The 142873-nt window shown below is 52.8% G+C and overlaps 1 protein-coding gene across 5 annotated transcripts; it reads right to left on the reverse strand.

Moving 5' to 3' along the window:
* Positions 1-28272: 28272 nt before the first annotated feature.
* DISP3 (dispatched RND transporter family member 3) lies at positions 28273-89373 on the reverse strand. 5 transcript variants are annotated; one of them, XR_005590463.1, is made up of 22 exons: positions 89304-89373; positions 59828-60776; positions 57736-57955; positions 55651-55787; positions 54673-54807; positions 54241-54401; positions 53078-53217; positions 51766-51911; positions 48832-48993; positions 48186-48347; positions 46243-46365; positions 45407-45543; positions 44445-44626; positions 43464-43594; positions 43175-43350; positions 41726-41852; positions 40208-40353; positions 39315-39474; positions 38711-38824; positions 36695-36861; positions 34788-35535; positions 28273-29622 (listed from the first exon to the last, which is right to left on the reverse strand). XR_005590463.1 is itself a non-coding variant. In XM_039509451.1 (22 exons), exons 3-22 carry the CDS (start codon positions 60765-60767, stop codon positions 35173-35175), a joined length of 4029 nt encoding a protein of 1342 aa, XP_039365385.1. In that variant the 5' UTR covers positions 60768-60776; positions 76178-76268; positions 88624-88883. The 5 variants fall into 5 exon arrangements, 4 of the variants coding, with proteins under 4 accessions (XP_039365383.1, XP_039365386.1, XP_039365385.1 ...); XM_039509451.1 differs by lacking the exons at positions 28273-29622; positions 89304-89373 and adding exons at positions 76178-76268; positions 88624-88883 and having other exon boundaries at positions 35173-35535; XM_039509449.1 differs by lacking the exon at positions 28273-29622 and having other exon boundaries at positions 31544-35535.
* Between the last annotated feature and the right edge of the window lie 53500 nt (positions 89374-142873).

The following is a 142873-nucleotide window of genomic DNA, read 5'->3' on the forward strand; positions in this document are numbered from 1 at the left end:
CATGAGCTTTCGTGGGTGAATACCCACTTCGTCGGATGCATGTAGTGGAAACACGTTGGTTAGTCTATAAGGTGCCACAGAACTCTCTCTCTTTTACAGATCCAGACTAACACGGCTCCCCCTCTGATACCAGATATTAATGGCGGTGGTTACAATGGGAGTCTCCAGCAATAACTTGACATGAAACCCAAACCGCTCTGTATAGACATATATGCTGGGCTTTGCAACCGTGACCAATGGATCTATTGATGTCTTATTCCACACCGGGTCACAGACACCCCCTTAGCAGCCCAGGAGGCCCGATTCAGCCGTCCATCACTATTCAGCAAAGCACTTACGCACATGCTTAGGTCCCTTGACTTCAGTGGAAATTAAGCATGTATTTGAGGGGCTGGCTGAAATGGAGCCTTAAGGATGAGGATATTAACGGCTGCTGCGTATTTTATTTACTACAAGGTCATGCATCTGATGAATTAAGTTGTTCTCCTCACCTTTACTTCTTTCCTGGGGCCTCCCTCTCGAAAACCCAGCTTCAGAAGCATTACTAACATGCTTCCAGTTAAGCATGTGCTTAAGGGACTTTGCTTACCAGATCTTTGGGGGCAGGGACAGCGTGGAACATTTTCAAAAGCCTTGAAGGGATTTAGGAGCTTCAGGATCCACATCCCTTTTGAAGATGGAATTTAGACCCAGGGTAATACTTTCAAGAGAACCCTCTTGTGCTAGGCACTCTCCAAAGAGACTGAGGACACTGCGGGGAGGAATCCTAGCACTCACTGACCTCCTCCATACAAGTGGTTCTAACGGGCTCTGAACACAAATCAGCGGCTAAGCACTAAGCTTTATAACTACTTCTAATTAAAGTGTCATATTTAGTCCTCTAGGATATTTTCTTACATTACTTTCTCTCCAGGCCAGTTCTTCAGTGTCTCTCACCCTGCAACCCAAGCCCCTCTTACCATCCCCTCCTTTTCAGAGCCGTTGTTTGCTGACTTCACAGCCAGCCCATCACCCACTCGCAAAGCGATGCCGGAGGCCACTGAACTGAACCAAAGCCAAAACTCCAACAGTAGATCAAGCTCAGCCACTGCCAACCTTTCCAGCTCTTGTAATGTGGCAATAAATCGTGCACACTCAGCAGAAGCTGCGCTCACGGTGAAGATTCGTTATTCAAATCTGCCTATTTAAAAATCCGGAGGAAAGCCACAGCCTCAAAGGTCTGATATGCATGGCCAGATCCTGCGCTCAGTTATGCCAGGGTAAAATCAGGAGCAGTTCCATCAACTTTGGTGGAATTCTGCCCGCAGTTTGCACTGGAGTAACCGAGATCAGAGCCTGGCCGCAAGAGAGTATAAAATACAGGAGTTTTATTTATAAAGCTGCCTGTCCTGCCAAGTAAAAACAGAATTAAAACGCAGTCAGTCATAAAAAGTCACCCCTCTTAAAATTCAAGAGATCACGCCAATCGAGTGCAGGGAACCCAGGTATGAAAGAGAGAGAGAGGAGGGAAGGTGATAAATAGGGGACCCAGAGAGCCTGCACCAAACATGCTTTTTAAATGATCTGATCTCAAGGTGAGGAGAGGGAGAGATCTCGAAGACGGGGAGGGAGGAGACAGGATTCCCACACCCTGCAGCAGAGTCGTCCTCACCTTCCCGCCTCACGGAAAAGGTTTAGACTCCAAAACGTTGAGTGATGTGAGAGTGCGGGGAGCAGAGAAGGACTAAAATCTCCCCTCAGGGGGTTAGATAGGCTGATGCACCACCACTGAAATCGATGGGGGCTTTACTACTCACTTCCATGAGTGTGGGGATGAAGCCCCTGTGGGGGAAGGATGGTCTAGTGCCTAAGGCACTAGCCTGGGACTCTGGCGATGCGGGTTCAATTCCTGGCTCTGCCACTGATTCCCCTGTGCGACCCTAAGCCAGTCACCTAGGGCCAGAGTCCAATACATTGACTCATGCTCCCGGATACGTCACACACCACACCCAGCATCTCAGTTCCACATCTGCACACCCAAGGACCATCACACTCCCTTCACCCATCTCATCTATTTGCAAGCTCTTCGGAGCAGGAATCTCTTTCACAATGCAGGTGTCTCGCACCTGGCACAGCCAGGCCCTAGTCCTAGTCTCAGCTGGTGCCTCTGAGCACGACCGTCATATAAACAACAGGGCAATTCGCAAAGCCTGCTGTGTTCGCAGGTCAGCTGGAAGTGCTCAGGTTGTGCTGTATTCCAACATGGAACAAACAGGCCTCCAACGGATTCTTCCCAAAGGCACCGAAAGTGCCCTTGAGAAGTTAACTACACCCGCCCCCTCTTCCCTGGCTCTGGCAGGATTTCCCTTCCCACCCTCTATAAATTGCCTTTTGCTCAACAGGGCATCAGAGTGTTTGTAGATTAAAAAATACCATCTACTCTATAAGATAATTAGTTGCGCTCCAAATTTATGAGTGTAATTTGCAGTGCCATTAAAGCATGAGCACCGTGGCTTGCACACAACAGTAACTGTTTGCATTTCTGTAAACGAGCCAGCGTAGGATACACTGCTGGGTTGTGAAGATTTTCTGGAGGGAGGAAGGGAGGGAGGAGAGACTGTTGTCCTTCATCTTCCATCTGGAAGAGCCTCTTCAACTGGAGAGTGCATCATTGGCCTTTACCTGAGGGCAAACACCAGGGCCGCCCAGAGGATCCCGGGGGCCTGGGGCAAAGAAATTTCGGGGGCCCCTTCCAATAAAAAAATGTGCAATACTATAGAATACTATATCTCGTGGGGGCCCCTGCGGAACCCAGGACAAATTGCCCCACTTGCCCCCCCCGGCGGCCCTGGCAAACACAGGAGCCAGTAGCGAGGATGCCGAAATCTTCGCTGTGGCGGTGAAGAACTCTTCGTAAAATGGTACTAGAATCATGGGGCTGCAACCTTAGCCAGTGCAAATCACCAGAGCTCGCATCAGACGTCAACGGAACGACATTCATTTCCGCCAGCTGAGGGTCTGGCCCATGATGTGTCAGTGCTAACACACGTACATGCACACACCCGTGACCTTCTGACTGCAACCAATGGACAGCAGCCAGGCAGGGCCAGGCCTCCATTTTAGCAGTTGCACCCAGAACAGTTGTAGTGGCAGAGATCAGACAGGTGCTGCCAGTTATTCAGAGAAGGAGGCCAACAAAGCCAGGCAGAATGTGCACCAGGCATGCGGGGCTGACCATAAAAGAGCTGCAGATACTACACTCGGTTATGAAAACAAAGCACCTAACAGTTGCCTAGCAAAATGTGCCGCATGAGCTTCATCCGCTGCGTGTGTGTTATGCGGGCCGCATCCACGCAACACAGATACTCTATATGGCCCTGAGGATGTCACATGGGCCACGCTGATAGCCCACAGGCCACTTGTGGCCCAGCGAACCACGGTTTTAGGTGGCCTGAGGGCAGTCATGGTGCCAAGGGAGAGATAGGGAGGCCAAGATCAATTTAAGAGGCCAGTAGGGTCACAAGAAGCTATTTAGTGACAGTGGCTCCAGCCAAGGCACCCCCTGCCCTTTAAAGCACAAAACCAGAACTTTGTTCAGGTACCCGGCTTTCTAATGGGATCTTTGCTGCCGTCCCCCAGGTTACAGCCATACAGGGATGGAGGCACTCCAGCAGGACAGGTACATCAGGGCTGTTCCTGGCTTTCTGGATGGGACAGTAGCAGAGAGGTCAAGGTCAGATTCCTTGCTGACCTCTCCTGTCCCTACCTTCACCAAGCGTGCAGAGCCCCAGCAGAAGTATCGCTGGGAGAGGGTGCAGCATTCGGTGGGGCTCCATAGGGAGCAGGCAGCCCCCATGCAGTGCAGGGCCCAAATGCACCAGCGCGCTCCCTGCGGCCGCGTGCAGGGACCGCTTGGGGGCACTGGAGGGGCTGGTGGAGCTGCTGCCATACGGATCTTCTGGTCTTTCCCCTGGTACCTGCAGGGCTGGTGGCCACAGCACTTCCCCAGCTATTAGACTGAAGTTGGTCGTAGAGGAAAGATGCCTTCCAGTGACCAGCAGAGATGCTGGTGCTAGAAAGTGACCTGCCTCTCCGGGACATTTCCCAAGGTTTCCCGAGGAGCATGCCTGCCCCCCTCCCAGGGTTTGGAGCAGGGGCAGGGGCCAGGGCTCAGCAGGGAGGAGGCTAGAGGCTTCTGGAGGGACGGAGAAGACATTTCAGAGATTCTCTTCCTCTTTTCTCCCTTCCTCCCCTTTTCACCACCTTCTTTCCTCATCCCCACCTCCTCCTCCCCTCCCCATGCACGTCTTCCTCTTCCACCACTCTTAGGCTCCCTCCCTTCCCTGCGTCTGGGCCTCTCCTCTGCCCGCATTTCCCATGGCACGCTCTTGTCTTTCCCCTCACCCCCCCCCCCATCAGCCTCTTCTCGCCTCTCCCTCCCTCCCGACTGTGAAGGGCACCACAGCTATAAAAAGGAATGAGACTGCAAATTGTCTAATTAGATCTCTTCCCTTCGTTCCAAGGGGACAGGCCATTCCGGCCACTCCCTGCCTTCAAACATCAGGTGAAGCCTATCACTTCAGGAAAAGCCATTCATCATTTTTATGGCTGATCCAGAAGACAGCTCTGGCCTAGCTCAAGGTTTCCATGAAACAAACCACCCCGCCAACTCACTGCAAGCTCAAGCACATTATCCTCCCACGGGCTGCAGCCAATCAGCAAAGCTCCGTTGAAGACAATGGACAATAGTGATCCCTAGCTCTTACATAGCACTTTTTGCCCATAGATCCCTTTACAAAGGAGATATTATCTCCATTTCACAGAAGGGGACACTGAGGCACAGACAAGTTGCAACTTGCCCAAGGCCACCTAGCAGGCAGCGGCAGGGCTGGAAATGGCACCCAGGTCTCCCATTGCCCTACTCACTAGCCCACACTGCCTCCGTCCTGCAGATTTGCACCTTCTGGAACCTGATTCTATATGCCACTACACTCATGGAACCCCATTGGATTTCAGCGGGAGGAGGGGGGACCGGGGATGGGAATCTCGCCTTGTATTTTCACTGCTGTGTTAATCAGCCTGGGTTATATTAGCATGAACCAAGAGGCGGCTGCAGGCCAAGAGCACAGCAGAAATGGAAGCTGTTCATTTAGAAGGGGGTGGGGAGGGGAAGAGAGAAAAAAAGTGACTTATTTTAATTTGGAAATGACAGAAAATGTTTGGAAATTGTCCCCCCAAGCACAGTTCTCAAGTAAAAGTCACCGGAGTCTTATAAGAAACGATTAGCTATTCTCCTGAGAGGAGCCGGGTATTAAAAGAGATGAGCCTTGATGGCATTAATGGGTTTTTCTTGTTACCAAGATCCCAGATGAAAATGAGAGTTCATTTACATATCCAACCACTCAGCACCAGCCCTGCGTCAACTAACCATCAGTCCTGACCTGAGAGAGAGAGAGACGGGGAAACAGGCAGAGAGAGCTGAAGTAAAATAAAGTTTCCTTCCCATTTTCCCCACGTTCTGCCTCCCAGTTTTACCGTCGGCACTGCTGCATACCAGTCCCTGAGCAATAGAATGTGAGTATGCACGTGGTAGTTCTTCACACAATGCACAGTCAACCTGTGGAACTCATTGCCAGGGGACACTGTGAAGGCCAAAAATGTAACTGGGTTCAAAAAATAATTAGATAAGTTCATGGAGGATCGGCCCATCACTGGCTATCAGCCAAGACTGCTAAGCCTCTGATTGCCAGATACTGGGACCAGATGACAGGGGACAGACCACTTGATAATTGCCCTGTTTTGTTCATTCCCTCAGAAGCACCTGGCACTGGCCACTGTCAGAAGATGGGATACTGGGCTAGATGGACCATTGGTTTGACCCAGTATGGCTGTTCTTATGTATTAAATCTGATGCTTGAATACTTTGGTTTGGGTACTGAAAGATTAAAAGGGCAGTTTTAAAATCTGGAAAAAGGTGGTGAAACCAAGGGGACTTTTTTTTAAGGCATATGATCTCTCTGGCTTTGTCTTGTTCACAGTTGCAAGGTATTTACAATTGCTTGCAAGATACTCATATAGCAGTAGCTACCCAGAGGTCCTAGCCACTGGACCATGCTTTTATCTCCCTGTAGAGCCAACTCTTTGGAATGGGGACTTTCAGGGGCAGGGCTGATCCAAAGTCAGTGGGAGTCTTTCCATGATTTTTTATAGGTTTTGGATCAGGCCGCAACGACAAAACGAAAAAGCTTGATTACCTAACAAAGACTTTTTGACGCTCAAGCACGTCTGACGCAGCTTTTGAAAGTGGTCCTTCTTCCAACCTTCCCCACCTCAGAGGAGAAATCAATAGCGTTGGCTACTGTGGCTAATCCAGAGAGACAGTCTTTATACATTAAGAAGGCAAACACATTTCAGCAACGGTAGCCTACAGGAACTGCAATCCCTCTCTCTGCATCATGCCTGCCAGAGAACTGCATTGTGCCGAAGACAGATAATCCCATCGGGTCACAATTCCTGGGGACTCGGAATATACGTCTGAAGCCAAAAAGGCAGAAATAAATCAAATGCATTTTAACAGGAGAAGGAATTTACATAGAGAACTAAATATCGGCGTGACCAGAGAAACCACTTAGTCATCTGCTAGGGCATGCGGGAGGCCCTGGCACAAATTTCACTAAGAAACTCAGCCACTTACATCTGGAACATGGGGGAAATTCTCCTCTCTGCTACACCAGGCCAGCCCCACTGACCTCTGCACCCATTGACATCCGTGGGTGTTATGTCATTGGCTTCTCCAGGAACAGGACGGAGCCATGAGGAAGCCTATGGAAGTCAACAGAAAGACTCCAATTGTGGTCAAGAGCCAGCTCCAAAGCCCATCGCACGGTCACCTATGCAGGGTGAGAACTGCTGCAGCTGGAGCACCCGGGCTGCGGGAAATGGAAGAACGAAGCTGATACACTGGCTTCAGAAAGGGATCAAAACCCATATTACACAGGCGGCTCCATCATGCCCCTCTGCACTCGGATGCAGCTACCAGCCTCAGAACCAACGCAGCTGCTAGGGGGAACGCCACAACTCCCACTCTGCGGAAAACCCACCCCTGTGCAGAGCACCAGCATACGGCCTACGTGCCACTTAGGCAGTGCCTAGGTAGGCTTTGTGCTGACCCTCCACTCTGGACTCTCCGCAGCTTGGGGTTCTCCTGCTCCCATGTCTTATCTACAAAGCCCGGGTCTTCCCCCAGCACCATGCCACTTCTCTTGAATTCCTTCACTGTAATTCCTCCACCACCCCCCCTCCGCCGTTCTCCCTGTTGCTTTAATTGACTCTCACCATAAAGCACGTCGTTATATTTCACACAAAGGAAGAGATCTATATAAAAATAAATTGTATTGTATTGTGTGGAGATGGGGCTTTAAATCATTACGCTCCTCTTCATACACATCTTATGGCATCCTGTTTAAATGGTAGGAGCATGTCTCCAGATTGATGTGCATCGTTAAGGTCTAATTTACATTTAAAAAAAACCCAAGTGCGGAGCATTCCTTATGCCCTGAAGGTACAACAGACACAAAGAGGACACCTAATAAATTAAGAATGTTTGGATAAAACTTATATAAAAACTCTTACATATGCTAATAAGATGAAAGACCATAATTATGAGCTGAATAGTGTGCTCACAGCAGTGGCTCTGTGCAATAAGCAATAGACTGTTTCAGTGTCCTTGAAACCTAAACATATTGTGAGGAGATACTCCGTCCATAAATCTATCCCTGCAAATTGTTTTCAACACCTACGGAGAGCGGGAGATGCTAAGGGATGCTTTTCCCATAGTCTGCATAAATTTCATCTTTAGTGGGATCACCCCTATTTGAAGGCATCTCTCTCACCTTGTGAACAGCACTGATATAAACTAAATCAAAGAGCTGTGGGTCGGATCTCTGGGATAGCTTTTATGGGAAAGGGAGCACAAAATTCTCTCCAACTTCCTCCCCCACCTCCCCTGAATACTCAATCTTTTCATCCAATATCAATTTTTAATACAAAGCTTGGAAGCAATAGAGTTTGTGTAAACAGCAAGCCATCGGGAGATTGCACTTCACAAATACCTACTGCCAACAAAATCCGTTTCCATAGCTGTTTACTTCACAAGTCACTGTCCGTGGTGCTGAAAGTACCATCCTCCACAACTCTCAATTAAACCTAAGTCTCCATCCATGGTGCTGAATAATAATGGCCCGACACTTATACCACAACTCTCAGTCCCACTGAGGAGAAGGCTGCGCTTGTGATTACAGCACTTGACTCAAGGGATGGGAATCTGTTCCCAGCTCTGCCACAAACTTCAATGTTGTGACCTTGGGCAAGTCACTTAGGTGCCTAATTCCCACTGATTTCAATAGGAGTTAGGAGCCTAAACACCTCTGAGGATCTGGGCCTTCTTTCTTCTCTCCGCTCCTCAGCTCTGTAAAATGAGGATGATCATTTCTTACTTCCCAGAGGATCAATTCTTTAATGGACACCATATATAACCACATGGCAAGGGTGCCCAGAAGTTAGTTTTGCCTGTGTGAACCAGGAGTAAGGCCATTTAAGACAATGAAGTTACTCTGCATTTACACTAGCAGGACCAGTAAGTGACCCGTAATAACTGGCCAAACTTCCGTCCAAGCTTCTGTCACCGTATAAGCACTTGGTCTTTGCCCCAGAAGGCTTAAAACTTAGACAAGATGGAACAAAGAGTGGGGGAGAGGCATGTAGAAATGACGTGATTTACCCAAGCTCCCTTGCAGAGCTGAGAATAGAATCCAGGTGTCTCAACTCCCAGCCCAGAGCCCGCTCCACCAGACCATGCTGTTTTTGCAGCATTAAATTTAGTTTCTCAGCCTTTAGGTGACAAAATAATGCATGGCCCCACAAAAGAGCTGACCTAGTTTCTTCTCATGGCCTTCTAATCTGTCTTCTAAATCTTATAGCCTTGGGCTTATCTCTTATTCCTAAGAGCTCGGAAACCATGTATCAACCACTGAATTATTTTAATGCTATTGGGGACTATTGTCCCCTTACAGCGATGATTACTGTGTTGCTGAATAACTTTTAATAGTGCTATAAATTGCAAGGTTATTTAACAATACCAAATCAGATGCATTAGCCCATTACCTGGAACTAATGTAAAGCAAAAGGAAGTTTATTTTCTTTAAAAAAAAATAAAATAAAAATGAAAATATGCCAAGGTTGCGGTATTGTCATGAGTTCTTCCCCACCCCCCACACCCTCTTGGTTCTACTGATAGAGACATTCAGAAGTGTCTTGACCCAGATCAATACAGCTTTCAAATGTGGCCATCAGTCCAACTATTGCTTCAATTACAGAATGACGAGTCGGTTATTGCAACCTGCCCCTTTATTAAAAAAACACCATGCCTGTTGCCCATTTGAAATGATCCCCGGGGGAAATCATTAACCCACTAATTTGAAATCAATTTAAAGTACATTTGCCTAATGACATGAGAATTGTAAATTATCTATAAATTGTTAATTTAGGAGAATGCCACGCCAGATTTGTGTGTTTTCTTTTGTTTTATTAATTGGCTTTTCCAGATGCATGTTATTTTCAAAGCTTCATAACCCACGCCTCTTGGTGAGAAAACATTAAACCCCCTTAATAAGAGGCCTCTTAAGAACAAGAGTAAAACAAACGTAAACCTACTCTCATGAACATTATAATGTGAGGGTTTCTGTATCCAGCCTGCTAATTAGAGCAGGAGAAATCATGGTAGGAAGAGGACTGTTCTGCAAATCTCTATCCGTGTTTTTAACCAAACTTGGTTTCAGCCACATGCACTTTTTTTTCCTTTTTAAATGCACTTCACCCCCTGTGCAAAAAGCCAACACGGGGCCTGCATACAGCATATTTCCCACTCACGTCCTATTTTGAGGAGTTAAATAGGCAAAGACCTCTGCACTGCGGGGGAATTCCATCTCTTGAAAATATTTGAGTGACAGATTTTCACTGGCCAGAAGCATTCACAGAAAGTGAATTTCAAAGTTTTGATCTAGGGTCCAGATCGCAACTTCTAGATTGTTAATGAGAAGCTGTCATTCAGAGGTGTATTCCCACCAACTTCAACAGATCTGTTCCCGTCAGTAAGGTCCCCAGAGCCAAGCCCTACATTACCTTACCACGTTGCGGTGCCCAAGTGTCCCGCGCACCGTATTCACTCACTCTCTCTCACACACGGCAGAATTGCTTGCGCACTCACTCGAGCTGTCCGGTCGCAACTAAGCGACACAGCTCAGATTTGGAATATTTATATCAATATGCAGAGTAAAAAATAAAAACCATGAAAAACGGTTGATTGAATTAAGTCTGAACAGCAAATAAATCCGAGGAAACCGTGATGTTCTCTCAGATGGTCCACAAGCTGAAAGAGAGGCAGCAGCCACTGAATAAAACTATTTGTTGCAAATTGTTCGTTTGGCTCGACGTTTGGTAACCATATGCGAGCAGTCAGGAATGAGATCTGAAGCCTTCAATATTCTGGCGGGGAAGGGAGGGAGGCACAATCATTACATTTTCGCTGTAATTAGAAACATTCAGCACATTATTAAACACTGGCTTCTCTGGCTATTTATTCTGTCTCGTTACCCATTTTCAAAGGGGAAAAGAACTGCTGGAGCTAGCCAGGCAGCTGCTGTGTTGATGATCAGCAGACCCAGCTGGGCCACTCTGCGGTGGATCTAGAGGAAAGGGAGCTGTGTGGCTAAGTTAGAAGCCTAAGTCCATAATTAGGTGTCTGTCTCAGCGGGTGGGTTTTCAGGAATGCCAAGAACTCTGCAGCTCAGAGGTTAAGCTCAGCACCTCTGAACTCCTGGACTTAAGCATCTACCTTGGAGCACCGATTATTTCTATTCCACAGAGATTCTTCCAGAAATGCAATGAGCGAAGCGGCCAATATATTTGTCACATGGGGTCTGTTCTCGCTCATCCTTGCCAACAGGGAGAATTGGGTGCACAGGGCAGGGTTTTCGTTTGCTTTTTGAAAAAAAAAAATCTTCCATGCTGCTCTGGGTTTATGCTGGAGAATGAAAGGTCAGAGAAGCGTGCCTTGCACTGGCAATGGAAAGTGGGGAGGTTTGTGATGGGCCGTAGTTCTTGGAGGAGTTCATCCCCTAGTCTCGGACTGGCCACTGAGAAAACTCGACCTCCTGCACGGACAAGCTTTACCCTGATGGTGAGAAGGTCCATTGTGCCAGAGGAGTGGAACGGTTGACAGGAGAACTTATCCCTAGATAGAAATCCAGAGTCACTCTAACGAGGATGCTCCAGATTCACTCCAGTGTCCTTGTGCTAAGGTGAGCAAGTCAGCTCTCCATATGTGACATGGGCTGATCACACTCCCACCTTTTTTTTCCAGCTGGTCTATGTAGGACCTGATCTAAAGCCCATAGAAGTCAATGGAAAGACTCGCATTAATTTCAGCAAAAAGAACAGGAGTACTTGTGGCACCGTAGAGACTAACAAATTTATTTGAGCATAAGCTTTCGTGGACTAACAGCTACCACTCTGAAACCTGGCATTAATTTCAGTGCGGTCTGGATCAGAGCTTTAGATTGCAAGCTCTTTGGGGCAGGAACGGGCTTTCCCTGTGTGTTTGTACAACACCCTGTATGCAGGCCCAAACTTGGTTGGCACCTCTGGGTACCCCCTGGAATATGCACACCTGCAATCTGAATCCATCCTCTCTGATTTATGCTCCATTCAGACTGTATTCACTGTCTGACTGACAAGGCCGCTCAGCAGTGAGCACATCTCCCAGAAAAACGCTTAGCAGATTCAGCTGAAGAGATGCTAAGTTTAAATATGGGCTGGGCATGGCATGCAGAGAAGGAAGGTTCTGCGGGGTGGTTTGGAAAGCTCTTTTTACACATGTAGAACAGGGGCGGTTTCTTTCCCCCAGCTCCCGAGCAGAACGCCAGATCCTCAGCTACTTTAAATCAGCGCAGCCTCATCAACTTCCCCAGCGGGACGCCAGTTTTGCACCCGCTGAAGATCTGGCCCCTAGCTTTCATTTCTCTAGCAGCTCCTGATGATGCTCTGGCAGGTCGGATGATGGAGGTAATTTGGTTAAAAGAAAAACTGCCAGCTGAATACTGGCCCTGGTCCCCTAGTGAAACCAATCCAACTGGAAAAAACTCCTGCCTGCTGATATGCTAATATTTTAAGTAAGCTTTAATTGGCTTCCCGACGCTGGTGCGTAGCGCAGCTCCTCTGCGGGCTGCATGCCGAATTCCATTTCCCTGTCCCAGTCTGAAGCACAGAACGGTGCCGTCAGTCTGAAAAGGAAGGAAGGAAAGGCTGGTTTCCACCAGTCTCTGGTTTTCTCGCCCCCAGTGTCATTCCAACACATATTTAGTCTGGTGTGAAATCGCAGCACCACCTGTTCGGAGCACTTCACAGTCTCAATTTAAGAGGAAATATGCTCACAAATTAAAAAAAAAAAAAAAACCAACCAACCAATCATCCCCATGCCAGCTGCTCTCAAAACCAGCAGGAGGCGCAGGGTGAGTCACACCTCCTGAAGTTAGTAACCCCAAAACGCCCACTACTTTCACACGATTCCGGTGAGGCCAGACCCCAAAGTCTGCTGACGTGTCTGCACGGTTCTTAGATAAGCTTTGGGTCTGGCCCCTTGTTCATATACCAGAACAGGCCTCTATCTAGTTACGGCTGTTCAGAAGCAGAGGCTTCGGATCACAGTCAACCCCATTTAAATCCAAACTAACTCTGGTGACACTATGCCGAGTTACCCCAGATTTACACAGGTGTGAACGAGAATATAGTCTGGCCCTAGCTGAGTCCATGGGGAGGTTATCAGCTAAAACCCCATGCACACAAGAATTTAAAGTGATGCAAACCATGAACCATGTGGCTCAGGGACTGATCGTGCCTCCCTGAATCCTCCTCTCCCCACAATGCAATATGGCTTCATGTTGGACTTGAAGTGTCTTAAATCCAGCATTAATCTAATCCTGCTCCCCCCGAGGTCAGTAGCATAACCCCCATTCAGTGGCACAGGAGACAAAGCAAAGGCCATTCATTCCGCCAAGGGAGAGACCATTTTAGAAGACCACTGGTGCTGGCTGTGGAAAGCTCTCAGTGTAACTAATAGCTGCTGCAATCTTCTCTCGGAGACACATTGCTGCGGGGCGGGGGGGGGTGTGTGTGAAGAGACTGGAAGATTAATGGAGGAAGCAATGAGAGGAGGCAGGGAACCATGAGGCCCATTTGTAATGAGGTCAGTATTGGGCTCCTGTCTGTATCAAGGGGGAAAAAGCGTCTCGGAGTCACAGCCCCTCCACACACATGGCCCTGCCTTCCACCTCCCATGATCGTACCATTGGCCTGTCAGCAGCTCCAGCCTGCCACAGGGAAGCCTGCAACTCCTCCAGCGAGCTGGTCCTATACTGCCAGCTTCCCCGCTCAGACGGGGTGAGGCTGCATGGATTGTCGTGCCCTGCGGTGTCACAGCTCGCCGAGTTCAGAGTGACTGGCACGTCCCCCTCTGACTGAGGGCCCAGTTATACCGCATGGAACCCACCCAGCTCTGGGGCGATGTCAACAGGCCCTGACTCTCCCCCGACTCCCGGTTCAGTGAAGCTCCTCCTGGTGCAAGTGAGAGGAGAGTCAGGCCCATTGGACTTACACCGGGAGTCTATTTGGCTCTGTGCAGCTAGCCGAGAACTTTTCATGGGGAAACAATGGAAACTGCTAACAAGTCATCCCTCCAGTCTCTTTACATCTTTCCTGGGTCTCCCCTGCTGCCTTCACCCCCTCTCTCCTCTTATTCCTTCCTCCCTTCATTTTCCAGTCTCTCCCCCGCGCCGCCGCAACGTGTCTCGGAAAGAAGATAGCATAACTAATAGCCTGCTGCAGAGAGCTTTCCACAGCGGGCACCCAGGGTCTTCTAAAGTGGTCTCTCCCTGGGCGGAATGAATGGCCTTTGCTTAGTCTCCAGGAACCACTGGTGGTTTGATGTTTATTTTTCTGTGTGATCATTGAGAAGGAGAGAGAAAGACGAGACTCATCACCATCCATCATGTGCTTCATTGTTTAGTAATAAGATGCATTACCCCCTCGCAGCAAAACAACGTTCCAGCCCGCGCTCCCATTTGTTATGATCGAGCTGACTGGGACAGCTGTGTGTGTCAGTTCTGTAAATACGCCATTCGGAGGCCAGACAGCACCTTTCAACGCTCTAATAAACAGGATGGCGGACTCCTGCGCACGGTGGCAGTTAGCAGCTTGTGTCCTCACGGGGCAGGCTGGATTCCTCAAGGAGTCCAAAGTGCTCGGCGGAAATCTTTGCATGGAGGAGGCGGTGACAGGCACACGGATGGCTGACTGGGCCACTCATGGTTTAGGAGTCGCCTTTAACCCAGCCTGTGCCGGCCCTCAGCCCGGGGAAGGCGGTCACGGGATTAGAGCAGGCGGAGGGCAACCAAAACTCCTGCGTGTTGTTCCCAGCTCTGACCCTCCGATGAGAATTCACCTCCCTGTGTCTCTGTCTTCCCCATCTGTAGTCACAGGGGCTGAGCTAAAGTCACAGGGGTAAATTGCGATTTACAAACAGAGGATTTGTCACAGCAAGGTGTCACTTTGGCCAGCGAGCCCACAGGGCTTGGTGGACTGAAGCACTGGGAGGTTGAACCTCTTTAGCAAAGTGAAAGCAGGGTGCTCACTCCTCCCCTACCCACCGACTAGAGAGGGTCGCCTCATCTTTCTCAACCCTTTCATGTCTCCTGAAGTCTCAGGTGCCCCTCGGGGGCAGACATCGTAGGGTGGGACCGTTCTGCCCATTTCCACCATTCATCGTTGTTTTCAGCAGCTTGTACCAACAGGGCAACTCTGATCCAAGCCTGAAGCCTCCTCTCTCCTGCCCCCCCATGGTTGGGGGGAGACTCCCCAGGCCAGGATCCACAAGCCAACCATGACAGCTAGAGTGTATATTGCAGGGAATGTGGGGGGGGGGGGGAAATCAAGACTCCCATCCATTTGGGGACTGGAGACAGGCTGGTCTCACTTGGTTTCCATTCACAAAGCAGGAGGCGGGTGTTTTGGTTCCCTCCCTCCAGAGAAGTCTCTGATCATCAGCTCTCTGAATGACACGGGCTGAACTAACAGGTGGTGGGGTCGGGCCGTGAAACGAGGCAGAGCCATGACTGAGAATTAACTCCTGCTTGGAGCGCCGCAGGCTGGGGAGGCGGGCAGGCTCCCGCTGGCTGGTTCTACGCCGTTAGCCCTGGAACGTGTCTGGCGCGCTCTGCAGAAAGCAGCCACCCGCTCTACAATAGGTCCATGGCTGGCACGCTCCAGCAGCCAGAGTGGAGTCCTGCCACCGAGCTAGGGACAAGCCCAATTTCCTTCCGCAGCTAGGTGTGAAATGAGCGGCTACAGACAGCAAAACTGCTCCAGCCCTCACAATTTGGCCAGGTAGACTTGGCTTTTAAGATCACACTCTGTCTCCGATATGGCTCGACGCACTGTAGGAAGCAAACGCTTTTCCCCAGCTCCGAGGGGGAGGGGCAAGCACGAAGGCTGTTAATATTAACCCCATAAAGGGGTTCACTCGCCGCAAGAGCACCTCCTTCTGGCCAGGTGCGGCACAGCGGCTCTCTCCCCAGAGGGCGCCCGCCCGCCCACGGTCTCTTCACTGCTGCAGTGGTGTCTCTTCCGGCCACTTGGCCCTCTGGCCAGGTCACACTTTGGTCCACTCCTTCTGGGGGTAACAGAGTCCAACCCATCTATAGCCCAATGGCCACAGAGCAGCCTTCCATGGTCCTTACACCCCTCACTTCAGGGGGTTTCACCTCACCCTCCTCAGTGGCTGGTAGAGGAACCCAGGCCCTCCCTCTGTTCTGGGTTCCAGCCCAGGGACCCTACAGTGGTCACCCCATGTCTCCTCCCTCAGACTCCTTGCTGCTTCCCGACCACTTCCTACCTCTTCTATCCCTAGGGAGTCACTTCAGCCTCTCTCTGCTTGAGACTTCACTGCCCAGCTCCCTCATCCTCAATCAAGCCTGGCTCTCGCAGGCCAAGTGTTACCACTTGCCAGCTCTAGTAATGGGCCTCTCAGGCCCACATTAACCCCTTCAGGGCCTGAGTGGGGTGCACACCCCATCGCGGTCCCATTCTTGAAAAAGAGGAAGCCTCATCTCCCACTAAGCTAGACCCTGGGGACAAAGGATGGTCTTGTGGGGGCGGCCCTGGACGGTGACTTGGGAGATGTAGATTCTATCCCTGACTCTGCCACAGACTTCCTGTGTGACCGTGGGCAGGTCATGTCACCTCTCTGTGCTTCAGTTCCTCATCTGTAAAACGGGGATATCGGTTCCTTTCTCCCACAGTCTTGTCTATTTAGACTGTTTCTTATTATGTGTAAGTATGTACAACTCCCAGCATAACGGAGCCCCTGACATCAGTAGGCCTCTGGGCATGATAACATAAGTAATAAAATAACTATATGCAACAGGGCAAATTTAGACCCAGTGTAAGAGGGTTTGACTCCACGAACCTTAATACACTCAGTCAGACCAGGCCGGTATTTGGCACTTTCATCCCTTCTGTAACAGCGCTGATGTCAAAGACGTCACCCCAGGAACGAGTGTAGTGTCGAAACGAGCGAGATGCCAAGCATCCTGGCCAGCTTACCCAGGGAGGACACGGTGCCGTGGGTTAAAGGGAGTGGAGTTTGTTCTACAGAGGTTAGCGTTTTAGAAACACTCGTAGCAGATCAAATGGTGGGGAGCACAAGCTATTCCAAAGCCAGGGATGCAATTCTCCGGGAGCAGAGGATACAGGCCGAGGGAGGAAAGGATTAACTGCTCAGCTGGCTGGCACTCGTGAAGTGCCCTCTCCGGATCCAGGGGCTCACAGGGTGAAAGGAGGGCTCTGAGCCGCAGGTTTATGACATGGAATTGCTAGGTGACAATATATTGCGTTGCTTGCTTGGGTTCTTTTTAACATGCCCCCCTAGCACTGGGAAAAGCCACATGGAACAAACTGCCCGGTGGTTGTATAAACTTGCCTGCAGTTGGCAATACAAACAGGCCCCGCCCACTCCCCCAGCCCCAATCAGCTATAACACCAACCAGTGAGGCCAGAGGTCTGGGTGCAGTCAAAGTCATCAGCGGGGATTGGACCACAGACCTTGAGTGCCAGAAGCTCAAGCCTCCACCCTTTGAGCTAGGGTCCTGTCCCGACTTCTACTGCAGGGAGGGGGATTTTTGCCATTGACTTTGATGAGCGTTGGCTCTAGCCCTGCGGGCGTTCCTGCACTGGCTGCCGGGGTCAGAGGCTCTGGGGTCAGGCACTACAAGACCGAGCTGCCTGCATTACAACAGAACTACACTCATACCCCACCCTGACATTCAGCAAACTGCCTGCAGGGTGGAGTATCACAGCTGGGGACCCACCTCAGAAAACACCCGCCAGGCCCAGCAAGGGTCATCCAGAGAGAGGGCGGACCCAGTCCAGAAGACAGCACGCTGCTTCTCTCCCCGCGCCCCTCAAAAACGTCTCGCCAATATTCCTAAATAGACTAAAGCCAAGGCTCCGAAATGCCTCGTTAACATCCTAGCCCATCTTAGCAGCTCTTCTGCTTTCAGCCCTGGACCAGAGTCCATTTTCGTGGGGCTTCCAGCCAGGAGCAGAAGTGCAGGGATTCTTGCAGCAATCTGTGCTCATGCGACTCCCCAGCCCGATGCTGCAGAACGGCGGGCCAGCTAGCCCAGAGAGCACAGGAAGCGCCAAGCATCTACAGGCCTGCCCGGTACTAGTGCAGAGGAGATGTGCTGCAACGTAAGAAGGGTCCCCCAGTGGATTTCATGAAGATCCCTTCTCCTAGGAACAAATACACAGCATCACCCCTGCAGCTTCAACACAGGTTTCATTTGTTTCCCTGCCGGACAAAAGCCACACAAGCTACACTAGCCGCAAAAAGTCCCATCTTTGTGCTTAAAGACGAACTAGCAGGATTTATTGTTGCTGCCGCTCTACCCTTTCAAGAGGGGCACTTTTGTCTCTTCGTGCTGCTAGCGGGTGCTCAGAGAGGGCTGGATCCTGCTCTCACGCCCATCCCTGGAGAAGAGATGGAACACAGGACCCTGCCAGTGACTGCTTAAGAGCTTATGGCCTCTTCTAGTGTCTCAGCCAACCTCCAGCACCGGATGCGCTGCTGCTGCTCTCTCTCTAGTGAGAGCAGTACATCGCCCATCAAAAACAGACTCCACAGGCACAATGTAGCAGGCAGCTGCAGAGCCATGCTGCTGACCATTACCAAGAGATAACTCTTGCCTCCCTTTGATCATCCCCCACCCCACTACAGAATCAAACTGGCCCTGCTCTGGCAGCTGTGCTGACCGCTTCAGAGACCAAGCGTGGTCAAGGCTCAGGTTGGCATTTGTGATCCGTTCGTTCAGACACCAATCGCTCCTTCTCAGCCCCCCACCTGCTTTGCTCTCGGGTGGTAGGTGGGTTTGTGTTACTCAACTTGGATTTCAATAGCACCGTTTGCAGAGCAAGTTACGGCTCCTTGGGAGAAACGCTGTCAGAGAATTCTTGGGGGATAGGTCCATCAATGGCTATTAGCCGGGATGGACAGGGATGGTGTCCCAAGCCTGTTTGCCAGAAGCCGGGAATGGGCGACAGGGGATAGATCACTTGATGATTACCTGTTCTGTTCATTCCCTCTGGGGCACCTGGCATTGGCCACTGTCGGAAGACAGGATATTGGGCTAGATGGACCTTTGGTCTGACCCAGTATGGCCGTTCTGATGTTCTTAGAGGCATCGTGCCTGTGGAGATAGTGAGGGACTAGACACAGGAGAACTGGGTTTTTTCCCCCCTAGACAAAGCTATAGACAACCTTCACTGCCGCTGTCTTCCCTCCCCATTTCCTTTTCCAGTCACAGAACCTTCCTCATACAGTTATGACATGGGGTTTGTACCCAGACCAATTCTACCTCCTGCCTCAATTCCAGCCTCTATTTTCAACAGGAGTCAACATCCTCCACATCCACCGTTGTTTAGCGCTGCTGTCAAACAGCTGATGCATTTCAGCCCAGCAACAGCTGCATTTTACTAGTAGATTACACACTGATCTCCCCCCCACCAAATGTATCACTGTGGGTCACTTTGGGATCCTTGGGAAGCGCGCTATGCAAGTCCTCTCCAAAACCAGTAGCAAAACTCTCTCAGCTGTGAGCACTCCTCATCCTAATGCAAGGTTTCGAATTTGAACCCTCCAATAATCCCACAGCCCAGCAGATCCACCCCATGCAGACTTTACTGAGTCTACTTTTTATCTCCCGCCACTCTATTGCTTTTCCCCTGACAAGATGACAGCTTAGCTGCTAGCATTTCAGCAGCTGGCCTCACTGGCCCTTTCCCGTCGCCTGTTGTGTGCAGTGCTATGAAATATGCTGTTGTGCCTAGCTGGAAGAACAATAAGCTGTCTGTAACTCAAGACAAAAATAAAGACAAGCATTCTGGACCAGCACTCAAATACTTGTTGCAAACCTTCCAAGTGTCCCTACATTGCCCTGCCAGCTAAACACACCAGCCTCCCAAATCCACGTCCTTCATCCTTTCCTATCCAAAGGCTTCAGTGCATGCATCATAGCTGGAAAACAAACCTGAACAACTCCAGAGAGGGAAGAAACAGAGAATTACAAGGGAAGATGCCCTGAAAGCACTCCTGAGCCTTGTTGTTCTCCATTCAAAAGCTGTTTGTGCCCCTGAGATGTGTCATCTAGGTGGTGACAAATTGCCAGGGAAAGAAAGAAAGTGAATCATCCTCTTTGATTGACCTTCGTGTCAATCATCAAAGGGAGAAGGCACTTCCTGACTTACTCAGGGGCCGATAATGAGCCACTCAGGACTGTCTGGGAAGCAATGATTGACTGAACTCAATAGCTACTTGATGCAATTGTCTGTCACCCAACCCACCAACTCCACCTACTCCCCAGCACCACTACCCCCCTTCTGCCTGTGCACAGGGAGTGGCTGTATTTATGGCAGAGAAGTGCATGCGTGTGTGCACATACACACACCACATATAAAGGTTGCTGCACAAAGGTTTGTGTACAAGGGGGTGTTTATGAAAAAAAATGGGCAAGTGAAAAAGGGATAGTGCGTAGAAGGGGAAAAAGAATCATCACATGTGTTAGAGTTTGTGTAACATGATAGTCAGGAGGGGCCAGCGCTCATCGGTAGCATGCGAGGCAGAGACACCACGTTGCAGTGTCAGTGTCAGATTTCATCGCTCTGCATTTCTCTGCGAAAGGGGCCGGGTGGGGGATTTGAAAATGAAGAGCCGGGAGAGGCTGGGCCCAATTCTGTTTACAGGCACATTGATGTCAATCTAGATTAAATGCCACCAGAGTGAAACTCTGGCTTAACAGTGGGGGAATCCAGAGTGGAATTTGCCCTTAAATATATAACATAAGAATGTTTATTTCTCTGTCCTTTTCTGATGTGTCAGATTCTTTTTTATGTGAATGTTTCTTGCCTGATCTGGCCCCTACTTTATCCTTTTTCATCCACTCCTCCTGACTAGAACCTACAGAATCTCGATCAATAGACTCTCCTCTAAGGGAATTTCTGTCCGATCCAGGCGCTCCTCTGAAGCAGTCGGCTTTCCGCCATCTCTTAGTTTAAAAACTGCTCTGCAACCATTTTAATGTTAAGTGCCAGCAGACTGGTTCCACTTTGGTTTAGGTGGAGCTCATCCCTCCTGTATAGGCTCCCCCCATCCCAAAAGTTTCCCCACTTCCTAATAAATCTCAACCCCTCCTCTCTACACCATTGTCTCATCCATGCATTGAGACTCTGAAGCTCTGTCTGCCTACCAGGCCCTGCGCGTGGAACTGGGAGCATTTCTGAGAATGCCACCATAGATGTCCTGGATTTCAGTCTCTTCCCTAGCAGCCTAAATTTGGCCTCCAGGACATCTCTCCTACCCTTCCCTATGTCACTGGTACCTACATGTACCACGACCACCGGCTCCTCCCCAGCACTACACATAAGTCTATCTAGATGCCTTGAGAGATCCACAACCTTCGCACCAGGCAGGCAAGTCACCATACGGTTCTCCCGGTCATCACAAACCCAGCTATCTATGTTAGTAATGGGAGATTCGACCATTAGAAACACCTGCCTTTTCCTAGTGACTGAGAGGATACCCCAACACCATCTAGGAGGAGGGTCCCAACTCTGGGAAGTTTTCCCTCTGCTCCCCTTGACTGCTCTGCTTCTCTGAGCCTTTCTTCCTCCTCAACAGCGCAGGAGCTGTCTGACTGGAGGTGGGACAATTCTACAGTGTCCCGGAAAGCCTCATCAACATGCCTCTCTGCCTCCCTTAGCTCCTCCAGTTCCGCCACCTTGGCCTCCAAAGCCCGAACGTGGTCTCTGAGGGCCAGGAGCTCCTTGCACCGACTGCACACATACGCCACCCGCCCACAGGGCGGGTAATCACACATGCTGCATTCAGCGCAATAAACTGGATAGCCCCCACTCTGCTGCTGGGCTTCTGCCTGCATTGTCTCCTGCAGCTACCTAGGTTAATAAAAGGGTTTTGTTTAAAATCAAAAAGTTTTGATTATAGTTTAGTTTACAGGTTTAAAAGGACGGCAAGTGAACCTTGCCCCTTTCCCACTCCCCTTCCAAACTCCCTTGTGAAACTCCCTCTTAGCAGCTCTGTTTGCAAAGCTCCCTGTAGCACTGTTTCTCCACCCCAGAGCTACTTTAATCCCATCCACAGTGAGCAATACCCCTGGAGTCATGCACTGTCCAGCTGGAGGTTCCCAGAAGCACTCCACGTTGGCTAAGCTCTCTCCCCCTGTAGCAGTGGGGTTCTGACCATCGACTGCATTGAGGGCAGCATAGCGCCACCATTGAGGGCTTTTGGAAATCCACCTCGAGGCCTGATCCAAAGCTCATCAGCGAGAACCGTCCCTTTCACACCCATTGGCTTCAGCCGGGGCCCTCTGCATGCAGCCCCATCTCACGCCTCCCTCCATAACAGCTGCTACAATCCAAGATCTGCTCTGAGTTACACCAGTGCAACTCACTCTCCCCAAGGGCACCACTCCAGATTTATACCGGCATCAGCAAGATCAGAGGCAGGCCCTGTAAACAAGGGTTGTGCAGTGAGAGATCAGGAGCCACCAGAGACCCTTAAACATGTCACCGCCATCTTCCTAATAATCCATTCCCAATCTGCTCCAGCACACAGCATGCTGGGCTAATCCCCTCCTGGGAGAGCAGAGCAGTTTCCTGCAAACAGCCCCGCTGCTGGTTATGAGGAGGATCTGATCAAGGCTGGATGAAAACTAATTAAAGGGTTGATTCCTATCCAACATGCCGGGTCCTAGACAAAAATAAAGCATTTCAAGCTGGTTCTGGGGAAGCAATTGAAAGAGGACAGACACCTCCTCTCGCTCTCATCCCCTGTATGGTGGGCACGTTGGGCTGGATCATGGTCTATCAGTTATTCGAGGCCACGGGAGCGGCAGCCCTGGGCATTTGTTGGTTTTTAGCCCCTTGCTGGCGCTGGGGTCAGAACTAACTCTAGGAATTTACTGCGTGCTGTAAAACTAGACAGAGAGCTGCCAGCGGGGGGCGGGGTGTTTAAAGATCCAGGCGTAAATCTCAAGGCGATACTGCTTAGGCTCATGTGACAGGAATCCTCTAGCCCAGACACAGGCAAGAGTCAGCTGGGAATGCTGCCGCCATCCACTCATCACAGATTCTAAAGAACTGGCAGGCCCTGGCAAAGGACAAGCTCACCCGCTTCTCTGCAAGCCAGCGGGTTCAACCCCCGTTACCCAAGTGCTTCAGACTGTGGGCTGAATTAAGATAACTGCCTTTCAATAAGGGAACCACATTAAAGCTACAGAGAAGAACACCGTGCACCTGCCTCCGTGCCGTTGTGAATTACACTCGAGGTCCTCATGCTGTGCAGCTAGTATGCTCTAAATCAGTGGCTCTCAACTTCCCAGAGAACTGGACCCCCTTCAGGAGGCTGATTTATCTCGTGTACCCCCAACTTCCACCCCACTTAAAAAAGTGCTTGCTTACACAATCAGACATCAAAATACAGAAGTGTCCCAGCACACCATTCCTGAAAAATTGCTGACTTTCTCCTTTTTACCATATAAAATAAATCCATTGGAATATAAATAATTGTACTTCCATTTCCATGTATGGCATATAGAGCCGTGTAAACAAGTCATTGTCTGTATGAAATTGTAGTTCGTACTGACTTTGCTGGTGCTTTTTATGTAGCCTGTAAAACTAGGCAAACATCTAGATGAGTTGATGTAGCCCCTGGAAGATCTCCAAGTACCCTCAGGGGTATGCGTACCCCTGGTTGAGAGCCACTCCCAGCGCAGCAGGCTAGAGGGTCAGTGGCAGCATGAGACACATTTTAAGGAGACAGAAGTTTTTACTGAATTAAATATGAGACTAAGCAACTCAACCAGCACCACCTGTGCCTGCTGGTATTTAATGTTGTTCAATTGCATTTATCCTACACTGCCCTCTATATTTTTAATCTTCCACCTCCTGCAGAATTCACAGGTTTGTTTTAAGCAAGTTGTCAGGGAGGAAGCCGGAGGGTTTAAAGCTTGAGGAGGGGGCAGTTGCAGCTGAGGGCACCCAGGAAGGCGAGGAAGGAAGGACAATCATTGGATGCTAAAATAAATCAACAGTGAAATGGCTAACAATACAGACAGTGAAACCTGCAGCACTGGATTTCACTCCTCTTGGAGCCACAGTTGTCAAGCCCCCTGCAGACTCAGGCATACCTCGGTCACACTTCATATGCAGAAGCTTTTCTGAATGACCATGGGGGATAGGAAGCTTAGGCTCTGGAGTGCAGTCCTTCAGCAAGAGGTAGATTTTGCACTTTTAGAATCATGAGTAAAAGGGGCCTGGATTAGGTTTCCCTACACAGAAAGCAACCATGCTATTGGCATGCTTTAAATTGAAAGAATACAGCAGAACCTCAGAGTTATGAACAGGGGAGTTACAAACTGACCACACCCCTCATTCGGAACTGAAAGTGCGCAAGCAGGCAGCCGCAGAGACCAAAAAAAAAAAAAAAGTGAGCAAATACAATACAATGTTAAACATAAACTACTAACGAAAACAAAGGGAAGCAGCATTTTCCCTCTGCAAAGTAAAGTTTCAAAGCTGTAGTAAGTCAGTGTTCAGCTGTAAACTTTTGAAAGAACCATGACGTTTTGTTCAGTGTTACGAACTGTTCAGAGTTAGTTACTAACAACCTCCATTCCCCAGGGGCTCCTCACGCTGAGGTTCTGCTCTGTTCTGGGTACAGCAGAAGCTCCATAAGAGACAGAGAGCCGCACACACGTCGCTCTGCAGCAGCTAGGAGAGTAAAATAGCTGCTGTCTGTTGGCAGAGGCGAAGGCCTCAGAAACGTAAAGGTGCAGGAGAGAGCAGACAGAGGCACCACAGTTTCATAGCTAGATAAGGTCAGGACTGAGCCAGCACTCACTGCCCTTGCCCTGGGGGGCGGGGGGGTCAGACAGGCCAGGAGCTGCTGCCAAATCATGCTCAGCAGGTGCCAGTACTCACTGATCTTCACTATTAACATGGGGACAAAACCCTGAAGCCCCCGCTCAGCCCTTGCTGGGGCAGAGCAGCCATTGACAGAAAAGCCACCCCCGGCTACCACCCTTCTTCCTTCACTCAAATCCGAGTTCCCCATCCAGTAAGACACAGCCGCCTCCATTCCCACCTGCCCCTCACCCCTCCACACCCCTCCGCAAAGGAGACTCAGCCCCAGGTCGCTTCAGGCACCAGCCCAGCTAACTGACGTGCCTTTCACCCACCACCTGCCCCGGGGTTAGACCCACGGCCAGGGAGTCACTGCACCTGAGCAGGTTTCACCAAAGCAAGGGGCCCTCCAGGGGCTACTCACAGCAGCAGCGTGTGCTTCCCTCCTTGGGCCTCGCATCCCTACAGCTTCTCCTCTGGCTCAGCATGTGGAGCTAGGCAGCAGGCCAACCTTGGGTTTAGCACCTCCCACCACCTGCCCCAAGACAGGCCCACCTCGTTAAAGGCACCACACCCTCATTCAGCAGGGCAGAGTCACCTTCTTTCCCCTCTTACCATAAATCCTCCTCCCATTCAACTCATTGGGGCTTTCCTCCATGGCCTCAGGGGGAGGGAGGGAGCAGGCAGGCAGGCAGGCAGGTTTCCCCTACAGATGCCAATGACTTCAGGGCACCGGGTTCCTGTGTATGGAACTGAGACACTTCTCCTGCGTTGGGCGTTTGGCACCGTGGGCTCCTCATGACGACACAGCCGTGTCTGTGGGGCTCCGGCTCTGTTACAAGCCCGTTCCTGCTGCAGGACGCGTGTTGGAAGCGACAGCCTATAGCGGAAGGGGGGGCTGGGTTCACCCAGGTCTTTGGCACTGTGCATCATTACAGCGAGTTAGTCCTCCTGGCCGGACAACGACTGACTCACACACACCAGCGCTAAGGCTCGTTATCCCCGTGACACCATCGGCGGCCCCACGGGACAGCCGGTCACTTGGTGAAGGAGTGACCTTCCCTCCAAGACTCCAGTCAGAGTATGCCCATAGGAGCCGGCTGTCCTGGTCTGCTGGCATTTCCTGCCCTGAAGGGTTGGCTTCTCATAGTCAGGAAGGCAGCAGGGGCAGACAGCTGAGTGAACTCCCCTGCCCAGCGAACGCCCACCCCCAGAACTACGTCCGTGCGGTGACTGGCACCTGAGGCAGCCTAGCCCAGGTGTGTGAGCAGCCCCACTGCAAAGCTCTACCCCCATCTCTAGGTCCTCTCAGGCGCTATGCTCCCCTGTGCCTGCCTGGGGGCATTTCCCATAGTGCTTTGTGCCGAGACAAACTAGGATTCTTGCGCTGTCAATGGTGAGAGCTGTTCTTTTTCCATCGGGGGACGCGCTGTGGGGATGCACTGGAGGGCTATTAGCACTGGAGTGAGTTGGCCTGCGTCCTCACTGCAAAATGGGGCGGGTGGGGGAAAGCATGGTCCAGACACAGTTAAAGCAGAGCCTAGGCTTTAACTCCCCACCCCCAAAGCCAGGTAAACTACCCTGGGCTTAGAGCACCTCCAAACCCAGGTATAAGGTTTGTGTGTGTCAACAGTGCAGGGCGTTTTGTCATACTCATAAACCTCAGTAAGAGCTCAGGTAACTCCGCAGTGCACCTGTGCCCTAGTCTCATCCTGCCAAGGAAAGGGGCATTGCTGAGTTCACTGGATACAGAGCCTGGGGGTTTCAGTACCGCTCTGAAAGTCAGGAGATCTGGGCTGTAGGTCAAGCTCTGGCATGTCAGACAAGTCATTTGAGCTCTTTGTATGCCTCAGTTTCCTCATTTGAAAGGGGAGAACATTTACTTCCCAGAGGGGGCTGTGAAGCCAGGCTGGGGTTCAGACAGTGCTCCGAGATTGTTGGACAAAACTAGTGGCTGTTGTTGTATTCTGTGTTAGATTGTAATGAGCTGGGTGAAACCTTGTAATGGGCTGTTAAAACCTCATCCAAACTGATGGGGGAATGGGTCCTCCACTTAAGATAGTTGTAAGAGACAGTTAAGGAGCCACACCTAAAATGAAGCCTAGCAGAGTACGTCCACACAGCAATTAGACATCCCCAGCTGGCCTGTGCCAGCCAACTCGGACTCGCAGGGCTCAGGCTACGGCGTTGCTTCATTGCTGTGTAGAATTCCAAACTCTAGCTCGACCCTGGGGCTCGAGGACCCTGCGAGGTGGGAGGGTCCCAAGGCTCAGGCTCCAGCCCAAGCCCACAAGTCCATACAGCAATGAAACAGCCCCGCAGCCTCAGCCAGCTGGCAAGGGCCAGATGCGGGTTCTTCTTTGCTGTGCAGACAGACCCACCGAGTCTGCCCAGAAACTAGCACCCTTGGGACCACCTGTGGGTGGGTGACCGTGTATGAGAGAACTCACAGAAACGGAGAAATGAGAAGGTGAGCGGCAGAGGCAGGAGCCGGGGAGCACGCTGTGACCCTGGAGAAAACAAGGGCGGGCGCTTTGGAGTCCGGTGTTGGCTGGGGGGCTGTAAGCCAAGACACTGCTCCTTCTGATCTTGGTTTCTTCTCCATTCAGAGACACGGGACTTTTGCACATTCCTTGTAACTAAACACGATCGCAGCAAAGAAAATAACAGACGCCATCGATTTCTCCTTCCCACCGGAATGTCCCCGGGACCCCGAAGTTTGACTAGCTGCTCAGGTCAAAAAGGAGTGACAATATTTTACTTCCTTTTGAGGAGATGGACAATTGTGGGATGGACGCGAACGTTAATGAGAGAAGAGGCCAAGGCTGGACCATGTGCTCATGACCAGCACTTCTTCAGCAGGTAACTGGGTAATAAAACACTGGGACGGCAGCAGACACGCTCACCGCTATCATCCTAGGAGAAGACTCTCCTCACTATATAAGATGGTCGTCAGCCACCCTTAAGGACCTCGGAGGCCTGTCTTTTCTTACCAAGAGCCTCAGCTATGGTTAAATGCTCTCCACCCAGCCAGCCAGCACAATCCATAGGGAATTATAGCCAGATATGGAGCGTGGCAACCAATATCAGGCCCTGATTCATAGACTTTAAAGCCAGAAGGGACCATGGTGATCAGCTCATCTGACCTCCTGCACATCACAGGGTACAGAACCTCACCCTCCCACTCCTGTAATGGGCTCAGAACCTCTGGCTGAGATGCTGAAGGCCTCAGATCTAGATCTTGTGTTGACGCTCATGGAGCCACGCACCCCAGTGCAATGGGAGCACTGCCTGGGTGTGAAACACTAGTAAATCAGAGGGCACTCTGGCATGCATGTCGCACTGGTGTAAATGGTGACACAACAGGCAGGGCACTGGAGAATCTGGTCCAGAGTCTTTTGAAGTTTTCTGAGAGCTTTTAAAAGGTCCCAAGCTACCTCCAAACGGTGGTGCAAGCCCTGAGACAGACCAACGGAGGCACCGGTGTGAATGTCAAAATCTTTTATTTACAACAGTCTCCAAAAGTCAAGGAACACCGAAAGTAGTGCGGGCAGGAGAGGACCTACAAAAGTAACGTGGGTACATGACATCGGGGATTGTGCTACATCACTCGGAGAGCCAGCGCTCCCACGTCTGCACACAAGGTGAAAGGTGCCCAGCCCTCTACCCTCAGCTCTCAGCCCACCCCCTCCCACTATCTCTCTCCCCACTCTTCCATGTCCCAAAGCCACCCCTTCCTGCCAATCTCTGCCCATCCACCTCCAAGTTGTGTGAACTCCCTGCCCTGGCCCTCACCCTCCCACCTTCCTGCCCCATCACTGCTCCACCAGCCCAGCTCACTCAGCCTCCCACTCCCCTGAATCTAACCTGGGGCAGATGGGGAGTTAGCTCAGGTATCCCCACCCCACAACTGCATTACCAAGGGCCCTAGCTCTGGGGCATTCAGGCTCCTTGCTCCTGCTGATTAAAACGTGTGAGCTGAGCTGTAGGCGCTACCCACGGGGAGGAGGGATTTTAAAAGGAATAACCAGGAGGCTTTGAGTTTGCCCTGCTTGGCTGTAAATCACTCGGCAAGGCTAAGCTGCAGGAGAGGGCGGGAGGATTTAGGTCAGTTGTTGCGATAAATAGGAGGCCTTGTATAGCCTTCCAGGAGAGCAGGATTCTCCAGCAAGAAAATGAAGGATCAGAAAAGTATCTTTGAAGACCAGGAAACCAACCGTGCCAATCTGGCTCCAATAAAGCCAAGGTTCGGGGGCCCCAGGAGTGACCGTCTTGTCCTCCCCCTCCCTTGGCTGTTGGCCTGTTCCCCTCTCCCCCTGCGGAGCAAATGCTGCCGATTTTCCATTCCTTTTTCCTAGTTAATTCTCAAGCTGGCTTTACGGCATCTGCTGTGCCCTATGCCCCACAGGACAGGGCCAGCACCACGGGGCAGTGCTCACTGACCGGCCAGGGGAACCCTCTCGAAGAGAGAGTTCGAGCTCCATGCCCCATTCAGCTCTTACAGGCTGAACCTGCCACAAAAGGAGGCCGGCTTTAATACGGGTACGTCTCACCCGGATCTGGGCTGAGACCATCAGCTCATTGCAGAGACCAGCATGTTACTCAAGGGAGGCAGTGCAGGCAATGCACCCCTAGGAGTGAGCTCACGATCTGATTCCCAGCTTTGCCACTAGTGTAGGACCTGCCCTCGATTTCCCCTGTCCCCCTCCCCCATTCAACATAGACCGTAAGCTATTTGAGGCAGGGACTGCCTCCTACGGTGTGTCCGTACAGCACCTAGCACGGTGGGGTCCTGACCTGACTTGGGGCCGCTTGGTAGCACAAACAACGGTTACATTCGTATGGTCACAGTACAGCCGTGCCGCTGTAATACAAACACCAACAAACAGCAACACCCTTCAATCCTCACCTACGGCCAAGTGGTGGGAGAGTCCTGCTTACAGCTGGGGAGGAACCGGGTTTTCCGTTTTACAGGAGGTTCCATGCCTTAGGAAGTGTTTTCCAAGCCGAAACGTAATGAACACACCCAATTTTGAAATTTTCCTGCAAAACAAAATTCTGAAAAAAAATTCATTTGGGGAATGTCTAAACGTTTTGTTCCAATTATGACAAGGTTTTTTTGTATTACATCATACACAAAATTAAAAAATTGCTTTGAAACAGAAAAATCAAAATGGTCTGGACTGCAATGGTTGAAACAGAGCACGTGTGCCGTGGCAGAAGGCTCCCTTTGATTTTTTTTTTTAATACAATTTTGTCAAAAACAAACCCCACAATCACATTTCTAGGAAACATTTAGTCTTGGACAGATCAGCATTTTCCAGTGAAAATCGTTCCACCAGGAAAGTCCCAACCCGTTCTCTCACTGATCCCCTGAACCAGCAACTGGACCAGAACTCACAAGTCCATGCAACACAGGCAATGCTGCATGACAAATAGTTCAGTCTCAGGCTTCCGAGGGCTCAGTGTAGCAATCAAGTGGTTTAAAAGCCATGACAGAGTTAATGAACCGGCAGCACCAGCTTACCCCCAGAAAGCCAGGCTTTGCCTGTGCACTGCTGCTGTGTGTGTCCAGCACCAGTTTGCATTTTTCTATGCGGTGCGGTTGTTCAGTAGTGGTTTGGGTTCAAACATTGTGCGTTGGTGTAGATGTTGTGGGTGAACCCTTGCATCGGACTAACCTGTTGGAATCCTTCCGAGCAGGGATTTGGGTCTTTGTGTGTGTTAGTACAGCGCCTAGCACACGCAGCCCAGATCCTGACTAGGTCAGACAATAGCCCCCCAGCCTTTTGACACCACAGTGCTGTTAAATACAGCTCCCCTCCTTTGCCCTGCTATTCCGTGGGCTCTCAGGGTTTGCATTGTGCAGTGCCCCACGCCAAGAGCTTGCCTATCGCGTTTAGAGCCGGGCAGGAACTTTTTGGACAAAACGGCTTTGCATCAGAAAATGCCCATTTGGCAAAACCTAAAGTTTTTGCAGGAACAGGCCAGTTTCACCAGGAAAGATTTCCCAGGTCCAGGAGGGAATTTCTGGTGAGAGATGGAGTGAGTGAGACCCTCCCCGCAGAACAGCCAATCAGCTGGTGATCAGGGCATTCTCCTGGGAACCCGGGTTCAAGTCCCCTGGGATGTGGGAAATCTCAAAGTTTTGCAGGATGGGAAAACCATTTCCCGCCCAGCTCTAATCGATTTCAATGGGACTCCTCGTTCGGGTGGCGGTCGGGCAGCGTGAGAGAGATGAACCCAGACTAGGCTACACTTTCCCAGCCAGGAGATTACAGGGACAGGACCCCAACGGAGCCTCTTCTCAAATGCTGGCTGCAGAGGAGCTGTTAGGGGAGGCAGGTGAAGGTTGGGAGGGGCTGATTTTCTAATCTGGAGACTGTTGTTGTTCCAGGAGATAAGGCCAATGCAAACCCTGGCTCCCTGGGGCCAAGTGTGCACATTTGCCAGTGAGGGGCCCTCTCCTCAGACTCTTGGAGAGGTGGAGGGTCTGAAGCACCTTTAGGGTGGTTTGGTCCCGCTCCATTATACATTCAGGGTGGTATTTGCTAAAGGAGGCATCAGCCCAGTGACCGGTGCATCCTAGAGGCAGCCAGCAGGCCGGGGCATCAGCAGAGGAGAGCAGCCGACAGCTATTTACAGGCAGCCCTTGGGGGAGACCCGGCCGGGACGCTGCTAGGAGACAGCAACCTTTGAAACTCACGTCCTCTCACCGGCTGAGCCGAGCCCGCCACGTTCTCCTTTCGCGTGCGCTGATGGCAGGGCCGGCTCCAGACCCCAGCGCGCCAAGCACGCGCTTGGGGCGGCATTTTGCCGGCAGGGCGGCAGGCGGATCTGCCGAACCTTCCGCAGTCATGCTTGCGGGAGGTCCACCGGAGCCGCGGGTCCAGTCGACCTCCCGCAGGCATCACTGTGGACGGTTTGCTGGTCCCGCGGCTCCGGTGCACCTCCCGCAGGCATGACTGCTTGGGGCGGCCAAATTCCTAGAGCCGCCCCTGGCTGATGGCGAGGGGGCTGCTGGATAACAGAGAGGGGGCTGGGATGTTGCAGCTGGGCCCCTAAGGGGAAAGCTGCTAAAAGCAGGTTGCTATGTGAAGTTAAATGGTCATATCACCAAGTTTCGGGGGGTGGGGGATTAGAGGATAGGAGCTGTGTGCTCTAGCGGCTAGAGCACTGGCCTGGGAGTCAGGAGACCTGCATTATATTCCTGGCTCTGCCACTGGTCTGCTGGGTGACCTTGGGCAAGTCACTTTCATCTCTTTGTGCCTCAGTCCCCGCCCATGCTGGGTCTTGCCCCATAGATGGATCTCTCTGTGGTAGGTTTTGCCTCTCACTGTGCATTTATACAGCACCTGGCACAATGGGGCCTCAGTCTCTCCACTTTCTAACTTACTCTGCTCTTTGCTCTCACTTCCCCCTCCTTGTCTAACACCTTCCAAAGCCACAAGCAGAACATCACATCCTGCGCCTGACGCTAGCCAAACCCCATTCCCCTACTAGAGCTGGGATGGGGCGAGAGAAACAATGGGAACCTCTCTGCAGCCAGGCCCCAGCACTCAGGAGGGGAGCCCCAAGGGGCCGTCCATAAATTAATTACATACACTGTTTTGGTCATTTTCAAGACCTGCCTGCCCTTTGTGACACTGAAACAAACCCACAAAGTTAAGCGCCTACCCACCCACCCCTAATGCATTGCATAATTTATGGACAGCCCCTAATCCTGCTAGGTCCTGAGTGCCCTCCAACTCCCAAACCACAGTGGGAGTTGGGTCCAATCTGGTGAGATACTGGGTTCCCCTGGGGGGTTTGCCACATGTCCTCAAGAGATCCCAGCATGCAGTTCCCAGCCCCACCTGGAGGGGGAAGGACTTACACCAGAAGTCTTTGTATATGCAGCAAAAATAATAAAGACCTCTCTGGGTTCGCATTTGCTCTAATATGCAGTTTGCAGGGCTAGACAGATCTCTGTCCTCCCCAGACACTGCAATCCTTCCCAGCACACACAGCGGGAGTGACTCTCCAGGGGCTCTCTCTCTGTTTCTCTCTCTCTCTCACACACACACACCCCTTTTCCTCTTGTCCGTCTGTTGACTTGGAAACAAACAAACAGCGGCTTTAATCAGCCTCAGGAGGCTGAAGCATTTGCTCAGTTCTAGTCCTGCTGTCAGACCTGCCATCGCTTTGGTGGTGCCGTTCGGTTCCATCTACACTCACTCTCTGTCGGTGTCACAGGCACACACCCTGTACCCCAGCCACCAGTGCTCAGTGCAACCAAGTGCCCCGCTGGGGGGCTGGCTAATTCATCTCGACGGTGTGGTGGGCTGTCAGAGCAAGCTGGTGCTTGGAAGTCAGGGGACGTAGGGCTCTGCAGGCCCATGGAGAAGAGACACAAAGCCTGCCCCTGCTGCAGTCTGAGCTAATGGGGAATGACTAATGGGCCCAGGATTCATCGAATGCCAAAGCAGCTGTGGCAGGAAGGGACAAAAGGAAAACCCCGGGCCTGATTCTGCTCTCACACCAGCGTGACTTCTCTGCCGGCAGTAGAGTTGCTCCTAATTTCCCTTGGCCTCAGGACCACTGACAGGCTGCGTTCAGAGCTGGGCTACCTCTGAGCATGCAGGTCCCTCCTGAGCCACACAGGAGACAATCTGGTAGCTGAATTTACAGGGAGTGAAAGGGATGAAGGGCCCAGTCCTGCAAGGAGAGGAACGCTGAGCCCTCCCCCCACTCCCATTCAAGCCAACAGAAGCCAAACACCCCGGTAAGGTCTGGTCCTAAATACAGTTTCCCAGGGAAAATCCTGCACCTCAAAAGACACCAATAAATGCACGAAGTGAATTTATCATGGACTCTGCCAGGGACCTGAGCTGGGGACACTAACCCAAGCAGAAGGAGCTGCTGAGCTCAGCGATGTGGTCACCAGCCCCGGCAGCGAAAGGGGGATGGAGAGATCGAATCCCACTAGGCGCTTACATGCTTTAAAAGGGGCCGTTCAATCCAGACAGCAAACCTGAATCCACCGGGGATTCAGGATCCGCAAACAAATGATGAGCCCAGCCCCACTCCTGCTGCCGCGTCTCCTGGTAAATAATGTTTAATGCTGATCCCACTGGGCCTGTCCCACGCCCCTTCTGCCGGGGAACAGATGTGCCACATATCAATGCCCACACTTCGTTATTTCCATTTTAAGAATATGATGGAATCAGTGATGCCTAAAATGTACTCGTTAATGGCGCCACTTTGCAATTTCATTCTACTTTAATATAAACCATCTGCTCCAAGCCGGCAGCTGCACCAAAGCACATAAGATGAGCCCCCCACCCGTTTATCAATGGGACGGGGGCTACGTGCATCATTGCTGCCAGTGGCAGAGGTCTGTGCGGTGGGGTTGGAGGCCCAGGGGTCTCTCCCCTGCGGCGGCGGCTGGGGGAGGTGTTACACATGCACAGGCGCGATGAGTGGTAGGAACCGTGGGTGCTGGCTGCTGTTACTGCCTTAGCCCGGCTGCTGGGTTTGGAGAGAGACAGAGCAGCGATTGCCTGGCTGACTGTAAATATGCCCACGCGCTAACTGCACAGAGCTGTGGAGGGTCCCTGCCCCAGAGGGAGACGGGCACACCGGCCCGTCCGTTAGAGCTGGGTTTAGAACAGTGGGGGCGAGCTCCGCAGTGCCCCCAATGGAGAGGGGAAGATGCTACCTGCCCCATGCCAGTGCCCCCTGGAGCAGCTCACTTGACAAAATGAACCTGGGGCACACAGGTGGGGATGGGTCTGAGTGGACATCGGGGGCTAAGGGGGGAGGCAAAGAGAGGGGGTAGGGGCAGGTACAAGCAGATGACCCTGTGGGCTTCACCTTGGTGCCAGGGCAGGGGAACGTGCCCATAAAGTATCCAGCAAACTCATTCCCAGCACACCACACGCTCAGGAAAAGGGACCTCTAAACCCCACTGAGCTCTCGGCTCTGGGACTGCACCCGAAAAGGACACACCAGCAGCTGCACCAGCCAAACCAGACAGACAGATAACCCCAAAGCAACAAGCGAGTTCAGCCAAGAACTCCCACCACAGCCCACACGCTGGATCCCCACAGGCTGGGGCACGGGCCAGTGGCAGCCGGAGTTTCCTTGGGAATCACTGACCCTTGGACAGCCTCAACGGACTTCCTCCAGCGCCCCCAAAACCCCCTCGACCCTCCGCGGGCGTAAATCAGCAGACAGATTACCCCAGCCAAGGATCGGGCCCATGAAACTCCCAAGGCCTGCCTCTCCCTTAAGTCCCATTTTGAAGGCCTAAGTGGAACGTCTGTGGTGGCGCGTACATCACGGGGATGTCCTACAGGGGGCAGGTGCCAGGGTCTCCGAACCCTCTGCTCGTTAACGAACAAGGAGGAGGAGGCTGTGAGTTACTGAGGCCCTGGCACACTGTCAGTCCGTCCATCCATCACTGCCAAAATAAATACGAGTTTAGAGCAAAACCCAGTAGAAAATAAAGTGCCTCTGGAGTTGAAAAAACATCCGGAAAAAGGGATTTTTTTTTTCATTTTTACAAAAAATATCCTTTAAAAAAAACTAGGGAGAAAGAGAGACGGAGGCAGCCCGGCGTGGGGACTACAGAGACGTCCCGTTGGGGAGGGGGATCTTCACGCCACTCTGGAGCAGGGCCAGGCAGACGCACAGCCCCAAGACGCCGGCCAGGAGAACCCCCACCAGAGCCTTGAGGAAGGAAGTCCTGCTGCGGGTGAAGGTGCTGGGCCCCAGGACGCCCAGCAGGGCGGTGCTCACAGTCAGGGTGTACAGGATGGAGACGCCCGTGTTGAGGGCCACGATCTTCCCGAATTTGGCAAAGGGGGCGATGATGCAGAAGAAGAGCGGGACGGTGGCGATCACCGTGGTGACGGCGCTGGAGACGATGGCCACGCCCACGTGCCGGACAGCTTCGATCGTCCTCCACTGGCGGCAGGAGGTGGGGTCCTGGCGGGGCAGATGGCGGCATTAATGGGCAGTGGGTGCTTGCACCCAGAAGGCACAGGATGGCTGGGGCCTCGTCTGCATGGGGTTTTTAGCTAGGGTGACCAGATGTCCCAATTTTATAGGGACAGTCCCGATTTTGGGGTCTTTTTCATATATAGGCTCCTATTACCCCCCACCCCCATCCCGATTTTTCACACTTGCTGTCTGGTCACCCTACCCCCAGCACAGCTGCAAGCAGTGCAGTGCAGTGCAAGCCCCTCGTGCAGAGGTGCTCTCAGGGTAAGTGGCACCAGTGCAGCCCTCGCACAGATCGCACGGGACTGGTGCGAGTCCGCTGCTGACAGCCTGCACCCGGGTTACAATCCCAGCAGAGCCGAGACCTGTAAAGCAGCGTTACCCCAGGGTCAATGTGGAGGGACTCCCCTGAAGCCAGCGGAGTTACGACAGTTTGAGGGATGTAACTCTGACCCTCGCATTGTAGATTCCCCCACGTCTAGCCCCAGTCATCCCCCTGGAGTGGGAAAAGTGTGCGCAGTAGAGGCACCTCCTGGCCCTTCAGCTGTCCTGCCCCAAAGGAGCCTGGCCAAGCACAGCATTCAGGGTGTGTCTACACTGCAATACAGGACCCACAGCAGCGAGTCTCAGAGCCCTGGCCAACTGCCTCGGGCTCGCAGGGCTAAAACCAGCAGCGTAGAGACCCTCCCCCTTGCCCGGACAGCCAGGCTGCTATCTCCAGCCCCGCAGCCTGAGCCAGTCGTCCTGGCCCCTGAGCCTCGGTGCTGCAGTGTCGTGGCTGCACGACAGACGTACCCATCGCGGGAGGGGAAGAGACGGGGGCCCCTGGACTCCAGCGACCACCCCAGCGTGGGGACTGTCTTCATAAGGGCAAAGTACTAGGGAGGGGCCAGTCCCGGGGACACAGGCCCCGTCTCAGAGCCACCACGCTGCCAGCCGCGGGGCAGCAGAGTCCCGTGTCAAAGCCTGGGGGCGCAGCCTGGGAACTCCTCTGGGGCTGATGGGGGGGAAGGAATCCCCCCAAGGAGGACGTAGCCTTGTTGCTGCTTGCCCCTCCCCCGGCTCCATGCGAGAGAGGCCCTGCCGTGGCCAGCGTCCACGTGCCCCCACATCCGCGTGAGGCAGAGGCCGGGGTGGAACTCACCTCTGCCTGCTGAAGGGGCAAGTTCTCTCCCGCCAGCAGGTAGCCCTCCACCAGGTGCACGCAGTAATCGACGGAGGAGCCGACAAGGATGGAGAGAGAAATCGCCTCCACGGCGCCCATTTCCCAGCCGGACCAGTACATGATGGTCACCACCAGGCAGACGACCCCTGCACAGAGAGAGGGGAACGGCAAGCGAAGTCAGGCTTCGGGCTAGATCAAGGCTGGGCTCCCTGGACAGGGAGCATCAATCCGAGCAGCTCCACTGAAGTCAATGAAGCAGCTACGGCCCTGTGCACCGCCGCCGACCGCAGGGCATCCCAGCCAGCCGATCCCTCCCTCCCCACATCGGGCAGAGAGACCCCGAACTAGAACTGGGCCCGCTGCCCTCCTCCCGTGGCAGACGTTTTCTGGGAGTCTGGACGTTCTTACCATCGGGATGGAGAGTCGACATCTCGAAAACACTCATGCATCAGAAAGCCCCAGACCGTTCCCATTGCTGCCGACTGACAGATTTTATTTCGATTTTGACTTTTTTTTTTTTTAGTCTAATTAGCTTAAATTTCAAAACAAAAAGTCCTTTCAAACCAGAAAACTGGGACTGGCTCATTTTTTATGATTTTTTTCAAGTGGGGAGAGCCTCCGACACGGACCTGGTTCCATAAACAGTTTCTGTGTCTAAGAATCTGTATTTGTTTGGTGAAAAACAATTTGCTGAAAAATTCCCGAGCCGCTCAGCTGAGAACCTAGGGGTGGAGCTTCCAAATTACGCTCTCAGATTGTGAGTCCCTCAGATACTAGAGTGACTGGGGACTGTATGAGAGAGACAGACCGACTGACTGTGTATGGGGATATACAGACTGACCGACCACTGTCAGTGGTTCTCAACTGTACCCCTTGCAGGAGGCTGATTTGTCTTGCATACCCCCAAGTTTCACCTCACTTAAAAACCACTTGCTTACAAAAAAATCAGACATCAAAATTCAGAAGTGTCCCAGCACACTATTACTGAACAATTGCTCACGTTCTCATTGTTACCATATGATTATAAAATAAATCAATTGGAATATAAATATTGTACTTACTTTTCAGTGCATGGTATAAACAAGTCATTGTCTGTATGGAATTTTAGTTTGTACTGACTTCGCTAGCGCTTTTTATGTAGCCTGTTGTAAAACCAGGCAAATCTCTAGATGAGTTGAAGTACCCCCTGGAAGACCTCCGAGTACCCCCAGGGGTACGTGTACCCCTGGTTGAGAACCACTGATCAACAGTAACCTTTGGCGATGAAGCACAGCCCAAAAGGGAGGGGGTGGACTGGAGCACCCATGTTACAAAACCCCCTTGATTTGCTTGTCTGCGTTCTGCATGTGTTTGGTTTCCAGAAGAAAGTGATGTTTATTGTGAGTCATGAGTGGGAGACTAAATCATTTTCAAATGATAGATTTGCTTTTTAAAAAGGGAAGTTTAGCAACATGCTCAGTCTATAATATGGTCAAATCACCAGCCAGGCAGAGGCAGGCTATTTACAAGTGTGTTTAAAACACTAACGAACCCACTAAAATATTCCTTGTTTATAATCCCCTACTGAGGATCTTTGGAAAGGAGAGTGATTGTTATTCAGAGCACATGGGCCTTAATCACATTATTATACACCAGAGGCAGGGCTCGAGTTTGGGTAGCTAAAACCCTTATTTAAACCAATAGAGGAGATTGTGTAGAGAAAACGCTCCAGAAACTAGACAGGAAAAAAAAAAATCTACTTTCAAGATAGGGACCCTTTGCAAACGCAGATCCTGAGTCCCTTCCCATCCACTCCCCGGGCAATCAGGAGTGAGGCCAGTACAGTTACACTGGCGAAAGCGAGATCAGAATCAGGCCCATTGGAGTCACTCTGTTGTAAATCAGCAGTGACTCCAGTGCAGTCAATAGGAGCACAGCAGTGTAAACCAGAGGAGAATCAAGCCCTGTACGATTCCTGCTGGCAATTGGAAGTTGAAGACCTCTGGGGTGTCTTACCTAAGATGCTGAGCAGCACGGGCAGCAGGAGGAGAAGGTGGGTGGTGAACACGGCGACTGCAGCCACGCAGATAACCAGCGAGAGGAGGAGACCGTACAGGGCGCTCTGCACACCTGCAAGAGAGCAAGCAGCCTGGTTCCAGCCCCAGACTGCAGCAGCGGCTGCGCTCCCAGCTGAGCTGAGCTGAGCAGGGCCGTGCTATGAGGCAGATCGCCCAGCTGGGAACTAACTCCCGCTGGGGCAAACGTGACGGGGAGGATGAAGGGGCTGGGGCAATGGACTGGGAGTCAGGGGAGCCAAGTTCTACCCCTGCTCTGCCACTGCCTGGCTGGGTGACCGTGGGCAAATCGCTTCTCCTCTCCAGGCCTTGGTTTCCCCGCCCAGCCTGGTTCTGTCTGGTCTCTTTAGCCTGTGGGCTCCTCGGGGCAGTGAGCATCTGGACAGGTGTTCGTACAGCCCCCAGCACAATGGCTGCCTGATCTTGGCTGGGGCCTGGGGGTGCTCCCACAACACACGAGAATAAGGAAGTTGGGGTGAAGATCCGTGACCGAGCCGGGGTGACGGAGGAGGGGGAGGGAGGGGATAGGTGCTGAAGCCCCCTGCCTATGATCTCCATGAAGATTTGCTTCCAGTGCTCGCAGGTCTGGAACCCGTGCCGGAGAGCAGAGCTAGCAGGGAAGAGCTGGAGCTGCTGCTGCAGGAAAGTTTCCCACTTCAGGTAGTCGGAGTAGGTCTGGAAGGAAGATTTGCCCTTGTAGGTCGTCTGCAAGGAAGCAAATGGGCCGGTCCTTAGAGTCGCTAACACAACCCTAACATCCCCCATTCACACCTACCCACCCCAGCTCTCCCCACTCAGCTGGGGACCCACTCAGCTGCCCTGCTCCAGAGCCCAGCAAGAGGAGCAGGTGTACTGGTCTGCAGGACGCCCGCTCCGTGCACGCCCGACAGCCAAACCCAGGGCGTGGTGCCCCGGCTGCCGCAAAGCCAGTGCCAGCCAGCCCGTCTGATGGGCCAAAACCAGTGATCACAACCACCAGGGCAGGCTCTTTAGGGCTGGGGGAGAGGCAGCTGGGTTTGCAGCTCCCAGGTGGCGTTCACAGCACTGGCAGCTGAGAAAAACCGCGGGGATCTACGTGCCAGGCCTGCAGCCTGCTCTCAGCCTGGGCCCCCTTTGTCCAGGCCATTTTGTGGGCGCAAATGGTAGCAGTAAGATGCCTCCGTCATTTGCAGCCCCAAGCAGTCGACGCCCACCTGCAGCGGGAGCACAGCTACTGGCAAGTGCAAAATGATGCCTGCAGATCAAGCAAGGCGGGTGCTGCAAAGCCGAACCTTGGAGAGAGCAGGGTTAATACATGGACGTCTGGGAGAATCGGTGCGGAAGCCAATGACGCCATCGGGACAGCCCCTTAAACGCGGCTGCTTGCTTTCCTCCTGCACCCCCGCGTCGCGTGCTGGGGGAGCTGGTAGCAGGGGAAGGAACATGGAAGCGCCCTCACCGATTCAAAAGCCATGGAGATCCACTGCACCTTGCCATCCTTCACCCCAACCGCCCCGTGGGAGAGCTGCCCGGGGAGCAGGTTCGGCTCAGGGAGGTTCTTACACTCGGGGTGCAGCATCTGCAGAAAGGAGGAGATGCTGTAGCCTGGAGAGAGAGAGAGGGGAACAGGGGGGAGGGACACACAGGAGTGAAGGGGCAGAGAAGACAGAGTTGCAGTTCTTGTTCATGAACAGCTGCTGCTCCTGTCACCTGCTCTGCCCTGGCTACAGATTTGGATTCTTGGCACCACCGGGCCCAGGGGTCGAGAGCCCTCAGCTCCTGCTGGCTTCGAAGGGAGCAGAGGGCATTTGGTACCTCTCAGGAGATGCTAGTCTCCCAGCAGGATGGGGTGGTAGGCCAGGGACCCCCTGTGTTCTCTAGGCCAGGCCCTTAGCTGATGTGGGTCGACACAGCTCGCTTGGAGTCAATGCAGTGGCACTGCGTTGTGCCAGCTTAGGATCTGCCTTGCTAGCTTTTCACCTCCCTTCCCCAGCTGTGAGAGGGTGGGGCTGGCCCTCAGGGATCCCCCCCCAACCGCAGCTCCTGAACGCTCGGTGGCATTTACATTGGGGCAGAGAGACATCGCATCGGGTTGCAAAGCTGCAAGGTCAGGAGACAACAACATCAACACCCCAAATCAACAGGAGAGTTTTGCTGGCAGGGGGAGTGACAGCTGTTTGAAGGCAGGGGTGGCCGGTTGCAAGGACACTGACGGCCTTGCCCTAGGTTACTGGGGTGCCCTTCCTTACCCATGTCTAAAACTGGCCCAGGGCTCCTCCCGTCTTGCAGCTCCCTCCAAACCCAACACAGAAGTTTGCTGCATCATCTCCACCATGGGCTCCCGGCTGTCCTTGCACAGGGGGACACCTCCTTGGAGTGCGGCATGCCGGTTGAGTGACTACGAAGCAGTGCCGCGTACCCAGGAGGGGTTACCGGTTCACTATCCGGAGTCTCTGCTCTGTGGGGACTGTGGGCCAGATCCTGCTCTCCTTTGCACTGGGGTAAAGTGGAGGAACTCCACTGACATCATGGAGTCACCGTGACGGGAATGGACGGGATGATCTGTTCCATCTCTAAGCTCCGCGATGGAGCTTCTAGGAGTGAGTCCACAAAGATAGAGACGGAGGAAGTGGAAAGATCCCCTCTGCAGCTTGTCTGGCTTGATTAAACCCAGCTACGAGCATAGCAAAAGGTTAGCAGCACGGTTAGGGGAGCAGCTCCACTGGGCCCAGTGTCTATTATTTAACTACTCCCCAAAGCATGAGACAGAGCGACGGAGCCACGGGTCACAGCCCCTGGGAGCAGGTGGCAGGAGACTGGAGAATTATGACTTCAGCTAAGACTTGCAGGGAGATGGAGAATTGGACAGGATGGGGCAATTTCTACGGCTCTGACCAAGCCCAATTGCAGCGCGGGCTCAGCCTGTACTCAGAGACCTGTCCCCGGGGTCAGGCCGGGTGGCCTTCGTCCTACATACCTGAGGGCAGGCACTGGGCCCCTCCTGGCTTTACCAGTTCAGCATTGCCGGCAATGGCCTTGCAGATGAGGCACAGGTTGCCAATCTCTTTGAAGAGGTCAAAGCTGTCATCGTAGATAACGCTGCCCTTTCACAAGGAGACACAACAGCGAGAGCCAGACGTGAGGCACGCGCCCAGTGCCTGGCGAGGTGGGGCAGGACCCGGGCATATGACTGACCACACATTCTCCACCCCCCAGCTGGGCACGCAGCCCAGAGCCTCAGCTTTGGGCATAGAGAACAACTGGCATCCTAGTTCCGGGAGCCAGAGTCCTGCCTTGGACACCAGGAGCAGTGGCATGAAGAGGCAACGTGGGATGCTCAGCAGGTTAGCCTGGGGTGCCCCTGTCCCCATAACCCTGCCCAGCTCCCAGCAGCACCCAGACCTCTGGAGGGGTTACAGCTATGCCCCAAGGGCTGTTCTACATGCAAGATACAAGCCCCATCTATCCCCCAAAAGAGCACCCCTTTAACTAGAGCGGCACACCCCCTGCTGGTATAACGGTGCGTACAGCTCTGTCATTTATTCCTGCAAGGAAGAGGCACCGTTATACTGATATAACTGCGTCCACACCAGCAGGGTTTGGACTGATTTAACTCCCCATTAGACTGGTACAAATCCGGGGCAGAGCAGGCCCTAGACAATCAAACGCCCAGGCTAGACGAGGGGAGTGTGGCCAAGCGACCACAAGGGCATTCATAGCATGGCTGATCGGATGCTGAATAAGCAGACGGACCCCCTACCCCTCCTGTAGGAGCAGCCCAGGCAGCTCCTTGTGGGACCTGCAGCTCTGTCCCCTGGCTGCATTCCAGAGGGGCACTGCACTATGGGAAGTCTCTGCAGTTGCCTGGAAATGGAGGTAAGCGGGTGTTTGTTGGGGAAGCAGCATCCGTGTGTCCGGCTAGCAGATTTGGGAACTTGGCTGCACATGGACAATCAGACTTTCCCTAGAGCAACTGTCTGGTATTTATTTAATCTAATACCTCACCGCAGGCCAGACAGTAATTATGCAGCAATGGCTCTTGCTCCATAGTCAAGCTTTCTGCCAAGTTTCCACTCTGAGTCTGATTTGGGTCCCCCTCTACGATCCACAACAAACCCCAGAGGGTCTCAAACGTAAGTGGTTAGATTCTGGGCTCTGGAGAGTTGGAAATAAATTTGAACCAGGGGATCCTGATTTACATCTGTAGTAAGCTTGCAAACCATGAACGTGCTTTATTAAGTGCCGCATCGCAGCACTGCTGCCTCTGCTATTTCAGCTGGTCAGGGGTGGGGAGGGATTGCTGGAGAGTCAGGGGTGCGCACGAGAATTCGGGGAGGCAGGCATTAGCGCAATCTATCTCGGGGAAGTCCTCCTGCATCAGCCACCCCAGGGCTTGCCAGGCCCGCATGCAGGAAAGCACGTGTACCATGTCTCCGATGACGTGGTTATCTGGGCGTCGGGTGTGATTCACCCCGCGGATGCCGAACACCACAAACACCATGGCCCCCGTGTCCACCAGCGGCCGCACGGCCGGCTTCCCGCAGCCGGTGTTCCCACACGGGTTAAAGCCCGAGGTGGCCGAGAGCTTCGCCTTGGGGGACGCTGTCAAACAAAGAGGGGAGGGTTACAAGCCGAGAAAGCGAGGCACTGAGCCAACACTCCACCCTTCCAGTGCAGCCGTGGCCACGGGCCCCCCTGCAGCCTCCCCAGCTTACCCTTCTCGCTGGGCACGTAGAGGAAGCCTTTGGTGGGTCCGTCCGGGCTAGAGCTGAGAAGACAGCCAGGGGGCGCCATGCACACTCTGCCGTGGTAAGGGGGCTTGTGCGACTGGGCGAAATACAGCTTCCTGCAGGACAAACAGAGGGCATGACGGAGCACCCAGCGCAGCAAGGCGGGCACGAGATGCCAGCACAAAACAGCTCAGTGCGGCCGGGCCCTTAGGAAGCAGGCTTAGGGGCTTGGCAGTGGAAACCGCACCGGGGGGAGGAGAGGGAAGAAGGGGGCAGAGGAGGGAAGGAAGCTCTGGAGAAGCAGTGAAAAGTATTAGGGGAGAAAGCGACTCAGAGGTGTCATGAGTTTGTGCCCACAGGGGCGGTGTATCTGCATGGCCCACAGCCACATATAGCCAAGAGAGGGATTCCTCTCCATCACATAACGAATCCACTAACAACCGTCCATTCGTTACACTAACAGCATCGATGATCCCACGCTCCTGGACAGAACCTCCCACCCTGGGACCCTGGTGGCCTTTGCAAAGGTGGGAGATGACCATAATGGTCCCTTCTCACCTTAAGTCTATGAATCTATGAGAGTATCGCAACAAACTCATGACTTCACAGGGCTCCCTGGGCAGGGCGCTGCGGCCACATGCCGAACTCAGAACCTCCTGTTCCAAACACACAGGCTAGACTCTCCATTAGCCAGAAGGGGGTATGGTGCCTAGCTGAGTAATTCCAATTCTACCCAGAAGAGGGCAGCAGTGCACAATATGTAGCAGAATTAGACCCATTTTGCAGATGAGGAAATCAAGGCTCAGAGAAACAAAGCCTCTTGCTCAAGGTCACACAGCGAGTCTGTGGCAGAGCTGAGGAGAGACCTGGGCATCCTGATTTCCCCGCTCCATGCACTGACCACGAGGCAGCGCCACTCCCTGGCTGCTGAGCATTTATGGCTCTGAACCCGCTTGGGACGGTTACCGCGTTCGCTGCTGCTCCTTGGCCGCGACGTAGAAACTGAAGTCGAACTTCCAGCCCCTCTTGGCATCGCAGGATAAGGTGGTCATCATCCATTTCCGGGGGCTCGTCTGCTGAAGCAGCCCTACTGTGGACACACAAGCTGTCAGCTTCTTGGTGAAGTTACCGAAAGGAACTCTATACACCTAAGCAATGGATTAATGAAAACAGACACTTAACCGCACAGTGCCGCAGAGCGGGCAAAGGTCAAAGAGACGTTAGCATCAGACACCCCCCGCCCCTGCTTTACCCTGAGCCCTCACAGGGCCAGAGAGAAAAGAGTCTGCAGGGAGGAGCTAATCCATTGCCACCCAGACCTGGCCCTCCCAAGCCTCTGCCTCCTCCCCGAGCGTGGGGAGCTGGAGCCAGCTGGAGCCTGGCTGTCAGGGGAGCTGAGCCCCCCCAGACTGCGGCTGGAGCTGTGGTTGCTCAGCCCTGCTGCAAATCACGTGCCGGGGGGGTGGATCTCCGCTGGACAGCCATCAGGGTCCTTGTGCAGGCCTGGCTCAGCCCCTTAGGCTGCGATTGAGCCGTTCGGCTGCCCTGCCTGCACATGGACAGACGGACAAAGCGAGAATTCAGCCCGTGGGACTCCGGAATGGCTCAGAAACCTCCCCCAGGTCAGTTCAGCTGAGGAACCCAGGCCAGTTCTTATCCCTCGCCGCCTCCCACCTGCTCTCCCGCAGTGGCTCTGGGATGAACGGTGGCACAATAGCAGCCCAGTATGGACACCTGGCATCCCAGCAGCACCGGGTAGGACATGAGCAATGTTCCTGTCCGTGCCAACTGGGAAGCCAGCCGTGCGAGCTTCCTCACAGCCGTGCCCTGTTGATGCCATTTCTGAGCTCCTGCTGGCTGCCTGCGGAGCAGGAGGCTCTGCAATGCAAGCGCGCAGTAAAAGAGTCTAATGCACACACTTAACTCACCTGGAACGAGGGCACTTCCCCATCTCCCGGGGACACCATCTGCCACGAGGCAGGAACGCTGGCATTGAGGGAGAACCTGTAGATGGCTGGCCTGCCCTGGCCTTTGGACTTGGAGACGTACACAGTCCCCTGGGGATCTAGAAAAAACACACCACAGTCAGCTGGGCGGTGGTGAAAGACATTTATCGGTCAGCTAACGCTACAAACCAGGGGAGCGCACGCAGAGGGCGTCCGGTCTATCCTCTCCCCAGCGCTAGCCGAACAAAACTCTCTGCCTCTCCACAGGATGGCGCCATTTCCAACATGCTCTATGAACACGGGGCCAGATCCTGAGCTGGCTCAAGCTATGGAGCCCTACTGACCCCGCTGGGACTATGAAGCTCCAGATCTGACCCCTTGGGGTGCAGGTTGAAGAAACTAACAGGTTTAATGACTTCCCAAAGCCCGGCAGCAAGTCAGGGGCAGAGCAGGGACTAGGACTCGGCTGTGCCTGACTCCCAGTCCCATGCTCAGACCACTAGACCACACTGCCACTCTGTTAAGCTGCTCTTCCCAAGTGCCTGTCTGCTGTGCAGCTCTGACGAGTTGAAGCGCCGGGAGCAACAACTATTTTGGGGCAGGAGGAAGGAGAATGTTCTCAGTGGCTCATCACTCCCTGAAGCATATGACGCCCAGCATCCAATCAGGGCTTGGTAGGGAGGCATCTGGAGCTACATCCCTTTTCTGTCGGTTCAGAGCCCACCTTTGTTATGTCCCTTCCCAGACAGAATCTCGGGCCCGGCCGGAAATCGGCGACAGGACAGAATGAGCGACGGCCAGTCCCCTTGTGCACTCACCCTGCTGCACAGCATCAGCCGTGCCCCCTCTGCTCCCCCAAGGGGGCCCCGAGCCCCGTTTCTTCTTCTCCAAGGAGGTTCGGATGTTGCTCTGCAGATTGTGGGGCTTTTCCTGAAACAAACCTGTCCCACAAGGTTAGTCAGGGAGGAAAAGGAGAATGGCCTTGTCGGAGCTCGGCGTGCCAGTAACACAGCGGGACCTCCATCATCTCGGCCCCACGCCCAGCACTGCCGTCCCGGGCCGGTCACACCCCGGGATCTCCGTCACCTCGGCCCCACGCTCAGCGCTCCCCCCTCCTGGGCCGGTCACACCCCGGGACCTCCGTCACCTCGGCCCCACGCCCAGCGCTCCCCCCTCCTGGGCCGGTCACAGCCCGGGACCTCCATCACCTCGGCCCCACACCCAGCGCTCCCCATCCCGGGCCGGTCACACCCCGGGACCTCCGTCACCTCGGCCCCACGCTCAGCGCTCCTCCTGGGCCGTCACACACCCCGGACCTCTCTCCCTCGGCCCCCGCCCCCACTCCTGGGCGGTCACACCCGGGACCTCCGTCACCTCGGCCCCACGCCCAGCGCTCCCGTCCGGCCGGTCACAGCCCGGGACCTCCATCACCTCGGCCCCACGCCCAGCGCTCCCCGTCCCGGGCCGGTCACACCCCGGGACCTCCGTCACCTCGGCCCCACGCCCAGCGCTCCCCGTCCCGGGCCGGTCACACCCCGGGACCTCCGTCACCTCGGCCCCACGCCCAGCGCTCCCCGTCCCGGGCCGGTCACACCCCGGGACCTCCATCACCTCGGCCCCACGCCCAGCACAGGTAGAACAGGGCAATGTTCAGCCGGCCAGGCAATGTTCCCTTAGAGGGGTGTGGGAGGAGGAGACCAGCTGTCACAGCAGCAGAGATGGAAATAAAGAGAGGGTTTAGCTTAACCTCAATATCAATCCCCCCGGGGCTCTGCACAGGGCTAACGTCTCCGTCTCAGCTCCAGCAGCCCTGCCCTGGCGTCAGTGGGAGGGGAGTTCCCCTGGAGTTGCCCCCAGCCAGATCCTGGCTGGCGTGGCCATTTCTCGCTGTGGAGGGGAAGGGCCGTGAGCTCCCAGAGACAGACTGTCCTGAGCGCGTGTATTTCTGCTTTCCCTCCTCCAGTCCCCAGGGCTGGCAGGCTGCCACCCCCACCCCCACCCCCACCCTGTACGGCCGGCTTGGAGACAAAAGTTAAGAGCACCGGCCTTTGCCTGCTGCCAGCCAATAGACATGGCAAATCCATGCCAATAGACATGGCAAATCCACCGTGACAAATCCCACCAGCAACCCCAGCTGTCCAGAAAGGGGCGGGTCTTGCTCACAAGCATGGGGCTAATACTGATCACCATGGCAGGAAGGGAACATTTGCTCCCTAATCCCTGGGTTTTTCCTTCCCATGCCTCTGAGCTGAGAACACCGGAGAGCATGGGGAAAAGGGGTCCGACACGGCAGGAATCTCTCTCCCTCCCGAAGTCCCTGGGCATGTCTCGCGGGCCAGGGAAGCCAGCAGTGCAGAGGGAAAGGGGAGAGAGGGCAGCCAAGGAGGGCTCAGAAGAAGGCAAGAGACGTTGGCATTGACGGGAGCAGGGTCGGCTCTAGGTATTTTGCCGCCCCAAGCACGGCAGGCGGGCTGCCTTCGGCGACACGCCTGTGGGAGGTCTGCCGAAGCCGTGGGACCAGCGGACCCTCCGCAGGCATGCCGCCAAAGGCAACCTGCCTGCCGCCCTCGCGGGGACCAGCAGAGTGTCCCCCGTGGCTTGCAGCCCCAGGCACGCGCTTGGCGTGCTGGTGCCTGGAGCCGGCCCTGGACAGGAGGCAGGGTTTACAAGGGGAGCGTCGATGGCCTGCGGCTATTCACCCCATCCCTGCCGTGCAGAAGCGGCAAAGGGCTGCCCCCATCCGACCCTTAGGAACTCTCACCTGAGCAGGTGACGCAGGAGATGCCCTCGGCGCTCAGGTTGTACTTGAGGTCCAGGAGCACCTGGATGTTGGTGTCGGGCCGGAACAGGAGAGGAGCGCGGCTAGCTGGGCGGAGGCGGCTAGCGAAGAATATGGACAGGATCAGGACCATGACAAAGAGCCCTGCAACGAGAGGCGCGGCCAGCATGTGGGACTCTGCACACACAGAGCTCTCATCCGCACGGTGTCCCCAGGGGCTGGCCATAGAGCGGCACCCAGGGGAGCAGGGTGCCGTGGGATTCCCCAGGCTAGCAGGGAAGCGACGGGTGCTGGATGCCCAGCTGCAGAGAGTGAGCCTAATGCCATTCAGAACATGGCAGCACCAGGTCTTCCCTAAATGTAAGGTGGCTGGCAAAGCCCAGGGGGAGTGCTGTGCCAGCAGGGAAAGGGCAGAGTTATCTGCCGTACACAGAGCTGTGCAGGTGGCAGAGACGGAGCAGGGTCTCAGGCCATCGTCATTCCCCTGGGAGAGCAGGAGGAGGGGAGATCTATGTCCCATGTGCCTGTCAGAGGGATGGGGCCTCTCCTCACCGTTATGGCTGAGGAATTCTGGGAGTGCTGCCCAATTAGGCACCCTAAGGGGGGGTGTCCCTCTGGCCCTCCTTACCCACAATCACCCATCTGCTCTTCCCCGCAGACCACAGCGCCCAGTGCTGGAGGAGCTCCTGCAGATGGGCGATCAAGTGACCCTTCCTGACCTTCTCGGCCGGAAGCTGCAAGTTCTCCGGCAGCGCCGACGCCAAGGGCACATCCCCCATTTCCAGAGCCACTAGGGGAGAAAGAGACCAAAGGCAGGCTCAGAGCTTGGCTCGGCCCCCAAGCCCCTCGCAGGGGCACAGAGCAAAGAGCCAAGGAGAGTTAGAAAGGCAAGTTCTCCTGGAGCCCAGAGCAGCCAGGCAGATGGACAGACTAGGGGCCACTTCGAATTTCACTCAGCCCTGCGCCCTTCAGTGCATCAAACCCACTGGCCAGGCTGCAGCAGGAGCCAGAGCTGAGCAAGGCAGCGACTTAAAGCTCCTTAGGAACAGAGGTATGTGCCAGCTACCTGCTGCTCTCATCTCTACTGGGGTAGCCGCTATAGGCGCTGCACAAACTCTTACAAGGGAAGCCGGCGGAGGGTGGGGGGGGGCACAGAGGTGCAGGGAGGTGAAGTCGCTGCCCAAGGACACGTGGCGGGTCAATGGCAGGAAACGAAGCCCTTTCCCCAAGTCCTTGTCTAGTGCCCTGTTCACACTGCTAAGGAGAGCAAGCAGCAGCCCCCCGAGAGGCTTGGGTTGGAGAAACCCCCTACAAAGGCTGGGCTGCTGATCTGAAGTTTCCAAACCTCTGGAGACTGCAGAGCAAGGCTGGAGGATTTGTGTTCTGGGGCTTGGGATGCCCTGATAACACCCTGTCTCTCTTGGGGTTTAGCATTTCCACCGTTCCTACCAGTCGGAACCAAGAAAGGGGAAAAATGTTACATTCCATTTTCTTTCAAACTTCCTAATATATTTGGCATCAGTGTAGCCCCTGGGTGAAGGTTTGGGCAAGTTCTGAAATGGGAATAAATAACTCAGCAGGTCTATAGGATCTCCAAGCCCTTTAACACCATTTCAATTGAGTCTCGCAGCACGCTCATGAGACAGGGAAGCACCATTATCCTCTTTTTTCAGATTGGGAAACTGAGGCACAAAGAGGATCCGCAACTTACCCAAGATCACACATTTAAATCAGAGGCAAACTGGAAACAGACCCCAGCTGCCCTGAGTCCCAATACTATGCTTTAGGCTGGTTCTTTCCCCCACTTTGGTCTGAACTCTGCCATCAATACAGCACACGTGGATCCAGGTAGGATCTGACCTTTTGCCTGACCTGGTATGTCCTGTGTACCAGAGAACTTACCAACCTATGTGTCTCCCTGTTATGGAATCACCCCCCCAAGGAAACCCATGGCCACAAACGACCATGTAGGAAATGAGTCCCCATCCTGCAAAAGTATCGACACCCTCTGTTCCCACTGCCTGTGGGTCACTCAGCGCTTGGCAGCATCCAGCCCTATAGAAAGCAAAGCAATCTGTGACGCAGAATGTTGGGGTTCAGTAGGAACCCCATCACAATCCCTAGCACCTTTACAAGGAAACAGTGATCCCTCCACCCCTCTTCCTCCAATACAATCTGGTCCCCCCTGTACCCTCACCCCCCAGGCTGTAACCCCCGGGCTTTTCCGGGGCAGCAGGCACTCCAGTCTCTTTAACATGGCAGGAGAATGGCAGCATCCAATTTTCATCCAGACAGCCACATGCTGCCTCTGTGCCACGAAGAATCAGCCTCTCATTTGCAAGTGGCAAGATGGAGCTTTCTCCGGTGGGGTCGAAGAGGGCACCAGGTGCCTTCCGGCAGCCCTGGCACACCACACGGAGCCTCCGCACAGAGTCACGTCCTTGCCTCATTCACAAGCTGCCCAGGGCCCAAGGGGCCCTACAGGAAACTGTCCTTCTATATAGTATGGTCCAGAGACGTGGAGGACGACCTATTTCCATAAATTACCATCCTGTGCGGCTCTGGCATATTGAAGAGGCTCGGCCCTTGCAACGGGAGCCCAGCAGCATGTTAAGAGCAGCCTGACCTCTGCTTGTTCTGGGACTGGTGAATTCACCAGCACGGGGCTTGGGGGGGATTCACAGGTGGAGGAGGGTTAAACCTGCCCTAAGGAGACAGCCGCATCGTACCTCCCATCTCCCTGGTCACCAGGCCAAGCCTGCTGCTATCCCCGAGGGTCTGTGTCTGATGGGGACTCTCCAGAGCTCGGGGCTGCAGTTTCAACCAGGCAGCGCTAACAGCCAGCTTTAAAAATCCAAGGAGGAGAGGCCCTTCCCAGCGAGATACCCTTCGCTCCAGCCAGGGCTGATCAGACAGTCTGGTCATTAAGGCATAGCAGTGCCACCAGGACTCGTGCGTTCTCTTCCCAGTTCTGAGCTCATGCAAGTCACTGCCCTGCACCGTGCCTCAGTTTCCCCACCTAGAAAGTAGGGATAATTGTAATGACCTGCCTCATGGGTGGCTGTGAGGCCCAACTCCCTATGCGTGTGAAGTGCTCCGAGGCCTCAGGCGCCGGGCACTGAAGAATGACAAAGTACCTTTGCTCACACACGCTCACCCAATGTTACATTAAAGACTACAGCGGGGACTGGGATTTTAATTGAATATTGCCTTGCATGAGGGAGGATTGTACTGCCCACGTGCTCTAGCCAGATGTTTCCTGGGTCCCTTCATAGGGTAGTTAGTTATTCTGGCCAAAACTGGATCCTAACTGGACTCCTGAGGAATAATAACGTCATGCCTCAAGTGACATCCAGCCAAGGACCCACAGGCATCAGCAAATTCAGATTCACAGCATCCTGGGAGGCAGCAAAGGATCATTAGCTCCAGTTCACACATGGGGAAACCGAGGCACAGAGCAGCCCAGTCATCAGCCGGCAGGCCAGTGGCAGAGCCGGGAGGAGAACCCAGGACTGCCACTCCCTCAGGGGACACTCCTTGTCCCTGGATTCTGAACACCTACCCGGCTCCTCCTCCACGCTGAGCAGTGGGATGTCATCATCGAGGTACGGGAACGGCCCCTGGCCTGGACCGGCGGCGTCCGCCGAGGCGAGTAACAGGTCGTCGGCAATGGGCAAAGCGCTCGTCTTCCCGCACTTCTGACTGCAGCTGGATGGGGAGGGAGGCAGCCAAAGTCAGCAGCTCTGGGCTACGTACCCTGTGAACAGCTGCTGCCTGGTCTCCTTCCGAGAGGAGAGTGACTGTTCCAGCGACCTGCTAGGCCCTCCACTGCCAACACCACGCCAGCCATTTCCACTGCTAATGCGCCGGGGGGGTATCAGGAGCTCGGCTGCTGCTAGCAAATCATCAGAGACTGGGCTAGATGTGGGGCGGGGGTTCCCCAAGTGCTTCTGCTCTTAAGGAATTAAACCCGGCCGGCTGCTGTGCCACACCCGAGAGGCGGGAAGGGGAAGGTGCACAGACTTACAGATACAAATCTGCATCCCCGTGTCCCCAGGGGCTGGGCTGTCTGTCTGCAGGGCCTGCGTGCCTCAGTCTGCAGATTAGATCCTGGGACAAGTTCTCTGCGGGTGTAAGTGGGGCAAACTCCATAGAAGTCAATGGGGCTGCACCCACTGCTGCCAGCAGGGAACCTGGCTCCTCTGATTATAAATCTGGAGTCACTCTGCGGCAGCCACCCTGGGTCCATCTACACCGGCAGAAACATCATCCAAATCCGACCCTTGACTCCTGGCCTGATCCCGAAGGTAGTGAATAAACCTCCCCTCCCGTAAGGGCTGAATCCTGCTGGCAGCAGAGTGCTGAAGTCAGAGTGTGCCACCTCCACTGCCCAGGAGGCTGGAGGCGTGTGGGGCGAAGGGCGTTGCTAGAGGAGAGGCACACGACTGGCTGGAATGCATGGCGCTCGCAGTGCTGGACAGGGCCTGGTGCCCACATGCAACGGCACTTCCGATGCATTGGTTGCAACACCTGTAGCTCCGGTCTGGAGAGGAAGCCTGAAGAGGCTGCAGCTGCTTTGAGACAGCCAGTTGTGAACTCGGCCCCACAATGCACTGCCTCGCAGCAGGGCTGAGCCCTGCGGGATGGGCGTTTCCAAATTCCCAGAATACAGCGGTACAACCACAGCCGCAAGGTGCACTATGTCTGGATGCACCATGTGGATGCACTAACCCATGGCTAGGACAGCCCAGGTGATCAGCTGGAATCAATGCCCAGGCTGTGATTTCCTTGCCTGGCATAGGCAGGCTGCTGTGGGGGAGACAGGAAGAGTTCACACCCTGCCGCTGATCGAACAGCCCCACGAGGGCTCTCACCTGGTCTGACAGGAGCTCTCCAGGGGAGACACGTAGAGGGTCCATATTCCAAGAGCAGCCGGCATGGTGAACAGCACGGCCACCCAGCAGCAGGACACAATCAGCGACATGAAGAGACCAAAGTCGTGCACGGCCGGGATCTGCAGAGAGAACTCTCAGCTAGGACAGAGGAGGTGGATCCCGGAGACCTTCCAGCGAGAGGCCCCACTAAGGCAACATAATGGAGGGAAGCGAACCCAAGAGGAGCCTGGGGGCGGGAACACTGGCCACTTCACGCTGCCCAAAGGCCATGGAGCCAGCTGCCCCGGTGAAAGCTGACTGCTCAGCTGGCACCAGCCTGGGGCTCAGCCGATGGGTGGCACTTGATCGTTTGGCATTGCAGACGCTGCCCAGGCAGTCGGGGTGTTCAGGGGGTGGGGGCCTACTGCATTGCTAACAGGCCAGGGAAGCTCTCCCATGTATCTGGCCCTGTGCACATGCAGGAGAGGGAGGCACAGCTCTCCCCCCTGGCTCAGGGGAAGACCCAATCCCATTCCCTCCTTGTGCTTGGTGAGCACAGTGCTGGCAGGGACAGCAGCACTGGTGTGCACAAAGTGTAAGGAAAACCTGGGGTGGAATATGCCGGGATTCCTCCCCCTGCAGTTCAGGCCCCAGAGCTCCCCCATTTGGCTGATGGGACTGGAGTCTGGAAGGGAAAAGTTCCCGATCTGTTTGTGGAGGGACCCTGTGATCCTTAGACATGCCAGTTCTGCTTCCCACTGAGCCTCCCTTCCCAGCGGGAGGAACCAGACCAGGAGAGCCAGGCGTAGATGACAACGTTAGCAACGTGCCCCATTTGCCTCCCAGGTCCAGCACATTGCATGTGCCACAGGCCTTGGGAACAGGAGTCCCAGCACATCAGCTGAGCTCCAGCACCCTGCAAAGCTGTACGGCTCAGAGCCCCAGGAGAGCCCCAGGCCCAGGGCAACAGAGCTGGTCTGGAGTGAATCAGTCTCAAGCGGGGAGAGCACACAAGGAGCATCTACATGAGCCTGAGAGCTCAGGGAGTCTCCCTCCAGAGCAGGCCCATGGCGGTGGCAGGGGAACGGCTGAAAGGCCGGGGGTGATGCCTTCTAGCAGGCGGCCGTGACCTCAGGGGGGGCTGCTGCAAAGCCCTGGCGCACCTGCGAGAAGATGTTGGCGGCGTAGGCCGCGGCCGTGGTCAGGGAGGTGAAGAAGGTGGCCTTCCCTGCCGTCTGGATGGTGTGGATCATGCGCAGCTGCAGGTCCTTTAGGTGGGTGGCTTGGCGGTAGGTGTTTATGAAGACAAAGACGTCATCGACACCTGGGGGGGGGCAAGAGAGGGGGGCAGAAATGCTGCTCACACTGGGGAGAGATGCCTGGGGCCAGACCCTCAATGGCCGCGTAAGGCGTCACAGCTCTGCTGACATCAGTGCGGCTAGACAAACTCACACCAGTTGGGGACCCGGCCCACCAAAGTCTAAGCTCACTGTCGAGCCTGCGCCTCCCGCCGCCCAGCGAGGCCAGGGCAGCCCGTGCTGCAGGCTGGCGTGGGCGGGGAGCGGAGCAAAGGGAGGAGGCTAGGAAAGACTTACCGATCCCCACGATGACAAAGGCGGCCACGCCATTGAGGATGCCCAGGTACTGGACGCCGAACACCACGTGGTACAGGAACAGCGCCACCAGGCAGCTCAGCCCGATGCTGGCCAGGCCAAAGAAAGACAGGAACGCTGCGGGAGGAGAGCGACGCTAGGAATCTCGGCACAGGAACCGCCCGGGCTGCAATCCCCGTCCTGCCCATGGGGTGTGGGCACCTGGCCTGCTCCCGCCCCGGGCAGAGCTTTGACCTGGCCGGGGGCATCTTGGTCAGGAGGGAGGGATTCCGGCCTGTGCTGGCTGGAGCAAGGCCTGGTGATGGTTCCAAAGGCGGGTGGTGGTTTTGAGGCGTCGAGGGCCTGATATCCAGAGGTGCTGAGCACCCACCTCTCCTGCGGGTGTTAGTGGGAGCTGCGGGCATTCAGCACCTCTGGAAATTAGATGCTTGGAGTCTCAATTCGGGCACCCAGAGTCAGAGGCTGTTATTGACCCGGTCGGCCTAAGTGCCCCCTCAGCGGTGGGGAGGGTCCAGGACCACACAATGGGACATGGAGTCTTCCACTTCCCACCAGTTCAACTCTCATCCAGGTCAGTAGGGAAACGGGTCCGATCTGGAGCTCCATTACACTGGGGTAAATCTATACCAGCTCAGTTGAAGTGAGTGGAGTTATTCTAGATTTACCCCAGTTAGTGAGAGGAGAAGCTGCTTCTCAATTGGCCACATCCCCTCAAGGGAGCCCTTCCACTGCCCGCCCCCCGCCACAGCCCTCCCCTGAAGATCTCTGCCTTGGACAATTCGGGTTGTGTCTCTGCAGCCATGGGAGGCCCTGCTACTCTGCTAACAACATTCCTGAGCAGGTTGGAGAATGACCTGCCCAGGGACTCTCCTGGGACCTGAGACAGGGACTCCATCCGGCTGCTCACTGCAGACCTCACCCTGCTTTAGGGAAGGGAAGGAGGGTTTGAATGCAACCTACCCGAACATGAGGTGAGGATATAGACCAAGACCGCTATGCAGCTACTGCTGATGAAGGCCAGCAGCATGTCGTTACTGAAGGTCCTCCTGACTTCATAGTCAAACAAATCCGTCCCACCGTACAGCACCTGCACTTTGCTGGGGTGGGGAGAGCGAGGGAGAAGGCACAGAGGAGAATAGACAGTGAGCAAGGCCGGAGGATCGAACCACATGCATCTCCTCCAAAACCAGAGGGAGGTCACGCGTGCGAAGCACCCGGGAAGCCGCCGAGCGACAGGATCAAGTCAGATTGCAAGGAGGGGTGGCCGAGGTTTGCATCAGGAGAGCAGGTCGCATATTTTTAAAATTCCTCCAGTGCGTTGCGGTCAGAGGTGTTAATAGAGTTCTCGCTGTCAGCAAGCAGCTCCGGAAGCTTCCAAAGCCAATCCCATCTGGAATCTTAAATCACGGCTTATTATATTAAGCGCAGATGTAATAACTAGAGGGTGCAGGCAGAGCCCGGGCCTGTGAACCGCTGCATGATTTACCAGCCTCTGCTGCTGGCAGCTGGTTCTGAGCAGAGGTAATCCGAGATAATTAAAACCAGGAATACAATAGCCCTGCACCGCAGGAGCGTGCCCTTAATCCAGCCTTTCTAAGGACTTATATGCACCCACGTCCCTATTCCCCTCCCTGCTCCCCATAATTGCAATCCTTCCCCTGCCCCGTACTGAGAGGAATTTCAGAGCTGACACGCACTGGCTGGATTTCACTTGGCTGATGAAGATCAGAGTCCCCGCAGGTCAGGAGTACTGAGATCCAGAGCAGCAGATGGCTGGAGAACGAGAAGTTACACCTGACACAGGCAGGTGACCTGCTGGAAAGCCCTCTTCCAAGCCATTGCCTGACCACCTGGTTCCTGGGACCACTCCCCCATACTGGCCAGATGAGGTTCCCCCTCCAGGTGCTGTGGCAGGCACAGAACAAAGCCCAGATCCGACCAGCTGGCTCCCAGCAGCACAGAACCCCAGGGAGGCAAGCTCCCGTTTACAGGGGGAAATCCTGCTCCGGGTAACACTCACTGGCTCTGCTAGGCTTAGTCGTATTCCTCCAGCCTGACACCAGGAGCAAGAGGAGAGTCAGGCCCTTAAATTATTAGCTTTAATTAGACTCATCCACCCCTGTTAACAGGCCAGTACGTCATCAAGGACCAAATTCAGACCCGGTGTGAACAGGGGGAATTAGACTGGTGCAGGACGGATGCAAGTGACAGCCCGATGTATCTGTACACACCTCCACCTGACCCCGCAAGGACAGCCTCACCTACCACCAGGTTCTGCCACCAGCCGCATCTGTGCATACCCCCAGGAGCCCCCCAGACTCAGGCCTTGCCCCCCCCCACACACACACGTTGTCCCATGGTAACTGTACTGGTATAGTTAAAACCGTACAAGCGCCCTAGTGCGGATGCAGTTAGAGCTGTATAAAGAGCTATGCCCGTATGGGAAGGGGACTAAGGTGTACTGATGTGAGGCACCTTTATACTGGTATACCAGGCCATCCATTGCCGCTACTCCTGATTGACACCCTGGCAGATGAGAGCAGAATCCGGCCCTCTGGACTGGAACACCCTTTGTGTGGGGGAGTCATTCTGCCTGGCTCTTCGCAGGAACGGCTGCCCTGGGCTCACAAGCCGAACCCCACGCCAGCTGGCACTGGCCTGAGGCATTAGGTCCTTGCACGGTCTCGTACACGTTGCTGGGGCCAGGAGGTATTAAAGCAGAGAGGAAGGGTGTGACCCATTCATTGCCGCATGCTCCAGCACCTGTGGCAGGGGCATTCTGCAGGGAGGAGACCACCCAGGCTGGCCAATGGTCCGAGCCACTCTGCCAAATCCTGCACTCCTCATTCCAACGCGGAGGAGAGCCTCCTAATCGGACTTACCCCGGCAGAGTTCACGGGAGCGTGGCTGCCTGGCACCTCCTGATTTAACCTCAGAGCCTCGCCCCCCCAGCATCAGTGCAAAGAGTAACAGCTGAAGGAAGCTGGATTAACCCCTCATGCACCTAACACACCAGCTGCTCCGTGCAGGGTCCTCCCGCCTCACCTGGTGGACTGCTTGGCCAGCATGGCCACGTAGGTGACCACGAAGCTCTGGAACTTGCTGCGCTGCTCATCCCACCTGTCCTCCACCGAGTAATAGTTGGGCAGGGGGGCCCCGAAAAGGATCTCACTGCGGAGGAGGGAGCTCTTCATGTTCTCTGCCGACAGCCCCTCATCCACGTACCAGTAGAACTCGGGGTGGGTCATGGCCAACTCCAGGGACCCTGCGGGAGAGACCAGCACAGAACCCTTTAGGTCAAGTTCTGCTGGCTGGGCGTGGCGTACGGGGCCAGCCTGACGCTGACAGAGCCCCATGCACTCTCATCCTCTCTCTCATCAGAGAGCGGCCGGCTCAGTGGGATCTCTCCCATCCTCTGCTCTCCCGGCCAGAGAGCCACCTGGACCGCCCGGCCTGAGAAGGGGATAGGCCAACAGAGGGCTCATGGCTGGGACAGCCATCCTGTCTCCACGCAGTTGCTTTGCTCCCCATGTCACCTGAGCTCAGAGCTAAGGGGCGACCACACCGGTATCAACCACAGCTGCTCTGGAACCCCAGGCCCTGTTACCCAGAGGCTCCTGAGTGCGGCAATCTGAGAAGCCCACAACGGGAAGATGGAGCCAGACATTCCCCGTGGGAGATTGGGGGCGGGGTCATTAGGGAATCCTGCCACTGCTGTAGCCCCACGGGATCAGGATAGGGAAGCCGGGAGTGGCATCCTATAGGGTGGGATGCACTAGCCAGAGTGGGACCCTATGCAGCATCGTATATCACGGAGGCCAAAGGCCACCATTGATCGTAGGGTTGCCGTGGCGAATAAAGCCTGCGGCTCCTGCTCCACCCAACTCAGGTGAGGAGCTGGGATTCCTGTGCATGCTGGAAAACATGGTCCTACAGTATGGAGAGCACATTCCTTCCAGGGCACTGCAACAAATCGGGCCGGGTGGCTCTGAGTCACAAATCCGTGAATTCCAGGTTGCAATGAGTCCAGCAGCAAGGACCCAGGGTCTATTTTGGAACAGGTAATGGGTAGCAGAGCTGCTGCTTGCAATGGAGCAGATGGAGTAAATCATTTGCCTGCTCCCTGTACGCCACTCTGGCTGGCTTTCAATCGGCAGCATATGCCTGGGAGACAGATGGAAGCTGCTTTCCACAATCACATCCCTCCCACGGACTAGAAATGATTCACTTCCAGCTACCCTGGAACCCTCCCCTGCAGGAGGGGCTGCAGTCACACCGGTAGCAGGCCTGGGCTAGCCAGCCCGAGCACATACCTAGGGGGTCCAGGCGGGCTGGTACTCGGGGCAGCTGGCCTTGCTCCCTGGGCTCATGCAGCGACACTCCAGTGCGAGCACGTCTACGTGAGCTGGGAATCACCCCCGCCCCCAGCTCCAAGCGTAGACGTAGTCATAGACAGGAGGCTCTCCAAGGCCAAACGATTGTCTGTACAGGGCCTAGCGCAGAGGGCCCCTGATCTCTGACTGGGATTCCTAGGCGCTATGATAATCGCTAGCAGCAGGTCCAGGGCTCACAGTCTGACTTGGGGATCGGGCAGATGATGGAGGGGACAAAGGGCCTGATTCCCCATCGCTCTGCACCTCGCACTGCCATTGACACCGGTGCAATTACAGCAGAAGGGCACCCGCTTTGCACTGGCGTTCGTGACAATACGAGGGGCAGGGCGGCAGAGGATCAGGCCGAAAGGACTCAGACCCAGGGTCCTTGCCCAGCAGTGCAGGGCTTCTGCCAGGTCCCCATCTCAGTGGCATGAAGACTGGTACTAAGTCTTGAAACAGGGACGAGAGGGCAAATTCAGAGTCTGTTTCGCTGATCCAGTGACAAACCCACAAGGCCAGGGTGGGAAAACTCCAGGGGCATAACCCCTGAGCCTGGCTGGAAAGGCAAAGGGAGAGCCCCATGCCCTAAAACCCTGAGCTCCCCATTCCTCAGTCCAGCCAAGCCTCCCCAGGGCGGACGGATATCAGCACTACTGTATCTAATCTGGCCGGGCCCACAACATAGGCGCTGTCCAGCCATACAAGGAGACCCCGACCCAGGACACGCCTCAGTCCAAGTCCACCCACCTCCCCGGGCTCACCTCGGATGTCAGCCAGGTCTTGCCCCATGCCGTCGTAGTAGATCTTGCCTCCCCGTTCGGTGGGGAAGAAGTAGGTCATGAGGGAGCTGGGAGGGGAGCAGTAGGAGTAGGAGCCCAAAGGAAGATCCTTCAGGACCTCGTGGGGCTTCCAGCAGAACTCCCGGAAGCGGGGGTGGTCCATGATCTTCCGCTCTATCTCGTGGATGGTGAGCAGGCGCTCGGAGGTGAAGATGTTGTTCTCGGCGTCCCCTCGGGCCAGGAAAATGAGTTCGATGCGCCAGTGGGCGTGCGTCTGGGTGTTGGCGCTGACGTAGGCGCTGGAGTAGTCCCAGTGCGGAGCGCCCCGGGCGAGGCGGGAGGTTTGGTTCACCGGGCTCCGCCAGGCCTCGGGCCCAGCAGGGCTGGTCCTCCCTCCTCCCACGGGAAGCGCCGCGCTGCGCTTTGGTCTGGCCCCACCGCCCAGCCGAGAGGCGTTGGGGTGGAGCTGCTGCAGCTGCTCGAAGATCAGCCTCTGCAGGGTCTCCGAGGTGAAATCGGCCAGGTCCCGGCGGTTCCGGCCCCACGAGCCGAACTGGGACCTGAGGGCCAGGGTGAGCGCATCGAAGCGCTGCGAGGACTCGTGGTTCCTGATCTCGAAGGCGTTGTAGGAGATGTCGATATCCAGGGTAGGGTAGTGGAGGAACATGACGACGGCCAGGGCGGCGGGGATGGCACAGCTCAGGAAGAGGATAACGCCGGCGCAGCACGGGTTGGTGAAGACCCAGCCAAGCACGTTCCAAAAGCCAGACACCGGCAGCACTGTCGGCAGCGGCCTGGGATTCCACTGGCATTTGCCACACAGCTGGGGACCCTCACTCCTCTTCCGGAGGCCAAAGGCAACCTCCTCCTCCTCCTCCTCGAGCCAAGCGTCTTGCAACAAGGGGTCATCCTCAGCGTCCATGTCCAGCGCCTGTAGCGAAGGGGGGACAGAAACAGGAGTGAGCAGGGCACCCGCAGGACGGAGACAGCACGGGAGGGAGCTGCGGCTGGGCCCACCATGGCGCCGCAAAGGGGCTGGGGGTGGCAGAGGAATTGTCCCAGACAGAGTCACAGCAATGACCTAGGCATGCCGGGCTCGGGGGAGGGATGGAGTCCCAGGCTCCCAGAGAGCCTCTCTATTTTGATGCCCCGGCCTAATCCTTGCTGCTCCGTGGCTGCAGCCATGCCAACCCTGCCTCCTTGCTAAGCTCCCATAGCAACCAAACGCCGGGACCCTGCCCAGCTCCATCCGCACCAGTTGCCTCAGACACAGGGATCGAAAGCGGCCTGCGGCGCTGTCCCAACTTCCGGCGCTTTGTCAGAGGGGCCCTGCGTGCCTCCAACAGCCACCGGCCGCAGACCGGAGGGAATCCTCTGGGCACGCAGCCCCCGCCTGCATTGCAGCAGCTGGGCCATTTCAGTTAGCCGGCCTCCCCTTCGTGCCCAGGAATAGTTTATGCCGTCAGATGAACACTGCCAAGGACTCCTCGCACTAAGGCTGAGAACCCAGATATTTATAGCCGTGTTACGTATCTTCCCTGACAGCGCGCACAAGCACAATTCATCCTGCTCCCTGGTATCAGTCCCCAAACCTTGCCGGCGCAGGGAGCGGGCAGCCAGGCAGGAATCTCCTGGGCAACGCGTGAAAAATGCTTCTAACTTCCAGGAGACAATTGCAACACCCTGGTCCTCAAGGGCAAAAGGGGCAGGCTGGTTTACCAGCAGTTACCCCAACACTTCGGCCTAGAACCGCCCAGCCTCGGGGCCCCCCCAACCCCTTGCCATGGGAGTCCGTCGCCAGGGTTTACTGCACAAATTTGCATCCCTTGCTAGGGAACAACTGGAAGTTACAAGCAGTCCCCATGGCTAGAGCTCTCTGGGGAGGGTGGGGCCTGCTCATGGTAGGGGCAGCGGGGAAGACAAGGACACACCCTGGAGATGGACGGACACCGCAGGGCAACGCGCGAGCAGGGGGGCTTCTCTCCATAAGGAAGCTATTAGCACAGTGGTTCTTGGCCTAACCCATCCTGGGTTAAAGAAAAGTGTGTTGGGGACCCCCCCTCTCCAGCCAGCCAGGCAGCCAGGGAACCCCGGACACAGGTCGCGACGGCCTGGCCATTCCCTTGTGGCACACGATCCTACCCAATCGGCCAGTAGCCCTGTACACTAGCCCACGCTTCACATCACTGTGGGAGAAGCTACCCTGAGTCACTGCCCCACCTCCACCCAGGGCTTTCGCGAGTCCTCCGTGGGGCGCTCCCGTCTCCCCCAACCTCTCCCCCAACCTCTCCCCCTGCCCTTCCAGCCCAGCCAACAAAGCCACCAGCAACACTGGGAATTGTCACAACACATTAAATCCCAACTCGTCAGCCCCAGACGCCGGGATTGTTCCGCCCACCTGCCGCGTCTACAGAGGGAACAGTCAGCTCGGCGGCCATGCACACGAGTGTGTTCCCAGCCTGCCTGCCTCCACCAGCCTGCAGGGAGCTGTGCCCAGCTCCCACCCTCGCCCCTCACGCTGCGCCGCTCCCCCAGGGTGCGGGAGCCGGGGACATGGCTGAGGTCCGGACAGCCACAGCGTCTCCCTTTCACCAGACTCTTAGTGCATATCTGAGGGTGCAGGGGGACTCGGGCCAAAAGGGGGGCACTGGAGTCTGCCTCACAACCTCTGCTCCATTTCCCCACCGTAAAAAGCAGCAGCTCCAGCACTATCCTCGGGGGAAGGCAGCAAAGGGGCGTCTCAGAGCATTCAGGAAGATCCTGGACGTGACAGAGGGAGTGGGGCTGGGTTCAGGATCAGCTAAGGGGTTATTCAATTTCCAGCGTGCACATTCCAGAACCGGGCAGGACACCCTTTGGGGTTGAGGCCCTGGGGAAAAGCCAAAAGCAGATTAACAACGCTGAGCAGAGGCTAGTGTTGCTCACATGATCAACGTCCACCCAGCCAGTATTTGTGTGTGGGTGCTGGAGATCTTAGGTCCAAACCCTGCTGGTGACCCATGTGGAGACAATGCTATAGACATGCAATTACATTCCTCTGACCTCCCTTCCCACTGCCCAGACACCCCACCTGGGCCCCCCATAGCCGCAGGACCCAGCCAAGGGCAGGTATAGAATTTTTTAAAAATAATCTTCGTGAGAAAGGGAGGTAAAAAGCTATAATCATTCCGCATTTATTGAGCGTCTGAGGAGAGGCGGGAAAAGCCAGTAATCCTGAACAGGAGTGCCTGTGTGTGACAAGAAAGGGAAGAGGGGACACAGAGAGAGAGAGAGAGAGAGAGAGAGATTGACACGGTAACAGTGCAGGAGGAAAAATAATCGCACCCTCTTCTTTTTTGACCAAAGCCCAGTAAGCTGCAATCTGAGGCCATGTCTACACTACAATGTTTGGTCGACTCACGTTGCAGCAGCGTGCAGCCACTGACTGTGGTCTATTGCTCGGGTGCATACACGCTTGGCTGCTTGCATCAGTGCTGTGTGTACTCACAAGGGGCTGTGTCAATGGAAAAAGCCGTGCACCATGGGTAGGTTTTCCAGCGTGCCCCATGCCGCTGGCTGGGCGCGAGCCTCGTGGGACATTTTCACAGGGCTTCTGTGAGACCCCAGCAATTCGCCCAGGGAGTTGCTAGGAACCGGAGGTCAAGTACGCACAAAGCCGCTTCTTCCATCCCATGATGCAGGGCGCTGGGGCACAGCTGCTGGAGGACTGTTAGGGTGGACACAGGTCAAGCAGCACCTGCACTTGCACCGCGTCGACAGAAGTCCTTCAGAGAGGTGGTGTTATTGCTTCACTGTAACGGGGGGCTTACGTCAGCAGGAAAGCAATTGAGGCGGGAACGCATGCACCGCGAGCTGGAGACAAATCGATTTAGGTCGACCTAACTTTGTAGTGCAGATCGGGCCTCAGGCAGGATATCAGATGTCAAGATCCCCACCCTCCCCATTGCTTCTAGCCCAACCGGGGCTGGGAAGCTGCTTATAACTGGGGAGCTACGTTGTATCCCTGTCTAGTGATACCTCCTCTTACCAGAGGTTTGGGGCCTTTATTAGCGTAAATCCAGAGTGACTCCACTAACACCAATGGAGTTCCTGCTCCGGGATGACACACCCCAGTGTAAATGAGATCGGAGTCTGGCCCCTGGGAGGGATCGGAAGGGAGTTGCCTCCAGAAGGTGGATTGGAAGGGAGGGGAAAGGGCAGGAGAAATAGGAGGGGGGTGAGATCTTCAGGGCCTAGCCTCTGCACCTAGGGAAAAGGAAGGACCTGGAGGAGGGCCTGGTTGACAACAGAACAATTCCTGCTCCTCTCTGCAGGTGGAGGGGCCAGCCCTCGGGAGCATTTTCCCCTCGCTCAGCTCTGCACCTCCTCCCCTGCTCTGAACTCCCTTCAAAGGAGACTTCACCACAGGTGCGGGTGCAGAGCCAGATGCAGCCCAGCCTCACCCCTGGGACTCGGCTCTCACACAGCCCCTCATCGGTTCACGCCTGGGTCGAGATGAAAGCTGATCTAACCCCCGGCACGGCACCGAAGGAGACGGGCAGCATGACTCCAAGAGCAGAGAGCTCTGAGAGCTGCATTTCTTCTGCTCATTACCGCTCAGGAGCAAGCTCGCCTTCCCTCTGCTGGCTGCTGTGTTGTCTAGGGACTGCCAGTGCTCAGATAAGGCCACGTTCCCTTTCCTTTAGCATCAGCATCAAGCCAGCGGGCCCTGATCTCACAGCCCTAGTCAAAGCTGGCTCCTGTGGGGATTCTGCCCGCATCGGGATCGCGGGATCAGAGGACAAGGCCAGCTCAGGCTGCCGACACCGTGCAGAGATAGGGCTCGCCCGGCGCTCCCTCACCAGCCATGGATCACGCGCCATGCAAGCAGTCACTCGCCAGCCAAAGAGAACCGCTTGCTGGCTGCAGTTACGCTGCTGCCGAGGCGCACACGTGTCTCCTAAAGAGCCGGCACGAGTGGGATGGCAGCTCTGGGACCTAGGTGGCACCGGGCAGCTTGCCACGTGTGGGAGGGAAGGATGAAGAGGCACCAGCCAAACATGCCCAGGAGGGCCGGCTCCAGACACCAGCAGAGCAAGCAGGTGCTTGGGGTGGCCAACGGAGAGGGGTGGCACATCCGGCTCTTCGGCGGCAATTCCATGGCGGGTCCCTCAGTCCCTCTCCCCGAGGGAAGGACCTGCCGCCGAATTGCTGCCGAAGGATGAAGCGGCGGGGTAGAGCTGCCGGCAAAGTGCCACCAATCGCAGCTTCACCCGCCGCTTGGGGCAGCACAAACGCTGGAGCCGGCCCTGATGCCCAGACTAGGCACCGACACAGCGCACTCCTCGCGGAACGAAAACGGCAGGGTTGGGAGTCCCTGAGGGATTCTCTCTGCCACGGCTGGCATCAGCAGGGATCTTCTTGGGAGGGCTGCACTAGAGAAGGAACTAATGGGTGGCGTTGGGACCTCGATCAGATTTGGGCTTGGGTTAGAGGCCAAACCAGGGCTAGGGTTAGGTTAGGCTTCAATGGCAGGGGATCTCCTGGGCTGTCATCCCCCTTCCAACTTTGGAACAATCCTGGACCCCAAAGAGTGGCTGAACCCCCTGAAACAAGGGGATTTGAGGCTCTGATTTGAGGACCCCCCTGCAGGCTCAGCTCCAGCTTGTCCTGTAAGATGAGGGAGGGGAGGGGAACGAGGAGACACATGGAAAAACAAATTGAATCCAAAAGCATGGCAGAAATGCAGACGCCAGACATCTGGCGTGCTCCCCGAGTTGCACGCTCCACTCTTGACAACGTAGCTACGGCTTCCCTGCGCAGCTGGCTCGGCCTCGTTAGACTGCACGCTTTTTCAGGCAGGGACCAGTCCCCTCCGCAATGGCACAGCCCAGATCCTTGCTTCCAGGCTGCATGTGGGAGTGGAGCGCTCCTGTGCCCTTCCCCAAGTTACACCATCCTGATTCTCCAGTGGCTTTTACACCAGGAATGTCCGAGTACAGGGAGAGGCTCAGGAAGAATCAGAGTCGGGGGCCTTGTAGCCACACACCCATCCCCTCTTCTGCGGGGGGCAGGGGAATACCTGAAAACTAAACAGTCCTGCCACTGCCGCTTGGCACCAGGACACAAGGGATCACAGCTGCTGCCTGCAGAAACAGGCACAAGCCCTCGTAAAGCAAACGCTAGTTCAATCTGCAGAGGAGGAAAATGCTTTTGTTCCCCTGGCACAGCCACCCCATCTGCAGGCCTGGATCCGCCTGCGAGCACGCCCTGCCCCACACCAGATGACCCCTGGGTGAAAAATCTGGTTTTCAAGCAGCTGCTAATCTGCTCAGCTGTTCTGCCATGACTCGCTCTTCCCGCAGCCCACCCGGCACAGTACTCCTCTGCGGCTGCCGCTGACTGCACTCCCACGCAAATGCACACTGCGTGGGCAGCGCTCTGGCTTTCAGATCGCCTCTCCCACCACTGATGCCCATTCCGGGCGGCAGCCAGGAACCAGGAAAGGCAGCATGGAAAGGGACACCTCTGGCAAAGGGACGCAGGCAGAAGGGCTGACACAGAACGCAGTGTTAGATGCTGTTGCTGAGTGGGGTCTCTTTGCACCTGTGATCTGAGCAACATGACGGCCATTCTAGTCAACCCCTGCCACCTGCACTGACTTTATCCAGACCCCCCACTGGAGAGCACGCAGGGTCCATTTCTGCTAGCCCTCTGCTCACAGAGCCACCCTGCGGGACCGCACCATGGCAGAACCCCCTCACAAGTGCCAAGCCGATGCAAGTCACTGGTAGAGGGGTCTAGCGCCCACTTAGACCCAGCAAAGCCACGCAGTGGAGAGTCGAGCTCTGTGCCTAACCCACTGGTTCCAGCAGCGGCAGCTTCCCTGCGCATCCCACCAGCAACCCGGGAAATCACTGGGTGGAGATCTCGCTTTGCTTCTGCTGAGCGGGGACTGTGCATCACACCCACCCCAATCTCGCCCAGACATGTGCTCCTCTGAGGTGCCTTCCTCCTTCAGCCAGCTAAGTGCCACTTGAGGACGGCAAGAGAGGGAGAAAGACGCAGGTCGCAGCTGAGCTGGGAGTGACCGTGCAGAAAACTATCCGCCCCAGGGAGCGTGTGGGGCGGGGACAAGTCCCTAATCAAGCAAATAAAAAGCCTTTGTGGTTCCTCCGCATCCAGCCCTATGGAGCAGAGCCAGCCACGATTCAGTTCCATTCATCCTCCTGGGATGCCTGCCCAGGCTGCCAACAGCAGGGAGCTCAGCCGGCCGCCTAGGCGGGGCTGGGACAGGCACATGGGCCTGAAAGGACAAGAGCCTGAGCGGATGTAAAAGGGCCCAGCTCTCCTGAAGATGGTGGAGTCAATAATGCAAACGGGCACCAGCTGAGGATCCGGGCCTGCACCTCAGCCGCCAGCACAAGCAGCTGGGGGGGGGGTGTTCTGGGGTTGTGCAATGCACTGCACAGGGGGGTCCCGGTTCATGACTGGGGCTCCTAGGCATTGGGGTAATGCTAATGTCAATGGGGGGGACGGGGGGAATCATGGCTACTGCTTGGTCTTGATCTCCAGTTTTGCAGACAAATGGGCACCACGACAGGAGAAGCCAAGACCCCACCATTGTGCTGGGCCCCATTCCCCCATCTCGCCCCCGGGGCTCATCACCTGCACCTGGGCAGAGTGGGCCGCATCAAATGCTACCAGCGGGGTCTCACGCCCCTGCAGCATGGGCGTACGTGACGGCACAAGGGGCAAGGCCAGGCAGAACCAGGCCCACGGGTCCCTGGGGACCCGAATCCACTCGGATTGTAAAATCCAAACCTTACCGTTCTACCTGGGAGCAAGTCAACCTGGCGTCGTGTTGCCATTTACCAGGCTGGCTAATGGGTTAGTCAGTCCTTTAAGGGGCTGCAGACCAGGAAAGCACCAAGCTCTGAGTCACCCAACTCCCAGCATCCAAGAGGAGGCTGGGCCACATGGGTAAAACTCTTGCTGATTCCAGTCAGTGGAGTGGGCAGAACCTGACCCTTCAGCTTGTGCCCTGCAAGCACTTTCCTCAAGTCACACCCAGGCCCAGCAAAACCTCCATGACAAAGGATGATTTCGATTTAGCAAACGCTGGGATACAAAGCAAGTCATCCCCCAGTCAGGGAGAGGCAGTGACAGACAAGGAAGCTAATTATACCTGACCTGACTAATTAATGCCGACTTTCCGATTAGAAAATCCTTGCTAGTGTTCCATTTCAATTACTCGGTTGCTCCTTTTACAGGAAAAGGGGAAACTGTGAGCACCAGCGAGACAAAAAGAAACGGAGACAGAGAAAAAGGCTACAAGTGGGAGGGAAAGACGAGTTCTGTAATATGCGAGCTCCCGATCGACAAAATAATTAAACCTCACATTCCCGGCTCCCCCTGGGCAAAGCTTCCAGAGCCCAGCTAACCGTTCGGAGGCTGAATTTGGATTCCTGAAACTTCACAGAGTTGCTACAGGAGGCAGCTTTCAGCCTCTTCGTCATCTAAATAAAGTCTCTACGGGGGGGCTTTGTGCCGTCTCACACAGCTTGCAAAATCATTCGATCAGGTGCCAGCTCAGAGGAGCAGCCACATCGCCGGGCGGAACAGCCAGCACAACCCTGCGTTGATGAGGTCCAGGGTTTCCTCTGGGCTCCACGTCCCCACGCCAGCACGACCATGGCTTGGTTAATTCCTGAAGCCTCACAATGCCCTGGGAAGTAGGTCAGTGTCACCCCATTTCATCCCTGGGCAAAAGGAGACACACAGAGGGGAAGGCCACATTTTGTGAGCGTCCCTAACAGGAGACACCAAGCACTGGTTTTCCAGAAATGCTGAGACCCCCCTGGCATTGTGGGGCTCACCACGGGCGCCAGCTGGGACATGGCCTGTTGTTAACGGGGATACTCACATGCTGAAAGTCAGGCATGTGCTTAAGTAGCTTGCTGAATCCAGGCCCAGGCCTCCTGTCTTGAAGCCCTGGGCTGGTGCCACCCATCCATCCTTCCCCCGGATGTTGCAAGCCATGCAGATGCTCTCCTCGTACCGTACATAGGCGCTGACTTTTGGTTTTGCTGGGGGGTGCCCCACATCAGCTCCGCCCCCTCCCCTGATAGCCCCTCCCCGAGTGCCTCCTGCCCACCACTCATTCCTCTCTGCCCCTCCTGCCTTAAGGGCAGCGGGGGGAGAAGGGCAGAGGGGGCATCCCCACTCAACAGCTGATGGGGGCGCTGGGCCAGCCGCTGACCAGCTGATTGGCAGCCAGCCCCAGGGTGCTGAGCAGCTCCCACTTTGGTACTGAACTGTGCAGATCAGCGACAAGGCGTTAATCAATTGTCTTGCTTGGCTCTTTGCATTTCCCTTTCCGTTCGCTCCAGATCCTTTGGAAAGATGCACACAGGCCCCCAGGCACTTTACAGATCAGAACGACAGCAAGAGGCCCCAGCAGCACGCTGGTGTCGGAACGGCCGGGCGATGGTGCGGACACGGGTTCGCTGGAGAGAAGTCAGAGGAAATGAATTCCACTGGATTTTGCTTTTTCTCTTAAAGGGGCCATCCTCTGCCATCTGAAGACCCCGGAGAGGGACGGGATCAAGCACACACACACTAATTAAGGCCTTCTCTTTCAAACCAATGACCGTCTCGGTCTCCCCTTTGCCCTCGCTTTCGTTTCCAGCCTGCCTGGTGCGCTGCATGGAAAGTTTTCAGCCTGGTTAACATCAGCGCAGCTAGAGATGGAAGAGGCCAGTTCGATCGAAGGTCTTGTCTCCACCAGGCAAAAAGCCTGGCTAGAGCATTTGTAGTTTGCAACACCTGTGATACCCTTGGTAGCCACATACAACTGCCATCCCAGCTGTCTTACAAGTGGTGACTGGACCTATTTGAAATTACACACAAAAATCCTGCACTAAAAGGACCATATGGCTGCCAAGTCAAACCCTCAGAAGTTAGGAAATGCCAGAATTAAGGTTGCTTGTGTAACCTTAATTCAGCCCCTTTGTGCGTACGCTTTGATACAGTCTTTAATGCCATGTATCACATATTTTCTACAAGTTCTCTCCCTCAGTCGGTGTCCTGGATGGATGGTGCTCAGCGATTCAATATTGTGCCGTAAATAAGGCCTGGGACCGCACAGTGGAAGAGCACACTAGTCAAACATTGCTCTGAGGACAGAACTGTTCGTGTCCTCCCAGACTTTCCTTTGGAGCTCAGAGCTGTAACAGCCGAGAGCTTCGCAAACATGAATGGAGTTGTTTTCACAGCGCCCCTCTGAGGTGACGGGTGGCATTATCCTCATTTTACCAATGGGGAACTGAGACCCAGATTAAGGTCAAAAGGATCCACTAATTTGGGGTGGCTAATCTGAGACACTTAGGACCTGATTTTTTCAGAGTACTTAGCGTGACATTTTGGGGTACGTCTGTGCCAATGAACCTGAAGCAAGTGTGGCCTGGGGCAGCCCAGAGCTGCGATTGCAGCGAAAGTCCTGCTCAGCCCCGGGCTGGAACAAGCCCAGCGCAGATGGAATCTTCAGGACAAATCTAAGAAATCTGCACTGAGCATGTGAGAAGTGGGATTTCCTCCCCCCCACACACACATTTTATAACAGCCAAATGTGGGTGGATTTTCACAGGGACAGCAAAAGACACACGCATGACACAAAGCACCCGCCTACCAAGTGTCAAGTCGCTGCTCCAAAGCGTGAAGGTGTGAGAGCTCTTCAAAGAAAGAGTCACCAGCATTTTTTTTTTTTTTTTTAAAAACATGGGGAAAACGATGCATTTTTTCCCCTCATTCTCAAGAGCAGCTGAACCATTTGGGCAGAAATTAAAAACAAACCAAAAAAATAACGATCAGCCTGAGGCAGACGCTCGGCATGGAAAATTTCAGCCCAAGTGATTAAAATCTGGCAAAGTTATAAAAAACCAAACCCAGGGTCTTATCATGGGAAGTGTCAGACAACCTTAGCAGGCAGTGCTATCAGCCCCACCTAGAATATCCTGTCCTGCTCCAGCGGATCGTTCACTGGACTACGAGTCAGGAGATTTGGCTTCTGTTCCCCACTCAGCCACTGATCTGCTGTGTGACCCTTGGGCCAGTCATTTCACCTCTCCTTGCTGGTCTTGTCTATTTCTGCATCTGTACAGCACCTAGCACCAGGGGGGTCCTGATCCCCATCGAAGCCTCTGGGCACTACCACAGCACAGAGAATAAAATCGAGGGCAGAGTATAATCCCATCCCCTAGAGAGCATTTTACATCTTAAATGACACTTGATCTTAGGAAATCAGATGGAGGTTGGCTAAGAAAATTAATCGTGTCTCTCTCTGGGCTATTGCAACTAATTATTGGGGGGTGCTGAAACAATACACCTTGGTTTTAATCATACAAAACCCCTTCTGCCATGTTTGCTACTGGAGTTATTTATGTATTGCTTAATGCTAAAGCCTCACTGCAACTCAGGCTTGTGGCACATGGCGTAAGTCTACACTGCGAGCCTCCCAGCTTAGGTAGAGTTAGTGGGGCTTGCGCTAGGGCATGAAAACCAGCTGCACGGACCCTGTGGCACTGGCAGCGGCCCTGGCTAACCGCACAAGTTCCGATCTGGGGGTTATGCTGGGGCCAAGCTATTTTTATCTCGCTGACACAAGCCCCGCTAGCCCAAGGCTGCCAACCCAGGCTCAGAGGCTCGCTCCCAGCAATAGTGTCGACACCCTTACAGGCTTCCACCGGGCAGCACCGAGCAAACGGAGCCACCGAGGTGCTTCGGAAGCAACAAGGTTGGTTAAGAAGTTGCTGGGATTGTGTCTGAGCCAGAGCCCCTCGCTGGCGCTCAGCAAAACGCTCAGCCATGTGCACGTGGGGCCTGCGAGAACAAGCTCGTTAAGGGGGGTGGATTTCAGTGCTCCGGCTTCTACCCCCCACGTTCCTGCATTTAGAGCCGCACCTTGGTACATCACTGAAGAAACATCTGCTGCATGAAAGCCGGGCACGATTACAGCCAGGAAGGAATCTCACACACCAAGATCCTCAGTTGATTCCCAAGTCCCCACAGCTCCCCCTCCACAAGGCCGTGTACTGTTGTCAGCCCCTCTGGTCCATTTATTATTCCAGCCCATGCCGGCCGGCTCCCCCGTTTACGTCACCGTGGGCAGCAATGCCGTTCTTTGCTCAGCTGCCTCCCCGGGCATGCTTCTAAGCTCTGGCCTAGCTCCCTGGCACCAGCTTCGCACAGGGCTGGCAAGGGAGTACTGACAAGGGGGAGGATGGCTGGGTATTGGCCTGGGCATTGGCCTCTGCAGCTCCCCTGCAATAGCATGCTCTTTAGTGCATGGTGACGCTGATGAGTGTGTCCTGATTAACCCCCACATTCGCCTTTTGAGAGTCTCCCCACAACCTGACAGCCGGGAGAGCAGCCTCCCACCCCCTCACCAATATGCCAACCACTTGCCTACCAACACGAGGGGTAAAGGGGAAAAATCTGTGGGCCTGATCATTCCGCGTAGGCCACTGCTTTGCACTGGGTCACCAGAATAATCACCTAGCTCAACCGGCCCCGGTAGAATCACACCGGTGTCGGGGACTGAGACACAAACTAGGGGCCCTTTCACCACTTGACCACCCTACTGCAGGCATAGCAGGAGAATGTGGATGTGCCTGGAGAAGAGGGGGCCTGGCCACGATACCCCTCCGCCAAACCTGGGCTGTGTTTTCACCGTTTTCCTTTTCACGCTGTAACACAGTGCTGGAGTAACAGCCACAGTGTCGCCGACCCTCCTGGTTTTATGGTGAGGCTGGCCATATTTGGGGCTTTTCTTAAAGCCCCAGCTCCTGGAGTCATGTGAACATGTGAGACTCTCAGCTTTCTTTTACATTTCATGGATACAGAGAAAAAGCTGGGAAAATGTGACTGCTAAAAAGCTCAGAAACCAAAGGGCAAGAAGAAAGTGACCCTAATATTTGTTACTGGCTGAAAAAAATCATGATTAAAAAAAATATCACATGATTTGGTGGGGCTCCTGCTGTTTGGATGCAAAGGAGAGCAGCCAGGTCAACGGAAGACTTCTTTTGTAAACATCGCCACATCTGCACCAAGGCTTAGGTCAGCTTAACTACGGCACACAGGAGTGTAGACTCACAGCACAGGTGTAATTCAAGGCTCGCACTGGAACCGCTTACCCTGGTGCGACATATTTACACGCCCATCTAGCTACACTGGTACAACAACCCCCAGTACAGGCCTGTCCTCAGACTTCAGCCATTGCCTCAGCGGAGCAGCGACCCAGCCTCACACACAAATCAACGGTTTCTTCTCTCCATTTGTTTTCTGTTTGAGGCAGCTCTGCCAGTTCCACGCGCCCCCTCTGCTTCCCAGGCGTGGAACGACAGTAACTTGTGGCGGGAGGTGCGTACGAGCCCCACACATCAGCCATCCCTCATTCCAGGCACAATTTAACCTCCATTCCGCATGGACAAGAAGGTCTCACTTTTATTGCTCTCATTTACTGACACCAGAAATGCCAGACTCCAGCCATCGAGGTTAGAGGGGACGTTATCGGTGCTAGAAAATTGATCCCAATGGCATTTTAACAGCACTCAGCTCTTCTATGGCATTTTCCATCCCTAGAGCTCAAAGTTCTTTGCAAAAGGGTGTAAGTGTTGGCGTAGCCATTTTACAGATGAGAAAATGGAGGCACAAAGAGGGGGCAGTGAGCTGTTCAAATCTCATAAGGCGAGTGCGTCTGTGGTATTTATCCGCCCCCATAACCATAGCATCCTGAGCCCCCCCTCAGTCTTCAATGTAGTTGTCCTCACTGTACTCCGAGAAGTAGAGAAATGCTACTACCTGAGGCACTAAGTGGTTGAGCTGCTTGCCCAAGGTCACACAGGAAGTCTGTGGCAGAACAGGAACTGACTGCAGTTCTCCCAAGTCCTAATCCCTGGCCCATCCTGCCTCTCAACTGCCCCAATCATTCTCCTGTGTCCCTGTGTACCCCACTACTCAATGCATGTCTGTGATATCACCTTCTCCTGGCTGGTCCATGGAGGATAAGAGTCTCCTACACCTACCAGGCGATGGAGTTATCCCTTGAACTCAAGTGAAGGAGACTCATGCTTTTAGTGCTGAATTCATTCCTGGGTTCGTTCCCCAGTGACCCCTTTTCATGACAAATCACTACAGCTGCTTTGGGGGTCACTGGGACAAAGCCTGCCCTCAGTGAAATCAACGGGAACGCTCCCTTTGGACCCAGGAGGGTTCACATCATCCTACACTGAGGTCCTGGCAGCCTGCAGGGCAGGGTCTAAGTAGGCTCACATATCCCCTGCTGGGCTGCCCTCCCCCTTAGAAATGTATTCAGCCAGCTGCTCCCCTCACATGGAAACCTGACACTTCCAGAATTAGATCAATTAGCACTAATTTCTCATCTTCCCAGGATCAGGGAGAAATCTGGAAGCAGAGGCGTAAAACCCAGAGACTGGAGCGCCTCCGCCACCACAGCTCTGGCCAAGCGTGGGAGGGAAGCAGCATCATGACTCACCGAAAACTTCCCCAGGGATGGGGCAGGGTGGGGGGGGAAAGAGGGTGCTTTGGTGCTTAAACAGCACATCTGCAGCTGCCCGGCCAGGACGAGGGCTTAGAGCTCTGACCAACTGTGCCAGCCACACAGAAACTCACACGGCTCAATGGGCACAGCCCTACAGACCGTTCGCACGGGGTGCAGGAGGGGACAGACGGTAGAATGAGGAAACATGCTTTAGTGGCGCCTTGATCTCACTTAGAGCCCAAGATCCTTCCAATGCAAACAGGGGCCACTGCAAAGAGATATTCCCCAGCATTTGCCTGGCTAGCACCTGAGAGAGGGGCATGCTGCAGGGTGGGGCTGCAGCACTGTCGAGGGTGCTCCATAGAGTGTGGGAGTTGCTGGCAAAGAGGGCTAGGAAGGCAGATGAAGAAACAGGATTATGCTCCCCCTCCTATACCCCCCACACACACCCCTGACACCCACTAACTGTTGCTGATAAGTCTGTGCTGATTCCCATTAGCATCAAGTCACATGCTTTCCCCTCCATTCCGTTAGGGGTGCTGCGTGGAAGGGAAAAATCATCCTGCAGGGAGCCCAGCTTCTGCAAGAACCACGTTGATCACAGGCCAGGCTGTGGTGGCAAAATGCCCCTACCCAGATGGGATGGGCCTTGGCCGACCTGAGATCAGCATGGATCTCCCTGCCAGGCCAGTTCTGCAGGGGACAAATAACTTCCCAGCCTCCCTTTCTCCCCTACCAAACACACACACACACACAAGCTTCCCAAGTCCAGCCACATGGAGTTTTCCCCTAGCCCCTACGCAGTGCAATGACCCAGCGCAAGAGAAATAAACAGAATATACCACATGGTACCCGAGGGGATCTGCCCATAGGATGCATCCCACACCCCCCCTCACAGAGCCCTTCATAGGCTGAGATGCTGCTTCCCCTTCTTATTTAAGGCCAAAGGCAAATGCTGCAGTTCTCCAGGGGATGGCCTCGTGGCTAAGGCAGAGGAATGAGAGTCAAGGCAGACCTGTGTTCTCTTCCCGACTCCGCCACAGGTTCTCTCGCAAGGCCTTGGACAAGTCATTTAAGTGAATGTGCTGCAACTTCCACCATCTGTCAAGTCTGACACACTTGTGGCTGTTTAAATTCTATCCCTTCAGGGCCGACTCCCAGCTGGTGTTGGCCCAAGGAGGCAAAGAGAACTGGCTGGCTGTGCAAGGTGCAGACATGGACAACCTGAGCTCCCCCAATTCCGACTGGAGCCAATGGGTGCTGGGGATGTCAGGCCCCTCGGGAAGTCAGGCCCTCGGCTTGCCTCAGCAGAATCACCGGAGCCACCCCCCAGCTGGGACAGAGCAGTAGAATGGATGGAGGCAGCATTGGTGGGCCTCACCAAGAGGACACTGAATTTGATGGGATATATGGGGCCAAACTCATCCTGCTGGAACTCTATTGACTTCTCTGGAGTTGTGGCAGGGGTGAATTTGTGCCAAAGATTTTAGGTCAGTAGGGACGTCTTAACCCAGCGAGTTCTGAATCACAGGAGACAAAACAAAGAGGCTTTTCCCAACGGAAAGGTCATCCCAGGCTTACCATCTGTGCTACGCCAAGCCTCGTTCCCAGTTATTGGGATCTAACCATCGCTTCACTGCACCAGTGACATGGCGAACTGCTCTGCGAACTGTCCAGAGTAACTACACAGCGACTTTCACAGAGGAATTTGCTCCGTGTAGCAGCAGCAGATTTACAAGACGGCAGCTTCTTCTCTACAGATTAAGCAGTTCCGTCGGGAATAAAACATTTACCTGCCGATGTATCGTGCTCCTGAATGGTGCTTTATTGCTGCGTATGATGCTGCAGAATCTTTATTGCGCTCTGTGCCCGGGTGTATAGACACTAGTGACCAAAGAGAAAGAGCAACATCTAAGACCACAGCCTCTCTCCAAGCAACACGCATGACCCACTAGAGCTGAAATGTGGGGGTTGGTAATTAGGGCTGGGGGTGGCTGATCTCAGAACTTTGAATTCATTTGACTGTGTAAAAATGATGGATGTCAACATGCATTGCAGGCGCCAAAGGCACTTCAGTGGAGGGAGAACTCCCAGAAATAGCTATTTAAATGCCTGCATGGATCCCCATACAAGTCTGAAACTAGCTAGAGTACAAGCCACTGCAAAAAAGCCTAGTGGGTCCGGAGACACAAGCATCTCTCTCCCCCACAGGCCCAGTACCAGGGTGTTCTGAGCCTGCAGCAATTGGCAGCAAGCACCAGAGAGAGCAGCGTTCTACCTGCTTTAAGCAATGGCACAAGCGCTACAGAAAAATGGATTTGGCTTTCGAAACAAGCTTCAGCCTGGGTTGTCCAGATTCTCAGACCCCAGCTGAAATGGAGTCCACTGTTTCAGTGAGTCCCTTTCATGCTCTTGTGGGCCCGTCTCCGCCTTTTCATTTCAACTCAGCCAGAAGAATTGGCTTGGAGATTAAACTCTGCTGCATGAATCCTTAGTGGGAGAGCGAGTGCGGGGAGAGGAGCGGGGGAAGGAGGAGGAGGAGGTTTCAAGAAAACCTGTTTGGGTTGGTTTTGATTTACAAGCAGGAGGGAGGCTTGCGCTTCACTTCACGCCTTTTAAACCTTCCCACGGGCTAGGGTTCAACGGCAAGTCTGCAGCTCCCTCTTCCCAGGGAGCTTGTTTAAATAAAGAGACCCGAACGCCCTTCCTTTGATTCGGGGAGGTGAGGGCTGCACATGTGGCTGTCCCCTGAGCAAGGAGGAGAATCAGGATTTGTCAAACTGTCTCTAAACCAGCACTAAGAAGCAGATCACTCACCACGCCAGGTTACGACAGACAAGGACCAACCAGCCAACACATAGCAGATCTCTCAGAGCAGCCAACACTTTGCATTTCTAGATCACATCCTCTTTTACCAGAGACTCTGCAAACCTTTCACTAACATCTAGTAAGTTTCGCAGCCCCCTTGGGAGGGTGTGGGGATTATACCCGACTTTACACATTAATAAACGAACACACGAGGGACTTGCTCCTGCTCTCCCTGAATTCAGCCAAAGCTTCCGGCGACTATAGCGAGAGCAAGATGAGGCCCAGCGGACTATGGCTCAAATGATCAAGTAACCCCAGATCCCACCTGCCTTGGTTTTCGGGTACCCAATTCAGAACCTCAGGCATGATTTTCAAAAGCAATGGCCCCCATCGCTTTAGTGACGGGAGGCCCAAATTGGGTACTGCAAAAAGCAGTAGCCATTTTTGATATATTGACCTACGTGATCTGCCCAAGGTCACACAAGCTGGTGGCAGACCCTGAACAGGAGCCAGGAATCCTGACACCCCTTCAAAGCCCAGGCACAACAGAGAGTAAAACAGCAATTAAGCAAAACCTTGTTATGCCTAGACCCAGATTTCCATCTTCGCTGTCATTCTGCAAACCTAAGGCTCTTTTCGATACAGTTTGAGGGGAGCTGGCATGACTCCAGCTATGTATTTTTGTAGCTAGACTGTGAATGAAATAACATATTGGACCAAATGATCCTTGGATTGAAAGTGCCATGAAAAGGCAACGTATTATTTATTCAATTCACCGCTGGCGTAAGCAGGTGCAACTCCCTTAAAGTCAATGGAGCTGTGCCCACTTGTGCCGATGTCCAAGCTGGGCTCTAGCATCGATAGAGATTTCCATTCAGAGGGCGGGAGAAAACAGAACAGGAAGAGACAAGCCCGTGCAAAGGACACAACGCAGTCACGTGACAGTCAGCAGCTGATCAGATCATTCTACAGGTATCATTAGGGCTAGTAATCCTGATGAGCATCCCAGCGGGGAGAGAGAGTCACTCAAAAGGAACATCCGGAACAATTAGCATCCCACCTCTCCGCAGCTGCACAGAACCTCCCTGGGCAGCCTGAAATAAGTCCAGCCAGAATTTCCTCGCCCCCAGGCTGAGAGAGACACAAAGGCCTGCTCTCCGACATTAATCCTTCAACACAGCAGCAGCATGGCCAGTCGGTGCTCTCCTGATCCCCAGAGATGTCTCCTCTTCCTCCACGGCAAACACCCTGCTGACGCAGCAAGGAGGAAGCAAAGGCAGAGGTTGGGCCTGATTTTGATAGGACAGACACCTCGTGTGCTGTCCCCTCACTCACATGCATGATCTGTGGTGTGATGTGGATCGTGACCACCCCCTCCCTTTAACAGCACTGAGCACTTTACAAACAATTTCTCTGATTAACCCGCCAGCAAAAAGGATCATTAGCTCCCTTAGCAGGCAGGGAAGGAGACTTGGGCAGGGTTGGTAGGTGGCTTGCCCAAGGTCAGTCAGCAGAGCTAGGATTTGAACTCTAGACCCAGGGCGAATTAAGAGCACAGAAGACTCTTGTACCAGCTACACAAGTGCCAGGCAAAGGCATGCTGGGAAGGAAGAGAGTGGGCAACTGCAAGAAGACGTCACTGACACCCACTACTCAGGACTCTGCTACACCATGATCCAAGGGCTGGATCCTGAGCTCACATATCCCATGTAAATCCAGAGCGACTCCACTGATGTCACTGGACCTACACTGGAGCGAGTGAGATCAGCATCTGGCCCCAGCTGCAGTAACGTCTAAGCCCTTGAGTCCAGAGTGTGCGAATAAACGATTCTCACCTCTGACTCCCCTGCATGAAGAAACAGCTACTCAGAGCAATCGGCAGCTTAAAAAAAAAAAAACCCACACAGACGACTGTCAGAGCCTCTCTTTTCGTCCCCTGCATGCACAGCCGCCTCCCCACCTCCACAGAGTCTATGGAACGTGAACTGCCTTCAGTTCAGCAGGAATGTTCTCTATTAACAAGGTTTGGCTGAGATCAGAAATTAATGGTGCCAGCTCACGAGTCTGATGCCTTAAGGCAGATGGCGGGGAAAGTATTCCAGCCCCGCTTCGCCCACCTCCTCTCCCAGCAAACAGAGAACTCTAGACAAGAATAAAGGGGGCAGGTGTCCAAGGTTACAGCCATCTGTGGAATCCTGATGTCCGTATCCAACATCGAGCATACGTGAGGGCCCCTGATCTGTGCCATGCGCACTCTGCTCTGAGCCCCGGGGCCCGTAAAACCCTGCCTCTCTCGACTCCCGCCAGGCCTTTGGGCTGATTGCAAGGGCACAGGACTGCTCAGAGGTCTTTGCTGGGTGCCTTATTCACTCTCAGCTAAGGAGAGCGAGGCCCTGCTAGTCGCAGGAAGGAAGACAAGGAGGCGATGCTGCTCCCATCAAAGGCAGTGGGGTGGTGCCAATGACCATAAGGACCAGGTCCTATATTTGGGGAAGGAAGAAAAATCAGGCAGCATCCAGATTCCTCCCCTCTTCTTTGTAAGCTCCTGACAATCCCAGCAGGACTAGGACACGGGGGGGGGGAGGGCAGGATGCGCAGCGCCCTCAGCTTCCGCCCAATAAAAAAAGCTGCGAGGCAACAACAGCCAGGACCTGCGGGACCCAATGGGAGTGGTGGGTCTGATCCTGCTCCCATCCAGTCAGCTGGAGCTTGGCCACTGACGTCAGCGAAGGCAGGCAGGGTTCCTTAAACTACATCCTGCTCTGTCCTATGAGCAGGGCCTCCCGGGGGGGGGGGCAAGTGGGGCAATTTGCCCCAGGCCCCGGGCCCCAAAGGGGCCCCCCATGAGAGTTTTTCGGGGGCCCTGGAGTGGGGTCCTTCACTCGCTCTGGAGGCCCCGGAAAACTCTTGCGGGGCCTGGGCCCCCAGGAGCTTCTTTCGCTCCTGGTCTTCGCCAGTGGGGGGGTCCCTTCGGCTCCGGGGCGAAAGGACCCCCTGCCGCCGAATTACCGCCGAAGCGGGGGCCCCCCGCTGCTGAAGACCCCAGGCCCCCGGTATCCTCTGGGCGGCCCTGCCTATGAGGTGCTGAGCACCCAGTGACGTCAAGAGGAGTTGGGAGCGCTCAGCACGCCAGCGATCGAGGTGGTTACTCTATTCACAGAACGTCAGGCTCTCTTGGGGGTTTGACTAAGGTATTTCTAAGGCACCAAGCACTATGGGATCTGAGCTCAGACGAAGTGTTCGCTGCTGAAAGCCAAAGGTGGCTAGGGAGGAGTGGATGAAGCTGCCTCCGAGATTCGAGACGCACAGAGCAGTGCCACCTACTGTTACAGTTTAAGAACTCAGAGCTCCAAGATCAGGAAGATATAGACTCCAATCAAAGGCTGTTAAATCCTAACTCTGCTGCTTGTCCCAGCTGCTGTCTGGGTAGAACCATTTACTCGAGACACCTATGGAAAATAAAGCTAATCCACACGTCTTAATAGACAGAAGTGCAGGCTGGTGAATGCAATATAAATCGCTCGTATTCAGTAATAACCGTAGCCTGCTGATTGTCATATTCCCATCCCATGTAATTTTACTCAGCCGGCCACTCTCTTACTCACCCAAGGACCAAATTAATATCACAATGGAAAAGCTGGACATTTCTACATAACCGGGCCAGAAACGAAGCGAGATTCGACACTTTCATCTCTGATGAACAGTAAATCACAAAGCCACAGCTGTCTATGCTGCATGGAAGCCAGAGTCTCTTCCCAAATAGTCTCTTCCCGGGTAGGAGGAGATGTGGTACCTGTTTGTTCTGCCAGTTCCAAGAATAGCATCATCACACGCCAGCTGCAAAGCCATAAACCCAGAATCACACCTACGCACCATGCTCCTTTCCCCCAAACCCACTGACAGCCCCACTGAGCGATGAGCCTCTTGCATCTGATCTATGGGGCCATCATGAACCCGAAGGCACAGCCCCAGTGTTATCCAGTGCCACCTCTACCCCCTCCCATCCCTCCTCCAACAACCAACCTGTAATGCTATCACCAGGTGCCTTTCCTCCCCACTCCAGAGCTAAAAAGCAACTACTTTCCTCATTCCCTCCCCTGCCCCACCCCGCAAGCTCTGGAATGCTGGTCTCACACGTGAAATGGACATGCTGGGTCTCTGTCATGAGCCTTGTCGGCAGACATCCAGGCAGTTCTGCTGCCCATTCGGGTTTCAGTCTCCAGTCCTTTCCATTCCACCCTTATCACCTTGAAACAGTGGAACCAACCCTGACCCCCATCAAAGCCTGCAAGGGATAAAACTCCCACAGTTCAGCCTGATAGTGAATCAAAATCATCATAGCTCCGCTATGGGGCCTGAAATGTGTGTGTGTCACCAATATTGCTGCCACGGAGACAACGAGCCATAGGGCAAAAAGGGCCATTATTCACATGAGAAGCAAGACCCTGGATGTACTAAGGCGAGGAGCTATCCAGCTACCTTCATTAGTAGATCCCACTCCAGCCACAGCAGGTTTCCAATTAATGAAACTGCTGCATTGCTTTTGAACAAAGCCACCCCCTGCCACCACCATCTGAATTAGCTATCTGCAAAGAGCTGGCACCTGGCCAGAGACAGGGCCCAGGAAGGGACTGGACTATGGACTCCAAGCCTGCTGGACAAGCCACAAAGCTCAAGGCCCATGTCTCGTGCACCTCCAAGACGGAAGTCTGAATGGGTCAGAGCATAGGGTTCAGAGATGGAAGAACCTATCGGACACCAGCCCCAGACCACCCAATCCCACTGAAATCTATGGCAAAAACTGTTTTAATGAGAGCCGGAAGAGGCCCCCAGACTGGACGCATCAGGCATCTTAGCCAAAAGGCCAAGAGGAGCCATCCTTGCATTGTGAATCGACTTCCACCACAGATAATCCCGCCACCTTCCAGATGGATGGAACATCTGTTCAAGGCAGTGCGACTAAACAGTCAAACCACCTGAGTCTCAGTTCTCAAGAGCTAATGCCCCCATTCAGGGACCAGATTCTGCTGTCTTCACTCAGGCCTAACTATTGGAATCACTGGAAGTTTTGCCTGAGCAAGGATGGCAGACTCAGGCCCCGAATTGTTTGTTTGGATCCATGCACAGATGAATGGCTACATTATTACTGTATTTTCTCTTTCTGAAGCCATTCCAAATGCAAGGGGATTAAGGACCCTGGAAGTCTCTATTCTGCTCACATTTCCTCAACCAACCCCACAGGAGCTCCTGAAGCCTGCAAGCATAAAACAAGCCCAGAGACTGGACGCAGCTTGGATTATACAATATACCGAGAAACAATCCAGTGGCGATTTGTTAAACAAGTAAAGGAATATTGGGAAGCAAACCAGCTCCACAGGTGAACCCCTTTCTCAAGGGTTGGCTGTTCTATTCAAAACGGGACACAGAAAACATATCCAGCCCAGACCAGATCTAGATCTTCTCCTGGGTCAAATAAGATTGTCAGGTAGGAACTAAGAATTCTAGGTTTCTACATCCGGGGGCTCTGGTTTAATGAATGGAAAACAGTCGTTTAAAACTAGTCTGTTCTTTTGGATCCTTTTCCAAACCCCGTTGGGCTCCCTAAGAGACATTCCACTAGCTTTGCTCATGACTGGTGTTATTGCAGTGCTGACACACCCCAACCAAAATTAGGCTGCCGGTGTGCCAGACCCTCACACACACAGTAAGAGACAGGCCCCACTGCAACAAAGCATCTAAGCACACGCTTGAATCCATTCTTATTCATTAACGCACAGGCTTAACTTCAAGCCCCGAGCATTTGCCTAAAGTTAAGCATGCACTTAAGTGCTTTGCAGAACTGGAATGGAGTGCAGAGGATCAGGGGCTTCACTGCCAGTGACAAAAACAGGCATAATCCAGCACTGAAAAAATACGCATCCAAAAACCAATCATGTTTTCTTGAGACAACCTAATATTTCAGCCACTCAGATGCATTCTTTTTTTAGCCTTTATCCAGTGGCTGGAGCAAAAATCTGATCTGTTTTTCCCCTCAATGCGAGTTTTTAACTCCTCTAAAGGGATGCTTTGAAGGACTAGACGGCTTCTATTTTTGTCGCTGGTTTAGCATTTTTATTTATTTATTCCCCCCCCCCCAAAGACAAAGCCCCACAGATCCTATGCAGCCAAAATTACATAATTGTGGCTTGTTTTGACAGTTTTGTTTTTTTAAAAAAGATCTGTATTCCCCCCCCCCCCAATGTGTGTTACTAATCGGTCTTTATATATTATTCTGCATGACTCAGTGTGATGCAGAGATCTCACAAAAAAAAACTTCCCTCCTGGTGCTGCAGAGGTGTATTAATGACAGCACCAGGTACCGTATCATCACCAATGCTCTTACAGTAACCACCGGCTCCCAGGTCAGAAAGGGATCTAGCCACATCTAGATCTTTAATACATTGCCTTCAATAGGATGGCTCCGTGCTCATAGTTAAGCACATGCTTATGTATATTCAGAATCAGCACTGCAGAACCCAGCCCAGCTCCTCCAGAAGTCGATGGGAGCCGGATCGGGCTTTTAGTGCCTACGGTCATCTTCATGTTCTTCAGTTATTAATTTAGGGCCAGATTCCGCCCCCCTGACGTGCACTGGGATTGATTCACAGCCCTTTGAAAGCAATGCCACTTCAGTGAGTGCTGAGTCACATCCACGGTGTAGTTCCTTACTCCTGGAGTAGCTCCCGCCCTGAATTCAGGAGTACGGTGCTCCCAACATGAGTAAGGGAGGCAGAATCTGTCCCTCAGAAAAGGTGTTCATGAGAACTGTGACCAGACAGGTGGTCGTGTGACACAATCCCCCTGCCCTCTGCCCGCACATATAGACAGGCAGATAGAGGACTACGTGATCTCTTAGCATCGGAAAAAATGAGGGCACTGCCTGCTCCTCTTGATAGGAACAAAGGAGACCAGTAGTAAATGGGACTTCTCCCTACTGAGGGGCCCGATCCCAAGACCCACAACTCCCACTGTCTCCATCTGCCAAACCAGCAACAGCTGGGGATGCCACACAGATCCCTCTCATTCAAACTTTGCTGGCCTTAGCTCTGAAAACAACTTACATGAATACTAGATATGCCTATAGAAGAGGAGAGTTAATTACCAGGTACCTTTCACCACCAATTCTGTATCTATAGTTACAGGCTTTTAAACAAACAATGGATAATAAAATAAGCCTATAAAGCAAATCAAAGGAGAGAAATCATACGCTCTACACAGACAAACATAACAGGGTTTGATTATTTTTTTAATGAATTAAACTGTTGAGTTCTAATTTTTGTCCTTGCTTGATAAGATTAGAGGATTAAACCAACTTTATGCTAAATGCTCCCTGTTAAGAGAGCCACGCCAGGGTTTATTGTGCGTTGGCACACACAGAGATCGCAGCAATATCACTCAGAGACTCACGGTCTGACCAACTGTAACTTCAGAAATAAAAATCACAACTTATCCAGATATTCCAGACATATATATATACACATACACATATATACACACACACACACACACACACACACACACACACAGATATACCTATCTCATAGAACTGGAAGGGACCCCAAAAGGTCATCAAGTCTAGCCCCCTGCCTTCACTAGCAGGACCAAGATTTTGCCCCAGATCCCTAAGTGGCCCCCTCAAGGATTGAACTCACAACCCTGGGTTTAGCAGGCCAATGCTCAAACCACTGAGCCAGGGCAAAAACCCCAATCCCACTCTGCTTTCAGGGGAAGTTATTCATTAAGCACTTGTACACAACAGGCAAGTTTTTATATAAGTAGTGGGGTTTTTATCTTGGATAATTGACATCATAAGAGGATTTTGGAGGGGGGGGGAGGTGAACTGGCTGACACCCCCCCACACCTTCTGCCCCAATCCACAGCAACAAATTAACAGCCCTACATAATCACTCACAATACCACACACACTACCCCTACACACTCATACCATACAAAGCATTAAACAAAATGCTCACCCTCCTGATCTGCAGCCGATGAATGATCAACACCCAACTGTTCAAAGTTCTCCCCTAAGTGATCACCTCTTCTCACCCGCCTCACAGGGGTGTTTGTGGGGCTTAATGTTCATAAAGCATGAGAACTTTGGATGGAATCAACCATGGACGATAAAGGGCAAAGCATTATTTTTAAGAACAGGTAACAAAACCTGTGATCTTCTCTAGACAAACCAAGTAGAGGCTTTGTCCATATTAAATCATTTAATTCTGCAGTACTCCCAATACTAAATATAGATGGTCAGGTTCTCCTGCCCTTACTTACCGTGAGGTGCCTTCGCGCACTCAGATCAAAGGGACTATTTGCAGGGCAAGGTCTCTCTCACTGTAGGTAAGAGTGGCAAAATCCAGCCCAGAGAGCTAAATCTAGCCATCGTGTAATGAGTGACTTCAGTTTTGTTACCCCAGGGATGCATTTGGCTCCATATACTGCAGAAACGGAATCATATTCTTCGTAGCCGTGGCTGACTGGAACACTATGGATACTATTTTCCAGTCCCCAGTCAGGAGGGCACAGATTGCGCCATTACACATTGTTTGGGGCCATTGGTCCCTTAGCTTTCCCCAGCATGTATCTAGGGCAGGGGTAGGCAACCTACGGCACACGTGCCAAAGGCGGCACGCAAGCTGATTTTCCATGGCACTCACACTGCCCGGGTCCTGGCCACCAGTCTGGGGGGTGCTGCATTTTAGTTTAATTTTAAATGAAGCTTCTTAAACATTTTAAAACCCTTATTTACTTTACATACCACAATAGTTTAGTCATATATTATAGACTTATAGAAAGAGACCTTCTAAAAACGTTAAAATGTATGACTAGCACGCGAAACCTTAAATTAGAGTGAATAAATGAAGACTCGGCACAGCACTTCTGAAAGGTTGCCGACCCCTGATCTAGGGGAAACAGTCAAAAATAGTGATGGCTAGTTTCCCCTTGCATGATTTTTCTATTAGATATGAATTGCCCCTCCCCAAGGAAGTGTTCCCCTCATAGGAACGGCAGTCTTTGCAGGGAGAGTAATGGGGGTGGGGAGCAGATCTTTCACCATATTGAAGAGACTTGTTCCATCTGTTGTCTCTCTCACCAACCCACGTCTGTATTATTCCAGGCTCTGAGCCCATCAACCTATAAGCCTCTGCAAGGTGCTAGAGGGACTGGCTTGATGTTTCTAACCTCTGAAGATGTTCCGAGTATGATAAAAGAAATCCAGCTATTGAAACGTTTTCCCACAATACAGTTACTGTGTTGCTAGGTTTCCATCCAGACACAGCCTAAAAGAGCAATCAGAGAGAGAGAGAGGCGCTGCTGCTGTGGATAGCTTTATCAGTGCTTGACAGGGGTGGTTGGGAGTTGGGAGGAGGGAGGAGTGGGATGGAGGGGTCCTGAATAAAGTTTGGTCTCATACAAAATAACACAATCAAGTTCCAAAATCTAATCCCACTTTTGGCTAGACTTTTTTTTTCTTTAATTGAGTTTGGTAGGTTGGTAAATTACATGTGTGTGTGTTTATTCCATCATCTGGAGTGTATTCTGATTCAAGTACAACAGCAGCAAATTGATAGACTGATCCCCCTAACACACACACCTACTCACCCTCTTTCACTGATCCTGCATCCTCCAGAGGCAAAACCGAGCATGCACCAGCCTGGTTTTAAAAGGCTCTGATTTGCCGATATATTACATTAAACCCTAACAGACTTGGTTCAGCTGTCAAAATGCTATCCCAGTAATTGCATAAGCAGAAGCAACATAATTGGCATGCTACTGCCGGGAGAGTATAAGGGTCTCTTTGTGTGGGAAACAAATGGAACAGGACAGCGCCAGGGCTCAATGCAGGACATGTGTAGCATCCTGCACCTGTCCTAACGGAGGGCTGATTTTCTCTCATTCCCATGTGCCCCCATTCACCCAAGGCCTCTTTCCTAGCCACCCTGGAGGCAGATTCTCAAAAGAGCCCCGCTCAGAGTAGTTCCCTTTGTTTTCGGTGGATGCCCAGCACTTTGGAAAGTCTGATCCCTACAGCCCAATCCTTCACACTTAATAATAAACCAGAATAAACAGTAAAACCCTTGGGGGCAGGAGCTCTCTCTGTTCTGGGTTTGTGCAGCACCTGGCACATGGGGTTCTGGTCTACGACTGAGGCTCCCAGGAGCCACAGCAATACAAACAGACAACAAAACAATACACAATAATCCTCAGAAACGGGTCTAGTTTGGGGGGCACACATTGCTCTCCTGATGGTCACTGCAACGGAAGCCCAGGGTTAGTAGAACTCAAGGTAACAGACCCCGGGTTTGCTAACCTAGGGCTTGGGCATCTACCCTCATTTGTAACCTCAGGTTGGAACTGTCGAACGCTGGACCCCAGCCTGGGGCTCCGGCATCTGCACTGCGTTATGCAGGCCGGAGTCCAACCACCCACATCCCAGACGTCCCACCATGTGGCCGCTGGAGCCCTTTGTTCATGGTGCCGGGTGGGAAAACTTCACTGCCCACCAACCCGAACTGTCCAGAGGACAAAGGAAGCCAGCCCATGGCTGCCCTGGGAGTCTGCCCAAAATACAAGTCCACTGAGGGCTTGAACCCTGGGTGCCAGGTTGCCTCAGGCTCGGACCCTCCACTCTCAAGGTTAGCAGGATGTGTGTGCTGAGGGAGACAAGGCTTTAGCCCGACTTCAAACCCTGGACCCATGCCCTGAGCTCTGTTAGGGTAAGACCTAATGAGGGGAGCAGATTGACCCACAACTGCTGCTGTGGGGTTCTTACGCCATCCTCGGACACGCTGGTGCAGGCCACTGCCCCAGACAGGACCCTGTCCTAGCTGCACTTTAGGGGCTGCCAATCTGGAGCAGATCTCCGTATTCACACACACGCTGTGCGCCCCCCGGACCCGCTCCACCCCGCTGGTTCTCAGGACCGGCACCAAGCCCGGGACACAGCGCGGGGGGCTCTGTCCTGACACTCCGCTTGGAGCGAACAGGATCCCGCCGCAGCCCCCGCGCAATCGGTGCGTGACAGAGTCACCGCCCGGGGAAACTCTCCTTTGGGCCCCTTCGGGACCTCTCCAAAGCCCGCCCGGAGAGCGCGCCGCACGCACCCCGGCCCGGCCCCGGGGACTGATCCGCGGCAGCCCCCGCAGCCCAGCCCCACGGGGCGCACTCAGAGCCAGCGGCGGGGAGGCGAGTGACCCAGAGGGGCCTAGCGGGGCGGCTGGGGCTCGGAGCCGGGACAGGAGGGGTCCTGTCCCCCATCGGACGCAGCTGGGTCCCAAGCTCCTGGGTCCCCTCCAGCCGGGATACACACACCCGCTGCTCCCTCCCCGCGGCCGCAGCTTCCCCCCTGCACCCCCGGACCCCTGCGCGGCGAGGGGGCAGCGCTTACCTCGGCCCGGCCGGTGGGCGCAGCCGTGCGGGTGGCCGGAACACAGCGGTGGGCAGGGGGGAGACGCTCTTCTCGGCGGGCGCCCGGCCACCGGGCTGCTGGATCCCCCCGCCCCGAGCGCTACGGTGCCCCAGGACCGGGGCTCCCCTCCCTGCCGCAGCACCGGAGCGGGCTTGTTCCCCCGCCTGGCACAGCCCGGACCGAGCGCACCGGCTCCTCTGGCCCTGGCCCAGGGAACGCACCGGCTCCCGAGCCGCCCGGCGCACGCACCCCGGAGCCCCACCAGCGAGGAGCGTCTCCCCCGCACCCAGCCCAGCCAGCCGCCGCCGCCGCCTTTTATTGCCGCCCCGCTTTGTTTTGGTCTCGGCTCCTACCATCGCTCGCCGGCCCGCCGGGGGGGGGGGGCGCTGAAATCGGGCCCCCGCGCGCCCCCTCCGCCCGCAGCCCCCCTCCGCCCGCGGGGTGACGGCAGTGCCGGGGCTCAGCCGGCGCCGCGCCGCGCCCGAGGCGTCCTGCGCTGCGGCTTGGCTTTCCTCTCCCCCCGCAGGGACCGCAGCGTTGGTTCAGCCGAGCTATATCTGCTGCCGGCGGAGGCTGGCGCCGGGGCAGCCGCGAGTGGAGGCTTGGCGGGGAGGGCGCGTTGCTGCACCTAGCCTGCGCTTCCCGGTCCTGCTCCTTACCCAGCCTGCCTGGCCCATCCTCCTGCCAGGGCGGCGGGGCTGTTGGCTGCCTGCCTGCGGCAGCAAGCCGCTCCCCAGCTGAGATGGGGCGGCCGTCCCCTGCTCCAGCACTGGCAGGCACAGCATCGCACCGCAGGTGCCCCGCAGAGGCGTTTCAGGCCTTCCTCATAAAGCAGCTGGCTGTGGACGCCTTAAGAGGCGCTGTACATTACCAGGCCCTCCCTTCTGCTCTTCCCTCCCCCACTTACACTTTGCACCCATCACTCAGTGCTTAATTTGTGCCAGGACTGAGCCCCGGCACCTCTGGGCTCCACTGTTCATAGCCCCGGCACCTCTGGGCTTGCGCCATCAGTTATGAATGCAAAAAAATTGCTTGAGCCCCGGCGTCTCTTTCATTACAAAGCAGGCACTGCTTAGCCTCTGGCTCAGCTACCTCCCCTGTAAGTGAGGGGGAGTTTTCCACTTCTGCCTTTCTTTTGAGACTCTCAAACCCACTTCCACACTGGTGAAGGAAGCTTCACAAACACCACATAAGAACGGCCATACTGGGTCAGACCAAAGGTCCATCTAGCCCAGTATCCTGTCCTCTGACAGTGGCCAGTGCCAGGTGCCCCAGAGGGAATGAACAGAACAGGGAATCATCAAGTGATCTATCCCCTGTCACCCATTCCCAGCCTCTGGCAGCTCAATAATATTCTGAATCTTTCCTGAGCCATCAGATGTTGCTTTGAGGCACAAAAAAGGGCTGATGGCCAACATGGTTTCCAGAACTTCACTTCACCCTGTTCAGCTTGAGAGGACCTATGAGGAGTTAAAATTCCTGACAGCTATCACTGGAACACATGAGCTGCCACACCACATCCCCAGGGAAGGCAATAATATTACCCCTGTTTTATAGATGAGGAGACTGAGGCACAGAGAGGCTACGTGACTGACCCAAGCTCACACCAAAATTCCTAGCTCTGACACAGGCTGGAACCCAGATCTGCTAGGCTTTAGCCACAAGACTCTTCTGCTGAATATTGTGAGGATTTGCTAGTTAATGTGCAGAAAGGGTTGAAAGGGTTAAGTGTTTGCGTTTCTATTACTGGCCACTGTTGGCAGGCAGGCCACTGACAGCGTAGCAGGACCACCCACTTGGTCCTATAGGGCAGTTCTTACTTACACGGCCTCTAATTCTGTTGCAACAGTCTCCTCTCCCAGAGGGTGTGGATGGCAGGACAAGCAATTGGGAGCACCCTCTGTTGGAGTAGGAGTCCATTTGCACTCTGGTATAGTGAGTGCCCTTTCCCTGTACCTCACTGCTGCCAGTCAGACTCCCTCTATCTCAGAGGATGGCAGAGAAGACAGAATTTGAAGGACAGAGATTTCTAGAGCAGTGAGCAGTTAGAGTGTGGGCACGGAAATCTAGTTATTGTTGGTGCAAGTGAATCTCTCTGGCATCATGCTGACCTATCCTTACCCGACTTGGGATTTAATAAAACCACCTTAGAACAAACCTACGACAGAATTCTGCAGTCACACCCTAGCACTGCGGTATCACAGTAGCATTGGGAGCCATTACTCTAGAATTTTTTGAATTGTTTTTTTAAGCCACAACCCAAGTCCCCCTGCCTCTAGAAAATGCTCCATATAGTAGTTACCTAGTACACTGTTTTCTCTACAACTGTCGTGTCAGTATTACCCATTGACAAAGGCTGAACGAAACATTTCGTGAGGAGAGGTGGGAGACCATGGTTATTAGCTCAAGTGATGGAGAGTCCTTTTTATGTTCTTGTCCCTCACTAGGGCAGCTTCTCCTATAACTCAAGCAATGGTCACTTAACTTTGGGTTTCTGGAACCGAATGAGTCATGCTTATAATACAGACATTTTTCAGTGCTGGAGGGGAGGTAGTTGATGGGTGGTGCTGTTGGGAGAGCACCAGAAACTGGAGTCATGCATTTATCTACAGCACAACCAGGAGCAATGGCATGTGCACTATCACTTAGGCCTGGTCTACACTAGGAAATTAGCTCAGTATAACTATGTGGCTCAGGGGTGTGAAAAATCCACTCCCCCGAGCAATGCAGTTAAACTGACCTAGCCCCAATGTAGACAGTGCTGGGGCAACAGGAGAATTCTCCCATCGACCTAGCTACCGCTTGTTGGGGAGGTGGATTACTTACACCCATGGGAGAAGTCCTTCCATCGGCATAGGCAGCGTCTTCCCTGAAGCCCTACAGTGGTGAAGCAGTGCCACTGCAGCGTAAGTGTAGACAAGCCCTCAGCTCTATACCTGCAGGAAGCCAGATGGCCATTCAACCTTCACTCCCCATTCAGTTCCTGCCTGTCTGCTGGGACTGCCAATAATGGTGCCAGTTATAGCTGCACACAGAGTGCCACACAGCCATTGGATGGTAACAATGTTTAATCAGTCCTGGCCTATGCCAGATTGAACTAAAAGTGTAAAGCTCCATTTTAAGTCCAGTCATTGACTCCCTGACCCTACCAGGGCCCCTGACGCTTTCCACACAAAGACACCCCACGCCTAACCGATCACACAGAGGTGTCAACCAGTAGCATCCAGAGAGCAGCAGAGAAAACGGGGAACAGACCTGAGTCACCATCTCCAAGCAGGTGGTCCATATGGGAGGTATTAACCTTTTTCCAGTGTGTTACCCGCAGGGATTAGGAAGCTGTGCAGGCAAAACCCAGACCAACCCTTGGCTTGCGGAGGCTCCAGTAAATGGGGATTTAATGAGGCTCCTGAAATAAAGAAAAAAAATTACACCCCACCATCTTAGAGCCTGTCTGCCAGTGATGGAAGTTTCTGCAGAGAGGGCGGCACTCAGGGGGTAGCGCTTCTGTTGAAAGCGGAGAGTGTGTAGTAAATGAGAAGAAAAATCATTTTTTTCTAACTTTCAATAATGTGAGCTGAGCCCACGCTGATGCGAGGGACAGTATTCAGTCACACACAGAGCCTAAGAAACAGCCGTGAGCTATCATTCAGTGCTGCACACAGGCGTTCAGCCAAGGACAGTCTTCCTCAGCAGCAACTGTGCCAGCACAAGTCGGCATGTACCTGCAAACCCAATCTCTCCCCGTAAACCCATCGTCACACAGACATTCCTTGTGCCACCTGGCTGAGCGCGCACACGCACACACACACACACAGCAGCCAACAGATGTAAACCCATCGTCATAGGGCAGCTCACACTCAAATGCACAAGTTGTATCGCAATCCTCCACATCACAACACACAAACTTTATACACTCAGACATTAGACTTGTGTTCTAGTTTCCACAAGACAAACATGTACAATATATGCAAACGCCTCCCTCCCAGCACACAAGTATTAGAACTGATCAGCGATCACACATGAGATGTGCACACAGGAGAAACACCTTGCTCTACCATACACCCTGCCATAAGTACTGTACCACAGTTCCCAGTGCACATGTTAATACATACATGTTCAGACATTCAAACTCGAGCCATAAACTGCACGACAGATACACAAATGGTATCACATGTAACCTCCTCCATATTCAGCCACCCACTGGTATTAGAAATGCATTGTAAACCTGGTAATATTACAACTGCACACCCACACACCTAGGTAATAGAACTGTATTTTAAACATAGTGCCATTAAACATACCGTACCCACACATTAGAATTGTAGCCCAACCAACATTCACACACACTATCCTAATCTACATTCACAATACATGTACACTCGGAGAGCTATTAGCACTGTAGTGCAATCTTTATTGAGAACACACACAACGCACACAGAGAAACAAGAAAAGAGAATTGTCAGTGGATTAAAAACCCATTGAAACTTGCTAAAGAAAGTCTTTAGGGTTAGGGAGGAGAGAGCTTAAGGCTTTTAACTGGAAGTGTTTCTCAGCTGGAAACCTTTCCTTCCTCCTGGCTCTCTGATCCTCCCCACCCCTACCAGGGCCAGCTTCCATGCTGAAATGAACCACTGCCGGGTATTGGGCATGCTTATATTTATGACTTCTTTTTGAAATTCTGTCTGCTCATCTATGCAGAATAAAACTACCCAAGCAATCTGGCCTGCTCAGGTGCTCATTACCAAAGCGCTCAACACCACCAGCAGGCTCACTCAGGCCTTGTAAATTTTATCTGGGGGACATTCTGCTTCCACTAGCTCGATTACTGCCTGATTGCCTGAAAGGCTTGTACCCAGCCAGCCAGCCAGAAAGCTGGGTAACATCCAAGAACCGAACATTATTAAACAGCCTCGGTGGCGTGGGAGCCAGACATTGATGGGTACGTGTACACATGGAGCCTGCCTGCCTGCGTGCCCCTGGAGTGTACACATGCCTACAAGGGTTTGCACAGTGGCATGTGCCGTGCCTGCTGATTGCAAGGAGGCATACGGAGAAGACGGTGATGGTCTGCATGAGCGAGTGAGAGACTGCGCGTGTGTGAGCGTGAAAAGGGGCAGGCCCAGGTCTGCGGGCCAGATTCTGGGCTCAGCTAGGCTAGCATCAATCTGGAGTCTCTCCTGTGAAGTCAGTAGAGTCACTCTGGGTTTACACCACAGCAACTGAGGGCAGAGTCAGATCCTGGGAGTCTATCGTGCTGCTATTTGAATAGCTTCAGCCATCCGCCAATCAAATAGGTAGCGCTTGATATTCCTTATAACTGCAGCTAGAGCTCAAAGCAAGGGGAAGTGAGGGGGAATGAGGCTGTTTGTTTGAGCAAAGCAATGAGCTTAAGCCAAGGATGAGGTCACGGAGAAAAAACAAGGAACCCAGTCCACCATGCACAGGACAAGGAGAAGAGGCCCTGTCCACAAACAAAGGGAGGTTCTGCTTCACAAGCAGCTGGCAAAGGGTCCCTGGATCCTATGCAGGTGTCTCTAGCAGAGGTTGGCTACTGCAAAAAGGCACATACAAAACAATCCCAAACCAAGCTGTAGCGGGGTGATCACCCGCTCCTGCCCGGGAGGGGTTCAAAGTAGCCCTGGGGAGGGCTGTGGCTGAGAGAAAGCAGCTACTAGGCTGATTGGGGAAGGAGCCACAGCTGGGTCACACCCCAATCAGGCCACAGCTGGCCCTATAAAAGGCCAGTGAGCCAGGCACTCACAGAGTCTCTCCTCTAGCTGTGGAGGGATGGTGCAGAGAGCACAAAGGTGAAAGCCTTGAGCTGGCTAGTTCCCATCCTTAATAGGATAATATGCTTCATTATTTCATAAGAGCCACATGGCACCACCTGAAGGGCAGTGAGCCTGCAGCCTCTAGCCACATCAGTCTCCGCAATGCCTGATCCAGACCTGCACACACACACAGCACCAGCTTTGGCTCACAAGTGGAATACAGATCTTGGTTTGCCCTCTAAAGCAGGGCAGCGACCACTGATCAGGTCTGAAAGGCGCCCCAGGCAGCAGGGGTCGGGCTGCCCTTATTTGAGCAACATCTGCAGCTGGGGTGTGTGTGTGTGTGTGACACGAGGTTTGCTACTCACCACTGTGATGTCCCCTTGGGGCCACATCTAGGGATTAGCTCTCACCCCGTGTGACAATCCCACCTTTGGTTGCTCCCTCTATTTCTCTCTCTGCACTCTAGTACTGCCTCTTCATGGCTCCAGCCAGGACACTGTCCTTCTCGCCTTCTGGGGTATCAAAGTCCCACTGGATGATCTGTCTCAGGCAGTCTTCCCTTCCACTGGTTAGACTGTGCCACTTCCCCACGGGCTGGGTCCATCCACTACTCCACGTTCTAGGGACCCTGTACCCAGCAATTACAGTCTACCCAGCGTCAGACCCTATCGCCGTTTCCCTGGACTCTCTCCTACCTTCCTTTCTCTGTCTTCTGGCCTACCCCTGGAGTCTCCTCTGCTCCCTGGGGATACTCCACCCTCACAGGTTCTTGCCAGAGTCTATCTTCGCAGGCAGGACTCCCCCTAGACTAGAGCAGACCCAACTCTCTCCTGGAAGCGACTAGAGAGCTCCTTCCTGCAGCCCTTTCTCTCACCATCAACGTCCTCTTTTTACGCCCGTCCCAGCTCCTTTGCCAGCTGGGCTTCATCAGCCCTTAGGCCAAGGGTGACCAGATGTCCTGATTTTATAGGGACAGTCCCACTATTTGGGGCTTTGTCTTATATAGGCGCCTATTACCCCCCCACCCCATCCCAATTTTTCAGACTTATTAGCTGGTCACCCTAATTAGCCCCAATCAGCCCTCCTCCGGGTGCAGCCGGTCACAGGGTTAACTGCACAGGGCTTGTGTGGGGGAGATGCCACAGCACAGGGTTGCACTTGACAATCCAATAAAGCCTTCCCAGTGGGGACTAGTCTGACCCTATGAGTTTGGTCACTGGGAGAATCTCCTGTGGCCTGGGGCAGGGATACCCCCCAAAGAGCGCCTCCGAGAAAGAAAGAAAACAAGACAGAGAGCGAGACAAAGTATGTTCAAAAGCCCAGCTGAGTGCAGGGCTTTTTCCTTGCAATTAAGTCAGTTTAATGGTTTTATGTGAGTTGTTTGTTTAAAAGGCCTTCACTGCACTGTTTAATGGAGTTTCACCAGCACTCCCCAAAGACTCCGAGATGCCATTAGTATCCCACAGCTCCCATCCTATCCAAACAAGTTCCCCCACCCCGATGTGTTTACCCTCCCTCCCCGAAGAGCAGAGCACAGCAGCATGCAGGGCCGCTACGCCGCCTGCACTTGCTTTTCCACTGGAGTCTCGAGGCCCTGGGGATGCAATGAATATTCATGGCACAAACATTAGCAATAAGTATTGTGCAATTTGGCCCCAAATATATTTGAGACAGAAGAACCGAGAGCAAGGGAGGGAATTTTTATTCCTGAGCTCTGGGAACATCTGAATAGCATTTTCCTGTGCGGTAACTGGTGGGTTTTTTTAAATGCAAATCAGTCTCTGGTTTTTGAAAGACGCTGTAAAAAAAGACAGATGCAGCAAAGCTTTATCGTCTCGTAACAAACTGAGGGTGTACTGAGCCCCGTGTGTTCCAGTCAATAGACTGCATGCTGGGGAGTCAGGAGATCCCAGTCCTGTGCTCAGCTCTTCCACTGGCTCCTTGGCAACCTTGGGCAAGTCACTGCCCTGCTCCAGTTGCCTCAGTTTCCACATCTATACAAAAGGGGGCGGGATAATGCTGCATGTTATTGAGGTTATGATGACACTGAAGCCAGTGGAGGAACTGCAGGAGCAGCTTAATCAGGACTGACCGACAACAATATTTTCTACAGGTTTGACTGGTCTTTCTCTGCCCTGTGGTGATGGGCTGTTGGCTCCAACCCGCCTCGTCCACCCTCGCGTCTCTTCACCTCAACCTCAACACGCTTCTCCCCTTTCTACCCCCCTGCCCTTCTCCTCACCTGTTCTGTCCCCATCGCCCTTTCCCCTCCCCTTGTGTTTCCGTTTAGCTGATCCCCTCCCCAAACCCCGCTCCACAAACGCAATCTTGCCATTAAGTCACCATCCCCTTGACCCCTCCGCTTGTGCGTTGGACCCTTCGCCTCCCCTGGGCTGTCTCATCGATTTCGATTGGAAGCCCTTTGAGGCGGGGCCTGTCTGCTGTTCTGTAAAGCAACTCGCACAATGGGGCTCTGATCTTGGTTGCTTCCCAGTCACGACTGTAATTAACACAATTACTAATAATATACACTCGCCCACCAGGGACCAAGCAGTGAAACCATCTCCAACAGGCAAACCCTTCTCCTACGCCCCCTCTTGGGAGTACCAGCCACCCTACTTGCCTGTTAGTTCAAAACCTATTGAGAGGCACCAGGGGCTGCTGGGAGTGTGGGCCTCCTCTACCACTGACTCGCTTATCCTCTTGGGCAAGTTACAGCCCCTCTCCAGGACTCAGTTTCCCCATCTGTCGGGTGAGGATAATAATCAGAGCTCAGCACATAATGAATAATGAATAATCTCTTCCATGCAGCTGCTGGGCTGGGCATGAGAAGCTCCACTGTACTAATGGCAAAGGGAATTGGCCCCAGAAGGGGCACGAAGGTGGAATGTCCCAAATACAGTTTTCAATTCAAATTTTTTTAAATGATTCCTCTGCTTGTAAATAAAATCAATAATAATCACAGCTTCTAGGCAGGCAGCACAGTCCAATGGGCAGGGGCTTGAACTGGAAGTCAGGAGACCCGGGATCTCCTCCCAGCTCATCTTCCCACCTTCTGTGAGACTTTGGGCTACTTCCCCGCACGCGGTGCCTCTGCTCTCCCTCCCATCCTTTGCCCATCGTGTCTATTTAGACAGTGAGCTCTTTGGGGCAGGACTGTCTCGTACTATAGGCTCGTACTATGCATCTGTACAGCACCCAGCACCACGGGGGCATGATCTCAGTTAGAGCCTCTGGATGCTGCTGCATTATTACAACAGCCACAAGACTAAACGATGTCTGTCTCAAGGGCAGGCTGAGAGGCTAAACCAAAGAATTTCTAAAGAGCTTTGAGATCCTCAGATGGAACATAAGAGCGGCCATACTGGGTCAGACCAAAGGTCCATCTAGCCCAGTATCCTGTCTGGCGACTGTGCCCAATGCCAGGTGCCCCAGAGGGAATGAACAGAACAGGGAATCACAAAGTGATCCATCCCCTGTCGCCCATTCCCAGCTTCTGGCAAACAGAACAGTACTAGTGAAGGGCAAAGAGTTACCAATGCAGCACGCTGCCCAAGTGTGGGGCGGATCCTGAGCTGGTGAGAGAGGCCTGGGTGTTTTTTATGGTGGCACATTTGTCTTCTGTTCCCTCGTCTGCGGCTCTCTCTGTAGGTGCTTGGAGGGGAGCACAGACTCAGCCGGCCTCTCTGCCCACAAGAGCTCACTTGTGACCCCACACGCGGGTGTGACATACCCAGGATCCAATCCAGACTAGTGAGTAGCTGTGTCACCCCGCCCTGTAACCTGGGGTGCCCTTTACTCTGCTTTGCTGCTGTAGCCTCCACTCCTGGACTGCTCACAAACAGTAAGTCGCTCCTGGCTACAGCTGTGGGCACTTGCAACCTGCCAGTCCCCCCCAGGCTTTTACCAGCCTCAATGATGCCAGCACACTCCCACGCCCAGCCTTCTCCCCAGAAACATGCACCTTGTGCGATCCAGCCCTCTCCTGGACAATACAAGCTCAGCTAGAGTCCGCCATTTTATTAGTAGAAATGATATGCACAAATCCTGTTAACACAAATGGAGTCTGAATGCAGTGTTTGGTGTGGATAAAACAATACAACACATTTATTAGCTGCAAAGAGAGAGATTGTAAGTGGCTACAAGTAATGAGACATAAAAGTCAGAAATGATTACACAAGAAATGAAGATAAAACCGCAACTAATGCCTATGTTAAATTCAAAGCGAGTTTCTCTCACCAAGTGCTCTCAATAGTCTGACTGGCAAAACTTCTGAGTCAGGATCCCTACTTCCACGTAACGACTGCTTCCTTTGTTCCTTCTGGAGCAGTCCAGCGACGGATAGAGTGTGAAAGAGGAGGAGGAGAGGTGCCGTGGGGTGTTTGGCCCTCACTTTTATAGTGTCAGTCCACCTCTTAGAAAACATTTCCAGCTGAGCCCTGCTCTGTGCTACAGAATTACTTTGGCATAATGACGTCACCCAAGCGTGTGAATAATCCACACCCCAAGCAACACAGTTATACCAACCTAAGCGACGGTGTAGTCATAGGGCACCGGCTCTGTGGGTGCTCCGGGGCTGGAGCACCCACGGGGAGAAAATGGTGGGTGCTGAGCACTCACCGGCAGCCCCTGTATCAGTAACTCCCCCTCCCCCCAGCGCCTCCCGCCTGCTGCGAACAGCTGTTTCGCAGCGCACAGGAGGCTGGGAGGGGGGGTAGGGAGGAGCAAGGAGGGGTGGGAAGAGGCGGGTGGGGGTGGGGCCCCGGGGGAAGGAGTGGAGTGAGGGCGGGGCCTGGGGCAGAGCCAGGGGTCGAGCACCCCCCACATTGTAAAGTCGCCGCCTGTGAACATAGTTGACAGCGCTATGTCGGCAGAAGGGCTTCTCCTGCTGACAGCTACCACCTCTCATGGAGGTGGATGAACTCAGCCAACGGGAGAAGCTCTCTCCCCTCGGCTTAGAGCATCTTCATTAAAGCATTGGTGCAGCTGTGCCAATGCAGAAGTTGAAATGTAGACCTGCCCTGGGCTGAGGAGACAAAAGGTCTCCAGGGGAGGAGATCTCCTGCTGGTTTCCCCACCTGCTGGAACTTCCTTTGTCCTTGATGACTCTGCTTACTGCTTAAAATGCAAATTAAGCAGAGCACACTTTTGTCTGAGACAGACCTGTCTGCCAACTTCTGTCTGGGGAGGGCTGTGGTTCGGACCAGGTGTTACTAACACCATACAGTGGAATCTTCTAACTTCCCATACAATGTTGCCAACCATATTTTATCAGGACAATAGTGACCAGCAAATTATGAGTTTTCAAACGATACCTCACGAGGCATACTTTGCACAAAGTACTTTTAAAAGTGATGGAACCAGCCCCCCCTCCCCCCCCAGTCTGGCACCCCTGCTGAGAGTTCACCACCAAGTTCATTCCACAGAGGCCACTGAACTAGCTCTCAGCTGATAATGGTTTTCAGTCATTACCCACCAGGGATGGATGTGCACTTGAGACCCAGAGGGGAAGGGCTCTTTATTCCATTACCAATCCCTCAAGCCACCCAGTCACCCCAGAGGAAAAGCTGTTAACTGAGCTACTCAACCCCATTTTCACTGCCAGTAATGTCCGAGCAGCTGCCTGACCTAGATGCAGTAGGAATCTCGGATTATCTCGATTGGTGTGCACCACAGACTGACATTTCAAAACCCTCGGAAAAGTCCCTGATGAATGGTAGAAAATAGAAATATTACATATATTAAAGGCAAAAGTCCCATAAGAGAGAGAAATCAAACCCTCAGAAGTCAGGACGTTCCAGAATTTAAGGGACATTTTCAGACCAGGGTGTTTAACGTTAGGTTTCCCAAATCCAGATTTAAACACGGAAATATAAGTGGCCTGCAGCTCCCATTAACTTCAATATTATTTCTGGGGGTTCAGCCCTTCTGAAAACCAGGCCACTTATATGTAGGTGCCTAACTTCAAAAGTGGGAGCTTGAGCTGGCTGCAAAGTGTTTTATTTCCATTTGACTCTCAAAAATTGTGGTTAAAAATCTAAATGTGTCAGTTCTGGGCTGAAATAGTTTTGGTGTTCACTTTTTTTTTTTTGGACAAAAACTAATCAAAATTTTCCACAAAAAGACAACACATTTTTCAGGGGGTGGGGAAGTGTTTAATCAAAAACCCAATTTTCTGTCAAAAAAATAGTTTACATGAAAAATTTCCAAGCAGCCCTGCTAGGAGCCTGCCTTTAGGCCCCTAGATTTGAAAATGCTGGCCTTGATTCCCAATACATTCTGGCTCTGATTCAGCTCAGCACTTTAAAGACTGGCTTGACTCTCATTGAAACCAATGTGGCTTAAGCATGTGATTAAAGCTACGCACGAGTTTAAGCACTTTGCAGAATTGGAGCCAAAGAGCCTGATCCGATGCTCACCGAGGTCAGTGGAAAGACTCCCATTGACGTTAGTAGGCACCGAATCAGGTCCTAACTCAGCAACATGGCACAGCCCACGTGTTTCACGACACAATCAAATAAACCGTAATATCGTATGGTTGACATTTGACAAAGGACGGTGCACGTATGTGTAACAAAGCCCAGCGGATAGTGCTAGAAACCTAACCTTTTGGAATGTTCTGACTGCTGTGTTTCTCAACCTTAATGCTCCAGTAACAATAGGTTTTGTATTTCCATAGGGGTTTTGTGAAAGAAAAGAAAAGAAAAGAAAACTTTAATACAATTACACCTGATTTAGGCATCTTTAAAGGGAACATCCTTAAATGAGGTTCCCTTAATCCAACCATCCTTAACTTGGATCTCCTTAACTGACGCATCCTTAACTCCTCCTGCGAGGGTGTTGCTGGAGGGGGTGCCCTGGAGGAGGAAGGTGTTCCTAAGGAGCAGGGAGAAAGGGAGCGCTGGGTGCGGGAGGTCCAAATGGCAGACTCAGAGGACAGGGGGAGGAGTAGTGGGCAGATGAAGTAGCAGGAGACAAGGTGCAGCGAGAGAGAAGTGGATGGGTAGAGGGAAGCAGGAGCAGATGGGGGAGAGACAGGCAGGCAATGGAAAGCAGAAGCCCGAGGTGCTAGGTGGCGATGCTATGGAATGGAAGAGGAAGCAGGAGAGGCAGCATAAGGAGAACTGGGTGCAGGTTGATCAGATGAAACAAGTGGAAGCCCGACGGGGGAGCCTATCAAGGGACTAAGAGGTGCATGAACCAGACACATGAAGTTACAGCTTCCAGTCAGCCAGGATGGGTATGTTGGTTGGGAGCCATGCTCTTAGACAAGAGGAAATGCATGCCAGCTAGTGGGCAAGGATAAGAGGTTGTTGGGTAAGAGGCAGCCAGAGAGGGGAGGAGCTGAAGATCTGCTTCCCGGCCAGCTTTGTAAGATGGAGGATGTGGGGTGCCCCGAGTGCTGAAGCCTGAGGTTTGCATAGCCTCCCTGATGCACCGCGTTAGTGGACTGTCAGACCGAAAGGGCCACTGAGGCATCTTTAACTCAGCCATCTTTACGTGTCCTTGGCCTTGTCCACACACCAACAGACACCGGATTAACTAAGTCAGGTACAGAACTGCACTGGGTTCATTTAAGGTGTGATTTTCAACCAGGGCAAAAGGCTGTGTAGAGTAGACACTCAATTTGGTTTAAACTAGGTTTATTTTGGTGTAGCTTAAGTCAGCTGAGAACAGGTGTGCGCTAAAATGAAATAAGCGCCTCTTACACCATATTAAGAATGTCTACATCAGGGTTTGCACCAGTTTAACTGAACCGGTTTGACTCAACTAAGGCAAGTTTGTGAATAGACGCAGGCTTGAGCTGCCCATCAGCCTAAATGGCTCTAGTTGAAGGGCACCATGAACAGCTGCCCAGAAGATGGTCTAATGGGCACAGGTGAACCTGGCACTGGAAACATTCATGGAGCTGGGGAACGGATTTCCCTGAAAGTGGGACTGTATTTGCTCTCCCCACGAGGACTATAAAACAAACCCCACCTGACGCTCCCAGCCTCCGCCCTCTTTGAGTGATGGCAGCACAAACGTTTCCATTAGAACATATGGAAAAGGGGTCTCTGGACCACGCCTCTTGCATGACTCAAAACCAGCAGAACCAGTTTGGCTCAGATTTTGCAATAGACGTTCACCTCGGAGCTGAGACAGAAAGGGGACAATTCCAGCCCCAATTGTATTTATTTTTGGGCAACTGGGTTGAGAAAAAACAGAGTGAGGAGAGCAAGGCCATGCACAGAGACGAGGGCCACATGCAGCCCTTAGTTCAGGGGTGGGCAAACTTTTTGGCCCAAGGGCCACATCTGGGTATGGAAATTGTATGGCGGGCCAGGAATGCTCACGAAATTGGGGCTTGGGGTGTGGGAGGGGGCGAGGGCTCCAGCTGGGGGTGCAGGCTCTGGGGTGGGGCCAGAAATGGGGAGTTCAGGGTGCTGGAGGGAGCTCTGGGCTGGGGCAGAGGGTTGGGGTGCAGCGGGGAGGGCTCCAGGGTGGGGCTCGGGATGTGGGGTTGGGGGTGCAGGAGGGTGCTCTGGGCTGGGACCAAGGGGTTCAGAGGGTGGGAGGGGGATCAGGATTCTGGCAGGGGGTTGGAGCATGGAAGGGGTTCAGGGGTGCAGGCTCTGGGTGGCGCTTACCTCAAGCAGCTCCCGGAAGCAGCAGCATGTCCCTCTCCAGCTCCTATGCAGAGGCGTGGCCAGGCACCTCTGCATTCTGCCTGGTTCCTAGCCAATGGGAGCTGTGGGGGCGGCACTTGGGGTAGGGGCAGCGTGCGGAACCCCCTGGCTGCTCCTACACGTAGGAGGCGGAGGGGGGACATGCTGCTGTTTCCGGGAGCCGGGCAGAGCCACAGCTCGCGTGGAGTGGGGCAAGCCCCCAACCCCACTCCCTGGCTGGAGCTTGAGGGCCAGATTAAAACATCTGAAGGGCCGGATGTGGCCCCCAGTCCATAGTTTCCCCCCCCCCCGCATTAGATGATGATACACCTACGCCTTTCAGGGTAGGGACTCTCCCCCCAGGTCTCCATTGCTCTGCGCCTTGTAGTCATTTATACCAGTGCAAAGTGAGCGAGCGGGGGCAGAAAGCTACCAGATCACAGTGGTTGCATTTCACTTTGCACTGGTATAAATGACGACGCACAATGCAGGGCAATGAACTATCAAGAAATCAGCGCTCGCAGGTTTGCAAAAGACCTTGGCATACTGGGTGCACGTTGGGGGCTAAGCACTCGAAAACCTGGCCCTGAGCTCTTTGGAAAATCAGGCCCCACGTCTTCCTATCTGTCTTTACAGCACCTGTCACATTCTGGGTGCTACTGCTCTATAACTCAGACCTCATAACAACAAGGATCCTGACACTCAGCAGCTCTGAAAGCCACATCCCCAGTGGAAGTCAATGGGACCTGCAGGTGTGCAGAACATATGCAAATCAGGCTCACTACTCCAGCCATAAGTTAGTAGTGCCCTCAGTATTCCTGAATGGCCGTGTCCCCCCAGCAAGGCTGTGCCAGCTCTGCCTAATGCCCACGGAGAAGAGGGTTTTGCATTGTTCATCATCCCTCTTCAAATACCACTTGTTTCTGTTGTGCGTCTATTTCATTCTTGTGAGAGACTTTCAAATGAAAACCACCATGGGCCAGTTCCACAGCTGGTGTAAAGCAACCTGGCTCCATTGACTTCAGCAAAGCTAGGCCAATGTACACCAGCCGAAGATGCGGCCCCCCCGCCCCCTACATATATCTGGGGGTGGGGAGGCATTTTGCATGGTAACTGTGTGGCTAATAAACCTTTGTCCCCATTCTGCGATAGCTGAGACAGAGTCATCTCAGCCACAGCTATTTATACACTGAGACACTAAGCAGCTAAGTGCTCCTTTCATCTCGGTGTCCTTCCACCCAGCCAAGCAAGGCCGCCTGCCTTAGAAGATGAAATGGAATAAAAGCTCATATGGTTTTCTTACCCGGCGCAAGCAGGAACTGCTTCTGCTTATGCACAGCCAAAGGCTTGTTTCATTTAATGCAAACATTGCAGTTCACAGGGCAGCTCAGTCCTTGCTGGAAGCACAGAGCTGGGAAAGGGACTGCTCTGTGCGACAGGGGAGGAAACCAAGGAGCGCTCACTGGTTCCCTAGACACTATGGCCATTGGTAGTGCCACGGGTGAGAGATGAACTAGATTGATAGAGAAGAGACAGGAAAACAAGCTAGATCTAGGAAAGAGATGGATTAGGCAAGAGATCAACTCAGTGCAGCTAGCTAACTAGAGAAATAGACAAGATCTAGCTAGAGATCAGGTGTAGATATATAGATAAGACAAGTCATCAAGCTAGATAGAGAGGAGGGAGAGAATCTATAGATAAGAAGCAGATTAGATACACTGATCGATGAAACGTGGCAACATGGAGTTAGGACTAAATTTGACACTTGCGAGGTGCAAACTTCCGTTAGCTTCTCACAGTACAGGAGCTCCGGGCTGCTGCCTGGCTTTGGATTTGTTGGTTAATTTTATTCCCCTGCCCAGCCTGGAAGCTGGCACTAGAATGACTTGTTTCAGAGACAATTCAGGGGGGGAGTTTCCTACATTCAGTGCCCCCTTTGGAAGAGCGATGGTTTAAATGAAAGGGGAAACTGCTTCAGAAAACTCCAGAAAAGTTTGGCAAACCCCAAAACTTAAAAAAAAAAAATTCTAGAAGGCCAGCAAATCCGCCCCCTCCCCTTTCCCCATAAAGTAGCCGCAGATTCTCCCATCCCATGGTGAAAGGTCAGTGTTGTAGCCAGAAGATCATAGAAACCAAATGCAGCCCCGTGACTCCCTCTTGCTGCGAGGGCGGGGAAGGGGCCTTTCCATTCAGTCACATTTCCCATAGTGGAGCTTTGGGAGGCTGACAGGCAGGTTAGGAGTGAGATTTCATCTCCCGATTGAACATCTGGGATCTAGATGCCAGCAGCTGGCTGACAGATCATCCACCAGCTTTCCAAACAGAGACAGGGTGGGGGACAGGGAAAGGAGAGGGGACTGAAGAGGAGAGAATAGGGGAAACAGAGGGAAAGAAACTGTAGGAGAGAAAGAGGAGGGTCAGAGAGAGACAGTAAAGGAAAGCCCAGTATGAAGCTGGTACCTAGATTCTGTGCTGAAGGGTACACAAAAGACACACAGGAAGACAGAGACGGGGTGCTTGGCTCATGTTCAGACTGAACATCTAGGGAAACTTTCTTTTGGGAGAAACGAGGAAAGCAAATAAAGGGAAATAGAAGGTACAAAAACTAGCTGGGGCCGTGCTGTTAAAAGCCCAGCAAGCTCAGGCTGCTGGACACTCAGGGTGCCATGAGAATCCAGGGCTGATGCTGCTGATGGGCTGAAGGAGGGGGGTGGAGGGCGGGAAACCGATGGCTGCTTGTTCAAATGCCAGGAAAAATCGGTAGCTGCCAGGCTGCTTCGGCCGCCAAGCGCCATCCATGTCCCAGGCTCTCCAGGCCGGCTGAGCCATGCTCTCCCCGGTGCTGTTTGCATTTGAGGAACGCTGCTGCGACATATAAAGCCTGGGGAAAGGGGACTTTATTGGAGTCTGCAAAGCCGGGGCTGTTGCTGTTCAAACCACTCCACAGCCCAAACCTGGGGAAGCACCGCCAGCCCCGGCAGGAGTCCCCACCACCACGAGGCACTCGCACCCACTCCCGGGCCTGCCAGGGGTTTGGGAGCGTCAGCTGGTTGTAGAGGGAGAGTTTGGAATATGCCTCACCCTCCTCCCGTATGCCTGGTCTCTTAGCTCTGGGCCATGATGGGGACTGGAGGGCAGGGTGTGGATACGGGAGGACAAAGGGTGCGGTGCATGAAGGGCTGAAGTGTGGAGTCGCGAAACATCCAAATATACTGTCTGGCTGCAGCCCGGCTGCTTCCCTCACCAGCCCCAGCCAGCGGGAAGTAAAGAAAACCAGCCAGAGCCCATCTGACCACGCAGGGCCCGGCCCAGCCTGGATGGAGCATAACAGAACCGTAGCCTGTCTAGCATGAGGGAATCAAAGCATCACAAGATGGGGCCACCCGGACAGCCTTGTGGTGGGAGGCTTCTGCCTTTCCCGGTCAGTCCCAAATGGACTTGGAATGAGCGGGTAAAATTGGATCCCTCTCTCCTCTTTGTGATTTTGGTGCATTCTACCGGCCTTCAAAGAGGATCAGAGCCCTGCTGCTACTGAGAGGTGATGGACTGGCTCCATACAGCCTTGCCATCAATCTCCTGTCAGGTAGGGAAATCCCATTATCCCCATTTCACAGGCAGGCAAACTGAGGCACACAGACATTCTGGGATAGTGAGCCAGTGGCAGAGGCAGGACTAAACCCAAGTCCTCTCCCTTAACCACTGGGCCCTGCTTCCTTCCTCTGCAGCTGGAGTGGGAGAGGAGCCAGCAGCCTGACCCCATACATACACCCTGTGCACATGGTCAGTTTGGCTGGAGGGGGCAGGTAGAGCTGGGTGAAGTTCCAGAGCTCTTTTTTCCATTAAAAAACCCCCGTAGATTTAGCAGCAATGAAATGTTCCGTGAATCTGCGTCAGTGCAAATTGCACCAAGAGCCCCCAGCTCCTCGAAAACATTCAGACCATTTCATTTGGACATTTTTCAAAACAAAACGCCTGGTCCAACACTTCCTTTCATTTCATGTAAAAATTCCAAAGAAGCCGAAAAACGGTCAACGTTGCTGTTGCTGCTTCAGCTCCCTGAAAAGTTCCACCTTTGTTGATTTCAGTCCGACCCAAAGTGATTTTTCGGTTCACTTTTCAAACTTGCCACCGCACCACAGAATCCGTTCCTTACCCAGCTTTGACGGTAGCACCGCTCTGAGCCCATGGGCCCATTCCCAGGCTCCTGCCTGCAGGGCCCCATGGGCCAGGGCGAGATGCAGCCCCACAGCCCAGACAGCGACTCAGACAGGTGCAGGGGCGGCGAGAGGCAGGGGCTTCTGGCAATGACCTCTCTGACTCCAATGACCTCTCTGACTCCAAGCAGCTCACAGAGGTTCCGGGTGCCTGCTCCTCGAATGAACTCCACAGCACGATATGGAATTAACAAAATCCAAGTTATTAATTGTCTACAACAATTAGCCAGGATGCCTGGGCCTTCAGGCACCTTGGTTATGTGTGGGAGCCAATTAGAGCCTCATACATATTCATGTTGTTTAATCCACACTGCAAGAGCACTGCTCCCCCAGCCCTCCCACCGTCCCCCACCCCGAGCCGGGAAGGATGGGAAGTTTCCTTTCCTTTCACATTAAATATTTGATTTCAGTCTGATGTGGCTATAATTAAAGGGCTGCGCACATCTGAGGGAGCGGGATTGGCATGCTCTGCGGATCCCCGAAGCTGGGTCACTGGGTGTCTGAGTGAGTTTTGCAAGGCCTGTTGCTGGACTCCTCTCTGCAATCCCCAGGCTCTGCTGCCCAGCTCAGAGTAGCGGCTGGCAACCAAGTGATGGATTCTCAGGCAGCCTTGCCTCTCTATACAGATCTCAAGGAGCAGGAGACCCTGCTGCTGCTTGCAGTATGCCATGGATTTAACCCCAATGGGACCAGGCCTTCCAGTCGCCTAACTATCAACATCAGGGTTTGATCCTCCGTGGGTGTAAGTCAGCGCAGCTCCGATGAATCGCGTGGAGGGACACCAGTTTCCACCAGCAGAGCCCGGCCCATAATTCCTGTAGTGTTAGCACCTTCCCACGAGGGAGTCATTCAGGATTGATCAGGCCCATCCAGCCAACTCCAAATGGCCTTTCAACATGCGATCGAGTGTGCAGAAGAGCACCCTGCAGGGGATGAGGCTCGGGTGCTGGCGGCTATGTGCGGACAGTGCTGTATCCCATGGGCAGGTGGTTACAACGCTCAGCGGGGAACAGCGCAGCTGAGGGCAGTCCTCGTGCTGTGTGGGGAACACACTGCTCCAGAGGCCGTGGAAATGCTGCTCAGTGCAAGGCAGGCACTCAGAGCTGCCTAGTGAAGAGGGCCCTCTAGGGAAGGAGGTTACGGTGCCATCTATGAGCCCTACACTCCAGCAAGTAATTAACCATCTCTGTTCTAGAGATGGATGGGAAGCTCCCCGAGCACAGGCCCACAGGGCTGGCTGCTATTAGTCAATGCTGACGCCAGCTTTATTAGTCCCTCACTTTAATGAGCCCTAAAGACACTGATAAATTATGGAGGAAATCAAACGCGAGGCACTCCCGGGAGCCACGTGGCAGGAGGCCAGCAGCAGGACTGAGCACCCAACTCCGGGAGAACCTCCCCAGCCCCATGGCGTTCAGAGTCCTCAGGGCCCTCTCTGAGACAATGCTCTGTCCGAAACGCGGCTGCCAGGCCCGGTTTGTTTGGGCTGTCTTGCTGACACGCCCATGGACACATCTGGCAGTCGTGCAAGGTGCAGGCAGTAGGCATGCAGAACTAGTCTTAGTGAGAACAATCGGAGAAATCGGACCCCGGAGCCAGGCTAATCCCAGAGCTGGAGAATATCCTGTGCTATGTACATTGGCCAAACTGGACAGTCCCTACGTAAAAGGATAAATGGACACAAGTTAGATATTAGGAGAACACTTCAATCTCACTGGACACACAATAGCAGATTTAAAGGTAGCCATCCTGCAGCAAAAAAACATCAGGACCAGACTTCAAAGAGAAACTGCTGAGGTTCAGTTCATCTGCAAATTTGACACCATCAGCTCAGGATTAAACAAAGACTGAATGGCTTGCCAACTACAAAACCAGTTTCTCCTCCCTTGGTGTTCACACCTCAACTGCTAGAAGAGGGCCTCGTCCTCCCTGATTGAACTAACCTCGTTATCTCTAGACTGATTCTTGCTTGCTTATATATACCTGTATCTGGAAATTTCCACTACATGCCTCTGATGAAGTGGGTATTCACCCACGAAAGCTCATGCTCCAAAACATCTGTTAGCCTATAAGGTGCCACAGGACTCTTTGTCACTTTTTACAGATCCAGACTACCACGGCTACCCCTCTGATAGTGTACATGTTGCTGAAGATCAGAGGGGGGAAAGAATGGGCTGGCGGTTAAGGTGCTGGATAGGGACTCAGGCCTGGTCTACACCTCAAACTTAGATGTGAAAACCTTCACACCCTGAAGACCATAGTTAAGTTGGCCTAACCCCCGGTGTAGACACGGCTAGGTTGACAGAAGGATTCTTCCAGCCACGTAGCTAACACCTCTCAGAGAGGTGGATCACCTACACCGATGGGAAAACCCCTTCTGTTGAAATATGAAATATCTACAACTACAGTGCTGCAGCACAGGAGAGGCGCCACTGTAGTGTAGATGTACCCTCAGAAGACCTGGGTTCTTTTCCTGCCACAGACTCCCTGCGTTATTCTGGGCAAGTCGCATCGGCCCAGATCCTCAAAGATATTTAGTCACCTTAATCTCTGGCTCCCGACCCGTAATGTGGGGACAGTAAGACTTCCCAGAGATGTTGTGGGGCTAAATCTAGAGATACCTGCGAGGTTCTCCGCTCCTAGGGAGCTGGTGACCATTTAAGTCCATTGATCTAGCTCTGTTGGAAAGCCTGGGTGCTTGTCCGCAATGGCAGGAAGAGCAGGCCCTCTGGACATTCACATGGTTTCAAATGAGGTCAATGGGAGTTGGATCCAACCCTAACAGAGCAGAGAATGGTCCACCTTGATGCTCAATTTATTGCGTCGGAACGCGGTTTAAAATCTCATCACAGAGCCAGGCAGCAGCTAAAACGTTAAATCCATAATATGCTCCAGAGATGTATTCTCCCGTCGACCATGATGATTTCTCTGGGCTGTGGTGTGCACAATGATGTTACAAACATTATTTATCTAGCACACCAGAGTGACTCCTGCTCAGTCAGCGCTGGCTGCTGGGTAAATAAATCCCCCGTCTGTGTTTAGGAAACAAAGCTGGTTTTGTCACACAAGGGCCCAGCCAAAGCTTTTGAAACCATCAATTTTTCACGTTGCTAATGTCTGCCTTTGTCTCCTGCACCCAACAGCTTCCAAAAGGGGCCCCGATTGATTTTGTCTTTCAAATTGTTTGAACTATTCCATCAGTTGGGTCAGGAACACGCTGGCCAAGAGGTTCAAGAGCAGCTAGTGATTTGGGGTGACTCAGGTTTGGCAGGGGATGCCGGGAAGGGGGGTTCTCATGAAGCGCCGAGTACTTCCCTCTGGAAACCAGGCTCCGTTAAGGCATCTCAAACCGGGCACCCAAAATCACTTTTGGGAATCGTGGCCAAAGTGTTTGTCCTTCAAATTTATCCACCCGTGGCACGTTTCGCACTGTCCTTTTGCTCTGTGTTAGTACAACGCCTGGCGCAATGGGGCCCTGATCCTTAACACGTGCCTGTAGGTGCTACCTCAGTACAAATAAATAACCCCGTAATAATAAAATAATAACACAGCAACTGTTGGCTGGGAAAGGGAAAGTATTTAATGTTTTAAAAATAAACCAGCAATTAAAAGATGATAATTGAGCTGAGCAACCCAGTGCACTAGCATATGGGTAGCTCTCCAGGCCCCAGCACCATAGGTAGCCTCTGCTCTGAGCTTTTCCCTACCTTTCCCACTGATGATGGTAGAAGTCTGGTGTGAACAGGGCGCAGGCGTTTTACGATCTTCAGCGTGCTGAGGCTTAGCCAGTAGGGTGGCCAAAATGCCAGCACCTTGCCTACGCTGTTGTGGGAGCAAGGAACTCTGAGGCACACAACCGGGGCCTAATTATTCACAGTTAATCCTGATTTACGCCCGGTGACACCGTGAACCTCAATGGAGTCAGTCCTGATTCACGCCAGTGAAAGTGAGATCAGAATCAGGCTTCACGTTTCCAGAGTGAGAAGAACTTTCCACCCAGAAGGTCCCACCCTTTACCCAGTCTCCTATACAAACACCTCCCGGCCTTCTCTAGGTCCTGGGGGAGCACAAGCTTGATAATTCCCCTGCTGCTACTGTGGGGGAGCGGTGCTGGTGGCAGGGCAAAGGTCAGAAACTTTAAGGTGAAAGCTCAGTGCAGACAAGCTCAGGCAGTCTCCTGGCCAGTGCCTGTGCAGTGCAGCTACTGCATTCCAGCAAGGTAACGGGAGTGCACACCAGGATGGAGATGCCTGCCCTGAAAGCTAGCTCCACAGGGTCCTACGTGCTTACACAGCCATTTGCTATATTTGTTCCGGTGCAGATAGGCTCTGCAAAGGGGGTAGGGCCATGGCCTGGCCTTGCCCTGCTCCCCATGTTTCCCTGGCTGGTGTACAAGGCCTTTGGCGCATGCTGTATCCTGTAAGAGAGTGAAACGGGAGCTGCCCTGGGCTTCACTCCCATAGTGATTTGATCCAAAGTCAGTGCAAACATTCCCATTCACTCCAACGGACACTGGATCAGGCTCCTAGTGCTCCTCAGTACCTGCCCTGGGTACCAGTGCCCTGACCCGCCACACACTTCTGCCCAGAGTGGTCAACAGCCCCGTCTCGCCCATACAGGTTCAGAGGCTGCTGAGCTCAGGGATTAGCTTATAGGTTGGGGTTTTCCAGCAGTTCCAATTATGTTGCAATCCCCAGCCGGTAAACGGCCTCATTTGATCTCTCATCAATTTCACTGAACTCCCCCAACTGTCGTCTCCTCTCCCTCCGCTTCCTGGTTTATATATAAATATATTTCCTTTTATCACTAGATTTCTGCCTATTAGAAGGACTTTACGGAAGGGAAAATAAACAGACCATTATTTGATGTTGTGTTTTCTGTTTAGAAGTTTGTTTCCCTTTCTTCTTCCCTTGCATCAATATTAACATGTTGATTCATAAGCAAAAAAAACCCCACTACAAATACATTCTTTTTTTATTATTTAAATCAGGAAATTCAAAGTTTTGGTTCCCACAGCAACTGAAACTTGGCCACATTTATTGCAGCCTGGGAATTTATCACTAAAGGCAGCAATCAACTGTGCACGAGGGGGCTGAGTTACCCACCCTGGCAGGGCTACGGAACTTTGAAATCCCTGCGGGGCCGGGGAACTCTCACGCCGAACCCCATGTTAGCCTTTCACCCCCAGAGATCATGGACTGTCAGCACACAAATGGTCCAGCTCTCAGACACACAGAACCACTGGGTTGGGGCCGGAGAGAGGTCACCCGCAGTGCAGAACCACCAGAGAAGTGGAGTCGCAGGTACTGAGCTATTCTACAACCAGAGGCGCGGTCACAGAACCTGGAAGCGTGAGCCCTGCACCTATACACGCAGCCAGGGAGAGAGTCCCATTTTCAAAATAGATATTTGAAAGCACCCAGCTCCCCTTCTGCCAGCCACTACAGCCAGGAACTGTCTGCCTCTCCCTACAGCACAGCTCCTCCATTCTCCCCTTCCCTTGGAAAAGCCTTAGTTACATTCTCTTCGCTAATATCCCCTGACTGTCCTGTCTTGTCCAAGCCCTTTTCTTGATGTAAAGCAAAGCTCCCAGAGCTAAATGCCATGGGAGCATGAATCATGTTTATCATAAACAAGAAACAAAGGAAGGAAGAGAACAAAGGAAGGAGGAAGGAGGGGAGGAAACAAGAAAAGGAAAGACAAACAGAAGAGCAAAAAGGAGGGGTATAGATAGACCCATTAATTTCCCTCTGTTTGCTCTGGGATTTTAACAACAAGCTGCTATGTCTAGGGTTTATCTTGGTTCCTCAGCTGTGAAACGTGCTGTGCTCCAGCATCTTCTGAGCTTTAGAGATTTGCCAAGGAGCCGAGAATGAAGCAGGAGGCTCGGCAAACAGAGATAGCAGCAGCGGCTTCATACATCACACGCCGAGGAAATTCATTCCTTTCAGCGCTGCCCATGGGTGAAATTACATTATATCCTGTTCGGATAATTGGATGTCATATACCACCCGACTTGTTATAGGATGGCATTGCCTTCCCTCTCCGGGTTGTTCGCAATGTCCCAGGGTGCAAGGCGGAGGTTTCACACAGTGTGGGGGAAAGGAGGAAGGGGAAAAGGAGGTGTGGATAGACAGGCCCTGCTCACTCACAACTCCCACTGACTTTCAAAGGAGGCGGGAGTGCAAAGGATCAGGCCAACACGAGGAGGGAAGGAAATACCAGACAGAGGCAAAGAGAGAGAATGAAAAGGGAAGAAAGACAAACACAAAAGAGATCAGAGAAGGAGCCGAGAGAAAGAGAGGGAGGTGGAGAAAGTGGGTAAAGACAGACAGCCAGGGCCTCATTTTCAAAGCACAGCTTCTGTTTTGTGCACATACTGTTTTGTGCACGTAGCCACATGCAATTGTTGCACATTTATCATTTGCGAGCAGAAAATGGACCCGCCAATCTTCTCTGTGCATGCAAACCCCTGGCTAACGCAGTCGGCGCATGTACAGTCTGACATGTGAGCGTGCACACGGACAGCGGTCTGAGGTCTTTTGGAAAAGGTGGCCAGTGATGAGCCGTGGAATGAAAAGCAAGAGGAAGTAAATGAAAAGACAAATGCAGATAGAAGGGAGCCGTTCACACATCTTCTCTTCCAAGAGATGGCATCGAAGCAGGGCCAGGGAGGCCAAGCCTTTCAATAATATCTGCTGGTTTGGTTGGCTCAGCGTTTGGGTGCCAAGATTCAGACACCTCAGAGCAGCCTGATTTTGCACAGCACGTTCTGAGGATCAGATCCTTTCAAGGTGTCTCAAGTTGACCACCCACATCACCAGCCATTTTTTAAAAGCGTGGCCCGAGAGTCTGTGCTGTCTAATAGCGGCTCTGAGAGATGACCCCTGCCTGGGGACGGATGAAGAGTAATGTCGGATATTTTTAGCACTGTCACGCTGAGCGTGAGGCACTGCTGACTCACCTGTGAGCCACACCAGGGTGGATGGGGTAGCTGCAGTCTTTTCTTGCTGAGCAGCCTTCCAGGGTGAGGTCTGAGATCTGCTTTTCAGCACTGGGGCAGGGATTGGAGCAAACCGGCTGAGACTTGCTCCGCAGGCGGAGGAAATGATGCTGGCTGGCTGGGGGAAGAAACCAGAAGATACAGAGAGGTTTGCATCTGCCCCTTGGAGTCAGGGGGTTTCTCTGCCATTTGTTACTCTAGTTCGCAATCTGGGAATCAAATTTTAAATTGTATCAAATCTGGCACAGAAAAACATGGTGCCTCAGACCAGGCCCCTTTTGGAAATATTGGCCACGGTGACTTGCCCAAGGTCACGCACTGAGTCAGTGGAAGAGCTGGGAACTGACCCGTGGGGAGGGATAGCTCAGTGGTTTGAGCATTGGCCTGCTACACCCAGGGTTGTGAGTTCAATCTTCGAGGGGGCCATTTGGGAATTGGTCCTGCTTTGAGCAGGGGGTTGGACTAGATGATCTCCCGAGGTCCCTTCCAACCCTAATGATCTATGATTCTAACTCTACGTCACAGTCCAGTGCCTTCACCACAAGGCATCCTTCCACCACGCCTGCAGAAATAGCAGATAAGACAAAACGGAGACGCTGGTGGCAGCTGAAAAGTGGGGTTCTGGCTTAGGTCTCTAGGCACTATGCTAATACAGGTAATAATGAGGGGCAAAAAAGTGGAAAGGCACCCTCAGAGCCAAGCGACAGCAGCAGTGTAACAACCCTGTGGTCTAGGACTCAGAACAGGGCAGGCCAAGCCGACCTGGTACCCACAGGCAGGTATCTCATACTGCAAGGCGCTGGCTCCTGTCCAGGACCCAGGGGTTGCCTGTTATTTGCATCTACGTTGCCATACATTTTAAAATGAAATAAATATGCCCAGCCAGAAGATGAGTTTGTTCTTGCGTCTCTGCTGCCGGACGAAGCGGAATGTGCTTTCTTCGCTGGAGGAAAACCTGCAGCTGATCAACATTATCCTCACGGGGCGGTTACAGGGGGAGGGGAGTTCGGGGATCAGATAAAGCTCCTCCTCCTCGGGATGCCCAGGTGGGTCCCCCAGGACGCGAGCCATGGCCCCTAGTATAAGGCTGGTGTCACTTAGACGGTCTAGGCTAGGCAGCCGTGCCCGTGAAGATGCTCATAGCGGTCTCCAAAGTGTGACTGTCTCTGAACAACGGCTACGTGAAAATTAGTAAGTATTTGCCAGTCGCAAAATGTACTTTGTGCTGGTGGAGCTGTCCCAGCACCTGCCAGGCCATGGGAAGGCGGCAGTTCTCAGGCTGAGCATCCCCTCTCTACTCCACTTCCCAAATCTGACTGCAGTTGGAAGAGCAGGGGTGCCGGGGAGGGGCTGGAGCAGAACAGAAGAATCTGGGGGCCTGAGGGATCGCTGCGTAACCAGTTCAGTTCAGACCCCCGGTGTTAGCCACAGAACGGAGACATTCCTGGGCTGCAGCGGGAAAACCAGCTCCCAGGGGCTGGGCTGAACGCCGAGCTTGCTTGAGTGTGGGCCTACTCTCCCCTCATCGAGTGCGGCTGTTCCATGAACATCTGTGTGGAAGGCTGTTTCCCACCCAGGCTGAGTGTAGAAGGGAGCTGGGAGGGCTGCAAGGCTCAGCCATTCTCCACACAGCAGCAGTGATGTGCACCTTCCTTCTAGGAGCTCCAAGTGCTTTACGCCGAGTGAAGCCCTGTAACTAGAGTCAAGGGTGAAATCCCACCCCGCAGCAGGCGGCCGTACACCCGCCCACTAACCCATTAGTAGTGGAGAGGCCTCCCTGACTGGCCCCAGCCTCCATTCAGACTCACCCCCGGCTTTCCCTGTTCACCTCCCAGCACCCTCAATATCAACCCCAGACACTTCTCAGCCTAACCAGCCACCCCCGTTCCACAGACACCACCTCAGCTGCCATCCAACCATCTCATAATTCCCACCCAGCACCTCCTCAGCTACTCCCAGCTCCAAGGTGCCCCCCACAACTTCCCCTGCTCAACCCCAAGCCAGCCATACCCCACCCACCCACCCCCTCTTCCTCTGGTATCGCCCAACCAACCCAGCATACAGCCACCAAAGCACCCAACTACTCCAGCAGCACCACGCTGCTCACGCATCCCACCCCTCCCGTTGTCTGGGGCGGCCGCTAGCCTCACCATGCACGCATCTGGTCTTAGGACAAACACCCCAGTGTCCTCGAGCACCTTCCTCCAGTGCCTCCTTCACCCTCCCTAGTAAGGTTCTCCTGATCTATGCAGCCATGCACTCTGCTGGCAGGCAGTGCTGACGGCTCAGCGTCTGCTCTGCAAGGGTCTGGCGGGGCACGTGTCTGCTGGCCAGGAGAGAGGGCTCCATAGCGCCCCCACTACACTCCTGCGAGCTCTGTAGTTCCTCCCGGCCGGAGGAGGCGAGCTCCAGGTAGGCATGGAACGCTTTGCAAGACTAATCTTGAGGAGACCAAGGCAGGGATGGGGACAGCAAAGTCTACATCTAAAACAGTTACAACCTCCTGGCTAGAGGTCGCCAGTGAGATGATGTCCTAGTCATTGCTGCTATCCTCTCGTCTAAGAGCAGTTTAAGATGTCTCAACTCAGGATCCCAAAAAGCAGACCCAGCCAGGATAGGAGGCCACATTTGAAATGTTAACCTAGCACCTATCTGCGTAACAATAGAGGGCAGAGTGAAGAGCAATCCCTTTATTTCCTGAAGTGCTCAGATACTATTGCTCCGGGACTGGGGCTCCGCAAGTCTCAGATACTCACCTGGTTTTCCCACCAGAGGTGTGAAGAGCTTCCTTAAGAGGTCATCTTGTAATCTCTGCCCCTGCACCCCTGTGGAAGTCCAGAAGTAAACCCGCCCTGTGAATACTGAACTCTCTCGCTTATGGTCACATGGAAGTTTACAGGCTCCCAACCACATCTGGCTGCTTTTCCACCCCTCCCCTCCACGACCCTGTGTTTTGTCTGAAATCCCCTGAATTTCCCCCTCATTCTCATCGTCTCCCTTCTTACAACCCCTAACGCTGGTTTCTTTGATGGCTTTTTAATAGCGCAGTTAGAGTCGCCAACGCAAGCCAGAGGACAATCTCATGTATCATTCTCCCAGCGCACCCCCGGAACTCCATTTGGCTCGGGAGGACTTATTTTATTAAAATGATCTCTGCTCGGTTCCACTAGTTATTGAATCGTCTTGGCTCAATGGCCTCGCTCAATATCAGCTTTTCATGCTTAATAATTAGTTCTGGGGAAGAGAGTTTCATTGAATAAGCGTTTGATGTCACACACGATTAGGAGACCCGGAGATGACCTAACCAGGCAATTCAATCTGGGGCTGGAACTGTTCTGATGAGGGACAATTAGGGACACAGTGACTCTGCCCTCTGGATATAAACCAGTCATTAACTGTGAAATAACTCCTCTCCCCCATTCCCACCCCACCCACCCCCAATCTCAGTCTTGTTTAAGTATCAGAGGGGTAGCCGTGTTAGTCTGGTTCTGTAGAAGCAGCAAAGAATCCTGTGGCACCTTATAGACTAACAGATGTTTTGCAGCATGAGCTTTCGTGGGTGAATACCCACTTCTTCGGATGCAAGCAGTGGAAATTTCCAGGGGCAGGTGTGTATATATAAGCAAGCAAGAAGCAAGCTAGAGATAACGAGGTTAGATCAATCAGGGAGGATGGGGCCCTGTTCCAGCAGCTGAGGTGTGAAAACCAAGGGAGGAGAAACTGGTTCTGTAATTGGCAAGCCATTCACAGTCTTTGTTTAGTCCTAAACTGATGGTGTTAAATTTGCAGATGAATTGGAGCTCAGCAGTTTCTCTCTGGAGTCTGGTCCTAAAGTTTTTTTGCTGGAGGATGGCCACCTTAAAATCTGCTATTGTGTGGCCAGGGAGGTTGAAGTGTTCTCCTACAGGTTTTTGTATATTGCCATTCCTAATGTCTGATTTGTGTCCATTTATCCTTTTCCTTAGAGACTGTCCAGTTTGGCCGATGTACATAGCAGAGGGGCATTGCTGGCATATGATGGCATATATTACATTGGTCTATATTGGTCTATATTGGTCTATATTACATATATTATATTAGTCTTGTTTAAAGCGCTCTGACCTGCCACGCATACTGCTCTCCCTGGTGAAGTGCCCCAACACCCGCATCCAGTCCGGCTGCTTAGAAATCAAGGGTGGTAGAGGCACATCCTACCGGTCTAGGTATTAGCCAATGGCTGCAGTGATTTCCAATTTACTCCCTATGGGTTAAATCCTGGGTCTCATTGAATCCCCCAGAAACTCAGGCCCAATGAAACCTGTAAGGCACAAGGAATGGCGGAACCATCTGTCTCTGGCCCCCATCACCAGGGCATCATAATGGTGGCTGTACTGATCCTTGCAATGCCCCTGTGAGGTAGGGCAGGGCTATTCTCCTCATCGTACAGATGGGAAACTGAGGCACAGAGAGGCTAAGGGCTAGCTTCACAAAGCTACCTAGGCGCCCAGAAAATCACGGTGATTCACAAAGCCTGAGCCGGGTTCCTAGGCTCCCTCTACACTGAATGAGGGGGCTGAGATAGCGACTCACAAAAGCCAGCACACTAGGCGGGGCGCCACCTAAGCCAGCCAATAGGGGATGCCAACGTCAGGGACGTGTGCTAAGCCCTGCCCATCTCACAGACATCGGTGCCTAAGTCCAGGCTGCAGGGAGGTGCCTAGCTCTGCTGGCGATCCACCAACGGGAACCCTATTGGAGTTAGGCACGTAGGGTGTTTTATTGCAACAAGCTGCGGGGGGATAAAGGGCGAACCCTCCCTTGACTTTTAGCCCACTGGTTAGGGTACTCACCTAGCATGCAGGAGACCCCAAGTTCAATGGCCCACTAGGAGGAGCTGCGACCTCGCCAGTGAGTCCCCTAGCCCCAGGGCTATGGAATATTCTGTTGGGGGTATGTGGACTCACCGCTGTGGCACCTCCTGCTGGCTGTCCAGGGAATTAGCTTAGTTCACCAGTGCGCCTTCGTCTGGGGACGTCTTGCCACCGTCACTTCTGTTCCAGGGCCAGGACCGCAGCGTCCAATTCCCTCCGGCTGTGCCCTACTTGGTTCTCCCCCGTCCTGGGGACCGGCAATCCACGCTTCAGCCACTTCCTCCTCAGTGGCGAGTGGCAACAAAAGGTGGGGGGGACCTGATAGCTGGCAGTCACGTGCTGTGTCCCCTCCAGCCCCGCAGTCTACTTCCCTGGGCCACTTCCCCACAGCCCTGGCACCTTCTCCGCCCTTGTCTCAGGGCCTCAGTCTGTCAGTAGGCAGCTGGGAGCTCGCTCCCCGATCCTGCCTAGCACTGCTCTGTCCCAGGTGCTATCTTCCTTCCTTCTGCAAGGCAGCCAGTCCTCCCTCCTTGAGCTCCAGGGAGTGACTCCAGATGCTCTGCCCAGCAGCCCTTCTTATATGGCACAGCCCGGTCCTGATTGGCTGCCACCTGCGCTCCTATAAGCTCTCTCCCAATTGGCTGTCTCCTACGCAGCCTCCAAAGGGTTGCTCTAACCCCTTATGGGCCAGTGTGGGGCAGACACCCCATCACAGGGCTCCTTCAGTCTCTTCTGTTGATGCTGTTCCACTATAATTAAAGAGTCATTGGAGCAGTGGGACTGGATCGTGGGTCTTCCGCAGCCTGGGGGAGTGCTCTAACCACCAGGGCACAGAGTCGTTCCCTTCTGGTGCTCTGCATCTCTCTGGCCCAGATGACTAAGTATTTAAGCAGAGTGAAACAGCTTCAACAGGAGAGATTGAGGGAGCCCCACATCAGCATCCCCAATGGCCCGATGGCTAGAGTACTCCCGTGAGAGGTGGTAGATCCCGGTTTAATCCCTTCTCCTCATCAGGTGGAGGGGGGACTTGAACTGGGGATCTCCTGCAGGCCAGGTGAGTACCCCTTCCCACTGGGCTAAAAGTCACAAGAGAGGTCCAGCCCAACTGTTTTGCATGAAATCACCCAAGGGGCCTGATCCAGTGGGCAGCCTCTGAGCACGCCTATCAGAGTGGGCCCCACACACCACTTAGGTGGCTGGACGCCTTTCTTCCCCTGGTTTGTGAATCGCTCTGCGGCTCAGGCGGCAGCCAGGCAGCCAGTGCGCTGGCTCACAGACAGAGATGCTTAGGAAACTTTCATTGCAAAGCCTTAGGCAACGAGTGAATTTAGGTGCCTACAGGGTTCAGCGGTGAATCACAATGAAACCTATAACCAGGACTTAGGTGCCTAAGTGACTTGGCTGAGGTCACACACAAGTCCCTGCTCTGAAGTCAGGTCTCCTAGCTGCTGGCCCATCCTTCCTCTCTGTAAGTAAATGAGCGTGTAATTAGCCAGTGATAAGAACACTGCAAAATAAATTTTACTGCCCATACTTATCGCTCTGGTACAAGGCTGCCATATATGAACTGCAAGTCACACATCATTTATCGCTAGTGACAGGAAAACAACCTCCTAGTCCTAGGAGAAACCTAAATCCACTCCTTTCTCGAACTCCCTGATCTCTCATCACACAAACTCCCACTCCTGCGCCCCCACCCCTCGCTTTCCAAATTGTGTTAGAAAACAGTGCACCATTTGGTAGCAGCTGTCTCCCCCTTTAATCTTGACTACAGCTCTCCCCTACCCTTTCCCCCACAAGCGAGAACATCGAGCCATCCTGCACGCGGTGTATTTCATTTCTCTGAGACTTCAGGGCCGCCTCTTGGTCCCAGAAGTGAAAAAAAGTGGTTAGATGAGAAACCTGCTCCTCATTTACGGCAATGTTTTATGTGTGAGAATTTGATTTGCTGGGAGAGCCACCAACTAACTTCCTGCCCTGCCAACCCTGTGGTGCCACTCTCCTGCCCCTAACGCCGTGGGGCCGGGGGAGCACTCTGCACAAAGGACAGCTGCAAAGACAGAGCAGCATTCCACCCCATGGGACAGACAGACTTCAGGCAACTCTCTGCCTGCTCGCTGGCTGCGCAAGAGAACCGTCTCCATCCCCTGGGCAGAGGAGAGGGAGCCCAATAGCAGCCTTTGCACTTGGGGTGCACACAGACTCCACGGAGGCAGCGCTGCAAGCCTCTCCGAGGAGGCAGAGTGGAGCCAACATAATTGCAGCCTCCCTGTCCTACTGCCGCCGACATTGCTGCCTTTTCAAGGGCAGTGCAGCAGGCGAGCTCCTTAGAGCTCCAAGAACTGCTGACACAATCCCTCCCACGGGGGCAATGCACCCCACACAAGGCTGTGTCCTAGGGGCCGGAGCCAAGGCCCACTGCAGCGAGTGGAAGCTTCCATTGGCTTCCATGGGCTTCGGCACAAGATTGCCCTATATGCCGTCCATAGGAATCATTACCCTCGCCCCTGAAAGGCAGCCGCATCTGGGATGGACACAACAGCCCTTTAAGCCGCGGACGGGAATGCTACACACAATGGGGATGGGGTAGGGGAGTGAGGGTCTGATCCTGTTCCACTGACACCCGTGGGAGTTTTGCCATTGACTTTAGGGAAGAGGAGTCAAGCCGTAGCCGACTGAAAGTGCAGGGGGCAGGCAGGAGGCACTGACACCGTGTTCAATAACCGACTCCTGCGAGAGCGATGCCAGGAGCTCTTCAGGGTGTGCCAGCGGGCAGGGCGCTTGGTGTTCTCACGCCTGTGTAGAATTGCTCCAGCAGAGCCCCCCCACACACTCACTCCTGGGGGGAAAGCCCATCCCAGAACCACCAGTGCCTTTTCCTAGCAGGCCTGGGGCTGCAGATCAGTGTGTGATCTATTGAAATAGATCAGTGATTTCCCTACAGCACCCTGGAGGGCTCCCATCCAAGGCCTGGCTCTGCTTAGCCCACATGATCACAGCCCAAGGTGGCCTGCACATAAGAGTGCTGGTATTTAACCTCAGGAACCTCGTCTGAAAGCAGCTGTGAGCAGCCTTCCCCGAGAGCAGTCTCCACACTGCCAGAGTCTGAGCCAAAGCTCGTTAAAGTCAATGGTAAAACTGCCATTGATTGCAGCGGGCTTTGGCTCAGGCCCCGAGCAGCAACAGTGCTCACCACCAATGAGAAGCCCATTTACACCCATGGAGCCCTCACCAAAAGCCCAGTAATTGGGAGCAAGTGTTTGCAGGCTCCGGCCCAAGCAAGGCAGCCAGCTCATCTCCTGGGATTGGTGCCTTGTCAGGCTCCCAGAGCACTGAGCTCACACCCACAACGTAGGACCCAGAGGGGGGAAGGGGAAACGGGCCCCTCATCGAGCCAGAGTCCTCAATTGCCAATTACAGAATAATGAGTCTCAGACGAGTGGAAGTTTTCCTCCCGAAAGCTGGAGTCGGAGATTGTTTCCCTCAGGGCAATGTCAGCCAATTTAGCCTGCACCAGCTGGCCCTCAGCCTAATTGGCTACTCGGGTATTGTTCAGGCAGCCCATTCTCACGCTGCACGAGGACTGCAGTGGGTGCCCCCTTCAATAAGACGGGGGGATTTGGGCAGCCAGCACCATCCTCCATTACCATTAATATTTAATTTTTAATTAAACAAAGGAGGAAGTCTTCTATTTTGTTAATTTCCTCCTAGTACCAAAGCTGCTGCAGAGGAACGGGGAGGGGGGAAGCACATCAGGGCTGTCTATCAAATGCCACCGGAGGGAGATCCGCCTTCCCAAGAAGCTCAGCACTCATGAGTTTTCCTAGAAACAAATCCTCCCTCTGTCCCGCCTGCTAAAAGCCCATGGCCAGAACCTCAGCTGGGGAGAATCATTGGCTCCAATGGGATTAGGCCAAAATTTACAGCAGTGAAGAATCCAGCCCCACGCGGAAAACACATTCTCCCAGGATTTGCATGATAATACATCTTGGCTTTTCATGCCTCCCCCGTCATACCGTGATCTTTGGAGACGAGCAGTCAGTAATTATGCGCGCGCACACACACACACACAAAAACAAAAAGAAACCCACTTTCAGATCAATGGAGGCATTTATTTCATCATTTATTTGCAGGGCTGGGAACCTGTCACCAGCTCAGGCTGCATCATGCATGGAGATGAAACACAATTACCGATAACTCTCAACCTTAAACAGGGGAAAATCTTGAAAGACTTTGGGTGGGGGAGAAGAAAAAGGAAAACTGTGGTTTAGGACCATGACAGGAAATGCCCTTCAAAAGCATCACAAGCACTTCATTTTTTAAAAAAATCTGAGATTTTTATAAACATAAATTGAGCATTAGCTCAGAGATTGGTCCCAGGCTGAGCAGGGAATTCAGCCCATGTATTAAAAACTGAACTGCTTACAATACACCTAGCAAGGTGAGAAAAACTGCTTGATTCAAAACCTGCTTAAGTCTGATCAAGTTTAGGATTTAGATCACTATTTTACCTTTTATGTCTTATGCAACCAACTCTGACCTCTCTGCATAACACTTGTAATCATTTAAAATCTCTTTCTGTAGTTAATAAACTTATGTTAATGTTTTATCTTTACCAGTGAGTTTGTCTAAAAAGTGTTTGGGGAATCTGCTCAGATCACCAAGGCCAGTGCACATCCACTATCCTTTGATGAAATGGAGAACTAATTAATGAGCTTGCATTGTTCAAGAGAAGGTCTTGAGCAGTGTAAGATGGTACATTACTAGGGTGCCAGGCTGGGGGGGTGGAAGGATTTGCTGGTGTCTCCCTGTGGATAGTTCACGAGAGGCTGAGAGAGCCTGCGTGCAGCTCTGGGTGTGCCTTCCCATGCTAATTGCAGCGTGGGAGCAAACCCTGACGGGGCTGCTTGTCACTGGCCGAGCGGTGTGCAGGGTACCCTGATCCAGAGAGTTAAAGGGGACGCAGCGGCCCCACAGTCCAGGTTGTACCCGGGGGGGGGTGTCACAAACAGAGAGTTTCCAAAGTATAGGACTCAAATGATTCCTCTGCTAGTCTCCAAGTCCTTAAATATTGAGCCCCAGGGTCGTCTATGCAGCATTAGCAGGTTCTACCTGCAGCCTTCACCACACTGGAGTCAGAGGGCTTCTCTTGCCTCGTGTCTTGGCCATTTCCTGATTCCACAACCTGCAGCCCAAAGGCCGAGGGGTTCAAAAGTCACGGGTGTGTCTAGAGGCTTTCGTTTTTGGGGTGCCCCACTTGACAAGCCTTAAAGGGGCCTTTCTCAGAAACTGCTGGGGGTAAAGATTGTCACCCTCTGAAAAACCAAACACACTCTTTCAAAGTGTCTTCAACCCTGATCCTGCAAACATTCTTGCACCTACCTAGGGGCACGGTGGGTTCTCCATCCCCTGCAGCCTTTAAGTCGAGACTGGGCGTCTCCCTAAAAGCCATGCCCTAGCCCAGATCGGAGTCAGGGTTTACAGGTGAGGTTATCTGTCCTATGTTATGCAAGAGGGAAGATTAGATGATCACATTGGTCTCTTCTGGCTTTAAAAAGTGTGACTCTAGGACTCTGTGCTGAGCCAGGCCCTCGTGAGTAGCACTCATGGTAGTAAAGCTGAGCTCGTGCGTGGGTGTTTGCAGGATTGGGGCTTTACCTGGCATCACAAACATCACTAGTCAATTCTGAATCTTTTAGCCAGCCGGTGTTTCCAAACTAACTGCCCTGGGTCAACTTAATTAGCCATTTAAGAACCATAAGAATGTCCATGCTGGGTCGGACCAATGGTCCATCTTGCCCAGTATCCTGTCTTCCAACAATGGCCAAACCGAGCTGAATTTAAGCCAATCAAGTTACACCAGGGATTAATTTGGCCCACTAGCTCTTCTTACCTATCTCTGATTTCTCTAATACTGTAAGTGAAGGGACTTTTCGGGAGTTGGTCAGGCCAGATATAGGGGCTCTGGTGGTTTAGTTTACCTGGAAAATGTCTGTCTTTCAGCTCGGAGTCATTTGCATAGCAAGCAACTATTACACCTTTTGCTGCCCTAAACAACCCCTTGCATGGCAGAGCCAGCCCCAGGGTCCAACCCTTTCATAGGCTGCAAATGCCAGCCTTCATATGGGAATAAGAATGGCATATGCAGTTAAACTGGAGAAGCTGCACTCAGATTACAAGGGCTATCAATTGCCATGCTTCAGGGCATAATCTGCTCACCAGCTGAGGTCAGGAAGAAATGTCTCCCCTTGGCATAGTGCTGCACAATGGGGTGCATTACATCTTCTTCTGCTGCACCTATCACTGGTCACTATCCACAAATAGAGGACAAGATGGACCGCAGGTTAGTTCTTTTGTGACAATCTCTGGGTCGTTGGATCTGCGCAGTCAACGCTTCAGCAGCAGGGCACTCCGCTCTGTGCCAACTGTGCAATGGGGTGGCATGAACAGGGAACCGGGCGGCTTTTCAAGCCACCGCAAGTGGCTGCAGGTTAGTGGCTGATAGACTGAGAGGCCACACTGAGGAGACAGTTAATAAAGGCAGGACTAGAAGAATCAATGTGTTCTGACACAGCAGTGACAGATTGGTGAGAGGGACAGATTTAATATCCCAGCATTATCCTCTCCCAGCCTAGGGGCCCTGAAATTGATTGAATAAATTAAAGCATTGCTGTGCATGACGCTACAGTTAAGGTCGTCTCAACACTTCCATCTTAACACTCTTTTCTCCCCCAGCTTCTCTTTTTCATGGCCTGGCACCGAAATGTTAATTCTGTGCCATAACTTGGCCCAGAATCTCTCAGCTCACATGCAATTTTACCAGTTTTCAGAAAGAAAGAATGAACCAACACACACTTTGGGGTACAAGATAAGTGGCTCTACCCTGTATTCCATTTCAATCACTGGATATCCAGGCCACGCTGCATCACTCAAACTGCCGAGTGATTGCACCACAGCATGGAATAATCTCCGTTTGGAAATACTGAACAAAAAAATAAATGTAAAGAGATCAATATATTTAAATGTAAAGGGACAGTGGAAAGATTAAAACCACAGGCCAAATTCATCTGTGTCACTCCACTCATGTGCAAAATTATTCTTTCCTATGTTACTAAACACAGCTCAGGCTGTCGGAAATGAAGACATTTTTTAATCCAAATTTATTTTTCACCATTTTTACTTTCTTAATTCTTTGCAGTTCGCTTAAGGCCAGATTCAATCCCCTTTACTCATAGCGAGCAGCGTTTTACTCCACAAGACACCCAGTTCATTTCAGCTGGACTTCTCACAAAGTAAGGCACTCCTGTGAGTGAGTACGTGCATCAGAATCTGGCCTTCAGTTGAGATAATCTAATCAGCTGTAGGTATTTGTAAGACACCCATCACCTTGGCATCGAATGCCCAGAGCCTCCTGTGAATCGCCGAGCAGCCTCAGCTGAGAGGTAAGGCCACCCCAGTCTCTCAGGGAAAGTGGGGAGCCCCTCTCAGGAGCGGGCCCTAACCCATTCAGCAATGCTTTCCGTTTTATAGCCCGGCCCCTCCCCAGTCCTCCTGCACTAGCCTAACGCCCTGGGGTTGGAATCTCAGGTGTTACAGGAGTGCTCGAGGAGAGAGATACCTATGTATGTGCAGAGGTTTCATTAATAGATAAGGTGCCGGTAGAACGAGCTCCAGAAGATACAATATTGTTCACAATAGAACTTGCTGTGCACTGCAAATGGCTTCCTTTGCACAGCCCTACAGGGGAATGTTTATAACTAACCACCACCACCACCATTTCCTCTGATTTTTTTTTTAATTTCATGAAACTGTCTGCACAGAACCCCTGTCCTGAGAGACCCAGCACTCAACACCTCTCTGGATTTGCCTCTACTTTTCAGACTTAGCCGCACCTCCCCCCATCCGCTCAACCATGCTGACAGCGGCAGCAGCTTCCCATCTCCCTTTGCGAAGAAGCTGGCACCCAGCAGCTTTCATCAGGACCGCACTGTATTTCATCAGGAAACAGCCTGGAAATTTACCGCGCTCACAAGCTTGGCGAATGCAGAATGGCTCCCGCTAGTCACATCCCACGATGCTCCGACATACATTTACGAGCGATTGTGACGGCCATGTGACAGCCATTGGTTTAATGGGAGTCACATGACTAAGCCCCATATGAGCTACTTGGAAAATTTAGAGGGTTGCTGCTCAAATTCCAGAGAAACACACATCCGCCACCTCTGCTCTGCTCAGCGCCGATCCAGTGCAATGAAGCTAGGGCATGTGCATTCAACATACTACCATGCTCCCCACCTCTTCCCCAGCAAACCGGCGTGGGTTAAAGTCACAGAGCCTGATTCACTTCTGTGTCACTCCAGTTTTATGCCTGTGTAAATCCACTGATTTACTGGAGGAAACATGTTGGTGAATCAAGCCCACGGCATCAACCTCACTGGGAACCTCACCAATTTTGTGTCTCTCCCCACACGCTGTTTGCCCATAAATTTAAATACAGATCAAGCCTCAGTGCCTCTATCCACAAATCAAGCTCTCTCATTTATAACAGAGCACAAGAGCATGTTAAATAGAGACTAATTAGACACTCAAAGGGAGGACAAATCTATTTTGAATAGTGGGATATGGAGAAAATTCATGCAGTGCTAGGGCGTAATAAAAGGGAGCATTGGACAGCGATTGAAGTGGGGGAGGGTGGGAGGACAGGACTCCTGGGTTCTATTCCTGGCTCTGTCATTGACTCCCTTGGTTGAGTCACTTAAACTCTTTGGGCCTCATTATTCGTTGCCCTGAACAATCATTTACACCAGCGCACGGGGAGTGTAAGCCACTAACCATTCTGAGGTGTCATGTTTTACACCCATTTGTCACTGGTAGGAGTGGCCACATAACGTGAAGGATAAGAGAACCAAGCCCCTCGGTGCTTTTAAAGCCCTCTGCCAGGTGGATGAGCGTGCTTCCACCACACTCAGACAAGGCTTCAGAAAGGCCAGCTAATCGCTTTGAGCGCCTTGCCTGGAAGGTGCTCTCCATGGAAACGATTTGCTTAATCTGCCCTCACACAGCTCTCACCCCCAAGGAAGACCGTGCGCTCTTTTGTGAGTCATGGAGCCTTCCAATGGGTGGGTCGAAATATAATAGCGCGCCGCTGGCCAAAGTCATCGTTGCAGGCTACTCTTTGAACAGCCCCAGTTCAGAATCCTCAGGTAACGGAAGCTAATGAATCTCTCTTTGGAAGTTAACACGCTCATTAGTTCTAGGCTGATGGAGCAGATGGGATCAGTCTTGCCTTCCCTTGGATGCAGGTGGTAGAGTTGGTGCTGCCCTCCATTAAGGGCTTTGTGACTATTCAAGAAGCCCGTAGTTGATCTGAACAGTCATGTCTGAGGATTTCTCACCTACGATGGGGCTTAGATTTCACCCCACACACGATACCATTTCCTGCTAATGGGCAAATACAGCTCCAAAGGGAAAAAAGAGAGAACTCAGCTTCCCACATTTATTTTAATTAGAGCCATGCAAAGCAGAGATGATGAAATCTCAAACCAGGCAAAGCTCACCTGCTAATTTGGCCACAAGACTGAAGCTCTGCCCAGACTCAGATAGTGGTTTGCTAAAGCCTGTGAACCTTTCAAGCAAGCCTGAGCCCAATGTCAAGATCATCTGAGACCCAGTGCTATGCAAACCTCCTTCCAGCTTCACGCTGAGTCCAATTTTAAATCAAACCTCACAGAATTCAGGTTTTCCCCTCCAAACTACAGGAAACAGGCTGTTTCTCTGCACAAAACAAGGTGGAATTGGCCTTTTCCGCTGGGTTTCATTGGGAATATTTCCACTCAGAACACAAAGCAAAACTCAGGAGGCGCTAACCTAACTGCACCTGAATCACAACCACAGAAGAGATCCCTGAATAGAAACTAACAAGCTCTGCAGAGCTCTGGTTTTAAGCCATCCCTATTCACTTGGACAATATACAGTTTAACCAGACTCTCCTCTCATTCCAGTCTCACACTGGTGTAATTTCACTGAAATGAAACCCCAGTGGGCATGGATTGATGACTCCAAACCCCAGAAAATGATCAGAAGATTCGGTCCTCTGTTAATTACTGCAGCATCCAACAGTAGCAGCTCCAGAGGCTACGGTATCACCGGAGTAAGTTGCCATATTGGGATGCAGGGTGGCCTAGTAGATCCAGCACTAGACTGAGACTCTGGAGACCTGAGTTTTGCTCCAGTCTCTGCCACTGGTCTGCTGAGTTACCTTGGGCAAGTCATCCCCCCCGCCACCCTAAACTGTGTCTCAGTTTCTCTATCAGTAGAGTGACCTTCTTTGTAGACTGCCTGGAGGTCTAAGGATGAAGCGTGCAACATAAGAACCAGGTATTATTGTAGAACACAATGATACTTCTTTAAAAAAAAGAAAAGAAAAAAAGGAGGTAAATCATCCACAATGGCTGAGATGCACCAATTCATATTTTTTTCTATTGATCAGTCATTGGGACTATGATGTCGTTAATAGAGATGTGTGGAGCAAAAATAGATCAGAAGTAAATTTATATGGCATTTGCAGAAGCCAATTTTTAAACAATAAAGCAATAATTCAGCTAGTGTTACACACACACACACACACACACACACACCCCATTAAATTGCAAATAAAACACTGTTGTTCAGAATGCCAAAGAGCATGTAAAATGACATGCTGGTTCTGTGATGTCCCTGTAATTTAACTGTGGTTTTACAGATTGGTAAAAATGTATGATCTTGGGCTGAATCCTTATATACAGCCTGCCAGGAGGCTGTCCTGGAGGGATGGGTTAAAAGATAGGTAGAAGGGAGGTCCAGGAGACTTGGAGACTATTCCCAGCTCTCCTACTGATTTACTGGGTAAGCTTGGGCAAGACACTTAAATCCCTGTTGCCTCTGTTTCCCCATCTGTAAAATGGGAGCAATGCCATTTAAGTTTTTCCCAGGGCTCTTGTGAGGCTATATTAATTGATGTCTGTAAAAGGCATTGAGACCCCCGTATGGAGGGTGCTAAGCAAAGTATTCTAAATACACCCTAAAAATGGGGCTTTATACACGCATCAGTGATAGCACGAATGGTACCACCCACCCAGGCGCTCTACATATGTTCTGCCCTTACCCCATGGCTCCAATGATCAAGGGAAGGTTCCGTCTTCCATTCTTAATCTTTCTTGCCTGTTAGGAGTCATCGCTGACAATAATTAAGTCTCATAAGAATAAAACTTAAATGAGCGATAGCCTTCAGGGCTGATATTAGAGTGTTAACTCTGTTTGTGGTTTAAATATTAATGACAAAGCATAATTACCATCCGCTAAGTTTCAGGTTGGTGGTTGAAAACTCATTTAGTGAAGCAGAAGGAACAAATCCACCCCCTTGGAGGCACCTGTATAGCACAGGGGACAGGAGGAATGTCTCAGCCTGAATAGAGCTCCGGGGGAAATAGGGTGGGTGTTCTTGGTGCAAACTTGGCTGTTGCTCAGAAAACTCCGGGGCCCTCCAGCTGCAGTTTGCCTCAAGGCGGAATGCTCCACCCCTAGGATAGGGTCATATCAATCAATGTCCCTTTGAGCGTGCCTTGTCAGATTTATCTCCTTTGCCATCGTCACATTATTTGTAAAGAGTCTAGGCTAATTCCTATACCCACAGCCCGTTGGCTCTTCTGTGTGAATTGGCAGCGGGGCGAGGGGGCAGATTCTGTTGTGCCCCGGGTCACTCCTGTTCGCTCCTTGGACTCAATGGAGGGGCATAACTACCAGCTCTACTGATCATGTCTATATTGCCTGGGCATCCACACAGCAGGCACGGCCTAAACCCCCTCCATATTCTCTCCCAGGCCCCACTGGGCTCACTAACCTGGGAAGGATTCGTGAGAAATACCTGTCCTTCAGCTGTTCCAAAGTTATGATCAGAGACATGGAGGGGACCTTGCCAGAAGCCAGGGCTCCCGATGGATCAGCCCTTCCACTGAACTGGGCTTAAAACGGAGGCATCGCTCCACAGCCCACTCCGTCTAAGGGCAGGAAGTAAGAACCTGCTGTCACTGCTCAGGGTACTAGTGCCACATCCAGCAAGCCAAACGCCAAGGGTGTATGAGCGTGCGCCAGACACGGGGACTAAGAGCAAATACTCACATCCATCAGAGGTCTGATGACTCAATCATACAGCCCTAGGGCTCACCCATGCAAGGTGCTGAGCACCCTCAGGCCTGCTCCAAAGTCCAGTGGTGTCAATCGGCCTCTTTCCCTTGACTTCAACGAGCTCTGGATCAGGCCCTCAGCACCAGGCAGGATCAAGTCCTGTGTGACTTTAAGCACCATCCTTAGGAGGGGAGAAGGGACTGGGGGGGAGAGGAGAGAGGGGAAGCAGGGACAGGAAGGGGAGCAGGAGCGGAGTGGGGGCAGACGAGAGGATTAAAATGGGAGAGGAGGAGATACTTCTTAGGAAGCGGCTACCTGGCAGCAAAGCAGTCACAGGCTGTGAGCCAGCTGCACTGGCACTTAGCTTCCCCACTGCTCTAGGTCCTGAGAGAGACGATAATTCATTTCACTTCATCTCTGTTCATTTCAGACAAATAGAGCAGAAGAGTCAAGCCAGGGGAAGTGGAAACAGGGCATGAAATGGAGCTTTGGCTTTGCTCTGGCTTGGTTAGCCCGGGCACTAGTTACCATTATGAATAACATAAGCTCTTCCCAGTGTCCCAGACACATAGGGGTGAGGGAAAGGGGGGGTGACGAGTTAAAGTGACAGATCTGCAATGCTGGGACGAATAAAGATCACACAATGCTGCCTTAGCGTCATCTGCCCTCCCTTCCCTGCATTCCAGCCCCCTTCGTGACAGCTGCACCCAACGGCTGCTGGGGTTCAATGGACACATACCCAGAGAGCTCCCCTTCTGAGAGGGCCTGGGGCATCCCTGGTTTGTCATCCAGGCCCCCTTCTATTCCATGTCTCTGGGGTGGGATCAGACAGTCCCTGCCGCATCTCATCCCTTTGAACAATAGCCAAGCGATTAAGGATGATTTCTCCAAATGTTGCCCCACAGCCTTGGGGACAGGGGGCTCTGGGTAAAGGTCTGGCTGGGACCATGGAGTGATCTCTCATTGGACATGAGCTGTAAATCCCAGGGTGTTTAAAGGGATTTGGTGAATTAATCCAGCCAGGATTTAGATGATCAAAAGAATTTCTTCGAGTCAGCAGCACTTACAATGAAATCCAGCCAAACCCCTAAAATACAGACCCTCAGCAGGGCAAAGCCTTTCTTTCTTTCTGGGTTTATGTATCTCTGTTTTATCATCCCTTTAGGAAGGAAAAATAAAAGGGAGAAGTGTAGCATGCAGATAAATTCTGCCTTGCTCAGGATCTGCCCGGAGACATTGCTGGCTCTGGTGACACATTAGCCTTCACAAGACTTGATCAATAGCTGGAGAGCTGGAAATGAGTCAAAGCCAGTCCCCTAACTACCAAAACAAAGAGAAAATCGGCCAGTGGAACTGTAAAATTAACTCTGGCTCTAAATAATTAAGAGTAAATGAATATTCCCCCCAGTTACTATCCACTGGCTGCACAATCGCAGAGTCCTCCCTCACGGGGCTGTAGGGATCTTCCTTTTGACTGTTTCTTGGATCTTTGTATCATGCTCCTGGAGGAAATGGTCCGAGCATGGGACTGGCAGCCTGGACTCCTGACATGAAAACTCTCCTGACAGCTTCTCCTCACCGTGCTCCTGCATCTCTCCCCCGCCCCAGTCTGGCTGCACAATGGTACACACTGTCCAGGCACAATAAATGGCCTCTTCCCTCACAGACTAAAACACGACAACATCCTTCCTCAGTGTCACTGCTCCAAGAGGGGGCAATGGTCAAGGGACAAATAAAGCAGCAGCAAAATCCTGATGCCCCCGTGACCTGCTCCAGATGCAGCAGGGTACATCTACGCTGCAGTAAAACATCTGCAGCTGGCCTGGGCTCACAGGGCTGCTGCAGGGCTATACAATTGCAGAGGAGATGTTTGGAGCCCAGGTTCTGGGTCTCTGTGAGGAGGGAGGATCCCAGAGCCCAGGCTCCAGACCAAGCCCAAATATCTACACCACAATTAAACAACCCCACAGCCCGAGCCCCAGCCACAGGCCAGCCATGACACATGAAATGAAGACTCTGCAGTTGGCATGGAGGGAGAAGGGACTCTCTCATTCCAGAGGGCTGAAGGGATGTTTTGTAATAGCTGCACAGAATAGGACTGGTTTGATGCAGCGGAGACACAGGCATGCTTTATGAATCTGATTAGAATTGGAAATCAACCCTTGATCAGACCCAAGGCAGGAGAAGGAGGAGAGATACACAGACGCCGAAAAATCCCAGGGCAATTCTGACACTGTGTAATTCTGCCCAACTCCACCAGAGAGGTCCTTTGGGGCCATCTGCCTGTCCCAAGTCAGGGTAAAGGAGGAGGGTTGGGCGTGGGGCTAGCAACTCCACCCTGTAAAAATCAGCTTGCTACAGAAACGCCAAAAATAGAGTTAACAGAGACTTTTAGCCTGGAAAAAGAAGGGTCTTCAACTCGAAGATGCATGATGCTGGGTGGTGAAAGCGATCACCCTTCTTGCAGCCAGGAGGCTTACCATCGGCACATGGAACGTGAGGACCATGTACGAAGTCAGAAAAGCGGCAGGTTGCAGCAGAGATGAGGAGCAACAACCTGACCCTACTAGGCATTAGCGAGACAAGATGGGCTGGACAGAGACGACTGTTGACAGGAGAGCTGTTGCTGTATTCAGGACATGAAGAGAGTGACGCACACCACACACAGGGAGTAGGCTTCATGTTGTCCAAGCAGGCACAGAGAGCACTGATTGGTTGGGAGGCACATGGTCCCAGGATCATCACAGCATCCTTCAGAACTAAAATGAAGAGGATTAAGATGAATGTTGTTCAGTGCTACGCTCCAACCAATGACAGTGAAGAGGAGGACAAAGACTACTTTTACAACAGACTCCAGAAAATATTAGAGACTCTCCCAGACAAAGACATTACCATCCTTATGGGAGACTTTAATGCCAAAATTGGACCTGATAACACAGGATACGAACAAGTCATGGGGACCCATGCTCTGGGAGAGATGAGTGAGAATGGAGAGAGATTTGTGGATCTGTGTGCACTTAACAATCTGGTCATAGGAGGCAGCATCTTTCCTCACAAGCGGATCCACAAGAGTACCTGGGTATCGCCAGCAGGCATGACAGAAAACCAGATCGACCATGTCTGCATTAGCAAGAAGTTCAGAAGATCCTTGCAGGACGTTAGAGTTAGAAGAGGAGCAGACGTGGCGTCCGACCATCACTTAGTGGTGGCCAGATTGAAGCTGAAGCTGAAGAAGAACTGGATAGAGACAGAAGTACAACGTCAACCTTCTGAAGGACCATAAGACCAAGGAAGATTTTGGATTGACGCTGAAGAATAAGTTTTCAGTACTACAGGATCGGTCTGAGGAAGAGGAAGACAGTGTACTCAACAGATGGCAGAAAGTGAGAGACACACTTAGGTCAGCATGCCAGGAAGTGCTTGGAATTAAGAAACACCAGCAGAAAGAGTGGATCACAGCAGAGTCCTTGACAAAGATAGAAGACAGAAAGAAGAAGAAGGCAGCAGTCAACAACAGCAGGACTAGAGCAGCAAAGGCCAAAGCTCAAAAGAGTATGCTGAAGCCCACAGAGCAGTGAAGAGGAATATTAGGAAGGACAAGAGAGATTATGTGGATGGACTGGCAGCAGAAGCAGAGCAGGCAGCATACCGCGGGAACAAGAAACCGCTGGACGATACTACCCAGCGACTGTCTGGAAAGTTCAGCAAGCCAGAACGTCCCGTTAAAGACAAGCAGGGAAAGTCTATAACAGGAATAGAACTACAGATGAACAGATGGGCGGAGCACTTTGAGGAACTCCTGAACAGACCAGCACCACCAAATCCACCAGACATTGACCCAGCCAACGAGGACCTCCCAATCAATTGCGATAAACCAACCAGAGACGAGATCAGAAAAGCCATCACCATGATGAAGAACAGGAAGGCGGCTGGACCTGACGATATCCCAGCAGAGGCCCTGAAAGCAGACCTGGATGCCTCAGTGGAAATGCTGTACCCCTCTTTGAGAAAATATGGGAAGAAGAAGTGATTCCGGCTGACTGGAAAGAGGGATATCTCATCAAAATCCCCAAGAAAGGAGACCTCAGCAACTGTGCCAACTATAGAGGAATCACACTCCTGTCGGTGCCAGGGAAGGTCTTCAACCGAGTCCTCTTAGAGAGAATGAAGCATGCCGTCGATCCACAGCTACGAGATGAACAGGCAGGTTTCGGCAGAACAGATCATGCACGGAACAGATAGCAACGCTCCGCATCATAGTCGAGCAGTCTATGGAGTGGAACTCCTCGTTGTACATCAACTTTGTTGACTATGAGAAAGCATTCGATAGCGTGGATCGAGAGACCCTCTGGAAGCTCCTTCGGCACTATGGCATCCCAGCAAAGGTGGTCAACCTGATCAAGAATTCATACGGCATACACTGTAGAGTGATCCATGGAGGGCAGCTCACAAACAGCTTCCAGGTGCGAACCGAGTCAGACAAGGATGCTTGTTGTCACCACTTCTCTTTCTTCTCGTCATCGATTGGATTATGAAGACATCCACTTACAAGCGTAGGAATGGAATCCAATGGTCATTGTGGACCCAGCTTGATGACCTGGACTTTGCCGATGACCTTGCACTCCTTTCGCACAGTAAACAGCAGATGCAAGAGAAGACCAACGTAGTGGCAGCCACGTCATCACAGGTTGGCCTCAACATCCACAAGGACAAGACCAAGATCCTTAGGATCAATTCCATCAGCAACGACCCAGTCACACTGAATGGAAGCCCCCTGGAAGAAGTGCAGTCCTTCACCTACCTAGGTAGCATCATCGACCAGCAGGGTGGCACAGACGCAGACATCAAAGTAAGGATTGGTAAGGCAAGAGCAGCCTTCTTACAGCTCAAGAACATCTGGAGCTCCAGAGAGCTGTCTTTGGCAATAAAGATTCGACTGTTCAACTCCAACGTGAAATCAGTCTTACTGTATGGAGCTGAAACCTGGAGGACAACCAAAACAACCACCAGGAAGATCCAGACCTTCATTAATAGCTGCCTCAGAAGGATTCTCCAGATCCACTGGCCAGACACCATCAGTAACATCCACCTCTTGAGAGGACCCATCAACTCCCAGCAGAGGAAGAAATTAGAAGGAGAAGGTGGGGCTGGATAGGACATACACTGCAGCCAACCAACATCACCAGACAGGCACTGCAGTGGAACCCCAAGGCAGAAATACCTACCTTCAGGTTGATAGCAAAAATGGGCTATACCTGGAACCAGCTAGAGCGAATGGCCCAGGATAGAAGACTATGGAGATCTGTTGTTATGAATGAATGAATGATGTAATTCTGCCCTCAGTTATACTATCAAGCTAAGCTACCCCCGCCCCCAATCACCATAGGATTGCAGCGCCTCGTCATCTTTAGCGTCGTTATCCTCACACCACCATGGCGAGGCAGGGCCAGGCTGCTCTCTTGGTTTCACAGATGGGGAATGGCAGCACAGAGAAGCTAAGTGAGGTGCCCATGGTCACTCGGGGAGTTTATGACAGAGCAAAGACTCAAACCCAGCTCTGGCAAGTCCGAGGCATGTTCCCCAAGCACACCAGCCCACTGAAGTCAGAGGTTACACAGATATCCTCAAGGGGATAGTTTGCCGTGGTTTCTCTTTTACTGTCACAAACCCAGAGCAACTTCACTGACATCGTTGGAGTTAGCGCCAAATCAGGGTCCTACTGATGTGAAAGGCAAAACTTCCATGACACCAGGACTTGGCCTTATCCTGGATTTAACAGCATGCAACTGAGATCAGAATCGGACCCAACATCTGGCTGATTCAGGAAAGCAGAAAAAAGTAACGCATCATTAAAAAAAAAATCCCCACTCCATAGTAAGCGCAATTCGTCTCTGTCAGCGCAGTGCCAATCCATCATACAATCATCTGCACTGACAGCTGCCGCCTCTCCAGCGGACGGAACATTGGAAGAGCTCAGTGTTTCCTGGGATGCTCCCTCCATGTCCCTTCTTGTGCTCATGTCCCAGCCGCCGCATCTAAAGTCTCTCACCAGCTGTGATCTGCATTTGATATTCCAGGTTCTCCTTCATCCAGGCCTTTCCACTTCACCTCTGACAATGCCGGGTGCTGCCAGCAGTCACCTGTGACCGTGTGCTAGGCTGGCAGATTTTTAATGTAAGTGTAAAGTGGGGAGAGGGAGCTAACAATAAGCCACATCCTCATTTGACGATAAATCGGCCTAGCGCCGTTGCAATCAATGGCAATTTACATCAGCTGATGACCTGGTCCTGTCTCTTCAATTCTCCCCTCCCCTCCTGCTCACCACTCGCCTTGCCACCCCCTCACCATCCCAGCGTGGCTCTGCCATTCTCTGCCCCTTCCACGTTCTCCTTAGGTAAAGCAATTGCTTCACTCCCAGCAGTAGATGGGGATCCCGGGCAAGAGACAAAAGCCTTTATGTTAGAAACAATTGTGGACCAACAGAGCCAATGGAGTTGCACCCCATAGGCCAGGCCTGAACACAACCCCAAGAAGCAAGGCAGCTTCGTTCTCTGGGGGAAGAGGAGAGCATTCGCCATTGGACCGTAACGCAGCCTGACGGAGAACATATTAGACAAAACGGGCCGGGTTGTGCTCTGTGGCACCACTGTAAATCTGGAATCATTCAATTGACTCCACGCCAGAGTGAGGTCAGAATCTGGCCCCAACCACTCCGCCATGAGACACATCCTGTCTCCTTAGCTCATAATGAGAAAAGATTTATTGATCAAAGAGTGCTGACAGGCTGCGGGCTGTTCTTTTACCTCGCCGTCTGTCTCCCTCCCAGGCCTCATTTACCGCCAACGGAAGAAGAAAACCAGCATCAGCAATTTCGGCCCACAATGAAATACAAACTCGCTCTCCAGCTCCCATTTGTGAAACCAGCCCTGGCCAGCTCGGCGCTCGCTCCCTTCTCCTTTGTGACACGGGAGAGGAACGACTCCCTGGCCAGTGCATTAGAAAGAGATATAAACCCTTCAGAGACTAACGGTGCGGTACATTATCCCAGGCACTCTCAAAACACAGCGGCTCCTGACAGAAATTCAGCCCCTTGGTGAGTCGTGAACTCTCTTTGCACAGAAGCTCTTTCCAATGTCCTCTTGAAACAGACACAATTACTATATAATTGTGGGAGCAGAGACTGGAACACTGGCCTTGTAGCTCCAACAGCATGACCCTCTGCCACTTAAACTAAAGCAGAACTGCCCTGTCCAAGGCCCTTTATCCTGCCTGTAAGCTAGACACTGGAGGGTCTCACACACACACGTCTTGCTGAAAAACAGATCTTTTGACTTGGGCTCTCCTGAATAGGTGGTTTGCATCTTCCTATTGCCTGGTGGACCAGATATTAAAAAAAAAAAAGGGCCCCCCCGTGACTGTAAATCTGATATTATGACACTTTGCATTTGTGGGCCAGACCTGTCAATGGACCTAGCCCGCTTCACACCAGCCAAGGATCTGCCCTGGGAACCCAAAGCACTTTGCAAACATTAAATCATTCTCACAGCATTAAGAAAGAAACGTTTTCTGTGCGTTGCCTTCGTCAAATCTTTGGAATCTCCTGAAGGGACAGAGTCACCAACACTGGTGCTCAAACGGGCCAGCAATACCCAGCATGCGAACACTCCTCAAATAGAGACACCTCCGCTGGCTTGGGCACGTGTGCCGGATGAATGATGGGTGCAACCCAAAGGACATCCTCTACAGCAAATTGTCATCTGGAAAAAGACCCAGAATTGTGTTTCAAGGATGTGTGCAAGCAAGACCTCAAAGAAATGGATGCGGATGTAGACAAATGAGAAGATCACACTCAAGACGCAGCCTTTGGAAACAAGAGCTTAACAAAGGTCTCTGGAGTTCTGAGAGGATCCAGCTTAGCAGAGGAGAAAAGAGCTCATGGACAGCAGAGCCCCAAAGGGCTTTAAATGTGACAGATGCGGCAGAGATTGTCTCTCTCGAGTGGGTCTCTTCAGCCACATTCGCGGCTGCCATAAAGCCAGCGGAGTCAATTCGCTCTCTCCGGGGCGCATACCCATGGTCTCTTGAGGCTGAAGGATGCCTACATTCAGGTAAGAAACACATCACACTGGTTGGCTGAGGTTAAACACGCCCAATGTCATAGGGCAAGTCAGTGGCAGATCTGGGAAGAGATCCCAGAAGCGCCGATTCTCGGTTCACACTTTATTCTGACTACTTTTTCCCCCCACACTCCTTCACATAGCACGGGGCTCAGAGACACCCAATATAATCTACTGAGCACAGAGAGCTACAACATTAATTGGTATTTATGCTACAAACGCCATGTAACTACATGGTCATTCACAAGTTCCCTTAGATCACTCTAATGAGGACATTTGATGTTGTGTAGCAATTATGGTTGTAATTTCTTGACAATTCACAGTGTACAGGTCGCATGATGACCAAGCTACCCAGAAGATATGAATAGCCCTGCATTCCCCTTGTCACTAGTCAGCTGTTCCAATGCACTTCCCCAGTCAGTCATGCCTCCTATGGAATTCTGCAGTCACTCGCGCTACAAAAATGGCAACTAATTTTACCTTATTATCTTTGTCTTGCACAGGGCCGTCAGTTTAACAGCTCCTCAGAGCATCCCCCTCTAGGTTTAGCTCTAGCTAAGCATTTGTGGGGCTGGAGACTGGATTCAGCAATGGTGCAATTGGGCTGATGAGAAGAGGCAATTAATTCCCTCACACCCACCCACCCCTTGATGCAGGTATGCTCCTCCTTCAGCTCTGTGCTTACAATAAATTGGCCACCAGGCTGTTTCTCTAGGATTCTTTCGTTACCGCCCTCTCTCTGCCTTGGTGACATCTAAGGAGATGCCTTAAACCCTCAGCAGTCAAGTACAGTGATATTGCATCCTCTCTGCTAACTGCCCCCCGCCAGCTCTCCCCAGATTTCTCTCATCTGTAGGATGAGACGAGTGGCTGCCTATGCATTAAATCGCTTCATGTCTGCGACTGCTGCCATCACTTTAGTGATAATGAGAATGCTGTGTCCCTGGGGAAACAGGGAAGGGAAACTTTGTTAGAACAAGGCAGCATCTGTTTTGTTTTGTTGCTCCCTACTCGCCATCGTTCCGGGATTGAGAAGATGTCTTTGGGGAGTTGTTTCAGCATTTTTCAGGCCTGTAGTGAATTTATACAGTGACACTGGGGACTTGAATGCCATTATCAGCATCCAATGGACATGACTTAATGCCTTAGAGAGCTCAGTGCAATGCTCAGAACCAGTCTGGCTGCTGGCCATGGTGCTGAAAGGATAAAAAAATAGGCAATGTGCTAACTACAGGACTGCAGATCTAGGAAATCAAAATGCTATTGATCCTAGGCCCATCCCGGTCTTATTACAAGCTGCCCTGCTAGTAGCATCAGTGGCTTTGATGAAATCCATCATCACTAGTGGTGTAAAAATGCACCAGCTGAGCTATGCTGATCTACACCAGTTGAGAATCTGGCCCACATTGTCTGTCATTAATCATGTGCAGGAAAGTAGCATGCGGGGTCAACCCGGAGAGCAACACAGCACAGGAATGCAGAGCATTTGTATACATAATCTGTTTTACTGTGCAATCAATGTCTATTTTTCCTCCTCTAAACAGCCACAGATTAAAAAAAAATTGTTAAATGTGCATGCAGCGGATTTTGGCAAATCACTGACTTTAAAAGAAAACCTGCTATGAACAAACCTCACCTGCTGCTTATGGATTTTTTTTTGTGCCATTTGAACAAAATCACCTTTAGCTAATTGGGTAAATATAAAATTCTTTAGAGCCGCAACACAATAAAGCAGCCAACAAAACCCCGCACTTCCAGAAAGAGTAATTCCCCAAGAAACAGCTCAGAGACAAAAGAAGAACAGGGGTTGAGGGAAAATGATGAATTAAACATTTCTCTCAATTCCTCCGGATGTTAGCGGCAGCTACATATTTTTTTAAAGAAATCTTTAATTAATAAAACGGAAGGAAGGAGACAAGGGTATAAGGCAGGGAGTTGTTTGAAGACATTTCACCCTGGGGTCCTCAGGAAAAGGTAAACAAACTGGCAGACCATTTCCCAATCATTTCTACAGTGCACCAGTGATTTGAGCTGCAAGACAAATCTGAGTGCTGCTCGCATTTTAAAGCAGACTCAAAGCAGTAGCCCTCTCCTGGAGAGGCTAATGCTGAAACAGGCGAGGAGGATGAACAAGATGCGACCTGACTGGTCCTTTCTGTACCTTGCCCATTTTACAGACAGGGAAATGGACTCACACAACGGCATCACAACTCACTCTGGGTCGCGCAGCGGAGCCCATGGTGCTTAGCTTAGCTACTAGAAAACACTGCTTCCTATTTCCACCTCTGAGTCCTGTACGTCCTACGAACAGTGGACTGAGCAACCCTAGTCAGGCTGAGTGGAGCGAGTGAAGCTGAGAAAGGGGCAAAGGTCTCTTCCCCACCCACCCACCCCCTCTTTGTGGAATAGTTTCTATTGGTTTAACATCCCTCCATGGTCTTTATTAGCAAGCAAACTGTGAAGCACTTCCCATGCTCTGTTTGAATGCTTATGAAGGAGGAGAACAGCCGCACAAGATGGATGTGTCAGCTGGGAGGCCGGGGAGCTCGGCTGTAAGAATTTTAAGGAGCTAATTTCAAGAAAACAGTAATCAAGGGATGCTGAAAGGTTGGGGGGAGGCTCATAAAAGAAAGCAAGCTGTCTCTCTCAGCTAGAGGCGCTGGGCTGGCACGAGCCTCTGTGGGTCCAGGATCGACCACTCCCGTCCTATAAATGTCAGTAGTCAAGCAGGCAGGCTATGGGAAGTGGTGTGTTAGGGATTATGAGGAGCTCCAGATTAAGTAGCCATATAAATCCTGTCAGCAGGAAAATGGTTTGGTTTTTAAAGCCAATAATGGAAACCAAGAACATCCAATTTTTCTCCTCCCTCCACCCCTGTTTTTTACTGATGAATCGCAACCACGTTTTGGGGCAATTGAAATGGAGAGGACACGATGCTGAAGTGCTGGTAACACTATAAGCTACAGAGGGAGCAACTGACCCAGAGATCAGCTTCTCTGTGGCCAAGCCTGCAAGCACTTCCTAGCTGCTTCATTCCGGGCAGGCGGGATTATCCCTGTGTAAAGCAGCAGAGCCTCTCAAAGAGCTTCTCTTCACTGCAGAGTTAATGCCTTTTTCAATGTGAACGAGTGGGGGAGAGGTGCTCAGAGGCGGGTCAGCGTGGGGACACTGCAGCCAGGACTGGGCAGGGGAAGGCAAGGTGCCAGAGCCACTGGGAGTGCAGGGCAGAGCTGGAGTCGGGTAGGGGGCTGTCCTCAAAAGAGCCTCCAGTGGGGAGCAGGATGGAGCAGCTGACACCCAGTGGGCCAAATAGAAGGAGCTCATGGGTCGTATCTGGCTTTCAGGGGGTCCCCTGCTGCCTCGGGGGCTCCCGTGGTTGCAAGGGCTGCAGTGCCTATCACTGCCACTGGTGAAAGTGTTCCTGTTCGCTCAACCCCCATCTGCACACAAACAGCCAGTAG

This window comes from Mauremys reevesii, linkage group 21, assembly GCF_016161935.1.
Source record: "Mauremys reevesii isolate NIE-2019 linkage group 21, ASM1616193v1, whole genome shotgun sequence".
In the NCBI taxonomy this organism is placed as follows: Eukaryota; Metazoa; Chordata; order Testudines; family Geoemydidae; genus Mauremys; species Mauremys reevesii.

What these genes read in the sequence shown, in the direction of transcription:
- DISP3 (XM_039509449.1), bottom strand. An exon ending in CCGCCAACATCTTCTCGCAG is followed by an intron (nt 53,218 to 54,240) that starts GTGCGCCAGGGC and finishes TTCTCTCTGCAG; the next exon opens with ATCCCGGCCGTGCACGACTT. An exon ending in CTACGTGCCCAGCGAGAAGG is followed by an intron (nt 43,351 to 43,463) that starts GTAAGCTGGGGA and finishes TTTGTTTGACAG; the next exon opens with CGTCCCCCAAGGCGAAGCTC.